The sequence below is a fragment of the Equus quagga genome, chromosome 14 (assembly GCF_021613505.1).
Source record: "Equus quagga isolate Etosha38 chromosome 14, UCLA_HA_Equagga_1.0, whole genome shotgun sequence".
NCBI lineage: Eukaryota > Metazoa > Chordata > Mammalia > Perissodactyla > Equidae > Equus > Equus quagga.
Genome location: NC_060280.1, coordinates 26331647 through 26475825, shown reverse-complemented (window position 1 = coordinate 26475825; position 144179 = coordinate 26331647). Strand labels below are relative to the sequence as shown.

Sequence of the window (144179 nt, the reverse complement as noted above, 5' to 3'; positions counted from 1 at the left end):
TAGATGTCCTGTTAATTTTTGTTTCCTATGTGCTGATTCTCCGTGCTGTCTTCCACATGCCTTCCCAAGATGCTCGCCACAAAGCTCTCAACACGTGTGGCTCCCATGTCTGTGTCATCATCCTCTTTTATGGGCCTGGGATCTTCACAACACTTACTCAGCGGTTTGGACGCCACGTTCCACCTCATATCCACATCTCGCTGGCTAATGTCTGCATTGTGGCTCCACCCATGCTGAATCCCATCATTTATGGTATCAAGACCAAGCAAATCCGAGAGCAGGTGGCTCACATGTTGTTTCCAAAGCAGAAATAACTTTGGAAGAGGAACAGAGTTTTCAGCATCTCTGACTATCCATGATGTAGTCGATGGGAGTGGTGGGCGGAAACATTAGTAGTAAGCTGAAACATTAGGAAATAGCTCAATGAATTCTGTTTCTGGAGTAAGTTCACCAGGAATGCTGCAGGACTTACATCTTCTATTGTCAAAGCAACAGAGAGAGCAGTGCCACGTTTGATTGAGCTAGTCACCTCCTACACAGAGCCTGTGGTTGGACATATGAATTTCGATCATGTAGCCTTCATTTCACTAGCCTGATCTTTAGTAATAGATGGAATGAGAACAGTGTTCTGGTCTTGGAATTTGTTCAACTATTCCTCACTGAGTTTCTCATTCTCTGAGACACCTTGTGACATCCATGGACAATCACACACAAAGGACGCAATGTGTCAGTTATGCAGGATGAGTAACTTCTGGAGATCTAATGGATAGCATTGTAGCTATATACTGTATTAGTATGCTGTATTGTAAATTTGTATTTGTATTATAAATTTGAAATTTGCTAAGAGATTTGATCTGAAGTGTTCTCACCACACAGATACACAAATTGCAACTATGAAAGGTGATGAATATGTTAATTAGCTTGATTGTGATAATCATTTCACAATGTATTCATATACCAAAACATCACATTGTACATCTTAAATATATATACTTTTTGTCAATTATATCTCAATAAAGGAGGAAAAAATGAGAATTCACCTAAAATATAACCATTAGATGGGTTAATAATTTGGTGTGTATTCTTCCATATCTTTGTCTATGTATATTTATGCATTTGCGTAAAATAATATATATATGAACATATTCATAAATCTGGACAAACACATACACAGTTGTGCATTTAGAAGAAGTGGAATGATCTTCGTTATGGCAGATTGCCGTGTGCCGTCACCTGACTTGTCCGTGACTTACATCAGCAAGTTGTGAGAGGGCCTGACGGGTCAGTGTTAATCCCTGAAAAGAGAAGGGGGATGGTTTGGAGAACGCTGGTTGTGGATAGTGGAAGTGGCGTTCCTCTTCTTGCCCAAGGATAATCCCTCTGGTGTGACATTGACTCCGGCAGGGGAAAGGGGAATTCACAATGCTCGAGGCAGCTACCATATTGTAGCCAACTCCTGAATGGTGGAACCACGACATGCATTTTTCCAAGTTCCTTTTATAGCAGGATGTTACAGTGGAAGTTAGAATAGGGTCTGCATTAGACACAGGGAGTGTGACCAGGAACTGTTGCATGAACCCAAGGCAAGACCATTACCTTCGAGATGACTGACATAATTGTGCCCAGGAAAGACATTCCATAGAGATGGAGTCAAAACAACTCCCCGAAGGCCTTTGTATGAAACACAAATGCAGGACAAGCATAGAAATGGATGTGAGCCCACGGTGAGGTTGCCATCCTGAGTAACAGCGAGTACAAGTTTGCTTTAAGAAGCTGTCCCACTTGTTTATTCCCCCTTCACCTACTCTGGGTCTTTGACTCCATATAGCAGCCTTAATAGAACTACAAAACCTAAATGTCATCCCACCTCCCTCCCTCCCCAACTTGCTTAGAAGGAACGCCATCCACCACCGCCACAGAGTATTGAATGAGTCACTTGTGTAAATGGGTTTAAGACATTTTTAGGAACACTTTCAGGATTCAAACATATTAAGCACATATTTTTCAATAAACACACCCTAACAAACAAAACTAAAAGTTTGTCAACAAAAAGAGTGACTCAACCAATATTAGTGTATACTTGTTATAAATTACCAGGACTAAGCTAAGGCCTGGGGAGACAGACATAAATATCATAGTCCCTTCTCTTAGAGAGGCCATAAACTAGAGTAGACAAAAATTAAGCAATTAAAATGCATTGTGATAAATTATGTAGAACAATGAAGGACAGGCACTTCACCCAGCTGGGAGTGAGAGAACTCCTCCTACAGGAGCTGATTCCGGCACTGAATATTGACAAGCAGGAAGAGTGAGCCAGGTCGAGGGCTTGGGAGAGGAAGTGGCCAATCTGAGAAGGGCAAAGTGAGGAAAGCAGTGTGTGGAAGAGGAGTGGCAAGAGATGGTCCTTATGACATAGGCAGGGGGAGAATGAGGAAAGGCCTTAGATATGAAGGACTTCAGGACATGCCATCCCAAAATATGCCACTTTGGAATATTGATTGTTTTGAGCTGAAGGTGCTTGAAAAACAGCCCATGCAAGAAGGGCTCTCTGACCTACCCTTTTCTACTTAAAAACTGGCCACACGATTTCCTTTGAAAAGGTGTGCTCCCTGTGCTGGAAAGAGAAGAACATCCTTATCCCCAGAGACTGGGAATCAAGTCCGATGGATCTGTACAAACAAACTTACTAAAATAACCCTTATCTTCCACGAGTTCCCGCCTCCCTCCCCCCATATATCTCCTAGTCACTTCCCTACAATTTACTGTCCTTAGCCCAAACGCTTTTGTCTTATCATTTCTTTACAAATTTATCATTTCTTTGTCTAAAAGGTATAAAACCTTTTTTCTCTTGTCACTTGTTCACGTCTTCATTCTCTTCTTAATGTGTATGTAAAATTTTAAATGTACATGTAAAATTTTAATATATTATATATACGTAAATATACATATTATATTTATATATAAATACATATATTTAATATACCATGTATATGTAAAAATTTAATATATCTTGCTTTTTTGTCTGCTTAATCTGTTTTCATGTCAGTTTAATTTTTGGTTCCAGTCAGAGACCCTAACAGAGTAGAGGAGAATTTATCCTTCCCTCCAGATTCCACACTGGAAATTTAGACTTTAACCTGAAGTTCACAGGTGGCTGTTTGAGAGTGTTAAGTAGAAAGTCATGATCCGATTTTGGATTTAGAAGGTAAATTATGCTGATTTTCACCATTAGGATTTTGGTATATGAACTCAGACAAATGAATTAGACTCAAATTTTGGAAACTGGCAGCATCATCTATGTGTCAAATTATTAATGGAAGTCATTTGATCAATTCCTGCTGCCACATTTGCCATTGTAAATACTGTAAAAAACCAAAATTCAACTGAGTAAATTGGAAGATCTAATTGGTTTTATCAGGCGATTCACGACTCAGGCAGCAGCCCATCTAGGAAGCAGCAGCGTGCTCCAAGGGGCCGTCCAAAACGGAAGGTTTTTATAAAGAGGGGCCTGGGGCAAGGGAGTTATTAACAAAAGAAAATAAAGGATTATTTCAGGCACGTTATCTTATTTTTTGGGGAAAGAAAGGACAGGGGTTTTATCATGTAGATTACTTCACTATTGCAGCTCAGGAAATTTCAGATTGTTTAAAGATCACCTTCCTGAGAGACTGAAATTGTAATTGTCTTGGTTTTGTTGATGCAAAGAAATCGATAATCTACAAATCAAAATTGGGGTGAGTTTATCATGAGGTAACCCTAAGGACGCTATATCCTGGGAGAGAACCTTCACGAAGGAAGGAAGTGCTCCAAAGTGGGGTGTACAGGGTGGCTACATAGCATATTGGAACAAAGAGCATACATCACATATGCTAGTGAAACTGAGAACTAAGGAGTTAGAAATCTCCCCTAGAGCAGAAACTTTAGGATAAGCTTTGCTAACTGCAGCTGTGCGTATTCAACATAAGCAACTGTTGTTCAAAACTAACCAGGTCTTTCTGTCCCTCTTTAGTATAGGAGGGAGCTGTCTTTTCCAGGAAGCCAAGGTCCAGACGTTAAGATTCAGTCTCACAAGGCCAAACGCAGACTGAAGACGAAAACGAACCAGAAAAGTTCCAGTCAAGGAAAAAGAAATTCAGTCTTCAAGGCCAAAATGCAGGCTGGTGGGAAGACGCCAACCAGCAAGGCCACATGCCCCCGCTCCTCTACCGAAAATGCCGGCACATGCTCTCTCTCCCCTACCTACAGCCCCAGGTAAAACCCCCTACCTTCTTCCCTTCAGTGAGGTGGATCTGACTTTTAACTCCCACATCCTTGTCTGGCTGCCTTTTGATAGTAAACCTCTTTTCTTGCTGCAAGGCTGATGTTTCAGTTTTTTTTTTTCTTTTTGGCCCTCCTGTGGGATGGGTAAACGAACCTGTGACTATGTTTGGTAACAATAGGAATGTCCCTTTTACAATAGTCACAAGATTGCTTTGCTGGCACAGCAGCTCAGTGAACACAGTAGGCCAGTGGCCAGCAGGTCAGTAGTCACAAGGTGAGCACAGAAGGTTGGTAATTAGTCCTTAGTTTCTAGGAAGAGATGCTTATCCTTAAGGAAATGCCGATATGGGGGAAAACTACATCCTTATCTTTAAGGGCATCATTCTTGTCTTTGGAACACTGTAAATGTTTAAAGCAGATGTACAATGCATGCTCAACAGGCCACATTAGGCCCTTTTGGAAAAACAAAGTCAGGCCAAATTAGTTTTAAGCCACATGGCTTCCAATATATCCTATTTCTTGCCATTTATTCATCAGCTTGCTGTCACGGGGACCATTTTGGTCCTGTTCTTCCTTTCTTTTAACAATAGGGATACTCAAGTACAGGAGTTTTATTACACAATTTATTCCAGATATTTGTTAAAAAGAACATATGTGTTACTTCAACTAGTTAGGATTTTTAAAAACTCTTAAAGTCCTTGTCTTTAATTAATTAGTTCCACAAATATTTATTGGACGACTACTGTGGGCTGGACACTATACCAGGTAGTAGGTTACATGATAAGCAAAAATACCTCAGGATCTTTCAATCAGGTGAGAAAGAAAGATAATTAAATTATCACACAACTGAATGGGCTTTCATGAACGCTTTGGGATTTCAAAGGAAAAGCTATTGGAGCCTGGGGGTGAGCATAGTCTTCCTTGAGGGAAGCGACCTTAGGCTGCCATCTGAGGGCTGAGTAGACCATTTACAATGTGTTTGTGGATGGAGTTGAGGCGGAGAACTTTGAAGGGAGAGCACACAGCCTGTGCAAAGACATTGAGGCTAGATGGAGAATGGAAACTTAAAAGAGCTAAAGAGGACCACAAGATCCCAGAGTGTCTTTCTGACAGGCCAGGTTAGGACCTGTCTCATTTTTCTTTAAACAAGGGAAGCCATTGCAGTCTTTCAGCAAGGGCCGCTCCTGATCAGATTTGTGTTTTCCAAGGACACCTCCATCTGCTCTGAGACCTAGGCTGTAATGGGGCAGAGTAGGAGCAGAGAGATGTGAGGGAATCTCAGGCTTGCAAAGTGAGGGATGGAAGATATTTCCTGTAAGATAATCTACTTCTCAAGCACACTTAACCTTGGACCTGAATTGTCCTGGTGTCAGCTATTTTTTATACAGCTTCTAGGGCTTTACTGCTCCAAATGTGGTTCTCAGCCTAGCTGCTTTGGCATCATTGAAACCAGCAAACAGCCATTGATGATTAAGTATCTAGGTACTAAATTTTTTTTTCAATTACTGATTATATCTTTTAGCTGTTTAAGCCACCCATTGTTAACTGTGCTGTTTAGGCAATATGCTATCTGACTCCCACTAGGCTCCTACAGATAATATCTCCCTGGAACCTGGGTCACCATGGTAATGGGTGTGTGAGCTGTTTTTCAGGAGTTAGAACTCCTTGTCCACTCCAGGCCGGTTGAGACCACCAGCTCATCAACAAGGCCCGTGCACATGTCCGATAGGTGACCTTTTGATGTCAAGAGGCTAAAAACTCCACCCTCACATTATGCTAACACCGCCATTTTGTGAACATGGGTCCTATGAAGAGGTATGGAGTCTGACTACGCTTGCGCAGATCATCAATTCCCTCACCTCTCCTCACCTTCAATCACCTCTCTCCACATTTCAGACCACCTTTCCCCCATCCCATGAATATCCCTGAGTCCCTATTTTTGGGGAAGCGAATTTGAGGTTCATGCTCTCGCTTCCCCACGTGGCTGCTTTGTGAGTAAACCCTCTCTCTGCTGCAATCTTGTTGTCCTGGTGTTTGGCTTTCTGGGTGGTGGGCAAAAATGAACCTGGTTTGATAACATCATCTGGGAGCTTGTTGGAAATGGTCAATCTTGGATCCCAGTCTGGATTAATGAATCAGAATTTGTATGCTAAGAAGCTCCTCAGGTTATCTGAATGCAGGTGTTTTGAGCAGCACTGCTGTAGGGCAAAGATTCTCAAATTCGGTTGCACATTAGAAACACCCAGATAGTTTGAGGATCTATTCCTATCTAGTTCCCACCACCAGAGACCTGGATTCAACTGTAACATACATACATTTATTTATTTATTTATTTATTTATTTATTTTTGGGTGAGGAAGATTGGCCCCTAGCTAACATCTGTTGCCAATCTTCCTCTATTTGGTACATGGGATGCCACCACAGCATGGCTTGATGAGTGGTACGTAGGTCTGCACCTGGGATCCAAACCTGTGAACCCCGGGCCACTGAAGAGGAGTGCATGAACTTAACCACTAGGCAACCAGGCCAGCCCCTGTCACATTTTTTCCCCTGAATCTAATGATTTTTAACAATTCCCCAGGAACTTCTAATGTACAGTCAAGTTTAAAGAGGAACTTTACATTTTCAGAGACCTCTGCCTTTTGGTAGTTTTCTCAAACTTTGGTGAGCATTGGAGTCATCTGGAGGGCTTTTTAAAACACAGATCTCCGGGCTCCATCCCCAGAGTGTCTACTCAGCAGGGCTGGGGTCCAAGTTTGCATGTTTATCAAGTTCCCAGTTGATGCTGATGCTACTGGTGTGGGGATCACACTTTGGGAAGCCCTGCCTTAGAGTGTATAATGACTTAGGAAAATTTGCAATTAACAGTCGCCTCTTATAAGAGAAGCATGAAAAATACATTCTGTTGCCTCATAGATAGATTCGTCCCTGATAATTATAAAATCATATGTTTATCAATCCTTTTTGTTTGATATTCTCTTCATAATTTTAAAGTCCATAACATTCACTTAATTATGATACATAAGAAAATTAGAATCAGTTTAAACATATTGTATTTCAGTATGGAAATGCTCAAAGCTGCACTTGAAGGCACAAAAAGTAGGCAGAAGCTTGCATCGATTTCTGGATTCCCTTGAGAATCACGATTTTAAGAGTATCAAATGCAGAAAATGCCGTTTTGTTGTAACTCCTCATATACTCTCAGCAAAGATGCTGTCCTGAATGTGATTTGTTTGTATTGGTGAACGATTTTATGAATTTTTGGGCAAAACTATGTGCTATCTTTCTATAATTTACACAATTGCACAAGAAAATCCAAATGTATGTTAAAGTACAACACTTGTAATCATATGTATACTTAAATCGGATGTAAGTTTAACATTTTTAATCAGATTTTCCAGCCAAATTCGTTAACAGTTCGTTGCAGAGCAAGTTTCACGCTTACAGGTAACATAGTTATCTTGGTCGTTATCAGTCTCAGCCCTCAGTCACCATGTGAATCAATGGGGCCAACTCCAGATCTCCAAACACTCCTGTTTGTTGGCCACACTTACTGAGATTTAGTGATTCCGTTGATTCAATCACCCTCACCGCTCACCTGATCAGATTACATTTCACCTGATCATAATCCAATCAATCAAGACATCCTGGAAGTCTCCTCCCACTCTGAGGAGGTGATTCTGTCCTTTCGCACTTTGCTACTTGGAAGAGCTCTAGCCAGGTGGTCATCCCCCTGCCTTCAGAGTTCCAGAAGCCAGTAAAGCCCACACGTATCTGAAGTCCCAAGTGGCCATCATGCCCTCGTCCCCACTCAAGGTGGCTGTGATATGTAGGAGTAACATAAACAGGAACATGGAAGCCCACAGCATCCTCAGGAAAAAAGCCTTCAGTGTCTGGTCTTTTGGAGCTGGATTTTGGGTGAGGCTCCCAGGAGAGGTACCCAATCTTCCCATGGTTTACAATTTCTCAACCACATATAAACAGATGTACAATGACCTTCTCAGGAAAGACAGACAACGCTATACCAGGAACGGAATCTTACACATCCTGGGAAGAAATGAGAGAATCAAGTCCCGGCCAGAAAGATTTCAAGAGTGCCGTGAGGCCTTTGATGTCATCTTTACCTGTGGGGAGAGCATCTATGACCGAGTGGTGGAAGATCTATGCGCCAGAGAGCAGGAGACCTTCCAGCCTGTGCACGCGATCAACGTGGACATCCAAGACACCCTGGAGGACGCCACCCTTGGAGCTCTGCTCATCTGTGAGCTCTGCCAGTGCCTCCAGCACGCGGATGACATGGAAGACAGTCTGGCTAAAGTGGAGGAGAAAAGAGGAAAGAGGATGGAGCTTTCTTCACACAGTCTGCTTCTACTGAAGATCATGACTGGTTTTGGCTCTTCAATCAGTACGAACTTGTGGGTGGAGTTTTTGACTAGTCCATATTTTCGGGGATAAGTATCTTTAAATCCTTTTCCAGTAGATGCTATTTGTATGATTTTTAAGTGTGCCACTGAGGATGAGTTACGAACAAGAAAAGCATTTTAAGGACAAGGACTTCTAATAGTCGTGAAAACACTCCAAACGTGGGGAACATTGTTCTAGCACTTTGCACGGAGGAAATAATTCAGTGATCACATTGCTTTGCAAGGAAGTTACCACCAAGGACTCCTTTTTGCAGATGAGCAAACCAAAGTTTATAATGGAGTGCTGGACAAATGATTTCTTTTAGGATATTTAGCAAGAAAATAACATTGTCCAGTCCATCAGTTTAAAACAATTTCCTTTTGCTCATTTGGTTGGTATATTAATTAGGAACTTTTTTCTTTAATGAGAAAGGAGTATATTGCATTTTGAATTTAAAAACATCTTACTTTTAGATTATATCTCTTTTACTAAAGCCAACTTCAGTAAAAACCTAAAGTAGATAACAGGCTGAATATTATTTCTAACATCTAGGAGTTATCTGTTCAATTACCAGCTCACCCATGTACTATGAGTGGGAAATTTAGATTTAGATTGAGATATGCTGTATTGGACACATAGTGGTATCTTGAGTAGACAGCCGTGGTTTCAGTTAAGAGGCAAATGGAATGTTCACAAGATTGGTGATGATAAAAAAAACAGCATCTGGTGGTGGCAAATTGCTGAAAGACTTGAGTAGAAATGTAACCACAAAAGTTACTTATGCCAAAAAAGAGCACTGTGACTGCGACATCACTACAGGTGTGTCTGACAAATTTTTATTTCTTGACCTGAGTGATGTTGGTCTTATAGTAACTCATTGTCATTTATTTGTTTTGTTTTGTTTTCTGTAATTGTGTTTCTTTCTTTTTTTTTAAAATAACAAATTTAAAAAAATGCCCAAAATGAGAGGCAGTGACCTAACATTATAAATATGTCAATGGCTTTAGTTGTAATTATTTTGTTTCCTAGTCCTCATTTCTCATGCCCAATCTACCTGATGTAGCCTCTTGATTGTATAATCACTTTCTGACTGTTGTTCCTGCTTTCACTCCACTCTAGATCCACCGGGCAGAGGATATAATACTTCAACATCATTCTATTGGTCAAAGCAAGTCATGAGGCCACATAGATGCAAGGGGATAGGTAATAGGTTGTACTCTTGATGGGGGAACTCCCTCGTGAATATGGGGGGGAAGAATTACTGGCAACCGTTTTTGCAGATGGTCAACCACACTTGACAGACTGTCAGATTGCCAAATATTCAAAAGCTTGACAAATACTGTGCTGGCAAGTTTGTGAGGAAAAAGGACTTCCATACATTGCTGGCAGGAATGAAAAATGGTATAGACTCTATGAAGGGAGTCTTTCAATAGATAACAAAACTGCAAATGAATTTAACTTTTGACCAAAGTGATCCTACTTCTAGAGATTGACCGTGATATCTATCAATAGAATTATCTCACTGGAGAAGAGAGAAAAAGAATGGAACAAAATAAAAGCCTCTTAGGTACTGGTGCAATGACAACAAAATGTCTAACATATATGTTGTTGGGGTTTCAAAATGAAATGAGAGAAGGGGACAGAAAAATGTTTTCTAAGAAATACTGCTGTATATATCCAAATGAGGTAAAAACAATAAATTTACTGATTCAAAAATCTCAGTGGACTTTCAGGAGGATAAAAACAAGGAAAGTATTGCCTAGGCCCATCCAAATCAAACTGAAAATTAAGATTAAGTGAAAAATTTTGAATGCAACCAAAGGAGTCAGGCAAATGAAATAGAAATGTGGCTAAGAGAATCCAGGTTCACTCGTCTTCTACTAACTGTTAAGCATGTACATTTATATACCCTTAGATAAGAGAGCTAAACGTCATGATTCATGACTCTGGAATTTGAAATTCATGTGAGCCCCGGTGATGCATATAACTTCAACATAATCCTTCTCATGAAGAATAAAACTTTAGAAAACGTAAGTCCATCTTAACTGTAAGCACTTATGTTCCCATTGCATTAAAATACACCTGTAGCAAGGCTAGCTTAGGTGGTAGATGGTTTTTATATGAGATCATCGGGAGAGAAGCAAAAGAGAAAAGGAGCAGGAAGAAGTGAGGGGGGTGGGAAGTGGTCTTAGAGACCCAGCCCATTTGGGAAGAGGAGGAGGCTGGTAGAAAGAGCGCTGTCCCTGGAGCCCAGGTGTAAGTGCTTCCCCCAAGGGCTCTCATGACAGAGGATAAATAGCCCAACTTCCGGCCTGCAACAACTGACTTTCATCATCAATCTCATGTTTGTTCCTGAAGACTCAGTGTAGGGCTGGTGAGTGAATTAGACATCTGCAGGTGGAGTGGTTCTTGGATCAAGGTGAGGATTGGGCTTGTATTTTGTCCCAGGCAGGCCAGAGGTGAGAAGTCTGTAGGAGGTTTTTGATACATGTGGACAAAGAATGGTAAATACCAGAGACACAAATCTAGTTTTTTACAGCACATGTGGAGAGTGAAGTCTGGTAAGGGAGGTGAGAGTATATGGGCTAGCTCATGTTACTGAAAGTTAGAAAATAAAGAAATACCATCCAAAAAACAACAGATGCCCTAATAATTAGACTGGGCATGAGAAACAGAAAGACACTGACTTAGACTGCAGACTTATTTTGGCAAATATGAGAAGAGCCCTGAAAATGACTGGGATTTGTGCCAGGCTTCCCATATCAGGGTGTGAGCAGGGGCTTTAAGAAGACAGCCAGGCCATCTCAAGCACATGTGAGAAGAAAATATTGGGGAGGAGGCATGTGAGAGGGATTTCTAGAATGAACATGTTTTAGACCAAAGTCACTCTATCAGGAGACCAATCAAACAGGCAAATCCCCAACCCCTGAGCTCCCTGGCTTCTCTTTCTGGCTTAAATTAATAAAAACTTCCGTGTTACTCCCTTTCCCCAATCATGTGGCATCATCAGCTTCTATAATCTCCCCTCATCTCAAGCCCCTGATTTGTTGAATTATGTCTTCGCTGGCCTCTTTCTCTCAGAACAACCATGTGCTCTGTAGAGACAGTTCCCTGTCTCAAGGCCAGTGACTAGACTCCCTTGACCAGTAACTCTAATGGTAGAACAATTTCTCCCATCACTTGAAGGATGGTAATAGGAGCTGATTTTCTCCCCCAGGAAGAAAAAAAGAGGCACCAACAGGGGGCACTTGGGGTGGAAGAAATAACGTTAAGCATAGTAAATAACTTAGTACTAAGCTAGATATTTTGAGGATAGGCAGACATTTGGTTCTGCCGAAAACGTCTATAAAACATTTGGTTCATCAGACATTTGGTCCACGCAAAAAGATCCTTGATATCTGGTCATATTTGGTCTTGTCCAAAATGTCTGTGTAGTCACTGGGTCCACGCCGAAAGGTCCTTGATATCTGCAGGACCGTTTGGTCCTGTCCAAAAAGTCCATAAGACGTTTGGTCCACACCAAAGGTCCTTGATATCTGGTTGTATTTGCTCCTGTCCAAAACATCCATGGACACATTGGGTCCACGTTAAAAGATCCTTGATATCTGCAGGGTCATTTGGTCCTGTCAAAAACATCCATCAGACATTTGGTCCATGCCAAAAGGTCTTTGATATCTGGTCATATTTTGTCCTGTCCAACAAGTCCCTGGACACATTAGATTAATGCCAAAAGATCCTTGACGTCTGCAGGACCATTTGATTCTGTCCAAAATGTCCACAAGACATTTGGTCCATGCCAAAAGGTCCTTGATATCTGGTCATATTTGGTCCTGTCCAAAATGTCTATGGAGACATTGGGTCCTTGCCAAGAGATTATTGATTTCTGGTCATGTTTGGTCCTATGCAAAACCATTTGGCATAGACCAAATATGCTCATGGATGTTTTGGACAGGACCAAATGTCCTGCTAGGATTTTGAGATACCCCTTCATCACAGAGAATTAACATTTGTCTCCAATTCTTTAAAACTACCTGCTTACAAATTTGCTTCACTCTCAAGCTGTGAGCCCCTAGGACTCTGAAGATTCCCATTATTTTCCTATATTCTCAGTTTGTAATATGGTGCTTGAAAAATAGCTAAAGCTCAAAATACACTTGCTGAATGACTGAGTTAATGAATGAATGAAAGTACACTGGTAAATCTTCTAACTATCATGCTGTTACACGCCCAGGCTTTCTTTTTCTGATTTTAGTCTTTTTTTTTTTCAGTGAGGAAGATTGTCCCTGAGCTAACATCTGTTGCCAATCTTCCTCTTTTAGCTTGAGGAAGATTGTTGCTGAGCTAACATCTGTACCATCTTCCTCTATTTAGCATGTGGGACAATGCCACAGCATGGCTTGATGAGCAGTGTGTAGGTCTGTGCTTGGGATCCGAACCTGTGAACCCTGGGCCACTGAAGTGGAGCACATGAATTTAACCACTACACCACCAAGATGGCCCCTAACTTCAGTCATTTTTAAACTTAGTTCCCTAAGGTGTGAGCACAAAGAGTGCCTCACTTCAGGCACACACACCTTGTCGTTGTTACCTCTTAAAGGTCTCTTGAACTTCTTCACAAGTGAGCAAACTGTATGTGATAAATTCAGAAACTGAAATCTCATTTCTCTCTCTTAATAGTTTGTGCCACTTGGCAAATGATTCACATTCACTGAGTCTCACTTTTCTTTAGTATGAAATGGGAAAAATATTCTGTTCCTGGAGTGGACTTTCAACATCTAAATGCAAAAATTATAAAGCGCTACATACAAAGTATTTACTACAGTCTCTGGCATAAAGGAGATGTGGAATAAATATTAGATTAATTCCTCTGTGACTGTATTATGTTCAGATCCATTCTATTCCTGGAATACCACTGGCTCTTTAGAATCCTGTCTCTTCAGTTAACTACTATTCCAATAAACCTCCACAGGTAATTTTTCTAGAGTAGAATCATTGTTCTGAACTACTGGCTTCTAGACACCAGATGGCTGGCCCCTGGGAAAAGGATGGAGTCTAAGTGTAAAGTTGTGATCAAGGCCCTTCACAATCAGGAAGAATCTGCTTGTACCACCCTTCCTCTGCCCTCTCCACTATTTCTTATGCATTAGCCACCCTGGGCTGAAAAAGTTTCAAGAAAGCAGACATTTCTTATGTTGATTCCCCATTTTAATTCTTGACCTTTTGATAAACTACTCAGCTCAAGTCAAGTACCATATGGTACTGTCCTTCCAGACACACATGATCATTTCCTCTCCGCATTCATAACCATCTGTTTGTAGGAGAAGAACATACTACAATATCTTTTCTTTGATTAATTGGAAACATATGTATGTATCTTATAACTTGAGTGTCACTCATTGAGGTAGAGAACATATCTTACTCATCATTGTGTGTGTCTTATTATCTGCATGTTCAAAGAAGATGGAGAGGGTGGATTATGCCAAAATCTCGTGGTGTCTTCACAAAGAATATTATATAAAAATCTGTTTTCCTCTGTCTCTGTGACTAAGAAGTGATGTCTCTGGTGGTCTCCCAGACATGACTACCACAAACCACACTGGTATTAGCCACACAGTCTTCCGCTTGCTGGGCATCCCTGGACTTGAGGACCAGCACATGTGGATTTCCATCCCTTTCTTCATTTCCTATGTCATTGCCCTGCTTGGGAACAGCCTACTCATCTTCATTATTCTCACAAAGTGCAGCCTCCATGAACCCATGTACCTCTTCCTCTGCATGCTGGCTGGAGCAGACATTGTCCTCTCTGCGTGCACAGTACCTCAGGCCTTGGCCATCTTCTGGTTCCATGCTGGGGAGATCTCCCTGGATTGCTGCATCACTCAGGTATTTTTCTACTCTTCCACCTTCATCTCTGAGTCAGGGATCTTGCTGGTGATGGCATTTGACCGCTACATTGCCATATGCTACCCACTGAGATATGGCACTATTCTTACACATGCACTGATTGGGAGAATGAGCGTAACCATCTTTCTGAGAAGTTATGGTACAATTTTCCCCATAATATTTCTTTTGAAAAGATTGACTTTCTGCCAAAATAATATTATTCCACACACCTTTTGTGAGCACATTGGGTTGGCCAAATATGCTTGTGATGACATTCAAGTAAACATCTGGTATGGACTTTTTGTCATAGTGTCAACAGTGGTCTTAGATGTCCTGTTAATTTTTATTTCCTATGTACTGATTCTCCATGCTGTCTTCCACATACCTTCCCAAGATGCTCGCCACAAAGCTCTCAACACGTGTGGCTCTCATGTCTGCATCATCATCCTCTTTTATGGGCCTGGGATCTTCACAAGTCTTATTCAGCGGTTTGGACGTCACATTCCACCTCATATCCATATCTTGTTGGCTAATGTCTGCATTCTGGTTCCACCTATGCTGAATCCCATCATTTATGGAATCAAGACCAAACAGATCCGGGACCAGGTGGTTGAGATGTTGTTTACAAAGCAGAAATAACTTTGATGTTGGAAGCTGACATTCCTTTTTTAGCAAGTCTATCTGTGCATGAAATGAACTTTAGCACCAGTATAAGGCAGCAGGTGAGATAATAGACAAATGATTCCAAGTGTTGCTGTTTCTAGTGAAATTGCATCAGTGAGGTTTTGGTACATCGTGTTTCTTCCAAAGCCTCTAATCTTCCCTTAAATATCAGTGCCTTTGGGGCCTTTGTTATTTTTTTCATCCGTAGAATTGAGAATTAGATCAGGCCACCTCTCTAAGTCTCACTTATCTTTATGACACTGGACTGGAGAATTCCATGAGATAAATGTTTGATAGTGATTTTTCCTGGCATTTTGGTGAACTATTCTTTCCTGGGGTGTTTTACGCTTTGAACAACTTGACTCTCATCAAACTTAGGATGTTTCTCCAGTCATTCTCCTCTATGTCCTCTGTATCTTCACCTTTTTGTTCTTTACTGGATCATTCCCATCTTTTTACTTCATTTTTTTCTCCAATGTAAAAACATAGCAAAACAAAAATAAACTTGAAAAATAATTGCTGAATCTATATTCACCTTAATTACTACTTTATTTCTCTTCTTCATGATAAAGGAAAGGTCCTAGAATAGTTTGTCTACTTGCAGGCTCGAATCTCCTCCTTTTTCTCTTGGCCCCACTCTACTTTGACTTTCACCCACACCATCTCACCTAAACTGCACTTGTCAGGGTCATAATGATCTCCACACTTCTACATCAACAGGCAAAATCTGACCTCCTCTTACTCAATGTAATGGCAGCATTTTGATACTTTCAACTATTCTCACTTCCTTCAAAATCTTTCCTCATCTCACACTCCTTGTATTTCTGTGATTTTCCTGGCTGCTCCTTTGATGGGTTTTCCTCATCTCCTTGACTTTTTTTTTTAAAGATTGGCACCTGAGCTAACAACTGCTGCCAATCTTCTTCTTATTTTTTAAAAAATTCTTCTCCCCTAAACTCTCCAGTTCATAGTTGTATATTCTAGTTGTGAGTGCCCCTGGTTGTGCTATGTGGGACACTGCCTCAGTGTGGTCTGATGAGCTGTCCCATGTCCGTGCCCAGGATCCGAACTGGCAAAACCCTGGGTCGATGAAGCAGGGTGTGCGAACTTAACCACTCGGCCACAGGGCCGGCCCCTCCTTGACTTCTTAATACTAGAATTCCTAAAGCTTAGTCCTTGAACTCCTGTTCTTCTCTATCTGCAATCACTCTCTAATCTCATCCATTCTCTTGGCTTTAGATGCATCAATGTGCTAAGAATTTCCAAATTTATATCCCCAGCCTCTAATTTGTTCTACAGGTTTATACTTCTAATTTTCTGCTCAATGTGTCTACTTGTATGTCTAATAGGCATCTCAAACGTAGTATGTCCAAAACAAAACTCTGTTTCTTACCACCAAACCTCTTCTTCCAGCAGCCTTTCTCTCATTATTTAAATACAATTTTATTCTTCCAATTGTTCAGACATCCTCAGTTCTTATTTTTCTCTTATAAACTACATTACTCAATCTCTTCCTACTGGGCTTCCTCTTTCTACCTTTACACCTCCACATATACCCACACTACATTTTTTCATACTATTATTTTATTTTAACAGCTATATTGAGATATAATTCACATATCATAAAATTCACCCTTTGAGAGTATATAATTCAGTGGTTTTAAATATATCACAATGTTGTGCAACCATTACCACTATCTAATTCCAGATCAATATTATCATCCAAAAATCACCCTACTGTTTCAGAGTGAGTGACAGTATCAAAATAGAAAGAGATTCTTCTTAATTTTCTGGTCAAAGTGCCTCAGTGTCACTCCAGCATCAGGGCCATAGTCACACGATACATGATAGACACATTCAAAATATATATAAGAATAATTGTAATGCCAAAAAGAGAGGAGACAAACAGGGGCAGAAACAATATTAAAGGAGATAATGGATGAAAAATTTCCAAAATTGATGAAAGGTAGAAATTGCAATATCCAAGGAGGTCAGAAAAATCCCCAGAAGATGCACACAAACCACAGAGAGATACATAATAAATGTCCTGAAAAAACAGAAAGACAAAAGATAATCTTAAAAGAAGCCAGATATAAAAGGTACGTTACATTCAAAGGAGCAACAGTAAAACTCAAATCTTAATATGAAAGATAGAAGAAAAAAGCACCAGATGGAAAATTTTAAAGTGCTGAAAAAACCCTGCCAACTTGAAATTGTATACCCATGAAATTAGCCTTTTAAAAATGAAGGGGCCAGCCTGGTTGCATAGTGGTTAAGTTCACGTGCTCCGCTTCAGTGGCCTGGGGTTTGCAGGTTCGGATCCCAGGTGCGGACCTAGCACCGCTTGTCAAACCACACTGTGGCAGTATCCCACATAAAACAGAGGATGATTGGCAGAGATGTTAGCTCAGCAACATCCTCCTCAAGCAAAAAGAGGAAGATTGGTACAAATGTTAGCTCAGGGCCAATCTTCCTCACACACACACACACACACACAAAAATCACCTATCATGATTCAAATATATTCAACATTTATATGATTTTAGCATAGATTGATGTGATGTTTAGATAAATATATTACTTAAAAATCCCATCATATTATGTGACTGACTGATCTGGAGCTTCTCTCATTTACAAATATATTGTGAGTATAGTTCTATCACCAAAGACAAAAACTCACATTATTATTTCTCGCTGCTCTTTTATGTTGCAAATTATAGATGTGCTGTAATTAATTTAACTAAAGATGCTGTTTAGATTTTTTGTATATCAGCGTGTTTTTAATTTAATACTTGCTTAGTATACTCATGCATGTACAGTATTTGGTCTCACGTTGAATATTTTCCTCCAAACAATTGACAATGTAGATAAAAATATCATCAACATAAACACTAATAAACTTTTGCTATGTTTTGTGATTTAAAAGAGAGAAGAAAAATATATTTACATGTAAACATCAATTTATGCTTCATTATATTAATGGTGAAGGTATCAATTACAAGATATAGATGAATCTTAAATAACCTGCCTAAGAAGCAAAAAATTGAAGATAGATATAACATAGGAGTGAATGGCTGGAGAAATGTTGTAATGAGAGAAACAAAACAAGTGCATCCATTCAAAGCATAGAATACTGCAGCTAGGAATAGTTCAGCAATTATCCAAGAAAGACCACTGTCTCCAGTTCATTGCAGTCTAACCTCCAGTCTATGAGAAGAGAGGTGAACTAATCTAGTTCTGAATTCTATGAATGAGGAAGCTAACGGAGAACCTGAAGATTCTGATATCTAATCACTTATTAAAGGATTTGGAAGAAATGCTCACCAACACATTCCTGATACAATTGCTCTAAGACAGCAAGACATGGGATCATTTGACTAGTATCTCCACTCTACCCTTCCACATCATGAGACAGAAGCTAACCTCAAGCATGGCAAGAATTACTGAGAAAAGTACAAGGTTAGTTTCCATTATTACCGTCATTTCTGCTTTAGAAACAACAAATGAACTGCCAGGTCCTGAATCTGCTTGATCTTGATTCTGTAATGACAGGATTTAACATAGGTGGAATGGAAATATAGATGCTGGCCAGCAGAACACAGATGTGGAGTGCAATTTGTTGTCTAAACCACTGAGTAAGAACTGAGAAGATCCCGGGCCCGTAAAAGAGGATGATGACACAGACATGGGAGTCACATGTGTTAAGAGCTTTGTGGTGGGCATCTTGATACAAGATGTGGAATAGAGCATGGAGAATAAGTACATATGAAACAAAAATTAGCGCAATATGTAAGATCAAGTTTGACATTAGGACGAAAAACCCATACCAGATGTTTACTCAGATATCATTATAGGGAATTTTGGCCAAGACAATATGATGACAAGAAGTGTTTGGCAGGATGTTACTTTTGCAGAAAGTCAGTCTTTTCAGAAGAAATATAACAGGAAAAACTGTACAACAATTTTCAGAAAGATTATCACATCAATTTCCCCAATCAGCGTCTGTGTAAGAATAGCGTTGTATATCAGTGGGTAGCATATAACAATGTAGTAGTCAAACGCCATCACTAGCGAGATCCCTGACTCAGATATGAAGGTGGAAGAGAGGAAGACTACCTGAGCAATGCAGTGATCCAGGTAGATCTCCCCAGCATGGAACCAGAAGATGGCCCAGGCCTGAAGTACTGTGTATGTGGAGAGGACAATGTCTGCTCTGGGCAGAATGCAGAGGAAGAGGTACATGGTTCATGGAGACTGCACTTCGTGAGGATAATAAAGATGAGCAGGCTGTTTCTAAGGAGGGCGATGACATAAGAAATGAAGAAGTGGATGGAAATCCTCAAGTGCTGGTCCTCAAGGCCAGGATGCCCAGCAAGTAGAAGACAGTGAGGCTAACACCAGTCTAGTTTAGGGTAGTCATAATGGGGAGATGTTTCAGGACCTCACCGCCTATTCACAGAGACAGAGGAAAATTCAGATTACACTCACAGATTTCTTTGATATTACCAGGGGCTTTTGGTACCTACCATTCCATTCCATTCTACCATCACCTTTCCATTCAGAGGATGTCAGGAATATGATGCATATAAACATAAATAAGATATGATTTGTTTCCTGAATGAAGTCTGAAGCTCATAAACAAAGTAGAATCTTAAACAAGTACGGAAAATTAAATGATTAAGTTAATGATTAACATCTTTGTGGTACAATATTAAACTAATTCAGGAACACAATGGAAGGAGTAATTCACTCTGTATTTGTGTTGGTTTTAAGAATGAGTTATTTTTAAACTTACCTTTGAGGGGCCGGCCCCAGGGCTGAGTGGTTAAGTTCTCGTGCTCTGCTTTGGCGGCCCAGGGTTTCGCTGGTCCGGATCCTGGGCACGGACATGGCATCGCTCATCAAGCCATGCTGAAGCGGCATCCCACATGCCACAACCAGAAGGACCCACTACTAAAATATACAACTATATACTGGGGGGGAGGTGTGGAGATTTGGGGAGAAAAATCAGAAAAAAAAAGGAAGATTGGCAACAGTTGTTAGCTCAGGTGCCAATCTTTAAAAAAACCCAAATTTACCTTTGAAGGTGTTTAGAATGTCAGTAATTGGCAGGAATACCAAGTAGAGAATGGAATGAGGTACTTCGGGAATTCAAGGAGAAATGTTTGACATGCAAATACCAGGTGTGTTTAAAACCACTTTCAGCTCTGTGTGGTTGTGGCATTGTAAGTCTGAGTAACTGGAGAAAAGATGGAAGCCAAAGCAGATTTGCTTAGAATACAAATTAGGGATCCTGGACTTAATCTGTGAGTAAACAGTCAGCCATGATGATTTAAGAAACTGGCAAACATTTGGATATATTAAGCTGGCAGCTAGTGGAGAATGGATTGGAAGGGAGGAAGGCAGTAAAGACTGGAATACCAGGACACTGAAGTGTTTATTCCAGTAATACAAACTGATGTGTCAAAGGATTACTATCTCAGGGAAATAGATAGGATCAGTAAAGCAATTGTTTTTAGTTCAATGATAGGCACTGATGTAAAAATGCTGCCTATGGCAGCCCTAATGGCTCCTAAGAACACTGGGAAGTAGACATTGTCATCACCAATTTTCCAAAATAGGATTTTGAGGCTCAAGCACTTTGTCACAGCTTTAAGGAATATAGCCGGGATTTGAAGATTTTTAAAAAGTTACTACACATAATTTCATCTTCTGTGAATGGATTAAGGGGCAAAAGACCTTTCTGAACTGAATGAAATTGAGAAGGTCCTGTGACTACTGGTAGGGGATCAGGGGAGGAGCAGAACGAAGGCATTTCCTGAGCAGGTAGCGATGTCCCATCCTTTTTGCTACAGAATGAAGAGTAGGGGTGATACAACACGGGTTTTGAAATTATTTATGTTTGAAATCCCACCAATATTAGACGTATTCCCTTGTCAATGTCTCTTTAGGCAACAGTGGTAAAGTTCTGGTAAAAAACTAAAACGCTCGTGCTCCATGTATCCAGGCAGCTGAAGGCTGAGAAGTTCATAAATAGTTCTGTCATCCATCATGCTACCGAAGAAGAGGTGCTGGGTGGTAACATGGAAGGAGGGCCAGTGGTCCCAAATTCTAAGAACTGATGGAGAAGACAAAAAAAAGTTAAACAGTTTCCGATTCCAGTAGAAACACAGGTGGTTTAGTGGCAAGAGGACTCATTATTCCCCTGAATCAGCCAGTACTGGTATTTGTAAGTGCAATAATTTTGTATTGTCAAGGCCAAACTCTTGGGCTTACCTCTTTCACGCCCTCTCTGACTATGTGTTGAACTTGATCCCCATGTCCATTCTCAGGAGAGAAGCTTGGTGCAAAACTCAGGTCGTGAGAAGTTCAAGGATCCCTGAAATGATGAAGATACAGATTAACAACTTTCAAGATCCCTGCGTTTTTTCAGGGCACGCCTGAAGATCTAGCACATAGTAAGCCACATAATCATTTGTTCTCTGCTCTTCCAGGTTTGGTTCTCCTCACCTCTAGATTTAATTTTCAGAGTAGGAAAATCTGCTCCTATTTTCATTCTATATTATCCTCTAAGCAATGGCTAAAATCGTCCTAAAAATAAAATCATGGGAGCCCAGTAGAGCTTGTGAAGATGTGCCTGCTGTGGACAGCAGCTACCACCAGGTTGGTCTATGGCCACACAACCACTATGAGAATATATAGTGCTCCAGGGAGAGCCATCCTCCTGAAGGAGATGGAAGAAATCAAAGTAGATGTGAAAATGCCATTGGGGGATACTGGTTAGGTGTGTGTGCCATAGCTGACAAAGTTATAAGAGGAAAAGGTGATGAAAACAAAGCAACATAAAGGTTAAGTGACTGAAAAAGGAGCCTGGAGAGGACTAGCTTACAGATGAGGGTGGACACTGGATACTTTGGGGAGTAAGGAGGGTTTTTCTTCTGGGAGGCAGAGGGGAGATGCTAAGGAGCTCAGTGTTTGGGGTCTGGTCTAAGGGTGAAATCGTGAATACTTGAATAGTTGCTTGTCTACTTAATCAAATCTAAAACAACTTCTCAAATGCTTTATGAATGTTTCCCCAGTCTTCACCCAGATATCTTCAGCATCCTGGAGGATTTACTCACATTTCCCTGCTGTGTTCCTGAGAGAATTACCCCCATTTAGGGTACTTTTCAGCATCTGCCTACTATGTCAGCAATGGACCTGTGAGAATCTTCTCCCCATAAGTCTCTTCTTTCCCTCTGATTTCACAAGGAGTCTAATCATCCATCTGATTGAGGACACCTATCTCAAGGATAGAAGCATATTTGATTACCTGGCCATGTTCCCTCTATTGATTTTAAACTTTCTGAGGTCTGAGTATCGTCTTTTTTCCTTTGTGCAGTTCCAGATCTCAGCACACCAAGGCACAGTGTAATGGCTCAAAATGTTTAACAAAAGAACCAAATGACAAATATTGGCTGGGTGTGCTGAAGGATCAGCACAGGGTAGCCATGAATAAAACTCTTCAGTGCCTTGGATATTTACAGTAGTCATGATCTGGGACCAATGGAGAACCTTCTCTGGCAGGGCTTAGGGATCCTTGGCACACTGAGAATGGAAAAGGGTCCTCATGCCCAGAGTCTTCCCCTTGTCCTCTCCCAGACAGCAGCTTCTATTCTACTGGGGTAGCCCATATTTATGATTGTGGTTCAGTGGTGTGCTGGTAACCCAGCTCAAATGCACATACGTTAAGTACATACACACATACAAAGTTGTGATTTGTAATGTTTCCCAACTTCTGCAGTGTATATACTCCAACCATGGTCTATCTCAAGGAACCGACATGATGTCCCACACTGTGGAGTTTGCAAGGAATGGGCACAGGCGAGCAGGTGCAAGTGGCTCCAGCACTCAACTGCTTTTGGGTCTCCAACTTTGTTTTCTTGACTCTAGATAACAGTTCTAATATTTTCAACCATCTATTTTAAGTTCCATAACAGCTGGTCTGGATACGACCTTTGTGATATTGTGATTTATAGTAAGAAATGTATCTTTGGTCTTCATCCTCATTTCTGGCACAGAGCTCCTAAAACACTTCGAATTTCCTAAGTGATGAGAGTAACAAAGGTGTCTTTTGGTATGTCAGTGAGGTAACTTTTGGACCCCGCCTAAGGATGGGGCTGGTTTCCAGGAGAACCACGTAGGTGATTAGAGGCTTGGAACTTTCAGTCCCACCTCCTGACCTCCAGGGAGGGGAAAGGGCCTGGAGGTTGAATTAATCGACAATGCCGACGATTTAATCAATCATGCCTACGTGATGATGTCTCCATAAAAACCCAAAAAGAACAGGGTTTGGAGAGTTTTTGGGTTGGTGAACACGTGGAGATTTGGGGAGAGTGGTGTGCCTGGAGAGAACATGGAGACTCCGTGCCATTTCTCCATGCCTTGCCCTGTGCATCTCTTCCATCTGGCTATTCCTGAGTTATATCCTTTTATAATCAACTGATAATTTAGTAAGCAAAATGTTTCTCTGAGTTCTGTGAGTCATTCTAGCAAATTAATTGAACCTGAGGAGGGGATTTTGGGAACCTCACATTTATAGCCAGTCAGTCAGAACTGTAGATAACAACCTGGGCTTGTGAACTGGCCTCTGAAGTCCAAGGAGGAGGTTGTGGGGGCAGAGAAAGGGGGAATCTTATAGGACTGAACCTTTAACTTCCAGAATCTGATACCATGTCTGGGTAGATAGTATCAGAATTGAGTTGAATTGCAGGACACCTAAGAATTGCTTTGTTGTTGTGGGACTCCCCCGTCACCCCCTAAATACACATTGGAAATTGGGTCCCAGAACCTCTTTAGCCTTCTTGTCTGAAACTTCACCACACGGCAATAAAAAAATTCCCTCACCTGTTTTAAATGGAGTTCTATGGGCTAGAATGTAATGAGTCACAATTGGGCTGTCAGAGTGATTGGCGCCAGAGGAACGGAGATTTTACGTATTTGCCTGAATGCCTCAGGAGCAGCTATTACCCCAGTTAGCCCAGATTTAGAGCTATCTTTTCAACAAGCTCTCCTTTATCCCACATGTGTGGGCCAAGTCATCATGGCTCTTCAATCCTGTCAATGTTTACTCTATACATCCTTGATTAGACGTGCTAGTGTACTACTTTCTAATAAATAAATTGTTAGTGTTACTAAACCAAAGATTCCTGTTTCCATTTAAATGCCAATTGGGTAAATATTAATCCTTTTTTCAATCAGCACAATTTGAAAATCAACATATTAATTATTTTTAAAACACATTATAACAAAGTTTTCCTTCGTAATTTAGACAGTAGAATTAAATTTATACTGTATTTGTCAAGTCGTTCGAACTTTGGAATTTGTAATAATGTTTTAAATATTTACGTGAGACTACTTGAATATCTTTTGAAAAATCTAGTTGCATCCCTTATGTGAATCAACGTCAGCTATGAAAAATGTTCTGTTCCCTCCTTTTCCTTGGCTACCAAATAGTCTACATTTCATGGTCTGTCATCTTATTCAGTGAAGTTCCTCTTGTTGATAAACTTATCTCCTCCTTTTTATGTTATTTTAATATCTTTTTATTTTTATTTAATTAGTCCAAGTAAGTATATATATAAATATTTGTAAAAGAGAAAAAGTTTTATGTCTAAGAAATATCTTTTTGTCTGTGTATGATGGTAAAATCACAGAATTCTAGTCTAAATGATGTAAGGAGCTGACACAGAAGAATTCTACTTTCACCTAGAGAGGAGCTTGGTAAAACTTTTTACTAATATTTACTTAAAAAAAATTTAGAATGTACCAAAAAGTTGTAAGAATATAGCCATATAGCCTTCATCAAATTTCCCATTATTATCACTTAGCTAAATTTGCTTTATCACTCTCTTTCTCTCTCATTATCCTTGTTATATATTATTATTATTAAAATTTTCTCTCTGTGTGCCATTTGAAATAAACTGAAGATATCATGACCCTTCACTTTGTAGGGGAACAGGGAGAATTATCCCCGCCCCTTTCCCTTTGGTTCTTATGGCTGGTCAAATAATTAAAATGGCAGGTTAGTGGGAGAAAATAAAACAAAGTTTAATAACACGTATGCATGGGAGAAACTCAGGAAAACTGAGCAACTTGCCACAATGGCCAAAGTTGCCACCTTAAACTAAAGACAAGGGAGGAAATTGGGGGTAGTGGTTTGGGACTTCAAAGGGGTGGAAGGCAATTCACATGGAGATGGAAAAGCAAATGTTTGTTAGATAACGTTTGCTGGGCCGCCTATAGAGAATGTGGCCCCAGAGACAGAATTTTAATAAAATAGCTTCGTTGGTGCCTTTCTTATCACACATATTTAATATTATACTATAGTTATCTCATTCTATTAGCTCCTTTCTGGATCAGGCATTCTTTCGTAAATTCTTTTGGGCAATTTCGAGGAAGGCCAAATGTTCTTCTCGAGTCTTCCGAGCCTTTATTGTCTTCAGCTTGAAATAATCCACATACCAGAGTGGCACATCTTGGGGAGGCCTGCCCTGAACCCCATCAACTTCAAATATTCAGCGTGTATTGAGTAAGAAACAAGTAGAACCTCTCACATAACCATAGATCAAGTATACAATTCAGGACATTTAACATTGATGTAATACTATTATCTAATATTCCGTCCATATTCATAATTATGATTGTCACAGTTTAATCACTTACAGCAACAATTTTTTTCCAATGTTTAATCCAATCCAACATTACAGGTGGCATTTAGTTGTCTTGTATCTTTTGTCATGTCCCTTTATTCTTCTTTAAAGTGGAACACTTCCTCGGGCTTTGGTTGTCTTTCATGACACTGTCATTCTCAAGTAGTATAGGCCCCTTTATGGGGGTAATTTCTCTCAATTTCATGACTGATTGCAGCTATGAAATTTTGCCTGGAAGACAACATAATTGCTATTGTGTCATCCTCAGTGCGTCGCATCAGGAGGCATCTGCTATCAGTTTTTGTCCCTTTATAGTGATATCAACTTGATCTATTACAGTAGTTCTGCTATATTTCTCCACATTAGGATAACTTTCTTTTTGAGACTGTTGAAATACACTGTTCTACAATGGATTTTAACCCAGAGGTTTTGACATTCATTCATTATTCTTGCCTGAATCACCTATTATTACGATGCTTGAAAAATGGTGTAGTCCTATCTTTTAAAAAATGTATACTTACAAAGATTTTTATTAATATTAAAGGCATAGTATTAAAAAAAGTTGAGTGAAGAGGAACAAAGGGTTAACTCATATGATAAAAGTCCAATGTTGAAGATTTTTTTAATGAAAAAATCCAAAATGAATAAAATTTCATTTCCCATTCAGATTTACTAATTTACCATGAAAAGTGCTCACAATTATAAACATTAAGAAATTTACAGCAAGCTGACTGAATCTTTTTTCCAGTTTTCTTGAGATATAATTGACATATAATATTGAGTTAGTTTAAGATGTACAACATAATGATTTTTTATATGTATTTATTGTGAGATATTACCACAGTAAGTTCACTTAATATTCACCACCTCACAATTACAACTTTTTTTTTTTCTGGTGATGAGAACTTTTAAGATTTATTCTCTTAGCAGCTTTCAAATATGCAATATAGTATTGTTAACTATAGTCACCATGCCGCACATTATATCCTACAACTTGTTTATCTTATGACTGGAAGTTTGTACCTTTTGACCACCTTCACCCGTTTCCCCTACCCACCACCACCTGCCTATGGCAATCATCAATCTCTTCTCTATTTCTATGAGTTTGGTTTTTTTTTGACTCCACACATAATTGCGATCATACAGTATTTGCCTTTCTCTGACTTATTCCACTTAGTATAATGCCTTCAAGTCCATTGATCCTCATAATGTCCATTCATCTTGTCCTGAATGGCAATTTCTTTCTTTTTTATGGCTGAATAGTATTCCATTATATGTATATCTCACATTTTCTTTATCCATTCATCAATCGATGGTCACTTAGGCTATTTCAATGTCTTGGCTATTGTACATAATGTTGTAATGAACATAAGGGTACAGATATCTCTTTGAGATGGTGATTGTTTACTTTGGATATATACACAGAAGTGGAATTGCTGAATCACATGGTAGTTCTATTTTTAATTTTTTGAGGAAACTCCATACTGTTTTCTGTAGTGGCTGTGCATTCCCACCAACAGTGCACAAGTTTCCCTTTTCTCCACATCCTTGTTATCTCTTGTCTTTTTTGATGATAGCCATTTTAACAAGTGAGAGATGATATCTCCTTGTGGTTTTAATTTATATTTCCCTGATGATAAGTGATGTTGAGCATCTTTTCGTGTACCTGTTGGCCATTTGTATGTCTTCTTTGGAAAATGTCTATTTGATTCCTCTGTCCCCTCCCCCCCCGTTTTTTTTTTGCTCAGGAAGATTTGCTCTGAGCTAACATCTGTTGCCAATCTTCCTCTTTTTACTTGATGAAGATTCACCCTGACCTAACATCAATGCCAGCCTTCCTCTATTTTGTATGTGGGTCACCACCACAGCATGGCTGCCAAGTGGTGTGGGGTCATGCTCGGGAACCTTCACTGAAGTGAACCTACACCACAGCATGGCCACCAAAGTGAAGGGCACAAAGCTTAATCACTAGGCCACAGGGCCAGCCCCGTCCTCTGCCCATTTTTTCACTGATAATTTTTTGCCATTAAGTTATATGAATTCTTTATATATTTTGGATATTAACCTCTTAACAGATACATGATTTGCAAATATTTTCTCCCATTCTGTAGGTTGCCTTTTCATTTTGTTGATGGTTTCCTTTTCTGTGCAGAAGCTTTTTCGTTTGATGAAATCTTGTTTGTTTATTTTTGCTTTTGGTATCAAATCCACAAAATCTTTGTGAAGACAGATATCAAGGAATATACCCCCTATGTTTTCTTTTAGGAGTTTTATGATTTCAGGTCTTACATTCAACTTTTTAATGCATTTTGAGTTGATTTTTGTGTACAGTATAAGATAGTGGTCCAGTTTCATTCTTTTGAATGTGGTTGTCCAGTTTTCCCAACACCGTTTGTTGAAGAGACTATCCTTTCTCCTTTCTGTATTCTTGGCTCCTTTTTCATAAATTCCTTGACCACATATTTTATTGGGTTTATTCCTGGGCTCTCTATATTCTGTTCCACTGATCTACAGGTCTGTTTTTCCTATTTGTGATCTTCTCTTTTCCACTTAAATAAGCCCCTTTAGCATTTCTTTTAGAACTTGTTTGTTGGTGATAAACTCTTTTAATTTTTGCTTGTCTGGGAAACTCCTTATCTTGCCTCCCATCCTGAATGATAACCTTTCCAGGTAGAGTATTCCTGGCTGTCGGTGTTTTCCTTTCAGCACTTTAAACATATTGTGCTACCCACTTCTAGCCTGTAAAGTTTTTGCTGAGAAGTCAGCTGATAGCCTTGTCGGGTTTCCTTTGTATGCCACTTGTTACCTTTCTCTTGCAGCTTTTAGGATTCTCTCTTTATCTTTAATTTTGGACATTTTAATAATAATGTGTCTTAGTGTGGACCTCTTTGGGTTTATCTTGTTTGGTGCTCTCTGTGCTTCTTGTACTTGGATGTCTGTTTCTTTCTTTATGCTAGGGAATTTTTCAGCTATTATTTCTTCAAATAGATTCTCTGCCCTTTGTCTTTCTCTTCTCCTTCTAGGACACATATAATACGAATGTTAGTGTGCTTGATGTTGTCCCAGAGTTCCCTTAGACTGTTCTCATTCTTTTAAATTCTTTTTTTCTTTTATCTGTTCAGCTTGGGTAATTTCCTCTAGCCTTTCATATGGCTCATTGCTCTGTTCTTCCATATCATCTACTCTGCTGTTGAATTGTTCACTTCCAGTATTATATTCTTCATTTCTGATTTGTTATTTTTTTATATCTTCCAGTTCTTTTTTGACATTCTCACTGTGTTCATCCATTCTTCTTCCAAGATCAGTGAGTGTCCTTATGACTTTTTTGTTTGAACTCTTTGTCAGGTAGATTGTTTATTTGTGTTTCATTTAGTTCTTTTTCTGGGGTCTTGTCCTGCTCCCTTGTTTGGAACACATTCCTTTGCCTGCTCATTTTACCTCTTTCTCTGTGCTTATATCTATGTATTATGTGGGTCAGCACTTGTCTCTTGAGCTTGGAGAAGTGGCCTTATGTAAGAGACAACTTTTGAGGCCCAGGAGTATGCTTCTCTCTTGTCACCAGTTCCAAATGTTCCAGGAATGACCCCTGTGTGTTGTACATGTGTACTTCTGTTGTGGCAGAGTTGCTCTTGCTGCAGGTGCCCAGGGAGTCTAGGCTGACCCCCTAGCTGACTGGTTGTAATGCTCAGCTGCCTGTGGCTGCTATGGACCCTTCAGTCATTGTATTGGGTTTGGGGAGCCCTAGTACAGTTGGCTGCAAGGTCTAATAGCACATTCCTGGTGCAGTTTTTCTGTTAAGTAAGTAGACCCCCAGCATGGATGGTTGCTAGGCTCAGAGGATTACAATTGCTATAGGCCTTGGCCTGTAAGGCTGTTGTCAGCTCTCTCAGGATTGCAACTGAGTGGGGCTGGTCCCAGGCATGGGAGCACCCAATTGTTTCAGGCTTTGGAAGGCAGGGCTGATCCCCTGTGTCACTGTTTGTGAAGCACAGGTCTTCTGCCACTGATAAGCCCCATGGCCCACAGGTCCACACACACCATCAACACAGTCCTGACTCATGCACACATTCTGACTCCCTGGAGCATACCCAGTCACCCCATTGCAGAGTCCCCCACAGACTCCACCAATGCCCCACACACTACACCTTCTCCTCAAGCATGCCCTGCCCCACAGAGGTGGACCCACTTGCCTGCCTGCAGAGGATCCAGGCACCCAGTCTATGCAGGCTAAAAGTTGCCTAAGGGCTAGCCATGGTGTGGCCAGTCTCTATGGTGGGCTGATTGCCCAGCTGAACTGGATTAAATTGGTGCTCTAGTGGGTGGGCCAGACCCTGGGCTAACAGGCCAGGGAAAGAACTCCAATGACATCTGCCAGCGTCTGTGTCAGCACACCTTTACTAGGTCATAAGTGTGACCTAGTGGCTGCCAGTAATCTCTCAGTCCCTGGAGAGTTCTCACCTCTCACCAAGATGCACCCAGAGCCTATCAGGTGAATCTCTTTTCAACAAAGGACTGTGCACTTTTTTTTTCTGGTGATTTTACATTGCTTTCCAAAATGGGTGAATTTGTGTATGGGTCCTTTAAAAGCTGGCTTTTTCCACTTATGCCTGATAGGTTTTCTAGGGGTATTCCCTGTTGTAGTTAATAGCCAGCAAAGTCAGATAGTATGATACTTGTCTCAGTTGTGCTGAGTGTGAAGGATGCATATAATGGTAACATTCCCCTGCTCAGGTCACTCACTCCTGCAGGGAAGGCTGTGTACCTTAGGATTGCTCCTGGCCAGCTGTGAACTGCGGTGGCACTGAAGGTGGCTTTTTTCTCTCCAGAAAGGAATTTATGCCTCTTTCGCCTCAGTCAGGAATGTCCCTTGTTGCAGGGGTTCCTTTTATCCAGATTTCAGTTCTCTCTCGGGGGTAACTGTTCCAAGAATAGTTGTAACTTGGTTGTGTTCATGGGAAGAGGTGAGTTTAGAGTCTGCCTATGCCATTATCTTGACACCAACCCCCTAAATGTAACTTCTTTATGTATTTCATTATCTCCAATTATTTTAAAGTGATAATTTCATAGTTTTATAATTTACAAAGCAAGGTATTTTAAACATCTTGATTTAGTAAGAGCCTACTCTGTCAGATGATATAATGAGCACCAGGGAAGTAAAATGTAGATTGCTGAGGCTCCTCTCAATTGGAAAATGAACAGTAAATAAATAATTACAAGGACATGTGAGAAATGCTTTTTTAAAAAGAGCATGCTGGTTAAATTATATATGGCACATCTTTGTATGAACATAGTGGAGAGGTGTTAAAAATGCCTGAAAAGGTATATATTTTTAGCATGGGAATATGTCCATATTACTTTGATAAGTGAGAAAGGTGCATTCTAGAAGAGTAAGAAGAATATGGTTCAATTTAAAAAATTTATTTACGTGCACACACATACACAGTAGAAAATATATAGCAGTCTTCCATAAAATAGTAGCAGTGAATATCTTTATGTTGAACAAAGTGGGTAACTTTTTACAGATTTGATTTCTAATATGCTGTCTAAGGTGGGATGAGTGAAGAATCTCAAGAATGAAAGAATGCTTGACTGTATCAAATGTTGCTTGATGTGTCTTGTAAGATGTAGACTGCGTGTTGACCATTGGATTCAGCAGTGTGGAGGTCACTGTGATGTGAAGTGCAGTGGCATAGGAAAAATGCTGACTGGAGTGAGATCAAGAAAAATAGGGAGAAACGTGTTGAACTTTGTGTGTATAGAAAATGCTTTCAAGGTGTTTTAAAGTGATGGAGAGAGAAATAATAAGGAAAAAGAGAAGATGAGGAAGAGGAGCAGGACAAGGAAGAGGAAGAAAAAGAGAAAGAACAAGAAGGAGAAGAAAGAGAGAGAGAGGCAGAGGAAAGGCTATAGTGGAATGTGGGTGCCAGAGGTTTTTCCCTCCTTCCCTTTCTCCCTTCCTTTCTTTAGATAGAACAAATATCAGAATGTATACAGATAGAAGTGAGCCTGTGAAGAAAAAAACTTGTGATGGAAAGGACAGAGAGAAGAAGAATATGTAGACCAATGTCCCAAAGTAGATGAAAGGAAAGGGAACTACTTCACCACGTCAAGGAATGAAACAAACCAGGAAAGAAGAGTCCAGCAATTATACATAGTTCATCTCTTTCCAAATACAAATCTAGGGTTAGAAACTAAGATTGGTTTATTTTTCAGACTGAATGAGAAAGCTCACCAGGCCATAAAGAAATCAATCTCTTATTATTGATCAAAGACTTTAAAAATCATGACCCCAAGCTTCTCTGTGGACTTTCTCTAGAAACATACACTCATTGAGATATTTATCTAATCTCAGAAGTCTTTCACCTACTAGGGCTACGAGAGCCTGCCTCATCTACGACTAGAAATGTTGAGAAAACAATAGTTTGGTTTCCATTCCCAAAGTCATATCTCTTTTGGAAACAGGATATGAGTCACCTGGTCCCGGATCTGTTTGGTCTTGATTCCATAAATGATGGGATTCAGCATAGGTGGAGCCACAATGCAGACATTAGCCAACAAGATGTGGACATGAGGTGGAATGTGGCGTCCAAACCGCTGAGTAAGGGTTGTGAAGATCCCAGGCCCATAAAAGAGGATGATGACGCAGACATGGGAGCCACATGTGTTGAGAGCTTTGTGGCGAGCATCTCAAGAAGGCATGCGGAAGACAGCACAGAGAATAAGCATATATGAGACAAAAATTAGCATAAGATCTAAGACCAACGTTGACATTAGGACAAAAAACCCATACCAGATGTTTACTCGTATGTCGTCACAGGAAAATTTTGCCAAGCCAATGTGCTCACAACCAGTGTGTGGAAGAATGTTACTTCTGCAAAAGGTCAGTCTTTTCAGAAGAAATATTATGGGGAAAATTGTACCATAACTTCTGAGAAATATTGACACTCCAATTTTCCGAATCAGTGCATGTGTAAGTATAGTGGTGTATCTTAGTGGGTAGCATATGGCAATGTAGCGGTCAAATGCCATCACCAGCAAGATGCCTGACTCAGAGATGAAGGTGGAATGGATGAAGAAGAGTTGAATGATGCAGCAATTCAGGGAGATCTCTCCAGCATGGAACCAGAAGATGGCCAAGGCCTGAGGTACTGTGCACGCAGAGAGGACAATGTCTGCTCCAGCCAGCATGCAGAGAAAGAGGTACATGGGTTCATGGAGGCTGCGCTTTGTGAGGATAATGTAAATGAGCAGGCTGTTCCCAAGCAGGGCGATGACATAGGAAATGAAGAAGGGGATGGAAATCCACATGTGCTGGTCCTCAAGTCCAGGGATGCCCAGCAGGTGGAAGACTGTGTGGCTAACACTGGTGTGGTTTAAGGTAGCCATACTTGGAGCACTTAGCCTGGGACCTCACTTCCTGTTTACAGAGATTGTCAAAATTTCAGACTGAACTCAAAGCTTATGGCATCTACCTGAATCTTTTCCATAGTCGGTGTGCCAGGAAAGACACAGGATGAAAAAATGAATAAGATATTGCCTGTCTTTTCAATGAGGTAACAATCTTACAGAGAAGATAGATATTTACATAGCTAACTAAAATAATTTGTTAAGTAAACATATTAGTGGTACAAAAAAACTACTACGGGAACTCAGTGGAATAGGTAATTCAGTCTATCTGGCTGTAGGATCCATTGGATGGAGGTGAATCAGGTGGAGAATGTGATGAAGTCATTTGAGAGTTTAAGGATAGACTGCTGTCATACAAATATTTAACGCATTTAAACAGTTTGCAGCCCTGTGTGGTTGTGTGATTGCATACATTGTGCAATGGTAAAAAGATAGAAACAAAAATATTTTGGCTCTGATTACAAGTTAAGAAGCATGGATGCCATCCTGGGAGGAGATAGTCAACCACCATGAGTTTTTAAATTGGAGAGTTTCAGGAATATTTATCTGGAAATGGCTGGATAACGGATTGGAAGGGAGAAATCATCTAAAAGGAAAGTTGAGCCTTTTCCTTATTTGAAGAACATCATGTGTTGACATAATATTTTCACTGTGAAATAGGATTAACGAAATGGCTTTTTAAAGTACCTACTTCATGTCAGGCACTCATGTTAAAACTTGACTTATAGTCACTCACTGATTACTTGTAACAATCTAGGGAAGTCGATATCATTTTCAGTTTTTTCAGACTAGGAAGTTGAAGCTTGTGGAACTTGGCACAACTGTTAAAATGTAGGTCTTGAATTTGGTGCTTCCCTAACTTTGGAATACATCATCTTCTGATCTATGAAATGGTTCAAAGGTCAAGAGATTGTTCTGAACTGAGGAAAATTGACAAGTCTTGTGGCTAGAGGTAAGAGGTGGTGGGGAGAGTCCTTGAGAAGTTAGCCATGCTGTATTCTTTTTACCTCTGTATGTAGAGTATATTTAATACCATAAGAGTTTTGAAATAATTTATAATTGAAATTCCAGCAATTTTGATATTTTGTTCCCTTTTCTATGACCCTTTAGCCACCAGTAATAAAATTCTGGTAAAGCCATAAAAGAATTGTGCACCCAGGGAGGCTGAAGGCTGAGAAATTGAGAAAAGGGTCTGCTTTCCAAAGTACTACAGAAAGAGGGGCTCAGGTGCTAACAAAGAAAAAGGGCAAGGGGAACCCACCCCAATTATCTGGTGGACAAAAATAAGTCAGACTGACTCAGATTTAGATAATCTAGAGGAAACTCAGGTGATTAAGTAGCCAGAGGGCTTGTTATTCCCAGGGAGGCACAAGTAGTATTTTATATGAAATAAATGCTTTTTCATTCTCAAGGCCAAACTTTAGGTCAGTGGTTTTCAAATGGAGGTGACTTTGCTCCTCAGAGGGACATTTAGCAATAACTGAAGACAGTTTGGTTGTCACACTGGGGAGTGATTGCTGCTGGTATCCAGTGGGTAGAGGCCAGAGATGCTGCTAAACAGTCTACAATGCACAGGATGACCCCTACAACAGCACGTCTGGCCCAAAATATCAGTAGTGCCAAGGTTGAGAAATTCTGCTCTAGATCTTCCCCTCTCTCATACCCTCTGTGACTTAAGGTTGAACTTGATGTTCCCATTCCCGTCGTCAGGAGATGAGCTTGGTGCAGAACTCAGGCAGTGAGAAATTCAGAGGTCATGAAAAGTTTGGGGATCCAAGGGATGAAGAAGCACACATAAACAACTGCCAGCCTCTCTGCATGTATTTAGTCAGTGTCTGACTCGGGGCCTAGTGCGTAGAGAGCAACTAATCTTTAGTTTCCACCCCTACACGTTCGATTTTGCTTTTTTCTCATCTTCAATATCTGGAGGAGGAAATCCATCTATTCTTATTTGTCCCTCTGAGAAAAGGCAGAAACTTGTGTTGACCATAAAATCATATTCGGGAGAGCCAGGAGAGGCTGATGTTGGGATGAAGGATATTGGATGGGGACTAGTTGCTCAAGAGTGAGAATCAGGCCTGCTGTTGACATCACTTACCACAAGGTCAGTCTATGTCCACGCGAATACTGTGAGAATACATGTTCACCTGAGGAAAGCCATCCTCCTGGAGGAGGTGGAAGAAATTAAACAGAAATGAAAATGGCATAGGCAGCTGCAGGCCAACTATATGCGCCACATTCCTGAAAAGAAATAGCAGGGAAAGGAGATGAAGATAAAGCAAAATAATTCTAAAGTAAATAAAAAGAGGATCTGGAAGAGAACTAGCTTCCAGATGTGGGTAGATGTTGAATGCTTTATGGGTAACAAAGGAGAATTTTCTTTTGGGAAGCAGATAGGCAAGACTAGGAAGCTTGGAGATTGGGGATTGATCTATGGGAGAAATTGCCTAAACTAGCATGGCTGCTTGTCCAACTAAGAGTCATCTGAAAAAAGCTTCTCAAGTGCCTTCTGAAGGTTTCCTCATGAAGGTTGATGAGATTCAGGTATCTTTAGCATCCAGAGAAGTCACCTCCATTCCTCTGCTTTGTGCTGTTCAGGGAACTGGTCCTATTCAGAGGACACCCACCATCTTCTAATGTTCACCATGACAGGAATGTGCTGGAGAGACCCATCTCCCCAAAAGTCACTCCTTTCCTCTACTTTTACAAGGAGTTTAATCATTAAAATTCTTATTTCATTTATTGTGACCTCCTTGAGTTCTGAAACTTGTTTTTGATCTGTGCATGTCCAGAATCTAGCACACAGAAATATTAGATGAAAGTAAAAAAACAGCAGTAGAATATTCTCAGTAGGCAGGACCTGGGGCCTAAGCAGTCCTTTCTTGGGAGGGGCTCAGGGGTTCTTGGCACACCAGTCTGAGAAGGCTTCCAGAGCCTCTCATTATCCCCTCCCAAACACCACTTTCATTCTACTAGGATAACCCCCATTTGTGACTCTGGTCTCCTTCACTCTGCTTACTTAATGTCAGACAAATGTCCGAATATTCTCAAACACCTACGTTACACCCCATAACCCTCTAGTCTTGATGGAATACTCTCTTTTTTTCCTCCCATAGAAGTTTACCCCACATCAGTCAATAACTTACCTGTTCAAATGCAGTCTTCATAGCGTAGTGTGTGATGAATCAAGGAGGACTCGGATCATTGGGCACCTGGGAGCAGAGATTTTTATGCATTTTTCTGGAGACTCTAGGGTAAGCTACTACCCCAGGGAACCCAGATTTAAAGATGTACTTTCAACAACACCCCATCCATTGCATACACATGGGTCGAGTTATCATGTCTCTCTATGCCCGCCAATGCCACCCTCTCCTCAACTCCATCCCTAGATTGAGTGTGAACATGTATTAAATAAATTAATTAAAGTAAATCAATAAATAAAATGTGAGTGTTACTACACTAAATATTCCTGTTTCTATTTTAATGATAATTAGACAATATTAATCCCATTTTAAATCAGCACAAAGACATTGACTATTGAATATATAGATTATTTAAAAAACACATTCTTGTAAGGATTTCTTTGTAATTTTGACAAGCTTGAAGTGAAATTTGTATCCTATTTTTCATATCACTTCATATTCTAGAACATGAAATAATGTTTTATTAGGTAATGTGAGAAAATTTTAATGTCTTTAATGTATTTATATGAGTCAGTACATGACAAAGGAATAATCTCCATGCTTCTCTCCTTTGGCTGCCAGTAAATCTGCAATTAATGCTCAGTAACCACATTTCCTAATATCTTTTTGCTGGTAACATATCTCCACCCTTTAAAATATTCTCTGTGTCTTATCGTCACTAAATTAGACCAAGTAAGTGTTATGTAGATATTGGTAAAGAAGAGACAGCTTTGTGTGTACCTGTATGATGATAAATTCATGGGTTTCTATTTAAAATGGTGTACTGAGCTTACTCAGAAAGACTCCATGCCTATTTAACTTATAGAAATACTTTATAAAATATTATTTTTCTATTAAATGCTTATTTTGGTAACATTAACATGCAGAAAATCTACATAAATATTACTATAAATTCCAATAAAACTTTCATATGGATTCAGCCATTGTTAACATTTGCCCACATTCTCTCTCTCTCTCATTATTATTTTTTTTAAAAAAATTTACTTCATTGAAGTCACATTGATTTATGACATTATGTAAATTTGAGGTGTACATCATTGTATTTTGACTTCTGTATAGACTGCGTCGTGTTTACCACCAAAAGTCTAGTTTCCCCCCGTCGTCGTACACATGTGCCTCTTTACCCCTTTCGCCTTCTTCCCACCCGTTTCCCCTCTGGTAACCACCAATCTCCTCTCTGTATCAATGTGTGTTTTTGTTTATCTTCCACATGTGAGTGAAGTCATGAACAAGGACAATCTCTTTCATATAGCAGTGCAATTACCAAATTTATGATATTTAACATTGGTACAATGCTATAATCCAACGTGCAGTACATATTCAAAACTTGCTAGTTGTCTTAAAGTTATTTTTCATAGTTAATTATTATTTTTTTCAATTGAGGACCACATATTGTATTAAGTTGCCATATATTTACTCTCCTTTAATCTGGAACAGTTCTTCAACCTTTTATTGTCTTTCATGATAATGTCATTTTTAAAGAAGAATATAGTCCCATATTTTGTATAATGTTCCTCCATTTGAATGTATTCCTCGTGATACGACTCAGACTACACTTATTTGGCCAGAATACTACATAAGTGATGCTGTGTCCTTCTTGTATCACACCAGCAGTTATCTGCTATGTTTTTTGTCACATTATTGGTGATGTTATCATTGATCAATTAATTAAAGTGGGTCCACCAGATTTCCCCACTAAAATGATGTCTCTTCCACCCTTGTAATCAATGAAATACATAATATATGAGGCGATTCTTCGAGGCTGTGAAATACACTGTTCCCCAGAAAACCTACATCTAGGGGTTTTAGCATTCATTGATGATTCTTGCCAGAATCAATTTTTATTTTGTTGGTTGCAACACGGTGGTTTTCCAACTTGGTATTTCCTGTTACATTTACTAGTTGATATTCTACTGTAAAGAATAGGCTTCCTGTTTACTGTTTATTTGTTTTTTCAGTATTAGTGTGGACTCATGGTTTCTTTTTTATTCAATAATTTGTATAATTTAGTGCCATCATTACTCATTTTTATACTCAAATTCTCCAAGATTTGACTAGTGAGAGCTACATCAAGCTGGCTCTTGCAACCTTTGCTATTTCCCTATCATTTTTTTGAGCACCTCCTTATATTTTAGCACAAGACGTTCCAGAAAAATCTAATAATATTCCACCTCAGCCTTGGAATAAACTAGTCTCTAAGATCCCTTAAATAATTTAATGGTGAATAGGATTTAGAAAACAAGTTTGAGTGCTAGGTGTGTTCATTGCTATTTTGGTGTCATTGCTTCTAGGTTCTTTCATTTATCAGAGTCAGGAAGAAGAAAAGCTTTTTTTCCCCTCTCCCTGAATGATTAATTCATACTGATGGCTCTAATTCCAATGAAACGTCACAGGATTCTTCCTCGCCTTCTTGAATTTCTCTCAGCAATGTTTTGTGGTTTTCAGTGAACAAGTCTTAACATCTCCTTGATTAAGTTTATTCATTAGCGTTAATTTTTGATGGTATTGTAGATGAAACTGTTTTCTTAATTTCAATTTTTATTGCTAGCATATATAAATACAAACAATTTTTTGTATGTTTTGTGTTCTTTGAGCATGCATCCTGCCCTAGGCTTGAGTGAGGCTTTCTAGAGTCTCCATTATGAGTAGGAGCTTTTCAAAGCCCTTATTCTCCAAAGTATCTCTCTCCAGATTTCCTCACCAATCTCTTGGTGCATCTATTGTTTGCACCAACTGTAGTCTTTTGTCCCAGGTGGTAATGGCAGCAAACGCCCCAGGTCATTGCCTTTCAATGTTTTTGAGAAACATTCTCCATATAGCTGCTTTTATGCCCCAGAGAATTCAGAGTTAGACAAAACAAGTGAGAGCACCTTGTGTCAGTCTTTTAGGCAACACTCAGGTCAAAAAAGACAAATAGAGTTCCTTGGGAACAAGGTCTACCCTACTCCCTCCAGAAGCAGAGACCCACACAAGGAATGCTAGTTTCCTTTCTTCAAGATTGCCACTAAGTTGAGGAGAGAGGGATTGAGCAAGGGTAAGTTAAAATACTGCAAACTTCTCCTACCATGTTTAAGTCATCTTTTTATTGACAACATTTGCTTAGATGATGGAAACTTTTGAGTATTTTCCAGAGTTCTCAGAAAGTTGATTCTGTCAGTTTTTGTTGATTCTTTTTGGTGTTTCTGCCAAACAACAGATCCTTGGAGTCCTCTACTCTGTCCTCTTTGCTGAGTAGAGGATCTATTTTTGGCAAAAGTGACAAAGCAATGCAATGGGAATAGCATTCATTTTGACAGATGGTGCTTGAACATTTGGATCACCATATGACCAGAAAAATCAAAAACAGATCTTAATCCCTATCTCACACCATATACAAAAATTTAACTCCAAAGAATCATAGACCAACATGTAGGAGTTAAAACTATAAAAATTCTAGAGGAAATCATCTAGAGGAGAAGATCTTAGTAATCTCAGGTTTGGCAAAAGATTTCTTAAATATGACATAAAATTCATAAAATATAAAAGAAAATAATAAATAAATTGAACTGTATTTATTCAGATTGGATAACAGATAAAACCTATACACTGCTTACAAAGAAATATCTTAGGTATAGAGACATGGAAAAGTTAGAAGCGAAAAGATGGAAAAACATGTATCATGCAAATACCAACTGAAATAAAGCCCATATTGCTATACTAAGAAAAAAGAGAGTGGAGGGGGCAGCTGGTCATGTAGTGGTCAAGTTCTCATGCTCTGGTTGGCCTGGGGTTTGCAGGTTCAGATCCCAGGTGTGGACCTATGCATCTCTTATCACACCATGCTGTAGCAATGTCCCACATACAAAATAGAGAAAGACTGGCACAGATGTTAGCTCAGGGACAATCTTCCTCTCACACACACATACAAAAACAAAAAAAGAGAGAGAGTGGACTTTAGGGTAAGAATCATAACTAGAGATATACAGGGATGTTTCATAATAATTAAGGCATAAGTTCACTAGAAAGACATGAATATTCTAAATCTGTATATGTCAAGTAGCATAGCTTCAAAATACATAAAGTAAAAATTGACAGTAGTAAAAGGAAAATTAATCAAATCCAATATGATAGTGGGAGACTTTGACACATCTCCCAATTGATGGAAAACAGAGACAAAGACTAATACGACTGATAGGACATAGAGGGTAGTCAACGTAATTTAAAAAATGGACTTATTTGATATTTATAGAACACTGCATTCAATAACAAGAGAATACACAATCTTTTCATATGCACATGGAACAGTTACCAAAATTGGCCATGGGTTAAGTTATAAAGGAATCTTTACCAAATTTCAAAGAATTGAAATCACTCAGAGCATCTGGTCTGCCATTAGCAAAATTGAAACAGAAACCAATTACACAAAGATAATTTAAAAATCCACAACTTTATAAAAATATACTTCAAATAACATTGGGTTAAGAAGTCACATGGAAATTAGGAACATTTTGAACTATATTAAAATGAGAAAACAAAATATCAAAATCTGCAGGATGCAGCTAAAGAAGTGCTTAGAGAGAAATTTATAGGCTTTAATTGTGTATAGTAGAAGAGAGTAAAAAGTAGAAAACCAATTGTCTGTAATTCCACCTCAGGAAGCTGGGAAAGGATTAACAAATCAACTTAAAAAATCTAGAAGAAATGAAATAATAAAGATAAAAAATCAGTACAATTAAAACTAAAATATTTTAGAGAAAATAACCAAAGGCAGAAGTTGGCACTTTCAAAAGGTTAATACACTTGATATACTCCAACACAGATCAAACAACAACAAAAAAAAGAACAAACATAAATTACCAATATCAGGATTGGAATAAGAGACATCACAACAGACACTGGAGATATTAAAAATGTAAAAGTACATTCTCAGTTACTTTAGACTAATGTATTTGACAGTTTAGGTAAGATAATAAAATTCCTTAAAATATAAAATTTACCAAAACTGGCACAAGAAGTAGAAAATCTGAATAGTCCATTCCTTTAGAGAAATTAAATCTGTTATTAAAAATCTAATCACAAAGAAAATCCCAGACCTTAAATCCTATGTGCTTACGAAGTCCTTGAGGGGAATATTACTGAAACTCTTGGTTTTTCTCCTGGAGTTTTTTTTTCCAGTCTTCCTCATTTTAATAAATGTCCATCCACTTAGTTATTTGAACCTGTAATCTGAGATTGTCCTTGATTCCCCCTCTTCTTCAGTTTTTCAGTATAGTCCAATCCATCAATGAGCCCTAGAGATACTAAAGGAAGGTCTTCAGGCTGAAAACAAATAGTACCATTGATACCAGATGGAAACTTGGTTCCTGAGAAAGAAAAGTGTATCAGAAATTGTAAATATTGTATTAAATATAAAAATGTATTTTCATCTTGATTTCTTTAAATACACATGACTATTTAGAGCAAAAATTATAACACTATCCTGTGGGGTTTATAATGTATGAACATATATAATACATATAACAACTATAGCAAAGAGATGGGGTGATGAAAGGAATGAGGCTACAGAGGTTTCCATATTTTCTATGAAGTTGCACAATATGAAGAAAGCATTTGTCAAAATTCAGGATTTACTCAAAATAAAAACTCTCAGCAACTAGGAATAGAAGGAAACATCCTCAACTTGATAAACTTGGTAAATAGCATCCATGTGAAATGAGCCAGTAACATTATATTTAAATGTGAAATGAAACAATTTTCTCTAAAATTGGGAACAAGGCAAGTATACCCACTCTCACTAATTTTATTCAACATTATTACAATCATGGAAGAAAAATAAGTAAAAGTTATTCAAGTTGCTAAGGAAGAAATAGAACTGTATTGATTTGCAGATGATTTATATGTATGTGAAAATCCTAAGGAATCGACATAACAACTGCTAGGATTAGTAGTTGAATTTAGCAATGTCATAGAATGCAAGTTTAAAATACATAAATAAATTATATACATATATTTATTTTTATATATGAGCATCAAATAACCAGAAAATAAATTAAGAATTATTTCATTGACTATAGGATCAATGCCCCCATAAATACTTAAGAACAAGTTTAACAAAATAAATGCAGGATCTCCACACAGAAAACTAAAAAATATTGCTGGGAAAAATTAGAGCAGACCTAAATAAAAGATGAGATAAAATAAAAGGCCGGCCCTGTGGCATAGAGGTTAAGTCCGGCAGACTCCGGTTCAGTGACCTGGGTTCCTGGGTTTAGATCTCTGCCATGGACCTACACCACTCATCATTCATGCTGTGGCGATGACCCACATGTAAAATGGAGGAAGACTGGCACAGATGTTAGCTCAGGGCTACTCTTCCTCAAGCGAAAAGAGGAAGATTGACAACAGATGTTAGCTCAGGGTGAATCTTCCTCAGGAAAAAACAAAAAGAGAGAGGTATACCATCTTCATGGATTGGAAGACTCAATATTGTTGACTTAATTCTACCCAAAATGATCTATAGGTTCATTAGAACCTCAATCATATTCCTAGCAAGGTTTTTAAACAGAAACTTACAAGTTGATTCTAAACTTCATATAGAAATGCAAAGGACTTAGAATATCTAAAACAATCTGGAAAAGAGGAACAAAAAGCTGAAGAACTTACTCTACTTTAATATTTACTGTAAAGCTTCAGTACTGTGGTACTGGCATAGAAATAGAAAAATATGTCAATGGAATAGAATAGAGATCCCAGAAATGGAAACTTACTTATAGGGACATTTGATCTTTCAACACAGTTGACAAAACAATTGGATGGGTAAAGAAGAGTCATGTTAAAAAGTGGTTCTAGGAAAATTGTATATCTATATAGAAACAAATATATCTTTACTCTTACCTCATACTGTTCATAGAAATTAATCCAAAGATGACCATAGATCTAAATGTAAAGATTTAAACCATAAAGCTTTTAGAAGGAAACAGGAGAATATTTCTGTGACATGAGGGTAGAGAAAGATTTCTTACTAGGTTACAAAAAGCAATAACCATAAATATAAAACTCATTTGTGAGTCAGACTTCATTAAAATAAAAGCTTCTCTCATCAAAAGATAATTGAAAAGGCAAGCTACAGTCCAAGAGAATATATTCATTGACATATATCTGACAGAGGACTGGTATCCAGGTTATATAAAACCTCCTATAACTCAATAATAAAAATAGAAGAAATGCGTTAGAAACTGGGCAACACGTTAGAAAAGACACTTCACTAAATAAGATATATAGAAGGACAGCAAGTGCGCAAAAAATGTGCTCAATATTTATTGATCATTAAGGAAATACGAATGAAAACATAAAGGAAATACCATTAGCGTCCTACCACAATTGCTAAAATTATAAAGATAGATAAATGTTGATGAGGATGTGTAGCAACTAGAATTCTCATACCATGTTGGTGAGAGTGTAAAATGGTACACCCACTTTGAAAGAAGTTTTGGCAATTTCTTATGAAATAAGATATATATCTTCTGCATGACCAAGCAGTTCAAATCCCAGATATTTTCCCAGATGAAGTTGAAACACATGTCCACAAAAATACACTTGACCTCTGTGTTAGTCAAGGTTCTCCAGAGAAACAGAACCAATAGGACGTGTGTGTGTGTGTGTGTGTGTATGTTTGTGTGTTTATTTATTTTAAGGAATTGGCTCACACACTTGTGGAGGCTGGCAAGTCCTAAATCTGCAGGGTAGGCTTCAGGATGGAGACCCAGGGAAGAACTAATGTTGCAGCTCTAGTCCAAAGACAGTCTGGAGGAAAAATTCCCACTTTTTGGAGGGAGCTCACTCTGTTGTCTCTTAAGGCCATCAACTGATTGGATGAGGCCCACCCACATTATGAAGAGTAATCTTGCTTTACTCAAGTTGAAAATCTGATTTAAATGTTAATCTCATCTAAAAATATCTTCACAGCAACATCCAGACGAGTGTTCGACCAAACGTCTGGGTACTGTGGCCTAGGCAAGTTTACTAGTGGATAACATTAATCATCACAGCCTCCACCAATGAGAATGGATATATTCATACAGCAGAAGTACAACTCATCATAATCATCAACAAGAACAAAAAACAAACAAGTAAGAATTTTTATTGAGCTCCTTTCTAATTTAAGCAGGAGTAGTTTTTTTTTTGAATCAGCTTCTTACATAATTTCAATTAGAATTCTGTGTATTTCTTATCATACACAAACACAAAGATGATTGTTAGACATGAAGCTGTTTCTTCTTTACAAATATGTATGTAATATTTACTCGGACAAACTAAATAAAAATAAGAAGATGTGAACATGATATGAAAAGGAGGAGATAATTTTATCAACAAGAGGAGCTTTGCTAAATAAGATAACCAAAAATTAAATGTAGACTATTTGGTAGGCAAAGGAAAAGAGAGTACAGAGTGTTTTTCGTAGTTGATGGTGAAAAACATGGGTAGTGTAAATAGATTAAAAAAGGATATTAAAGTATTCTTGTGTAAATATTTAAAACATTATTATTACAAATTCTAAAGTTTAAATGACTTTAAACATACGGTATATATTTAATTTCCAGTTTGTCTAAACTTTGAAGGAATATATTTGTTATAATCAGTGCTTAAAAGTAATTTATATGTTAATTTCAAATTGCTCATACTGACTAAAAATGGAATTAATACTTGCTAATTCCCACTAAAATGGAAACAGGAATATTTGTGCAGTAATACTAAGAATCAATTAATTAAAAGAAAGCACATGTGCCCACATAATCCAGGAATGGTGTTGTGGAGGAAGGAGTGGTGTGGGCAGAGTGGGAGGGACATAATGACAGTACCCAAATGTATGGGTCAGAAAGGGTGTTGTTGAAAGGACAGCTCTATGTCTGCACTGCCTGGGGTCATAGTTGTCCCTTAGGGCTTCAGGCAGATGTGTAAAATCTCAGCTCCCTGGCCCCTATCACTCTGAGATCCTATTGCAACTAATCCCATTTTAGTCCTTGAGAACTCCGTTTGAAGCTGGTGAGTGAAATTTTTTTTGTGGTGAGGGGAAATTTCAGCGGGGAAGACCTACTCCTGACTATATGTTATAGGACCTAAAATAGGTGGCTGAAAATGTTAAGATCTCTTTTAGAGTCAAATAGATCCAGTTGGAGAGAATAGAGCAGTTGTGTCCTGGAGCCATTTACACGGATTCATGAGAGTCAATAGCGCATATTGCGACACATATTGGTTGCTTAAAATGGTCCATGGTGGGAGTACATACATCACGGAAATTGGCAAATGCTACAAATCAGACTTTGTTTTATTTTATTCATTTGAATTTGTGTGTGTGTGTTTATATATATGTGTGTATATATATACACACACATATATATATATATTTTAAAGATTTTATTTTTTTTCCTTTTTCTCCCCAAAGCCCCCCGGTACATAGTGGTATATTCTTCGTTGTGGGTCCTTCTAGTTGTGGCATGTGGGATGCTGCCTCAGTGTGGTTTGATGAGCAGTGCCATGTCCGTGCCCAGGATTCGAACTGACGAAACACTGGGCCGCCTGCAGCGCAGCGTGCGAACTTAACCACTCGGCCACTGGGCCAGCCCCTACACATATATATTTTTTGATGAGCCAGTTTACCAGCACACCACTGGACCAGATTACAATTATGGAATGTCCTAGTAGAGTGGAAAGTGCTATCATGGAGGGAGAGTGAGGAGCCTCTGGGGTTGAGGAGCTCTTTAGCTCTTAATGTGCCAAAGAGCCCTGAGTCCCTACAGATAATGTTCCATATTGGCCTCAGATCTTGACTATTAAACATCCAAGGTATTTATTCATGACTTCATTGCCCATTACCACACTCATTTAATATTTGTCATTGGGTTGTTTTCTTGAACATTTTGAGGACTTACACTGTACTTCAGTGTGCTAGGTTCTGGAAATGCACAAAGGAAAAAGGCACTACTCAGACCACGGAAAGTTCACAATCAATTGGGGGATCATTGACAGGTAGTCAGATATGCTCCTATCTGTGAAATAAATACTCTGACATTAGACTCCTTATGGAAGCAGGCAAAAGAGTAACTTAAGGGGAGATGTGTCATGCACGAGGTGAGAAGTGCTCCAAATAGGGGTAATTCTCTTAGAAGAACAAAGCAGAAAGATTGAGATGACTTCTTCAGGATGCAGAAGGCATCTGGATCAAGGCTGTGGAAACCTTCATGAGGCGTTTGAGAAGTTTCTTAGAGTGACCTTGGGTTAGACAATCAACCTCTCTAGTACATGCAAGTTCACCTGTGGACCAGACCTTAACTCCTGAGCTTCTTAGCTCTATTCTGTGCTTCCCATAAGAAGAATTCTCTTTGCCACTTCTTCCATCTATTGACATGTTACACTATCTGTAAGGGTAACTTCGGATATGTACTCATTCTCAAAAACTTCACAAATACAGAATGCATCACTTCTCTTGTGTTACTGTATTGGTTTTATTTTGTACAACTAAGATATTGATGTAATAATTTAATTTTCTTTAGCTATATAAATGTCTATCTTGTTTTGTGATTAAGATATCATTTAGAGAACAAACTAAGTCTTGTTCGTCAATACATATAACATAGCTCCTGGAATCCTCTGAACTGAATGGGATCAGGTAGGTGCCAAAAGTGCTGATGATACAAAAGAAAACCTTCGAATGTAATCTGTATTTTTCTTGTCTCTGCTCACAGATGGTGGAGTCCCAAGTGGTCTTGCCGGGTATGACTATCTTAAACCATACTGGCGTTAGCCACACAGTCTTCCACCTGCTGGGCATCCCCGGACTAGAGGACCAGCACATGTGGATTTCCATCCCCTTCTTCACTTCCTATGTCATCACGCTGCTTGGGAATAGCCTGCTCATCTGCATTATCCTCATGAAAAGCAGCCTCCACGAACCCATGTACCTCTTCCTTTGCATGCTGGCTGGAGCAGATGTTGTCCTCTCCACGTGCACAGTACCACAAGCTTTGGCCATCTTCTGGTTCCATGCTGGGGAGATCTCCCTTGATCGCTGCATTACTCAGGTATTCTTCCTCTCTTCCACTTTCATCTTTGAGTCAGGGGTCTTGCTGGTGATGGCATTTGACCGCTACATTGCCATATGCTACCCACTGAGATACACCACTATCCTTACATATGCACTTATAGGTAAAATTGGTGTGACTATCTTTCTGAGAAGTTATGGTACAATTTTCCCCATAGTATTTCTTCTGAAAAGATTGACTTTCTGTAAAAGTAACATCCTCCCAAACACTGCTTGTAAGCACATTGTTTTGGCCCATGTTTCTTGTGATGACATACAAGTAAACATCTGGTATGGGTTTTTTGTTCTAATGTCAACCTTGGTCATAGATGTTGCACTAATTTTTATTTCTTATGTGCTCATTCTCCATGCTGTCTTCCACATCCCTTCCTGAGATGCTCGCCACAAAGCTCTCAACACATGTGGCTCCCATGTCTGTGTCATCATCCTCTTTTATGCACCTGGCATCTTCTCAGTCCTCACTCAGCGATTTGGACATCACATCTCACCCCATATCCATGTCCTGCTGGCCAATGTCTATATTCTTGTTCCACCTATGCTGAATCCCATCATTTATGGAATCAAGACCAAACAGATCCGGGATCATGTGGTTCATATGTTCTTCACAAGGCAGAAATGAATGTGATGATGGAAACATTGTACTTTTCTTGATAATTCTCTCCATGCATGAGGTGAGATTTAGCATCAGGATATGGGAATGTACAGCCGAGAAACTAGTTAAATGAATCCATGTATTAGTGTCTCTAGACACTAGATTAGTGTCTCTAGCAACAGCATTGGGACAATTTTGTTCATGTTTCTTCCAAAACCTCTAATCAGTCATTAATTTCAGTGTCTTTGGATGCTTAGTTTTTTCGTTCATAGCATTAGGAACTAGATCAGTTCACCTCTTTAAATCACTTGCACCTCTACAATCTTAGACTGGCTATTGGAATAATATGAACTGGAGACAGCAGCACTTCCTGGATAGTTGCTGAAATTTCCTTTCCTGATGTGTTTTAAACTTTGAAGAGCTGTACATGTATTATTTCTCTTATGCACGTATCTTCTTCCATTCTTTTCAATGTCCTCTGCATATTCAAATTTTTACCTCTCACACAAATTATTACAATAAAATCATCTGTATCTTATAATTTTAGCATAAATTATATGTATATATTTTACTTCTGTTTTCTGGAACACAAAATGGAGTGAAAATTTATTATATGTTCATGACGTTTTTATTCCTACTGTTAATTGTTTGGAAATAAATATTTAACAATAGCCCACTGCTTGGCTAAGATGCATTATATACACAATAATAATATATTAAACAATTATTAACCAAAAATTATGGTGAAGTATAAGAAATGATTTCTAAAAAGTAACACTCCCTAAGTTAACGACAGCACGTGCATTACGTGCAATACAATAGAGCAGTGAGAAATAAACCCACGTTGTAGGTCTATGTCTTTGGTAATTGAGCTATGCTCTAAATATGTTTGTAGGATAGAGAAGTATGTTCCAGATCAGAAAGTTAAATGTTATTCATTAAAGTATATTTTCCTACACAAATATGCATCAATCTATGTGAAAATCATATGAATGGTGAATATAGATGAATCATAAGATACAGGTGATTTTTGTAGTAATTTTAGTCTGAATTGTCTAAATTTATTCATTGAACATGATTTACACCAAAAAGGCTAAGTGAAAGTTTTTGAAAAAGAGATATGGTGGCTGTTCAACTTTGCTATTTTATAATCCTCCACAAAAGTGTATTTGCTATTTCTGTTGTATTTACCACTTAATGCTGTAAGATCTAATATTTTTAAATGTTTATTTACTGCTTTTGAAATATGCCACACCATTATATTAACAAAATATTAACATTCTATCTATAGAAACAAACATGAAATGAAGTATTATCAGGGGCTGGCCTGGTGGCACAGCGGTTAAGTTTGCACGTTCTGCTTCAGCAGCCTGGGGTTTGCTGGTTTGGATCCAGGATGCAGACGTGGCACCGCTTGGCAAGCCATGCTGTGGTAGGCATCCATCCCACATATAAAGTAGAGGAGGATGGGCATGGATGTTAGCTCAGGGCCAGTCTTCCTCAGCAAAAAGAGGAGGATTGGCAGCAGATGTTAGCTCAGGGCTAATCTTCCTCAACAAAGAACAAAAACAAAAAAGAAGTATTATCAAACACCATTGATTAATATTTCTTTCATTGTAAGAATGTAAGAGATGAATTATTTCAAGTTTTGCTTATCTGAAGATGTTTAAATTTTGTCTTCATTTTAAAAGAATTACTCATGGGTATAGAATTTTTAATTGGCAGGGATTTTTTTTTCAGAACTTGAAAAATTTTCTTCTAGTACCATCTTTCTCCTTTTGTATTGAAAACTCACCTAAAAATTTTATTGTTGCTCTTTTGAATGTATTGTGCTTTTATTTCTTGAAACATTTAAGATTTTATTTATTTATTTTTTTTCAGAATATTTGTTACCATGTATGGTTTGCTTTGCATGTATCCTTCTTGGGATTTTCTGAGCTTCTTGAATATGTGAGTTTATACTTTTCATCAGTTTGGGAAAATTTTCAGCCATTATCTCCCTGAAGATTATATCTGCCCCACTTTCTCTCTCCTCAATATATTTAGAAATTTTGAGTGTATCTATTATGTGTCTTATTCTCATTTATTATTATTTTTGCCGTTACTTTTTTCTTCCTACTTCAGTTTCTATTATTTCTGTCAATCTATCTTCCAGTTCACTAACCCTGTTCTGCTGTGTAAAATCTGCTCATTCATTAAAGCTTATTCTCAGATAAGCATGTTTTTCAGTTCTATAATATTCATTTAAATGTTTTCCAGATTCTAATTCTCTCGATAAATTCTTCATACTCTTAAGTAATTTCACCATATTTTGCTCTCTTAAAGAAAATATTTATTAAAATTCTATAGTTCCTTGTCTGATAACTCCAGTTACCGAGTCATCTATCAGTCTGCGTTTCTTTTTAGCTTTTTCCTTGATCACTGATTGTCAAGTTTTTCCTCTTTCTATGTCTAGTAGTTTTTAAATCTTATGCTTGATATTCTAACAAAACACCCATAGAGGCTGCAGATAATGTTATCTTCTGTCACAAGTGTTTTCTCTGTCTTCTGTTACACAGATAAGGCAAGCAGTGGACCACTCACTCTAATGAGGACTTAGCTTGAGTCGAGGCCAGGTTTCAGTCAGACTCAGTCTTTGTCTTTTATGCTCTTATTCCTAGAACAGAAGTCTTTAGAAATTTTAATTAAGATCCTGGAAGGCCCTTTTGTTCTCAGTCGGTTTTTTTTTTAGTTTATTTAAAAAATTTTTTTAAATTTTGGTAACATTGGTTTATAACATTATATAAATTTCAGGTGTACATCGTCATATATTTCCAATTCTGTGTAGATGACATCATGTTCACCATTCAAAGGCTAATTACAATCCATCACCACACACATGTGCCTAATCACCCCTTTCACCCCCCTCCCTTCCCCCTTCTCCTCTGGTAGCCACCAATCCAATGTCTGTTGCTATGTGTTTGTCATTGTTTTTATCTTCTACTTATTAATGAGATCATATGTTATTTGACTTTCTCCCTCTGACTTATTTCACTCAGCGTAATACCCTCAAGGTCCATCCATGTTGTCACAAATGGCCGGATTTCATAATTTCTTATGGCTGAATAGTATTCCATTGTGTATATATACCACATCGTCTTTATCCATTCGTCCCTTGATGGGCACCTAGGTTGCTTCCAAGTCTTGGCCATTGTGAATAATGCTGCAATGAACACAGGGGTGCATGTATCTTTACACATTCGTGTTTTATATTCTTTGGATAAACACCCAGCAGTGGAATAGCTGGATCACATATGGTAGATCTATTCTTAATTTTCTCAGGAAACTCCACAGTTGGCTGGACCAGTTTGCATTCCCACCAGCAGTGTATGAGGGTTCCCTTCTCTCCACATCCTCTCCAATACTTATTGTTTCCTGTCTTGTTAATTATAGCCATTCTGATGGGAGTCAGGTGATATCTCATTGTAGTTTTGATTTGCATTTCCCTGATAGTTAATGATGTTGAACATCGTTTCATGTACCTCTTGTCCAAATCTTCTTTGGAGAAATGTCTGTTCCAATCTTTTGCCCATTTCTTAATTGGGTTGTTAGTTTTTTTATGGTTGAGATGTATGAGTTCTTTGTATATTTTGGATATTAACCCCTTATCAGATATATGGTTTGCAAATATCTTCTTCCAATTATTAGGTGGTCTTTTTGTTTTGTCGATGGTTTACTTTGCTGTGCATAAGGTTTTTAGTTTGATGTAGTCCCATTTGTTCATTTTTTCTTTAGTTTTGCTTGCCTGCTCAGACATGAGAAGTACCATTTTTAATTACCCCAAAAGAAAAAAGTATTTAGGTGAAAAGCTAGCAAAGTATGTATAGGATCTGTATGCTGAAAATCAGAAAACGCTGATGAAATAAATCAAAGGAGACTTAAATAAATGGAGAGGTATACCAGGTTCATGAACTGGAAAACTCAACATAGCAAAGATGTCAGATACCAATTTTTCCAAAATTGATCTGTATATTTAATGAAATTCCTATCAAAATCCCAGCAAGGATTTTTGTAGACATAGATGCACTTATTCTAAAATTTATAAGGAAAAGCAAAGGATCTAAAATATCTAAAACATTTTGAAAAAGAAGAATGATGTGTGAGGAATTATTTGCCCTTATGTTAAACCTTACCATTTAGTTACAATAATCAAGGTAGTGTGTTACTGGCAGAGGAATAGACACATAGATCAATGGGACAGAATAGAAAACCTCTCAAAAAGATGTACACAAATATACCCAACTGATTTTGGACAAAGGCACAAAGGAATTCGATACAAGAAGAACAGCTTTTGTCAACAAATGATGCTGGAGCAATGAACATTCATAGGCAAAAGAAGAACCTTGACTTAAACTTCACACCTTATATGAAAATCGACTTAGAATTCATCGTGGACTTAGAAATAAAATGCCTACTCATAAAGCATTTAGAAGAAACATAGAAAAAAGTCCCCAGGAAATAGGGCTGTACAAAAGGTTTTCAGATGACACCAAAAGCACAACTCATAGAAGGAAAAATTGCTAAACCTTACTGCTTATCAACTTAAAAATTTAAAAACTTTAAAAAATTAAAAACTTTTGCTCTGAAAATGTCCTTATTAAGAGGATGAAAAGACAAGGTAGGGACTCGGAAAATTTATTTGCAAACCATACATCTGACGAAAGTCTTATACTTAGAATATACAAAGAACTCCCGAAACTCAACAGTAAAAAACCAAAGAATCTAATTAGAAAACAGGCAAGGGCTGGCCTGCTGGCATAGCAGTTAAGTTCGCACAGTCTGCGTTGGCAGCCCAAGTTTCGCAGATTCTGTTCCTGGGCTCAGACACATACACTGCTCATCAAGCCATGCTGTGGCAGCGTCCCACATACAAAATAGAGGAATATTGTCACGGATGTTAGCTCAGCAACACTCTTCCTCAAGCAAAAAGAGGAAGATTGGTAACAGATGTTAGCTCAGGGCTAATCTTCCTCACCAAAAAAAAGAAAGGCAAAATACACAAACTGACATTTCACTAAAGAGGAATATTCAGATGACAAATAAGGACATGGAAAATGTACAATATGTACATTCTTTAGCATTTAAAGAAATGCAAATTAAAACCACAATGAATAAACCTATTATAATGACAAATAAAAAATAGCAAGGACACCAAATGTTGATGAGGATATAGAGAAACTAGATGACTCATGTATTGCTGGTGGGAATGTAAAATGGTAGAGCCACTCAGGAAATCAGCCTGGTGGTTTTTTATACAGTTAAATATGCAGTATTGTACAATTCAGCATTGCACGCTTAAGAATTTATCTCAGAGAAATGAAAACTTACATTTACACAAACACCTGTGCATGAATGTTCATAGCAGCTTTATTTATAATAGTCAAAAGCTAGAAACAACTCAAATGTTATTTAACATACGAATGTTTAAAAACACTGTGGTACATCCATATCATGGAATTCTACACAACAATAAAAAAACCCAAATGATTGATACGCAATTTGGATGGATCACAAGGGAATTATGCTGAGTAAAATAAACCCAGTCTCCAAAATTTATGTGCTGTACAATTTCATTTATATAACATTCATGAAATAACAAAATTGTAGAGATGGAGGACCAATTAGTGGTTGCCAGAGGCTAGGTATGGAAAGAGAGGAATGTGAGTGAGGCTACAAAAGGAATCCATAAGTGGTGATGGAACAATTCTGTATCTGAATTATGGTGGTGGTTCCATGAATCTGTAATGTCGTATAATAGAACTATACACACACAGACATAAGCACACACACAAGCAGTGCATGTAACATTGATGAAATCTAAGTTCTGTGGTTTGTATCAATGTCAACTTTACAGTTTTGATATTGTACTACAGTTATGCAAGATGTTACCATAGGGGAAAACTGGATGAAGGATAAACAGTACCTTCTAGTACATTACATTTTTTTTGCAACTTCCTATAATTATTTCAAAATAAAAGATTAAAAAAATTGTTGAATGTGAAACAAAGATATTATGACAAATGAAAATAAATAACAATTATAATAGCAAATACATATAACACTACATGCCTGATGCCATTCTAAACACTTTATATACATTAACCCATTTAATCCTCAAAAGAACTCTATAATGTTGATAAAATAATCCTAATTTAGAGATGAGAAAATGAAAATAGAGAAGTGGATGTGAATAAAACTCAAATCCTAGCTTAAGGAGAATTTCCTGTGGTTAACCACTGGAAAAAGACAAAATAAAAGACATACATATAGCTACTGATATTTAAATCAGTTTATAAAAATATTAAGAATAAAAGACAAACATATTGGACAAATACTTAAATACGAGAGTGAAAACATACATCATTATCAATAAATTAAAAAAATATTGAAAAGCAATAAGGACAACATAGAGTTTTCAAGAGTTAAAAGGGCAAAAGCAAGAACAGCCAGAATCTTCTAGGAGATTTAGTAGGCAAGAGAAGAAACTTGAGAAATAAACAAGAAATGGATTTGTTCCTGCCTCTGCCATTTTCCTTGGTAGAGTTTCCATTTCCTCATCTTCAGTACTTATTTTATGGAGCTCAGATGAAGCTTATGTGAAGCAATGTACATAAAATGCTTAGCTTGGGTGCTGTAACATCACAAGTACTCAACAAATGTAGTTATCTCTACTTCGTGAGATGAACTATGACTATCTAATAAATGCTTGACCTCAGTAGCAAAAAAAAAATAAGTAAAAATTGCAGTACAATGTTATTTTTGTCCTTTTGAGTGGCAAAGTTTTAAAAAATGAAAATACTCAACCCCATTGTAAATGCAGAGAGATATATTATGCATCTTCTCTGAGTGCAATTTTATAGGATTCATCAAAAAATCTAAAAAGTCTGCAATAGCATTTCTAGGATTCTATCCTTAAAATAAAAATGGAAAGATCAGAGTAGCTTTATGTATAAGATGTTTAGAGAAGGCTTGTTTATATAGTTAAAAATGGAAACCTCCAAATGTCCAACAAGATTGAAAATGAATGAAAATAAACATGCATAGAACAAGAAATGACAGGCAGTAAACCAAAATGCTACCAGTGGATTTCTCCTGACTAGGGATTTTCTTTATATTTTTGTTGGTTTCCAATTGTCTTACATGGAGCATTTGAATTTTATTTTAGAAGACAATACTTATAAGTAATTTATTTAGAACATATGTGGGATGTGTACTTAGGCAACAAGTAGAACTGAGCCTTAAATTTGTAAATATGTAGCCATTATGCCGTCCAAAAAAGACTTAGAAGATGAATGCCTGATCAAATAAATTATAGCAAAATCTTGCAATGAAATTTTATATAGACATAGTAATTGATTGTATAAATCCATATATATTAGAAACCAATACTGTCAACAATGTACTGCTAGAAAAGAAAAGTAGGTTACAGACCATTTACATAGTATGATAGGTACTCTATGTATCATATGATACTTCCAGATTGATATAGGTATAGATACAGATGGAGAAAAAATACAGACACTGATTCAGATATAGATGTAGAAATAGATATAAAAGTTCTAGAGGGGCTGGCCCCGTGGCCGAGTGGTTGGGTTCGCGTGCTCCGCTGCAGGCGGCCCAGTGTTTCGTTGGTTCGAATCCTGGGCGCGGACATGGCACTGCTCATCAGACCACGCTGAGGCAGCGTCCCACATGCCACAACTAGAAGGACCTGCAACGAAGAATATACAACTATGTACCGAGGGGCTTTGGGGAGGAAAAAGGAAAAAAATAAAATCTTTAAAAAAAAAAAAGTTCTAGATTTGGATATATAGCTAAAGAAAAAATTTCAACAATAAAATTGGTTGAGGGCTGTAAGATTATGGATTTATTAGTTCCAAGTCACATTTGTCTTTTTTCATAACGTCTAATGTTTTCTACAAGGAACATAGATTTTAGTCAAATAAGTATTAAAAAAGAAATATGGACAATATACTATTTTTCTCAAACGGGAGTTATCAACTAAACAATAGTACATTGGGAAGGAACTGCGGTTAGAGAGAGTCACAGAGGAGTTGAGATGAGAATTGGGTATGAAAGGAGGAATAAGAGTTTTCCACAAGTCAAGGGAGGTTATTCCAACACACCAGAGATACATGGAGAGTATGGCATGACCTGGAAAAGCCGAGGAGTTAATGGCCTCGTGTGTCTGAAGCTCAGGATGCTTTGAAAGTGATATGGGAAGTTTTGCTGTAAAGGAGGTCAGGAACCAGGTCATCAAAGACCTTGAATGCCCTGCTGAGGAGGAGATCTTTGAAGAACATGGCCTGACACTGAGATGGAGGCGTTCCCACTCCCCACGGTTCTCCCAGCACACACCACCCCTTCGGAAAACACATTAGTATTCTGCCATCACAGGAGTGGCCCGTCTCGAGCCCCTCAGTCTCCTCAAGGATTGTTCTGCAAAATACAAAACACGCGATTCATTTACATTCCCTTATTATACACAGGCATGTTGACAGGATATAATTATAGTAGGAATAATTACAAAACCTAGGAATCACTGATTCTAAGAATGTCATATAGCTAGAATGAAGGACATTAAAAAATAGAGGTTTATATGTGATTGCCTAGAGATATCACAAGATATCTCAGAGAGTGGGAAACTCAGTGAGGAAGAGCTGAACAAATTCCTTGGTCAGAGCGCTATTCTCACTTCATCTATTTCTAAAGATCAGGCTAGTGTCCTTAAGGTCAGACAACTTCTGAAAATCAATTCAGCCTGTTCCAAGTTCTTTGTAGGAGGTAGTTTCCTCAGTCAAACATAGCACTGCTTTCGCAGGTTGTTTTGACAGTGGAAGAGAAAGTCCTGCAACCTCCCTGGTTAACTTGCTCCAGAGACTGTATTCATTGAACTATTTCCTAGTGTTTCAGCTGAACTGTCCTACCCACGACTTCCATAGACCACTTCACAGATAGCTAGAGATGCTGAAAACTCAGTACTTACATCAAAGTGGTTTCTGCTTTACAAACAAGATGTGAACCAGCTGCTCTTGTATTTGCTTGGTCTTGATCCCATAAATGACAGGATTCAGCATAGGTGGAGCAAGCATGCAGACATTAGCCAACAAGATGTGGATATGAGGTGGAATGTGGCGTCCAAACCTCTGAGCAAGGATGGTGAAGATTCCAGGCCCATAAAAGAGGATGATGATGCAGATATGGGAACCACATGTATTGAGAGCTTTATAGCGAGCATCTAGGGAAGGCATGTGGAAGACAGCACAGAGAATCAGCACATAAGAAACAAAAATTAGCACAACATCTAAAACCACTGTTAACATTAGGATGGAAAACCCATACCAGATGTTCACTCGAATGTCATTACAAGCATATTTGGCCAAGCCAATGTGTTCACAAAAAGTGTGTGGCATAATATTATTTTGGCAGAAAGTCAATCTTTTCAAAAGAAATATTATGGGGGAAATTGTACCATAACTTCTCAGAAAGATAGTCACTCCAATTTTCCCAATCAATGCATGTGTAAGAATAGTGGTGTATCTCAGTGGGTAGCATATGGCAATGAATCGGTCAAATGCCATCACTAGCAAGACCCCTGACTCAGAGATGAAAGTCGAATGGATGAAGAAGAGCTGAATGATGCAGCAATTCAGGGAGATCTCCCCAGCATGGAACCAGAAGATGGCCAAGGCCTGAGGTACTGTGCATGTGGAGAGGACAATGTCTGCTCCAGCCAGCATGCAGATGAAGAGGTACATGGGTTCATGGAGGCTGCGCTTTGTGAGGATGATGAAGATGAGCAGGCTGTTCCCAAGCAGGGTGATGACATAGGAAACAAAGAAGGGGATGGAAATCCACATGTGCTGGTCCTCTAGTCCGGGGATGCCCAGCAAGCGGAAGACTGTGTGGCTAATGCCAGTGTGGTTTAAGGTAGTCATGCCTGGAACAGAACACCTGGGACCTCACTTCCTATTCACAGATATAGAGGAAAATACATATTCCTTTTTAATATATTCTTAAGAGGAATTGTAGTAATACTATTTATAAAGCCACTAGGAGTTTTGGCATATCTCATACTCTTCATCTTCTTTGAACATGCAAATAATAGGAAATTTGCAAAGGTGAAAGGATATGGTCTGTACTCCAGTAAGTGACAGCCAATTACACTTATCTCCAACTAATCAAAGTAAGAGATATTATTGTATGCATTTCACTTTCAAACACAGGATTATGAATACACAGAGGAAATCATTATGCATGTCCGGGAAGGCTGTAACAAGATGATACTTGAACATGACTCTGAAATTGACTAGTTTATCATAAAGTGAAGAATGAAAAGAGAAGGGAAGCAGCATAAGAAAAGGTGAATATACAGATCGATGCACAGGATGTTCATGAATCATTTCCAGGGTAGGGTGACGGGGCATAGAGAGTGCATAAGCAGTGGTACAGGCAGATTTTCCTGATTATGAAGGGCCTTGATCACCATTTCACACTTAGACTCCATCCTTTACACAGGGGGCAGCCAACAGATGTCTTGAAGCTGGCAGGTTAGAACAATTATTCTAGTTTAGAATGATTACCTGTGGAGGTTTATTGGAGCAGTAAGTGACTGAAAAGACAGGATGCTAAAAGGCCAGTCATGTTCCAGGAATAGAAATGGACCTGAACGTAATATAGTCAATTAAACTAATATTTATTAGCATTGTTTTATTGAAGGGATTGTAGCATGCGCATTGCATGTAGCATTTTATATACTCTTCACGTAGAGAGTAGACATCCACCCTAGTAAGTGGGTATTATCTCCATTTCACACCTAAGGGAAGTGAGACTCGGAGAATATGAAGCACATGTCCAATTTCACAACCAGTAAATGATAAAAAAGAGTTTGAAATCTCTCTGACTTCACCATACAGAGTTTGCTCACCTGTGAAGACAGTCAAGGGACCTTTCGGAAGTAACGTCAACAGGGCTTGTGTGCCTGCGGTGAGGCACTTCTTATGCTCACAGTTAGGGAGCTAAGCTGGAAATGACTGGAATTGGAAAATGAAAGGCATTACGCTGGAGTGGGGGTGTTGCAGTACTTGATATTTGGAAGATTCTTCTGCTGATTGAAATTAATGTGTAACTTCATCATTTATTTCCGAGTATACTTTTCTTTATTTGTTCACTTAATCATTCACAAGCACATTTCAAGCGGTGACCAATTTCAGGCATCATGCCATGTGCCTGTGTCCTAACTGGGCTTGTGATTTGAGAGAATGGTGGATATGTAAACAGAAGAGTTTTGTAAAATGTTCCAGGTGAAATGGTCTCAGAGGACACCTTCTGAGAAGACAGCCGTGTCCAATCCCATTTTCATTGGAATGAAGAGATGGAGACAGATTATAAAAAACTCTCTTCAAGTGGTTTCTGAGGATATTAAATGAAGGGGCATCTTAATGCATCTAGTTCAGTGGCTAAAATGTATCTTATGCTCATTGACATTATTTCTTCCACTCCAGTCACCCTCTTGGTGCCCCAGATTTTTCTTTCTGGGGAGGAAAATGGACTCCTAGTTGTCACATCTGTCGAGATGCCCTGGCTGCCTCCCAAAGCACCCTCTAATGTCTGGCTCGGGGCAGGTGACCACAATTCCCTGCCATTCTTAGGACTCCTTTCATGTTTTTCAAGAGGGATCTGTAATCTAACTAAACATGTTTTCTGTTTTCTTATCTCTAGTCTGATTAAGGCACTTTCCATTTATTGGATCCTGTCTCTTTATTTACCACCCTTCTGTAACCTCCATCCAGCCCGTATACTCTCAACCTCCCTTCCAAGACCTCACTCTCCACATCTGCTATAACTAATCAGATTGGTGCCTGCCGTCTTCACCATTCTTTGTCCACACGTATCAATAGCCTCCAAGAATCCTGTCCCCTCTGGCCTGTCTGAGACATAACACTAGCCCAGTTCTCACCTTGATTCTGAAACCACGCCACCTGCAGATGTGTAATTCACTCACCAGTCTTAGACTGAGTTTTCAAGAACAGACATGAGATTGGTGATGAAAGTCAGCTTGCTGCAGGCCAGGAATTGGGCTATTTATCCTCTGTCGTGAGAGCCCTCGGGGGAAGCACTTACACCGGGGCTCCAGGGACAGAGCTGTCTCCACCAGACTTGCCCTTTTCCCAAATTGGCTGAGTCTCTAAGACCATTTCCCCCCTCACTTCCTCCTGTTCCTTTTCTCCCTTGCTTCTCTCCAGAAGATCTCATACAAAAACCATCCACCACCTAAACTAGCCTTGCTACAGGCCTATTTTAATAGAAAGGGAATACAAATGCTTACAATTAATACAGACTCGTGGTTTCTAAAGTTTTATTTTTCATGAGAAGGGTCATGTTGAAATTATATGATCTCCAGGGCTCATATGAATTTCAAGTTCCAGAGTCATGAATCATGATGTTTAACTCTGTTATCTAAGGGTATATTAATGTACAAGCCTAACAGTTAGTAGAAGACATGTGAATCTGGATTCTCTTCTATTTCATTTGCCTGGCTTCTTTGGTTGCATTCAAGATTTTTTTCTTAATCTTAATTTTCAGTTTGATTTGGATGGGCCTAGGCAATACTTTCCTTGTTTTTATCCTCCTTTAAGTTCACTGAGACTTTCGAATCTGTAAATTTATTGTTTTTACCTCATTTAGATATATTCAGAAAGTGTTTCTTAGAAAACATTTTTCTGTCCCCTTCTCTCATTTCATTTTTTGAAACCCCAACAACATATATGCTAGACCTTTGACGTCATTGCATCAGTACCTGGGGGTCTTTTGCTTTATTATATTCTTTTTTCTTCTTCTTTAGCGAGATAATTCTATTGATAGATCTCATGGTCAATTTCTAGAAGCAGGATTACGTTGGTCAAAGGGTAAATGCATTTATAGTTTTGTTATATATTGAAAGAGTCCTTTCATAGAGGCTATACCAGTTTCATTACTGCCAGCAATGTATGGAAGTACTTTTTCCTCACAACCTGTCAGCAAAATATTTGTCAAACTTTTGAATGTTTGTTAATCTGATAGTTTGTCAAGTGTGGTTGACCATCTGCAAAAATGGCTGCCAGTAACTCTTCCCTCTGCTGCACACAAGCAAATTCTCCTATGAAGTGCAGTCTATTACCCATTCCCTTGCATCTGTGTGGCCTCATGACTTGCTTTGACCAATGGAACGACGTTGCAGTATTATATCCTCTGCCCGGTGGCTCTAGAGTGGAGTGAAAGCAGGAACAGTCAGAAGGTGATTATATAACCAAGAGGCAACATTGGGGTAGATTGGACATGGAAAATGAGGAATAGGAAACAAAATAATTACAAATAAAGCTATTGACATATTCATAATCTTAGGTTGCTGCCTCTTGGACTATAAAGTATTTCATTTTGGGCATTTAAAAAAATTTGTTATTGTAAAGAAAAAATAGAAACACAAATATAGAAAACAAAACAAAAAAAAGCCAAACGGTTTGATGAATTATTATAAGGTCAACATCACTTAGGTCAAGAAATAAAAGGGGCTGGCCTGGTGAGGTAGTGGGTAGTTTGCACTCTCCGCTTCTGTGGCCAGGTTTTCAGAGGTTGGGATCCCAGGCATGGACCTACACACTGCTCGTCAGGCCACACTGTAGCCGTGTCCCACATACAAAATAGAGGAAGATTGGCACAGATGTTAGCTCAGCGGCAATCTTCTTCACCAAAAAAAAAAAAAGAAAGAAAGAAAGAAAGAAAATTTGTCAGACACACCTGTAGTGATGTCCCAGTCACAATGCCCTTCTTTTTGGCATCACTAACTCTTGTAATTACATTTATATTCAAGTGTTTTAGCAATTTGCCACCAAATGCTGTTGGTTTTCGTCTTCAACAATGTTGTGAACATTTCATTCTCCTCTTAACTGAAACTGTCACTGTCTACTCAAGAAACCACTATATATCCAATATAGCAAAACTACATCTAAATCTAAAGCTCCCACTCCTTATAGTACACGGGCAAGCTATTAATTGAACAGATAATATTAGATTTTAGAAATAATATGCAGCCTATTATCTACTTTGGGTTTCTACTGAAGTTGGCAGTAGTAAAAGAGATATAATTTAAAAGCAAAGACATTTATAAGTTCAAAATACAATATAATTCTTTGTCATTAAAGAAAAAAGTGTTTTTAATTAATATACATAAAATGAGCAAAAAGAAATTATTTTAAAATGATGGGCTAGACAGTGTTATTTTCTTGTTGAATATCCTAAGAGAAATCATTTGTCCAGCCCTCCATTATAAGCTTTGATTGCTCATCTGCAAAATGGAGTCCTTGGTGGTAACTTCCTTGCAAAGCAATGTGAGCACTGAGTTACTTCCTCCATGCAAAGTACCTAGAACAAATCCCCCATATTTGGAGTGTTTTCAGGACTGTTAGAAGTCCTTGTCCTCATTTCCCATAAAATGCTTTTCTTGCTCATATCTCTTCCCTGGTGGACACCTAAAAATCAAACAAACAGTATTTAGTGGAAAGGGCTGTAGAGACACTTCTCACAGAAAATACAGGCTAGTCAAAAACTTCACGCACAAGTTCTCACAGACCCAGGAGCCAAAACCAGCCCAGCTCTGCAACAGAAGCAGCCCCCGTGAAGAAATTTCTTTCCTCTTTTCTCCTCCACTGCAAGGAGCAGTTTAGCCAGACTGTCTTCCATGTCGTCCGTGTGCTGGAGGCACTGGCAGAGCTCACAGATGAGCAGAGCTCCAAGGGTGGCGTCCTCCGGGGTGTTTTGGATGTCCACGTTGATCATGTGCACAGGCTGGAAGGTCTCCTGCTCTCTGGCACATAGATCTTCCACCACTCTGTCATGGATGCTCTCCCCACAGGTAAAGATGACGTCGAAGGCCTCGCGGCACTCTTGAAATCTTTCTGGCCGGGGCTTGATTCTCTCATTTCTTCCCAGGATGTGTAACATTCCATTCCTGGTATAGTGTTGTCTGTCTTTTCTGAGGAGGTCATTGTACATCTCTTTATATGTGGTTGAGAAATAGTAAGCCACGGGAAGATTGGGTGCCTCCCCTGGGAGCCTCACTCGAGATCCAGTTCTGAAAGACCAGACACTGAAGGCTTTTTTCTTGAGGATGCTGTGGGCTTCCATGTTCCTGTTCATGTTACTCACACATACCACAGCCACCTTGAGTGGGGATGAGGGCATGGTGGTGGGCCCTTGGGACTTCACTGAGACGTGTGTGCTTCAGTCACTTCAGGGGCTCTGAAGCCAGGGGAATGACCACCTGGCTACAGCTCTTCCAACTAGCAAAGTCCAAGAACAGGAATGGGGCTTAAACTGAATCACCTTCTCAGAGTGGGAGGAAACTTCCAGGACGTCTTGATTGATTGGATCATGATCAACGGAATGTAATCTAATCAGGAGCGTGTTGGAGGTGATTGAATTAACCAAACCACTAAATCGCAACAAGAGTGTGGCCACCTAATGGGAATGTTTGGAAATGTGGAGTTGGCCCTGTTGGTTCAGATGGTGAATGAGGGGTGATGTACATAGTGACCAAAACAACTACATTCACTGTAAGTAAGCTACTTGCTCTGCAACAAACTATTCATTAATTTGGGTGGAAAATCTGTTTAAAAATTTTGAACCTGCATCCAATGTAAGTATACGTATAATTACTAGTATTGTTGCGTTTTAATACACATTTGGATTTTCTTGAAATGCAGTTGTGTAAATCATAGGAATATTGAATAAAGCTTTGCCCCCAAATTCACAAAATCTTTCAATAATACAAGCAAATCACATTCAGGACAATATCTTTGCTGAGAGTAAATGAGGAGTTACAACAACACAGCATTTTCTGCATTTGATATTCTTAAAATCATGATTCTCAAGGGAATTCAAGAATTGTTGCAAGCTTCTGCCTACATTTTGTGCCTTCAAGTACAGCTTTGTCTGAGCATTTCCATTCTGAAATACAATATATTTAAAATTATTTTAACTTTATGTGTCATGATTTATTATGTGAATGTTACAGACTTTAGAATTATGAACAGAATATCAAACAAAAAAGGATAAACCTATGACTTTGTAATTATGCAGGGACAAAATCTATCTATGAGGCAACAGAATGTATTTTTCATGCTTCTCTTATGGGAGGTGACTGTTAATTGCAAATTTTCCTAAATGGTTATACACTCTAAGGCAGGGCTTCCCAAAGTGTGATCCCCACACCAGTAGCATCAGCATCAACTGGGAACTTGATAAACATGCAAATTTGGACCCCAGCCCTGCTGAGTAGATACTCTGGGGATGGAGCCCGGAGATCTGTGTTTTATTTTATTTTTTTCATTTTCACTTTAAAAAAATTTAAAAAAATGTTTAAATTAAGATTCATAATACGTTACATCATTGTGAAATTTCAATTGTACATTATTTCTTGTCTGTCACCACATAAGTGCTCTCCTTCACCCCCTGGGCCCCCCGCCTCCTTCCCCTGGTAACCACTGAACTATTTTCTTTGTCCATGTGTTTGTTTATATTCCACATATAAGTGAAATCATATGGTGTTTGTCTTTCTCTGTCTCGCTTATTTTGCTTAGCATAATACCTTCCAGGTCCGTCCATGTTGTTGCAAATGGGATGATTTTGTCTTTTTTTATGGCTGAGAAGTAGTCCCTTGTGTATACATACCACATCTTCCTTATCCAGTCATTGGTCGATGGGCACTTGGGTTGCTTCCATGTCTTGGCTATTGTGAATAGTGCTGCAATGAACATAGGGGTGCATATGTTACTTCGGATTGTTGATTTCAGGTTGTTTGGGTAGATACCCAGTAGTGGGATAGCTGGGTCATATGGTAGTTCTATTTTTGTTTTTTTGAGGAATCTCCATACTGTTTTCCATAGTGGCTGCACCATTTTGCATTTCTACTCAGAGATCTGTGTTTTAAAAAGCCCTCCAGATGACTCTGATGGACGCCAAAGTTTGAGAACAACTGCCATAAGGCAGAGGTTTCTGAAGATGTAAATCCCATCCTTACACTTGACTGTACATTAGAAGTACACTGGGAGTTGTTAAAAATCACTAGATTTAGGAAAAAAAATGTTACGTTGAATCTGGGTCTCTGGTGGTGGGAACTAGATAGCAAAAGATCCTCAAACTACCTGGGTGTTTCTAATGTGCAGCCAAATTTGAGAATCTTTACCCTAAAGCAGTGCTACTCAAAATACCTGCATTCAGATAACCTGAGGATCTTCTTAGCATGCAAATTCTGATTCATTAATCCAGACTGGGATCCAAGATTGAACATTTCCTACAAGCTCCCAGATGATGCCAAAGCAGCTAGGCCGAGAACTACATTCTGAGCCTAGAAGTTGTACAAAAAATAGCCGACACCAGGACAATTGAGGTCTGGGGGTAACTATGCTTCAGAATTAGATTATCTTACAGGAAATATCTTCCATCCCTCACTTTGCAAGCCTGAGATTCCCTCACATCTCTCTGCTCCTACTCTGCCCCATTACAGCCTAGGTCTCAGAGCAGATGGAGGTGTCCTTGGAAAACACAAATCTGATCAGGAGCGGTCCTTGCTGAAAGACTGCAATGGCTTCCCTTGTTTAAAGAAAAATGAGACAGGTCCTAACCTGGCCTGTCAGAAAGACACTCTGGGATCTTTTGGTCCTCTTTAGCTCTTTTAAGTTTCCATTCTCCATCTAGCCTCAATGTCTTTGCACAGGCTGTGTGCTCTCCCTTCAAAGTTCTCCGCCTCAACTCCATCCACAAACACATTGTAAATGGTCTACTCAGCCCTCAGATCGCAGCCTAAGGTCACTTCCCTCAAGGAAGCCGTTGCTCACCCCCAGGCTCAAACAGCTTTTCCTTTGAAATCCCAAAGTGCTCATGAAAGCCCGTTCACTTGTGTGATAATTTAATTATCTTTCTTTCTCACCTGATTGGAAGATCCTAACGCACTTTTGCTTGCCGTGTATCCTACTACCTGGTATAGTGTCCAGCCCACAGTAGTGGTCCAGTAAAATTTGTAGAATTAATTAATTAAAGGCAAAGACTTTAAGAGTTAAAAAAAATCCTAACTAGTTGAAGTAGCACATATGCTCTTTTTAACAAATATTGGGAATAAATTGTCTAATAAAACTCACATACTTGAGTATCTCTATTGTTAAAAAAAAAATGAGAAAGAAATAACAGGCCCCAAATGGCCCCACAACAGCAAACCAAGACTTAACACAGTTTCAGCCCCTCCTATAATATGACCTTTAAATAGTCAGTCTGAAATTTCCGGAGCTGCAGTAGTGAAGTGATCTGCATGATAGAACCCTGCCATTTCCTTCCCCCCCAAATAAGATGACTTGCCTGAAATAATCCTTTTCTTTTGTTAATAACTCCCTTGCCCCACCCTCCTCTCTATAAACGCCTTCCATTTTGTACAGTCCGTCAGAGCGCCTGTCTACTTGCTAGATGGGATGCTGCCTGATTCAGGGAGGACACCTTTTCATAGGAAACTGTATGGCCGGTTTTTAAGTAGAAAAGGTTAGGTCAGAGAGCCCTTCTTGCATCTGCTATTTTTCAAGGACATTCTTCTCAAAACAATCAATATTCCAAAGTGGCATATTTTGGGATGGCATGTCCTGAAGTCCTTCATATCTAAGCCCTTTCCTCGTTCTCCCCCTGCCTATCTCATAAGGACCATCTCTTGCCACTCCTCTTCCACACACTGCTTTCCTCACTTTGCCCTTCTCAGACTGGCCACTTCCTCTCCCAAGCCCTTGACCTGGCTCTCTCTTGCTGCTTGTCAATGTGCAGCACTGGAATCAGCTCCTGTAGGAGGAGTTCTCTCACTCCCAGCTGGGTGAAGTGCCTGTCCTTCATTGTTCTACATAATTTACAACAATGCATTTTAATTGCTTAACTTTTCTACTCTAGCTTATCTCTGGGAGAGGGGACTATGATTTCTATTTCTATATCCCCAGATCTTAGCTTACTCCTGTTAATTTATAACAGGCATAAATTAATGTTTGTTGAGTCACTCCTTTTATTTACAAACTTTTAGTTTAGTTTGTTTAGGATGTGTTTATTGAGAAATACATGCCTAATACATTTTAATCCTGAGAGTATTCTTATATAAATGACTTGAATCCTTTTATTCAAGTAGCTCATTCAACAGTCTGTGGTGTTGGTGGTGGCTAGTGTTGCTTCTAAGCAAGTTGGGGAGGGAGGGAAGTGGGATGACATTGGGGTTTGTGAGTGCTATTCAGGCTGCAATATGGAGTCAAAGACCCAGAGTAGGCAAAGGGGGAACACACAAGTGGGACAACTTTTTTTGGAGGGCGGGCAAGATTGGCCCTGAGCTAACATCAGTTGCTTGAGGAAGATTGTCACTGAGCTAACATCTGTGCCAATCCTCCTCCACTTCGTATGTGGGACACCATCACATCATGGCTTGATGAGCAGTATGTGGGTCTACGTCTGGGATCCAAACTCATGAACTCTGGGCCGCTGAAGCACAGCATGTGAACTTAACCATTACACCACCAGGCCAGCCCTGGGACAACTTGTTAAAGCAAAATTTTACTCACTGTTACTCAGGATGGCAACCTCACCATGAGCTCACATCTGTTTCCATGTTTGTCCTGCATTTGTGTTTCATAAAGGAGGCTTTGCGGGAGTTGTTTCAACTCCATCTCTATGGAACGTCTTTCCTGGGCACAATTATGTCAGTGACTTCTAAGGTAACAGTCTTGCCTTGGGCTCATGAGGTGCTTCCTGGTCACATTCCCTGTGTCTAGCGCAGACCCTATTCTACCGTCCACTGTAACATGCTGCTATAAAAGGAACTGGGGGAAATGCATGTTGTGGTTCCACCATTCAGGAACTGGCTGCAATAGGGTAGCTCCCTCGAGCATCATGAATTCTCCTTTTGCTGCCCAAGAGTCAATGTCACACCAGAAAGATTATTCTTGGTCAAGAAGAGGAACCCCCCTCCAGGGTCCATGACCAGTGTTCTCCAAACAATCCCCCTTCCCTTTTCAGGGATCAACAGTGACCCATATTGCTCTCTCACAATTTACTGATGTAAGTCATGGACAAGTCAGGTGACAGCACATCAAAAACTGCCACTATTAATATAATTCTACTTTTCTAAATGCACAACTATGTGTGTTCTCTCCATATTTATGAATATATTCATATATATTTATTAGTTTACACAAATAAAAAAGATACAAAGAGAAAAGTATGGAAGAGTACCAAATTATTGACGAATCTAATGGTTGTATTTCAGGTGAGTTCCTTTTTTTCTCCTTTACTAGGGTATAATTGACAGAGCTTGTATATCTTTAAGATGTACAATGTGATGTTTTGATATATGAATACATTGTGAAATGATTACCACAATTGTGCTAATTAACATATTCATCATCTTTCATAGTTGCAATTTGTGTATCTGTGTGGTGAGAACACTTCAGATCAGATCTCTCAGCAAATTTCAAATATACAATACAGTATTATTAACTATAGCTACAATGCTATCCATTAGGGCTCCAGAAGTTATTCATCCTGCATAACTGAAACATTGTGTCCTTTGTATGTGATTGTCCCGGGGTGTCACACGATGTCTCAGAGGATGAGAACCTCGGTGAGGAATAGTTGAAAAAATTCCAGGACCAGAGCACTGTTCTCATTTTACCTATTGTCAAAGATCAGGCTAGTGACGTGAAGGATACGTGAATTTGGAAATTTGTATGTCTGGCCACAGGTTCTGTGCAGGAGGTAGCTTGCTCCGTCAAACATGGCACTGCTCTCTCTGTTGCTTGTCCCTGGTGAACTTGCTCCAGAAACAGAATTCACTGAGCTATTTCCTAGTGTTTCAGCTTATTGCTAGTGTTTCCACCCACCACTCCCATAGACTACATCATGGATAGCCAGAGATGCTGGAAACTCTGTTCCTCTTCCAAAGTTATTTCTGCTTCGGAAACAACATGTGAGCCACCTGCTCTCGAATTTGTTTCGTCTTGATCCCATAAATCATTGGATTCATCATAGGTGGAACCAGAATGCAGACATTAGCCAACAAGATGTGGACATGAGGTGGAATGTAGTGTCCAAACCGCTGAGTAAGAGTTGTGAAGATTGCAGGCCCATAAAAGAGGATGATGATACAGACATGGGAGCCACACGTGTTGAGAGCTTTGTGGCGAGCATCTTGAGAAGGCATGTGGAAGACAGCAAGGAGAATCAGCACATAAGAAACAAAAATTAACAGGACATCTAAGACAATTGTTGACACTATGACAAAAAGTCCATACCAGATGTTCACTCGGATGTCATTACAAGCATATTTGGCCAAGCCAATGTGTTCACAAAAGGTATGTGGAATAATATTATTTTGGCAGAAAGTCAATCTTTTCAAAAGAAATATTATAGGGAAAATTGTACAATAACTCCTCAGAAATATGATAACACCAATTTTCCCAATCAGTGCATTTTTGAGAATAGTGGTGTATCTCAGTGGGTAGCATATGGCAATGTAGCGGTCAAACGCCATCACCAGCAAGATCCCTGACTCAGAGATGAAAGTGCAGTGGATGATGAAGAACTGAGTGATGCAGCGATCCAGGGAGATCTCCCCAGCATGGAACCAGAAGATGGCCAAAGCCTGAGGTACTGTGCACGTGGAGAGGACAATGTCTGCTCCAGCCAGCATGCAGAGGAAGAGGTACATGGGTTCATGGAGGCTACTTTTTGTGAGAATAATGAAGATGAGCAGGCTGTTACCAAGCAGGGCGATGACATAGGAAACGAAGAAGGGGATGGAAATCCACATGTGCTGGTGCTCAAGACCCGGGATTCCCAGCATGTGGAAGACTGTGTGGCTAACACCAGTGTGATTTATGGTAGTCATACCTGTGGAAATCACCAGAGACATCACTTCCTATTCACAGACAGAGATGAAAATACAGATTTTCCTTAATATTCTTTTTGAAGTCACAAAGATCTTTTGGCATATCGCACACCCTCCACCTACTTTGAACATCCAAATAATAAGAAACATAAAGGGTCAATAGGGCATGTTCTCTACTTCAATGAGTGAAAGTCTAATTAAAAGATATCAATATCTACAGCTAATCAAATACACCATTATTATATGTATTTCTCTCACAAACAGAGGATTATGAATATACAAAGTAAATCATTACATGTCTCTCAGAAGGCAGTAAGAAGATGTTTCTTGAACTTGACCTTAGGGTGGGTATTTTATCACAAGAAGAAGAATGAAAAGAGGGGGAAGCTATAGAAGAAAACATGAGTATTCAAATCAAAGTATAGCATGTTCATGAACCAGTGTTTGGTCAGCTCCAGGTGGTTGCATGTTGGGAATACGGAAGAAAGCAGGGCAGGTGGTTCTACAGACAGGTTTGGCCTAATTGTTAGAAATGAGATTTGAAATTTCTCTGCCTTTACCACCTACAGTTTGCTCACTTGGGAAGAGAGTCAAGAGACCTTTAAGAGGTAACATTGACAGAGCTTGTGTGCCTGAGATGAGGCACTGCTAAGGGAACTAAGTTTATATATGACTGAATTTGGAAAATCAGGCATTATTGCTGAGAGGGGATGTGCATGATATTTCAAAGATTTTTCTGCACGTGGAATTTTTTCATTTAGTTCTTAGTGTACATTCATTCATTCATTAATTCAGTTTTAGAAAGGACTAATTATTTTTCAGGCACCATATTACAAACTGGGGATATAGAAAAAATAGGAATTTGCCTGAGTCCTGTGGGCTTATGGTTTGAGAGAAATTCAAATTTGTAAGCAGATAGGTTGAAGAATTGGAAGCAAATGTTAATTCCCCCTAATGAAGAGGTACTTAAAAATATCTAGCTCAGTAGCTAAGTTATATCTTCTGCTCATTAACAGTATTTCTTTACTCCAGTCACCCTCTTGTTGCCCCTGATTTTCCTTTCTGGGGAAGAAAATCAGCTCCAATTACCATCCTCCAAGTGCTGGGAGAAAGGGTTCTGCCATCAGAGTCACCTATCAAAGGAGTTCAGCCAGCTGGCCAAGGTCAGAGCAGTGTCTCCTGTAGAGTAAGGGCTGCTCTGTGAGAAAGTTCTTTCCAGTGAAGGCAGCTGACCTCCTTTAGGAAAACCAGTGGGATGGCACCAGAGGGGTGTGAGGGCAGGTGTGTGCCCCACAGACCTGGCTGGGAAAGGAAAGGAGGAAAATGGCAAGAAGAGACCATGGAAGACACAATTGACAAATGCAGGGCTAGACACAATCAACAAAGGTAGGGCGAGAGAGGAGTGTAGATTATGAAAGCTGGTGATGGCCATGCATTTGGGGAAAGGAAGTAGCAGAGGAAATTTCATTAATTGGAGCCAGAGAGAGAAGCCAGGGAGCTCAGGCATTGAGGATTTACCTGTTTTATTGGTCTCCTCATCAAGTTAGACTGACTTTGGTCTGACACAAGTTCATCCTAAATGCCCCACTTAATACTCTGCCCCCACAGTTCTCTTTTCATACCTGGCTGAAATGGCGTGGTTCACTTCACACACCCTGCGTTGGGAAGCTCGGCCCAGATCCTTGCCATTCTAAGGGATCTTCTCACAGTTTCTAAGAGGAGTCTGCTGTCTAAGTCAATATTTTTTCTGTTTTCTCATGTCCAGTCTAATTATTAGGACATTTGTTATATATTGGATTATTTCTCTTTATTTACCAACTTTCTTTAATCTCAGTTGCCTTTAACCTTTAACTCTCAACCTCCTTTCCCAGACCTCACCCTCCCCCTCTGCTCTGACCAACCAGATTCGTGCCTCTGGTCTTTACCGCTCTTTGTCCACATGTGCCAATAGCTTCCAAGAGTCCTGTCCCGTCTGGCCTATCTGGGACCTGACACCAGCCCAGTCCTCACCTTGATCCTGGAACCGCCCCACCTGCAGATGTCTAATTCACTCATCAGCTTTTCCTGGGTCTTCAGGAAGCAATGTGAGATTGGAGATGAAATTGAGCTTGTTGCAGGCCAGGCAGTTGGGCCATTTATTCTCTTTCATGAGGGCCCTTGAGGGAAGCACTTACATCCGAGCCCCAGGGACACAGCTGTCTCCACCAGCCTCGCCCTCTTCCCTCATGGCCTGGATCCCAGACCCCTAAGTCCTTTTCCCCACCTCCCTGGCCTTCTCCTGACTCCTGCTCCTCCCCACATGCTCTGATCTCTATCCCACACCGAGTGTTCACATTTATGATGTTTCACTACAAAAACCCTCTCCCAGCTAATCCGGCCTTGCCACAGGTCTGTTTGAATACCTACGCTGGCATAAAATATTGAAGTAAATCACTGATTATTAAAGTTATTTTCAATCTGCAATATCAGTGCATGGAATTAGTATGCAAAGATGATTTTCAAATTTTTGTTCTTGATGCAAAGGATGATGTTGCAGTTATAGTCCTCCCTGGAGTGTCATAAGATTCATATTTTGGGGTCATAAAGAATGAGTTTTAACTCTTTCCTAAGGGTACATAAATGTCCATGCACGATTTGTAGAATACATGATTCTTGATATTTGTGACACATTTGCCAGCCTAGTTGATGATTCTGTTTAGTGCTTAGTCACCAAAAATCCACATTTATGGTTGCTGGAAAAAAAAATTCCCCTGCTTTCTTTATATTCCTTCATAAGTAATTTTTCCAGATTTTACTCATCCTGACTCTATATAGTGAACTGTTTTCATCTTGGACATGACTTTATATTCTCACTGATTTTAAAAGTAATCTTGTACATTATTTTAAAAATCAGATAATAAAGACAGAAGAATAAAGGAATCCCACTTAAAAAAAATGTGTTTTGGTATAAATATATACAGGTGTATTGTCCTGGCCAGTCCTCCATACTATATGCTCTTCTGAAAATCCTACTAGTTTTTCATTAATTAATTAGATTATATGAAATTAATGCATTTTACTTATTCATACGTCTTTGTCATAGAATTAGCCTATCCATCACTTCAGACTCGAGGCTTAGGAAGCCCGATGAGCAACTGTCAGGACAGGAGCAGGTACAGATTCCAGAAGGGATCAGATCCGTGGGGACCTATTGTGGTGACAGACTCAAGATAGAATCCTGGTTTTGTGCACTGCATTTCATTCACAATAGGTGGTATTTTTAAGTTTTATATTTTCTGTAAACTCTAAAATCTATTTTTAATATTTTCAAAAAGACCCATAAATGCCCAGAAATGCATTGCACCTTCTTGTAAAGATAAGCCCACCTCTCTTTTCTCCATGTCAACAGGTGTAAACGAACAGCCATAATTGTATGTGACCAGTGGACTCTTGATGACTCCTTGGCTGAAGCTAATATGTGAAAACCTTGTGCACCAAACAGTGGAGAAAAGGCTCTAAGCATTTAACATGACTATATGGATGAGGATTCTCCACACCCAGAGGGGCACCAAATATCATACATGTAAAAGCTAACCAACCGGTGTAAAATGTCAGTGATGGGAGATGAATTAGATATAGACGTCCGCCGTACACATTGTGCCTAAAAATAACAACAAACACTGTATTGCACATTTAAAAATCTTTTAAGAGGGTAGATCTCATGGTAAGTGTCTTACCACAATAAAATAAACTTTAAAAAAAAAATCACATAGAAGATGGCCTGGTGGCCTAATGGTTAAGTTCGCACACTCCACTTTGGCGGCCAGGTTCACAGGTTCAGATCCTCTGCATGACCTACAGACCATTCATCAAGCTGTGATGTGGTGGCACCCCATATACAAAAATAGAGGAAGATTGGCACAGATGTTAGCTCAGGACCAATCTTCCTCTCCAAAAAAAGGAAAAAATCACACAAAAGCTTTCCAAGCCAATGACGGTATGGCAGAAGGAGCTGAAATAGAGTGGGGCTGGAGAAGCCTCATGGTCAGAACAAGGATGTTGCAGTGTCAGGTCAGAGACCAACAATGGGAGAACTAGAATGGACAAGGTCTATTTCACAGATATCAGCAAGCATCGATGCTGATGGTCAGAAGCCACCCTGAACGCCACCACCGTGCAGATGTCCGTGTCATGAATGACTTCCTCCCCACATGTGCCCTGGCCCCATACAAGGCCCTGGAGCTAGAATCAGCCGTGGAGAGAAAGGAGGAGGGGATGCACCCTGAACTGATTGAGAAAATTCTGAATTGACAGGATTACATTACTCAAAAATGACTAGTTTCAGTTTTTGACATTAGGTAGGAAAAGGCCTGGATATAAAAACTATATATAACATGAACTATGTTCAGCCTAGCGTCTAAGCAAGCAGTTTGTGAGGTCAACTGCCCAAGTTCACATCCAGCCTCCAAATGACCAACCACAGAGCTACATTATGTAATCCCTCTATGCTTCAGTTTCCCAAGACGGAATCTGGGATAACAGAACCTACAGTAGTCCCCCCTTATCTGCAGTTTCTCTTTCTGCAGTTTCAGTTACCTGCAGTTAACTGATGTCCAGATATTAAATGGAAAATTCCAGAAATAAAGAATTTATAAGTTTTAAACTCCCTGCTGTTCTGAGTAGTGTGATGAAATGTGGAGCCATCCCCCTCCCTCCCGCCCAGGATGTGAATCATCCCTTTGTCCAGCTATCCACACTGCACATGCTACCTGCTGGTTAGCCCATTCGTTAGGAAAAGGAATAGTATGTATAGGATCCGGTACTATCTGCTGTGTCAGGCATCCACTGGGTGTCTTGGGACATATTCCCCACAGATAAGCGGGGGCTACTGTACTGCTGAAGATTGTTGTTAGGGTTAAAAGTTAATACCTACAAAGTAATACATACATACAGGTTAACCTATAAAAATCAGGTAATAAATGTTAGCTATGTATATTGGTTCTGGAAAATAAAAATACTTTTTTCACCCCAGGATTTTGATGTCTAAAAATACCATAGCTGTTAAGATGAGACCATAGTCCATAATTTTAAAAACCTGCGGTGCATTCTGCACCATAAAAATTTGTGGGCCAGAATTTTATCATGTTTCTAAGGTAAAAGTATGTGCAAAGTAGAAATAAACTCAGCAGAAAGGCCTCCCCCTTACCCTGTTCTCAATGCACTGATCTGGGCACAGGGAGAAAGACTCTGGTTGGCAAGAGGACACCAGGCTCCGTAGAAGGATAGACAATGAGCTCTGTTAGGCCCCCAGGAGAGCTGCTTAGAAACTGGGGAGTCCAATCATCTTGTTTTGGGCTTGCAGGAAAACCCAGCTGCCCATGGTAGACCTTTATGTGGAAGCTAAGGCAGACTTGGGAGTTATGGGGATACCTGCGGGCGACAACTTGTCCTTCAAGAACACGGGTTCAGTCACACCCATATCCCTGGGGCCAAAGAGCTGCAATGTCTTTCCAGGAGGGCAGGGGTTAGCCTGCTCTGTTCCCTGCTGCACCTCCAGTGCAGAGAACAGTGCCCACCACGTGGTGGGAGCTCGATAAACATTTGCTGAATGAATGCATGTATCCAGGTTGTGGATTTGAGGATCAATACATTAGAGGGAAGAAACAGGCTGTGATGGATATTAACTATCCTGGAGAAGAGTTTTTGGAATTTATCCTAAAGGCGAGAATTGAAGATTTTGAAGCAATACATACTATGATCACATCTTTATTTCAAAACTCAATTTTGACAGCCGTGTGAAAAAAAATACTGAAGGAGGGGAGATGGGAAGTAGAGAGAAAAAGAAACTAACTAATGCATTGATATATAAGGTCAGTTCATAAATTGCATTTATCACTTCTTGCTTAAGAAAAACAGTTCTGAGGTATGATAGGCTTCCTTAAAGGTTGCTATGTGACAGAGTCTATAAAGGTAAAGGCGTCTGTGAAGGAATATTATATTTATAGGCACAAGAGCCTCAATCAGGATTCAGAGTCCGAATACATCTGCTGGACTCAGTCTCCCCCTAATGACACCCGATATTGGTGTATATTTTCCAAGAGGTGATAAGTGCAAAGGGAGGGAGATTGTTAAAGCTTAAGTGTGAGTACCTGGACCATAAGATAAAGAGGAAGAGAAAGGACTAAGGGGCATCTGATCTGCAGCCCAATTCCAAGGAAACAAAGAGAAGTGAAGGTAGAAGATTACTCTTATGGTAGACTTGGTAAGATTTTGGAGCATTAACCTTAATGATGTGGGGCTACAGATGCAGCTTTTGGAAGAAAGGAATCCCCTCCCCTGCACTGTGCTGAACACAGCCTGGCACAGTGCATGTACTATCATTTGTTACCTTGCGACAACGTTGGGAGCAACCTGAGAAGGGCATTGTGGTAGTCATGGAAGTCCCTGTTTTTTGCAGTTACAGTCCCAAGGATCAGTAAAGGAGTAAAGAAGCATGGAGGAGAGCCAATACGGAGATCAGTTATCCAGCCGACCAAAATGGTTAGGGGGTCTAGAAGTTCAGTCTGCAAAACTAGCCCTTGAGAAACCATACAAATCGTGTCTCAGTGCCATCCTTTGATTCAAAGAAAGGATGAAGAATTTATTCTCTGGCTGAGGTTCCCCAGTAGAGTGTTAACTCTCCTAATTCTGGGTGTGCATGGGCACAGCCCCAGAAGGACATCTGTGGCAGTCTCAACAAAAAACCCCCGAAGTGGGAGGTTTGATGCCTCCGAAAAGGATAACCAAGAGGAAATTCATTTTGTGTCATATGGACACGCCTTGATTTGTTCTCACATAATCCGGTTAGGTAAATTTATGAACATTTTAAATACAAGATCTATTGTAGGAAGAACTATTTGTTCAGTTTAGTTGCTAAAGCTTAAAAGAACGTGGCTTAAGAGTTTGAAGATCATCCCCCAAATAGGAAAAAAATACTTCTCATCAAAATTAAATCAGTTCATTTATTTCTTTTCATTTGAGGATGTTTCTCCTTATTCATAATTCCAAGTTCTTAGCAATAATATAAAATTCATTTTCTTACTCGGGTTTTGAAGTCAGCCTTACAAAGTAGATAACAATCAATAAGTAAAGCCATCCATGAGTAAAAATGCAATATACTCCTTTTTCACTAGAAGAAACCTTTATAATTAATATACCTCTCAAAATGAACAAAAGAAAATTGTTTAAAAAAGTGATGGTCTATTCTTCTAATTTCAACACACCACTTTATTGTGTGATTAATGAAATCCAAGGAGCTCCCCAAAATTTATACCAGTGAAGAGTCATCCATGCTTACTTTCCTAGTGACTTCTAATTGTTTCATTCTGTTGTATTTCCAGAGGCAACACCCTCAGATATTGCAAGCAGTACACTTTAAATTAAAGTGTGCAGATGGAATAAAGTTTCCTAATCCACTGACCTTAAAATAGGGAGATCAACCTGAATAATTATCTGGGTGGGTCCAATGCAATTACCAAGGCCTTCTATATGCAGAAGGGAGGCAGAAGAGGAGATTAGAATGATGTAATGTGAGAAAGACTCAATCCGCCATGAGTGACTTTGAAAATGGAGGAAGGGGCCATGAGCCAAGGAATGTGAATGGTTTCTAGAAGATGGAAAAAAGCAAGGAAACTAATACTCCCCAGAGTCTTCAGAAAGAAGCCTGAAAAAATAGTTATGGCTTATACAATGTCCTTTACTTCAATGCATTGTTGAATACCCGTCAGCAAGTCACTCGTGCCACACTCCATTATAAGCTTTGGTTTGCCCATCTGCATAATGCAGTCATGGTGGTAACTTCCTTACAGGACTATGAGAGCACTGAATTACTTCTTCCAAATAACGTACCTAGAACAATGTCGCCCACATTTGAAATGTTTTCAGGACTGTTAGAAGTCCTTGTCCTCATTTCCTATAAAATGCTCTTCATGCTCATAGCTCTTCCTGGTGGACACCTAAAAATCAAACACACAGCATTTAGTGGAAAGGCCTTTAGAGACACTTCTCACAGAAAATACAGGCTAGTCAAAAACTTCACGCACAAATTCTTACTGCTGAGGAGCCAAAACCAGCCCAGCTCTTCAGTAGAAGAAGACCATGTGAAGAAAGCTCTTTCCTCTTTTCTCCTCCACTGCAAGGAGCAGCTTAGCCAGACTGTCTTCCACGTCATCTGCGTGCTGGAGGCGCTGGCAGAGCTCACAGATGAGCAGAGCTCCAAGGGTGGCATCCTCCAGGGTGTCCACATCGATCATGTGCACAGGTTGGAAGGTCTCCTGCTCTCTGGTACACAGATCTTCCACCACTCGGTCATAGATGCTCTCCCCACAGGTAAAGATGACATCGAAGGCCTCAAGGCACTCTTGAAATCTTTCTGGCTGGGGCTTGATTCTCTCATTTCTTCTCAGGATGTGTAAGATTCCATTCCTGATATAGTGTTGTCTGTCTTTTCTGAGGAGGTCGTTGTACATCTCTTTGTATGTGGTTGAGAAATTGTAAACCACAGGAAGATTAGGTGCGTCTCCTGGGAGCCTCACTTGAGATCCAGCTCCGAAAGACCAGACACTGAAGCCTTTTTTCCTGAGGATGCTGTGGGCTTCCATGCTCCTGTTTATGTTACTCATGCATACCACAGCCACCTTGAGTGGGGATGAGGGCATGATGGTGGCCACTTGGGACTTGAGTGAGATATCTGGGCTTTGGTGGCTGCAGGAACTCTGAAGCAAGGGGAATGATCACCTGGCTACAGCTCTTCCAATTAGCAGTGTCAAAGAACAGAAGCCAGGTTTATCTTGAATCACCTTTTCAGGGTGAGAGGATACTTCTGGGATGTCTTGATTGATTGGATTTTTGACAACATACTCCCACCAGAGAACCTAATCTAATCATGAGACCAATCAGGTGATTAAATTATCTGAACCTCTAATTCTCAATAAAAGTGTGCCCTGTGGGAGCACTTTCAAAACTGGAGTTAGTTCTCATGGTTCAGTTTTTATGGGGCTTCTATTTTTAAAAAAATTATTTTACTGAGGTCATATCGGCTAACAACATTGTGTAAATTTCAATGTACATTACTATAGTTCAGTTTCTCTGTAGACTGCATTGTGTTCATCACCAATAGTCTAGTTTTTATTTGTCACCATACATATGTGCCCCTTTATCCCTTTGGCCTTCTAGCCCCTTCCCCTCTGGTAACCACTAATCTGTTTTTATCTGTGTGTTTGTTTATTTGTCTTCCACATATGACTTAAATCATAGGGTATTTGTCTTCCTTTGTCAGACTCATTTCACTTAGCGTAATACCCTCAAGTTCCATCCATGTTGTTGCAAATGGCACGATTTTGTCTTTTTTATGGCTGAGTAGTATTCTACATCTTCCTTATCCATTCATCATTTGATGGGCATGTGGGTTGCTTCCATGTCTTGGCTATTGTGAATAATGCTGCAGTGAACATATGGGTGCATGTATCTTTTTGAATTATTGATTTCATGTTCTTTGGATAAATACCCAAAAGTGGCATAGCTGCATCATATGGTATTTCTAATTTTTTGAGAAAATTCCATACTGTTTTCCGTAGTGGCTGCACTAGTTTGCATTCCCTGCAGCAGTGTATGAGGGTTCCCTTTTCTCCACATCTTCTCCAACACTTGTTATTTCTTGTCTTGTTTATAGCTGTTTTGACAGGTGTAAGGTGATATCTCATTGTAGTTTTGATTTGCATTTCTCTAATGATTAGTGATGTTCAACAACCTTTCATGTGTCTGTTGGCCATCTGTATATCTTCTTTAGAAAAATGTCTGTTCATATCCTCTGCCCACTTTTTGATTGGGTTGTTCATTGTTTTGTTGTTGAGTTGTACAAGTTCTTTATATATTTTGGAAATTAACCCCTTGTTGAATATATGGTTTGCAAATATTTTCTCTCATTGGTGTTTTGTCTTTTCGTTATGCTGATGGTTTTCTTTCCCACTAAGAAGTTTTTAGTCTGACGTAGTCCCATTTCTTTATTTTCTCTTTTGTTTCTCTTTCCTGAGTAGACGTGGTATTTGAAAAGATGCTGCTAAGACCAACGTCAAAGAACATACTGCCTATGTTTTCTTCTAGGAGTTTTATGGTTTCAGGTCTTACATGCAAGTCCATTTTGAGTTAATTTTTGTGCATGATGTAAGATAATGGCCTATGTCCATTCTTTTGCATGTGGCTGTTCAGTTTTCCCAACATTGTTTATTGAAGAGACTTTCCTTCCTTTATTGTATGTTTTTGGCTTCTTTGTCCATAGATGTGTGGTTTTATTTCTGGGTTCTCAATTCTGTATCACTGATCTGTGTGTCTGTTTTTGTGCCAGTACCATGCTGTTTTGATGACTGTAGCTTTGTAGTATATTTTGAATTCAGGAAGTGTGATACCTCCAACTTTGTTCTTTTTTCTCAAGATTGCTTTGGCAGTTCAGGGTCTTTTTTTGTTCCATATAAATTTTAGGATTTTTTGTTCTATTTCTGTGAAGAATGTCACTGGGACTTTGATAGGGATTGCATTGAATCTGTAGATTGCCTTAGGTAATATAGACATTTTAACTATGTTTGTTTTTCCAATCCATGAGCATGGAATATCTTTCCATTTCTTTGTGTCCTCTTTGATTTCTTTCAATAATGTGTCATTGTTTTCAGTGTAGAGATTTTTCACCTCCTTGATTAAATTTATTCCTAGGTATTTATTCTTTTTGTTGTGATTGTCAGTGGGATTGTATTCTTGATTTCTCTTTTTGTTAGTTCATTATTAGTGTATAGGAATGCAACTGATTTTTGTATGCTGATTTTGTACCATGCAACTTTACTGTTTCTGTTAATTATTTCAAATAGTTTTTTTGTTGAATTCTTTAGGGCTTTATATATATAGAATCATGTTATCTGCAAATAGTGAGAATTTCACTTCTTCCTTTCCAATTTGGATCCCATTCATTACATTTTCTTGCCTAATTGCACTGGCTAAAACATCTGGTACTACGTTAAATAAGAGTGGTGAGAGTGGGCATCCTTGTCTTGTTCCTGTTCTCCAAAGAACAGCCTTCAATTTTTCACCATTGATTATGATGTTGGCTGTGGGTTTTTCATATATGCCCTTTATTCTGTTGCAGTACTTTCCTTCTACACCAATTTTATTCAGAGTTTTTGTCATAAATGGATGTTGGATCTTGTCAAATGCTTTCTCTGCATCTATTGAGATGGTCACTGGATTTTTATTTCTCATTTTGTTAATGTGGTGTATCACATTGATTGATTTGTGAATATTGAACTATCTCTGCATCCCTGGAATAAATCTGGCTTGATCTTGGTGTATGATCCTTTTAATGTATTGTTGTATTTTATTAGCTAATACTTTGTTGAGGATTTTTGCATCTATGTTCATCAGTGATTCTGGCCTGTAATTTTCCTTTTTTGTGTTGTCCTTTTCTGGTTTTGGTATCAGGGCAATGTTGGCCTCATAAAATGAGTTAGGAAGCATCCTGTCTTCGTCAAGTTTTGGAAGAAGAAAATTTCTTAAGAAGGAAGGTATTAAATTTTCTTTGAATATTTGGTAGAATTAACCAGAGAAGCCATCTGGCCTGGACTTTTGTTTTTTGGGAGGCTTTTGATTACTGTTTCAATCTCTTTGCTTGTGATTGGTCTATTCAGATTCTCCATTTCTTCTTGATTCAGTCTCGGGGGGATGCATACTTCTAAGAATTTATCCATTTCTTCTAGGTTATCCAATTTGTTGGCAAGTAGCTTTTCATAGTATTCTCTTATAATCCTTTGTATTTCTGTGTTGTCTATTGCAATTTCCCCTCTTGCAGTTCTGATTTTATTTGAGTCTTCTCTCTTTTTTTCTTAGTGAATCTGGCTAAGGGCTTATCAATTTTGTTTATCTTGTCAAAGAAGCAGCTCTTATTTTCATTGATCCTTTCTATTGGTTTTTACGTCTTTTTTTCTGCTCTGATTTTTTATGATTTACTTCCTTCGACTGACTTTGTACTTTGTTTGTTCTTCTTTTTCTAATTCTTTTAAGTATAGTGTAAGATTGTTTATTTGAGATTTTTCTTGTTTTTTAAAGTAGGCCTGTATTGCTGTAAACTTACCTCTTAGTACTGTTTTGCTGCATCCCATAAGTTTTTGTATGTTGTGTTTTCATTTTCATTTTTTTGATTTTTCTTTGGATTTTAGAGGGTTAGATGTTCTCTTTAGACATTTTTTGATTTCTCTTTGCATTTCTTTACTGATCCAGTAGTTGTTCAGTAGCTTGTTGTTTGGTCTCCACATATTTATGACTTTTCTGGTTTTTTGCTTATATTTGATTTCTAGTTTCATAGCACTGTGGTCAGAAAAGATGCTTCATATGACTTCAATCTTCTTAAATTTACTGAGGCTTGCTTTGTTTCCCAACATATGGTCTATCTTTGAGAGTGTTCCATGGGCACTTGAGAAGGATGTGTATTCTGCTGTTTTTGGATGGAATGTCCTCCATATATATCTATAAAGTCCATCTAGTCTAGTATTTCATTTAAGGCCATTGTTTCCTTGTTTACTTTCAGTCTGGATGATTTGTCCTTTGATGTAAGTGGGGTGTTAAAGTCCCCTACTATTATTGTGTTGCTGTCAATTTCTCCCTTTAGGTCTGTTAATAGTTGCCTCATATACTTTGGTGCTCCTGTGTTAGGTTCATATATATTAGTAAGTGTTGTGTCTTCTCGGTGGAATGTTTCTTTTATCATTATATAAGTCCATCTTTGTCTCTTGTTATCTTTTTTGTCTTGACGTCTGTTTTGTCTAATATAAGTATGGCTACACTCACTTTTTTTGGTTATTTGCTGGAGTGTCATCTTCCATCCCTTCACCCTGAGCCTATGTTTGTCTTTGCAGCTGAGAGGGGTCTCCTGGAGGCAGCATATTGTTAGGTCTTGTTTTTTAATCCATCTGGCCACTCTGTGTCTTTTGATTGGTGAATTCAATCCATTTACATTTAGAGTGATTATTGATATATGAAGACTTAATACTGCCATTTTATCTTGTTTTCTAGTTGTTCTAAATTTGTATTGTTTCATTTTCCTTGTACTTATGTTTTCCATTTCAGTTTCATGGTTTTCTGTGATGCTTTACTGTTTTCTCTTTATTTATGGTTTGTGACTGATTTTTTGTTTTGTGGTTACCATGAGGTTTGTATAAAAGATCTCATACATGAGGTAGACCTTTTGCTGTTAGCCTCTTATCTCCACTAACCTATGCAGGTTCCATCCTTTTCCTCTCCCCCCTCTATATTTTTGTTGCCCCAAATTATTCTTTTTAGTGTTGTGAGTTTGTGACCAAATTGAAGTGGTTGTAGTCATTTTTGTGGCTTCTTTCCCTTTATTCTTTATGTTATAATTAAGTATTTACTAACCTAGTCTGATATAGAGCTGCAATTTTCTGGTTCTGTCTATTTATGTCCTTGCTCAAAGCTTTGTTATCCTTTGCCTTTTTGTTTCAGGTAGGAGGGCTCCTTTCACCATTCCTTGTAAAGCAGGTCTAGTGGTGATGATCTCCCTCAGCTTTTGTTTGTCTGGGACAGCTTTTATTTCTCTGTCATGCCAGAAGGATAATTTTTGCTGGTCAGAGTATTCTTGGCTGCTTCCAGCGTCACCTGGGTCTCAGGTTCCCCCACTGGTTCTCTGCAGGCTCTCCACTGGCTTGAGTGCTACTGCCCCATGCACCACCTGTGCTGCTGCTCTTGGGTTGTCTGGAGGTGCTGGCCTCACTGCTGCCAGGGGTTCTGAGTTCACAGGTGTTGCTGTTGCTACTGGGAGCCTGAGGACTTGTATGCAGCTCCTACTGCTGGTGGAGCTGGTGTCACAGATGCCACCACTGGGAATTGGGTCACTGATTCTGCTGTGGTTCCTGAAGCTTTTGGTCACAGGTTCCACCTGCCGCCATCCAGGGTCAGGGTACAGGAGCCAAACAGGGAACAATTGTTGCTGCTGCTTGCTCCTGCAGCCTCTGGTCTCTGGTGCGAGCCACTGTGTTATGAAAAATCAGGTCAGGGTTCCCCACCCCTGCTATGAAAATCTGAGTTTTGTAAACTGTCTCCAGTGTTGGAAAGACCCGGCCACTGCTGGGGGATGTGGGGTGGCTCATGCTGGATCCTCTGGGATATGGGCATGGAGCAAGCCACATCTATTTTTTCTGCTCCTGCCACATCACTCACAGTTGCGTGAGCTGCAGTTCCTGGTGCCTCTGCTTCTGAAGTGACCACTCACTGGTGTGTGTGCCTTATCCTGGATCAGGCTGCTGGGGGAGGGGGAGAGGACTGCTCCCCTAGTTCTGTTGCCTCATGAAGGTCCAGTCCTCCCACCTTCAGATGTAAAATGCATGGATCTCTTATGCAACCTGTGTGCTGTGTAGGGAATCCTCTGTTGGTCCATGGATGTCTGATTGGTTGTAACTTATAGGGGAGAGACAAAAGGAATAACTCACTCTGCCATGATGCTGACATCACCCCTTTTTTTCTTGTCGAATTTTTTTGATAGCTACACATTGCCACGGGCACTATGATTTTCTGTTTCCATCTATGGAAGTAAAGTCATCATTTTTCTTGAAAAAATGATTTATGGAGAAATTTCTCAAAATCGAAATTTATTATTTAAATTTTAATTTAATTCACAATGGTATCCTAATTTAACAAATTTCCATTTAATTATTTTCAGTCTAGTGTGCAAACATAAACAATTCTGGTACTTATAATGTGTATTTTATTAACATTTGTATGTATTCAATCTGTCCAGGAAACAATCAAACGTAAATTTAAAAAAGTTCAAGATCCTAGCTTACATGAAAAAAGAACATAGAACACAGAAAAAGATTTATGGATAATTGTATTTGTGACAACTTCATTAACAGTGGGCAATGATTTGAAGATAAATGTGTACTATTTAACACTTTTCTTTTTCATTTAATGCTCTATAAGTGTCCATAGAAATCTTCCTCATTATTTTACACTTGTATACTATGCTATTACGTATATATGCCACAGTTTATTCAAATAGTCTCTCATGTATGGGCTTTTAGGTTGTTTCCAATATTTTGCAATTATACTACCTTACATTGAAGAAACTGGTATATACATATCTTTGCACTTTGAGATGTTTAATGTCAAGTTTAGTTTATAGAAGTAAAATTACTTTGGTGAAGGATAAATACATTTTTGGTTTTGTTAGATGTTGAAAGAGTCTCTCTATAGAGGTCTTACCATTTTTTTATTACTTCAAACAATAGATGAGAATGACTTTTTCCTCACAATCTTACCAGCAGAATATGCTGTCAATATTTTGAAAATTTGTCATTCTGAGTTTGTCAAATGTAGTTCACTATCCGCAAAAATGGCTAACAATAATTCTTCCCTCTGTTGAACACATGTCTTTTCCCACATCATGAGATGCAGTCCTTTAACAATCCTCTTGAGTCTTGGATGGTCTTATGACTTTCTTTGACTAACAGAATAAGGTTAAAGTGATGTGTGAATTTCGGGGCATATGCTTTAAGAGGACTTGCAGCTCTCATTTTTGCCCTTTTGGAGACCAGCAGCCATTTAAAGAAGTTTAAGCTGGACAAATGAATGATAAGAGAGCATTTGGGGAGAGATCATTTTGAGGAAAATAAAGACATAACATCTAGTCATATGTTTTATGTTTATTTTGCATAATTTTTTGTGAATTGCCTTTTACCCACTTTTTTTTTTAAAGATTGGCACCTGGGCTAACATCTGTTGCCAATCTTTTTTTCCCTTTTCTTATTCTTCTTCTCCTCAAAACCCCCCAGTACATAGTTGTATATTCTAGTCGTGAGTGCCTCTGGTTGTGCTATGTGGGACGCCGCCTCAGCATGGCCTGATAAGCAGTGCCATGTTCATGCCCAGGATCCAAACCGGTGAAACCCTGGGCTGCCAAAGCGGAGTGCATGAACTTAATGACTCTGCCACAGGGCTGGTCCCTGCCCATTTTTCAATCAGATTTTCAGTTGTTGTTTTCTTATTTTTAAAAACAGCTTTGTGGAGATATAATTAACATAGCATACAATTCACCTATTTAAAATGTACAATTCAATAATTTCTACATATTCACAGACATGTGCAGTCATCACCATAATCAACTTTGGCACATTTTCCTTACCGTAAAAATAAACCTCATTCCTTTCAGCTATATATAACCCCCTATGCATCTATCAATCCTAGCCCTAAGAAATGACTAGTCTACTTTCTATCACTATAGATTTGCCTGGTCTGGCCATGTCATATAAATGGGATCATATAATAGAGAAAAATGAGTGAAACCAAAAGCTGGTTATTTGAGAAATCAATAAAATCAATAAAGTTTTACTTCATGTTTTCTCACTCTTTGCCCTATTGACTTCTGAGCTGGATAATTGTTTGAGGGGCTTCCTTGAATATTGTAAGATATTTAGTAGCATCTTTCACTTCTACTGACTAGACGGCAGTAGTATCCCTTGCACCCTGCCCAGTTAGGACAATCAAAAATGTCTCTAGACATTGCCAAATGTCCCCCAAAAGGCACAAAGCATCCCTGTTTGAGATTCAATCTAGCCAGACATATTAGGGAAAGTAGACAGAAGACACAAATAGGCAATACCAGGAGTGAGAGAGGTGACATCACGGCAGATTCTAGAGATATTTAAAAAAGGATAACAAGGGGTTTTTATGAACAACTTTATGACAATAAATTTGACAACTTAGATGAAATGGACAAATTCCTTGAAAAACACAAATTACTAAAACTCAAGAAGAAATGGATATTCTGCATAGCCCCATATTTATTAAGTAAATTGAACTTTTACTTAAAATGTTACCTACAAGGAAGACTCCAGGCACAGATCCATTAACTGCTGCATCCCACCAAACATTTATGGGAGAAATAATGCCAATTTTATACAAACTCTTCCAGAGAATTGAAGAAGAGGGACTAATTCTCACTTCGTTCTACGAAACCAGCCTAACTCTGATACCAAAATGAGACAGACATATTGCATGAAAAGAAAACCATGGATCGATAACTTTCATGAACATAGATGCAAAAATTCTAAACATAATATTAGAAAATCAAATTTAACTGATATAAAAATGTTCATGAGCAAGTGGAGTTTAACCCAGGAATTCAGGTTTTTTTTAACATTTGATAATCAATCAGTGTAACTCACCATTTTGACAAAATAAAGAAAAATCATATGAAGCTCTCAGTTGGCACAGAAAAAGCATTTGACAAAGATCTAGCATTGATTCATGTTAAAAACTCTTAGCAGACTAGAAATGGAGGGAACTTTTCCAGCCTGACTAAAGACATCTAATAAAAATTATAATTAGCATCATAATAAATGGCTTAAGGTCGAATACTTTTTTCCTTGAGATGAAGAACAAGATAAGCATGGATACCCTCACTGCTTTTTAACATTTCACTGAAAGTTCTAGCCAGAGCAATAAAGCAAGAAACAACTAAAAGGCATCCATACTGGAAAAGAAGAACTATAATTATCTTTATTTGTCAAAGATATGATAATCTATTAGAAAATTATAGACAGTAGAAATCTAGTAGAAAATTTGATAGAACTTAGGAGAAAAAATATTAGAACTAAGAATTAAATTTAGTGAGGCTGCAGGATACAAGATCAATACATATACGAAAAACAACTGTAGTTTTTGGTATTAGAAAAAGATCAGAAATTGAAATTAAACAATACATTTACACAAAAATTTGCACAAACTTTTTAAATACTTAGAGATAAATCTGACAAAATTTGTCTGAAAAACAGAAAACACAAAATACCAATATCAAGAATGAGACTTATACAAAGAAAACTGTAAAACGTTGCTGAGATAACTAAAGAAAATGTAAGTAAATGGAGTGACGTTATGTTCATAGGTGGCAAGACTCAAGATTGTTGGGATCTCATTTCTCCCCCAAATGATCTATAGATTCAATGCAATATCAATCAACCTATAAGACTTTTCTTAAAAATGAAAAGCTGATTCAAAAATTTGTATGGAAGAACAAAGTACCCATAACAGCCAAAACAACTTTGAAAAAGAAGAATAAATTTAGAAGACTAACACTACCTGATTAAAGACGTTATTAAGCTACAATAATCAAGACAGTGTGTCATTGGGTTAAAAAAGATAAATAAGTCAACAGAAGAGAATAGAGTTCACATTTATATGGAAAAATGGTTTTTTGTCAAGTTTCAAAGGCAATTTAGTAGATAAATTTCAACACATTTACTAGAGCAATACACAGGCAAAAAAAAAGACTTCATCAAAATTAAAATGTTTACTGCTTAAGGTATATTGTTAAGAGAATAAAAAGATGGGCCCTGGACTGGGGAAAACATTTGCAAGGTATATTATTGATAAAGGAGTTATATTCAGGAAACATAAAGAACTCTCAAAACTTAATAAAAAAAAAACCAACCCAATTAAAAGAAAAATTGGACTTTCAGTTCCAGACAAGATGGAGTAAATTCATTTCTCCCTATTCCTCTTACCAAGTACAGCTGAAAAACCCTGGATATAATGTACAGAGAAATATTTTCTAAGAATAGATGCCAATTAAATAAATGGATGCCTGTTTTAAGTAATGGAGAGTGTTTATTAAAGTAGGTGTAATACTTCTTGAAAAAGGCACAGGGATTTCTCGGGAGGGAATATGAGGTTAGGAGTGACAGCCTTAGAGTATGGAAAACCACAAATATGCACACATAAAATTTGAAGATAGAGATCAAATAACTGGGGAGCTGTCAGAGGACAAGGTGTCAAGACAAAAAGGTAGTAGGAAGTAGGCTTAATGACTTGGCCCATGTGGGACTGTGGGCAAGTTGGTAGAGTCCAAACCCAAGGGCAATGGGGCCATGGAATATAAGTGACCTCCTGAGAACTCATGAAAATAATCACTTCTGTAGTCTAATCTTCAACTCTCTAAGTTTCCAGCAGTCACTGATTCCATTTCTGCTTCAAAAGACTTGGTCTGAAGTTGAGGACTGATTTTATCATATGTGAGGTAAGATTCTAGGAGTAGGGGAGAGTAGAGCTAGATATTAGAATTCCTCACAGGCTCAAGGTAATGGACCTAATTTGGAACGTTGGAATATCAGTATCTTTGATTGGAGTCTTGTGAACAGACTGTAGAGGAGACTAATGGCTAACATTTGGGATGATAGGGCGGAAATAGATGGTAGGTTCTCAGAGGACGTTTTAAATCTCATTTGGATTTAGGAAGCTGAGTACTCAAAGGAAAGCCTTGTTTTGGCCATTGATCTTAAATTTGCTCTTTCACTGGCCTTCCTTCCCTCTCACCCTCCTGTTTGCCTTTCCTTCTGTGCTATGCTGTAGGCACACATTGATGAAATGACATGGCCCATCTATCCAAGAATTCACAGCTTGTTAGAGATGCTTGATAGATAAGATAGATAGATTAATGAGATATGTTTTTTATATTTAGAAAATTGTCACTTAGGGGAGATGGATCAGGTAGGCAAAACACTGCTACACTTGGCAGGGTCTAAGTAGTTCCATGTGAGAGGGATAAGGAAAGTGCTCAGGAGCACAAAGCAGGGAGATGTCTGGGGCAGGTTTAGAAAACTTCTTTAGGAAGGAGGCATGCAGTAGATTCTTTCAGGCAAAATAGAATTCAATGAGCAGTTGTTCTAGGCAAGTGTTTCCAAAGGCCATTCCCCAACTCCTCGACTTTACCCTATGGATCCAACCAAAACAAGTCTCCATGGCTGTTCCTTTTCTCAAAGCCTCCATCGGCTTCTGAAGGCTGTTTTCCATCCAAATTGTGATCGTGTTTGATCTCTGGCTGTATTCTTCTTGCCTTCACCTGTTCTTTTGTCATTAGGTCTATGGCACACACACGGTGCCCTCATTCTTTTTGGTGCCAATTTTCCATTTCCTCTAGGAATATGACATTCCTTGGAAAAGTGTATTTTCTTCAGCATCTGTGTGACCATGAAATAAAAAGGAAGCAATTGTCCATTGCAGGAAACATCTCCATCAGACCGTCTATGCCTGCTCCAATGCCAGCTTTCCTAGACATTCTTCTCAAGAGAGAGGAGGCAGTTCAGTTGAGCCAGTCTGTGTTCTCTAAGGAAGTAATCTGGTGCCTAAAGAGAAGAAGGATATTTTGGCTCCAGAAATTAAAATGGAGAAAGAGAGAGGGAGGGAGAAAGAGGGAGAGAGCGAGAAGGGACCTTATAGTTATGAGCTGCAAATCTATTTTAGGTGAAGAGCTAGGTACTTTACTAAGATAACTTGTTTTTAATTTTGTTTTTGTGAATATTATACATATAAATAGTTAAAAAACGCTCAAAAGTCCTACCAGGCTTACAATAAAAATAAAGGTTCCCTGCTCCATCCCACCTCTGATTCTGGCTCCTCCGAAACAACCACTTTAACACTGATAGCTGTTTTTTGGTATTTAACTTGATATAGATAATCAGCATGTTTACATTGTTATTTCTTGATTTATATATATTCTATATCATTATTTTATATGTCACTCAGTGACTTTCTTGTATGGAAGGTGGGCATTTAGCTCTCCTACAAGTAAATCTACCCCACTCCCACATTCAGACACACACAACCTTCTCTTTTCTTGATTGGCTTAATACATAGAGTCATATCATGATTTTAAGATGCATATTTATGTTTATATTACTATGATTACAATAACTGAGTTATACAGTGACATATGATCACATTTCTTTTTTTGTTCAAATTTTTCTCTTCCCTGAAGTAATTGTCTATTTTTTTTGTTTGCTTAGTTATGTGCCTTACTTTCCACCAGAAATATAAATTACATCTTAAAACAAGCGTTTCCTTTTTTCCTTTGAGAATTTCCTTTAGGTGTCCTCTATGTCCTTGATCCAGTCTAGACTCAGGATACACTAGGATTCTTCACCTCGTCACCCTTCACTGTCGTTGAAGGAATTCCCTCCCTCCCTCCCATCTGTACTCTCTCCTGTATTGCATCACTTTGTTTTAGCTGCTTTGTTGGGGTCTATGTCTCTCTATTTTTGGGTCATTTCCTCATTTTTGTGGTGCTTATCTTCCAGTAGTTTCCTGTGAAAGGGTTAATGGAAGGTAAATCTTTTGAGGTCTCTGAAGGTCTTATGTAGCTTTTTCCACTCTTAGAAATTTTTGACTTATTTTGCTGTAAAATTCTGGACTGAAGTAATTCGACAGGAAGTCTCTCCTTAAACAAATCCCATGCCTACACATGGAACCTCTGGTCACTTTTTAGTGCCTCCTTCATCAGCTGGAATGAATTGGAAGATCTGGATATAGGGTTATGTGAGCCAGCATTACTAGACAAAGGTAGAAGTTCACTGGGGTTTCATTTTGTTCAATATGTAGCCTTTCATTTAATCCCTTGCTTTTAGTATAGTCCCCTTGCCCCAGCCATTCCTAGAGTCTCCAGAATTTTCTAGGCTTAACCTCACCGGAGAGTAATCCTCCAGTATTCTTCTGGATAAGGAAAGTGGCGCCTGGATAGACAGTTTGGGAAAGAGGATGCAGGAATCTAACTGCTCTTTATACGGATTTTCAACCAATAATCCTTTTCTAAAAATCCCATCCTTATCCTTATTTAGAGAAGTAACTTATACCTCTAATTCTTGAGACTATCTGGATTCTGCAATGAATATCACCTTGATTCTTGTTTTCAATTAGAAGCTTTTAGTTTTATTCCATCTGCTTCGTCAAAAGTCCTCCATCTGCTTTTAAGCTTTCAAGATGTTGCCATTTCTTCTCTGCTATAATCTCCTCTTCTGCTTTCTGTTTATAATATTTTTGTTATTTTACTGACATTTTAGCAGGGTATTAGGAGGAAACAGTGGTAAATACAGGCATTTAATTCGATATATTTAATCACAAAACTCAAGGAAACACTTATATATAATCTGTATTTCTCTTTGTCTCTATTAGGTGAAATTAAAGTCCACGTCAGCCTGCCTCAGGAGTGGCTAGCTTCAACCACACTGGTGTTAACCACCTAGTCTTCTATCTGCTGGGCATTCCAGGCCAAGGAGACCTACACATGTGGATTTCCATCCCCATCTTCATGTCCTATGTCTTTACCCTGCTTGGAAATAGTCTGCTCATCTTCATTATCCTTATCAAAAGCAGCCTCCATGAACCTATGTATCTTTTCCTCTGTATGCTGGCAGGAGTTGACATTGTCTTTGTCACAACCACAGAACCTAAGGCATTGGCCATTTTCTGGTGCAATGATAGGGAAATCTCTCTTAATAGCTGCATTGCCCAGCTCTACTTTCAGCACTCCTCCTTCATTTCAGAGTCAGGCATCTTGCTGGTTATGGCATTTGACCGCTACATTGCAATATGTTACCCATTGAGGTACACCATGATACTCACCACTCTCTGACAGGAAAAATTGGAGTGGCTGTTTTCTTAAGAGCACATTGTGCAATTTTTCCCATGATATTTCTTCTGAAGAGGCTGACTTTCTGCAGAAATAACATCCTTCCACATACATTCTGTGAACACATTGGCTTGGCCAAATATGCCTGTGATGACATCCAAGTAAACCTCTGGTATGGGTTTTTTGTCTTGATGTCAACAGTGATGCTAGATATTTTCCTCATTTTTGTTTCCTATGTTCTGATTCTCCATGCTGTCTTCCATATCCCCTCCAAAGATGCCCGCCACAAAGCTCTCAACACATGTGGCTCCCATGTCTGTGTCATCATCCTCTTTTATGGGCCTGGGATCTTCTCAGTTCTTACTCAGCAGTTTGGACACCACATCCCACCACACGTCCATATCCTGCTGGCCAATGTCAGCATGCTTGCTCCACCTGTGCTGAATCCCATCATTTATGGGGTCAAGACAAAACAGATACGGGACCAAGTGGTTTACATGCTGTTTCCAAAGCAGAAATGACTTTGGGGATGGCAGAGACTGGTTTCTCAGAAATTTTGGTCCTCCATGAGACGTGCTTTGTCAGCAGTGAACAAGAGAAGTAGAACCGAGGCACTAGGAAAATGGCTCATTGAGTATGGACCTCTGGAGCAACTTACCTGAGGCTTTGAGGCTTGCCTCTCTAATCCATCTGAAAGCAGTGCCTGTGGGTTGATGGAGATACTTACAGCTTATTATTTGGGGAATGACAGGTTGCTGTCTAGTAGCCATGTCTACTCTGTAATATTCAACTCAACTTTGGGAATAGTCAATGTAATATTAAGTCTTGTTTGGATAAATACTAAGTTTTCTGTTTTGAACTATGTCAAGCCCTTAGACATTTCACCACAACCCTGGACACCCATGTAAAACCTGTATTCCTTCACTTCCTTTCTCAAAGTGTGACGGGCAGAATGATGGGCACCATTAAGGGAGCTAACTCCTAACTTTTGACTTTTTGGGAGTTGTTTCTCAAAGATCATCCCCCTCCACATGGTACAGAAAAAATTCAGACTTCCTTTCTAGTAGTGATTTCCACACCACTTTCATGAAATCTGTGCTTCAGTCTCAAGGAACTGTATATCTCTAATTTCTCCATGTTCAGTCATGTTTTTAAGTGTCTTGGTACGTTTTTCCTAAGTGATCCATTTGCCTGCAATGACCTCTGAAATGAATTTCCATCATTCATCTTTCAAGGCCTAGCTTGGTGTCCCCTGCTCAGTGAGGTCATTGTAACCATCTCATCTTAAGATTAGGTACTTCTTCCTCTACAAGATTATACCATATTGATGCTGCTTCTTTTGAAGACATTTACTTTTTAAAATATAAGTATTCCATAGAGCAATGATAAGAAGAAAATTAAAGTTGCATACAATCCCGCCACGTAGAGAAATTTACTGTTATCATTTTGGTGTATAATCTTCCAGATTTTATGCATAACTATAACTCTAACAACTATAACAATACACACATTCGCAGCTTATGCATGCTTCTGTATTCAATATTATCACATAGACTCATAATGTGTCCATTTTTACATGACAAAACATTTAGAATTCTATAATATTTTTATTGGCTATATATTATATCATTTAATTGTTTATCAATGAAGCATGCATTAAAAAATTCTTTTTACACTAGTTGAGGTAGTGTTTATCCTTTTATTTACTTATTATTATTTTTTTTTTGAGGAAGATTAGCCCTGAGCTAACATCTGCTGCCAATCCTCCTCTTTTTTTACTGAGGAAGACTGACCCTGAGCTAACATCTGTACCCGTCTTCCTCTGCCTTATATGTGGGACGCCTACCACAGCATGGTGTGCCAAGGGGTGCCATGTCCGCGCCTGTGATCTGAACCGGCAAACCGCAGGCCGCTGAAGCAGAACATGCAAATTTAACCACTGCACCACTAGGCAGGCTCCCTTTTATTTTTTAATACTTATGTTTTCCTAGTCATTAACAATATAAATGCTATGCTAGGGAAACTTTTGTGCATAAGATTTGTCTGATTTTTGTGCATTTATCTTTGCATGATTTTAGCCTCAAGCAGAGTTCCTCTGGCACATTGGAAATTTGCATCTAGAGCAGTTATTATTAATTTCACTCTTGTCAGAAATACATGAAAGTGCCAAAATTTATTACACCCTTATTAGCATTTAGTAAGTAGTTTTATTTTTAAAAATTTGCTGTGTGATAGGGTAAAATCATTTTTTCATTATCCTTTAATTTGAATGTAGTTAGTTAATAGACACACTGGACAACTTTTATTGTGCTTATTGTATATTGTATTTCTTTGTGGATTAGTAGTAACAATCATTTATTGAACCTGTGCAAAACTTATTTCATACCTTATCTTATTTAATCTTCACATCAGACTTGTTATTGTTTCCATTATTTCCATTTTACAGACATGTAATTTGAGGCTCAGAGAAGTACATAAAATCCCCCAAGGTATTAATATTTATTGAAGGTATTTTCTCAGGTTGTTTAAATTATAATTTCTGTAATTTTCTTTGGTTGGTTTGGCTGGCTTTTGTTTTACCTAAAGAAATATATAAAATATTTTCAAATTCATCATTCTTTTCCTTTGTGAGTTTTACTGTTTTAATCTTAGGCTATTTTCTTCAATTTAAGATTTGATTATTATTCTTAGATTTTCTTCTAGTTATTTTATGGTATAGTTTTTTTATATTTAATTTTCAAGAACACATGATAATAAACAAAGCCAGGCAAAGTAAAGAAAACAAACTTCAACGACCAATATCAGAAAACTGAGGCATAATTGTTAAATTTTAGCATATTTTTCAGTTTTTATATGATTACATCTTTCCACACATGTGATAGTTATATTTTTTCTGCAACATTATAAAATATGATGTTTGTCATGCAATAAAAAGTGGTGCAAATTTCCTAATCTGTAGTATGAGTTAAGGAATAGGTAAAACAAGCTTGTTAGTTGTACTGTTCAAACCTTCTATATAACGCAAATTTAAAAATTATTTTGCAATTATTGGGAAAGGAGTTAAATTTCTCACAGTGATTATCTGCCAGTTTCTTGTGATTCTTATAACTTTTTTCCCTGGAAGAGTTCATCTCCTAAACATGGCGATTTTGAGATTGTTTGTTTATTCTTTAGTTAAATATGAATATAGCTGTGAAAGTTTTCTACAGGTTAGTGTTTTCTTAGTAAACCAGTTCATATCCTTTACTTCCAAGCATTTTGTGCCAATATCGTTTAGGTTGATGTCCTCTAAGCCACACAAAATTGGATTTTTTGTTTCCATAATAGCTGATAATCTTCGAATTTTAACTGATAAGTGTAGTCCAGCTACATTTCTTATGAATTTAAGATGTTCTTTTTAAAAATTCTATCTTCTGTCTATACTGCAAGACATTTAACACCAGTTTACATTCTGACCAGCAGTTTTATGAGGGTTCCCTTTTCTCCACATTCTCTCCAACACTTGTTATTTCTTGTCTTTTTCATGATAGCCCTTCTGGTGGGATTGAGTTGATATCTTGTGGTTTTGATTTACATTTCTCTAATAATTAGTGATGTCGAACATCTTTTCATGTTCCCTTGGGCCATCTGTATATCTTTTTTGGAAAAATGTCTGTTCAGATACTCTTCTCATTTTTAAATTGGGTTGTTGTTTTTTTGTTGTTGAGTTTTATGGGTTCTTTTTAATTTTAGATATTAACCTCTTACAGAATGAATAATTTGAAAATATTTTCTCCCAATAAGAAGGTTGTCTTTTTGTTTTGTTGATGGTTTCCTTTGCTGTGCATAAGCTTTTTAATAAAAATTATATGATTGTCTTAATAGATGCAGAGAAGCACTTGACAAAATTCAGCATCCATTTATGATAAAGATCTCAATATAATGAAAGGAAATACCTTGACATAATAAAGGCTATATATGACAAACCTACAGTCAACATCACACTTAACGGTGAAAACCTGAAAGCTATCCTTCTAAGAACAAGAACAACACAAGAATGCCCACCCTTTCACTCCTATTCAACATAGTATTGGAAATCCCAGCTAGAGCAATAAGGCAAGGAAAAGAAATAAAACATATATAGATTGGAAAGGAAGAAATATAACTGTCAATAATTTGCAGATGACATGATTTTATATATAAAAAACCCTAAAGAATCCAACAAAAAGCTATTAGAAATAATAAATGAATACAGTATAGTTGCAGGGTACAAAATCAACATACAAAAATCAGTTCCATTTTTATACACTAAAAACAAAACAGCAGAAAGAGAAATTAAGAATACAATCCCATTTACAATATCAACAAAAAGAATAAAATATCTAGAGAGAAATTTAACCAAAGACGTGAAAGATTTATACACTGAAAACTAGAAAACATTGAAAGAAATTGAAAACACAAAGAAATGGAAAGATATTCTTTGCTCATGGATTGGAAGAATTAATTAACACTGTTAAAATGCCCATACTTCCTAAAACAATCTACAGATTCAATGCAATCCCTATCAAAGTCCCAATGACATTTTTCATGGAAATAGAACAAAGAATCCTAAAATTTATATGGAACAATGAAAGACCCTGAATAGCCAAAGCAATCCTGAGAAAAAAGAACAAAGCTGGAGGTATCACACTCCCTGATTTAAAAATATGCTACAAACCTATAGTAATCAAAACAGCATGGTACTGGCAGAAAAACAGACACAAAGATCAATGGGACAGAATTGAGAGCCCAGAAATAAACCCACACATCTATGCACAGCTAATTTTCGACAAAGGGGTGAAGAACATGGAATGGAAAAAGTGGCTTCAACAAATGGTGTTGGGAAAACTTGACAGACATGCAAAATAATGAAAGTAGACCATTATCTTATACCATACACAAAAATTAATTCAAAAGGGATTAAAGACTTGAAGGTAAGGCCTGAAACCATAAAACTCCTAGAAGAAAACATAGGCAGTACAATCTTTGACATGGATCTTAGAAATATCCTTTTGGATATGTTTCCTCAGGCAAGGGAAACAAAAGAAAAAATGAACAAAAAAGATTAAATTTAAAAAAATTAATAGATTTTTTTTAGAGCAGTTTTAGGTTTATTGAAAAATTGAGTGGAAAATACAGAGAATTTCCATATACATCCTTCCCCCTTCCATCCTCCCTTGCTCAGAGAATTTTCCCTATTATTAGCATCTTGCATTAGTGTGGTACATTTGTTACATTTAATGAACCAATACTGATACATTATTATTAACAAAATCCCATAGTTTACATTAGGGTACACTCTTCGTGTTGTACACTTCTATGGGTTTTGAGAAATGTCTAATGACATGTATCCACCATTATAGTATCACATGGAGTATTTTCAATGCCCTATAAATCCCCATGTGCCCCCTATTTATCCCTCCTTGCTCTCCCTGAACTCCTGGATACCACTGATTGTTTTACTGTCTCCGCAGTTTTCCCTTTTCCAGAATATCATAAGGTTGGAATCACATGGTATGTAGCCTCTATAGACTACCTTCTTTAACTTGCTATTAAGCATTCAAGGTTCCTTCATGCCTTTTTGTGATTGATATCACATTTCTTTCTATTGTTGAATGATATTTCATGGTATGGATGTGCCAGAGTTTGTTTATCCATTCACCTGTTCAAAGACATTTTGGTTGCTTCCAAGTTTTGGCAATTATGAATAAAGCTTCTATAAACATTCATGTACAGGTTTCTGCATAGATGTAAGTTTTCAACTCCTTTGGGTAAATACTAAGGAACATGATTGCTGGATCATATGGTAAGAGTATGTTTAACTTTGTAAGGAACTGCCAAATTGTTTTTGAAAGTGGCTGTACCATTTTACATTCCCATCAGCAATGAACAAAGAGTCCTGTTGATCCACATCCTTACCAGCATTTGGTGTTGCCAGGGTATTGGATTTTAGCCATTCTAGTAGGTGGGTAACCTCATTGTTGTTCTAATTTGCAATTCCTTAATGAAATATGATGATGTTGAATATCTTTTAATATGGTTATTTATCTTAATGGGTTCTCCACACCTGGACAGCTATTGATTAATTTCTGAGCTTGTGCTTTCGCAGACAGTACAGATACTGCAAAGTTTAGCTCTAAATAATGCTTTGCTGACCCATGGTTGTGAGTGCTCAGGCTGGTCTTTCTTAGATGGTGTCTGGAAAACAAATGGAGGGATTAGTCCTTCGCAGGAGAGACTGTTCCTCCAACAAGAAGGAAAGAGTAATGGGTAGGAAAGATGCAGATACGTTTTTAAATTTAGTCTTTAATTTGAGTGGGTTTCTAGCTGATTGATTCTGATTTAGGAGGCAAGCTTTTCTGACAAGAGTAAGGAGAGAGTTCTGGAATCAAGGATGGAGGTCTGAATAGAGTGTATATATGAAGCTTTAATTAGGTGGAGCGGGAGAGTGAGCTGATTTGAGCAAATGTGTAAGTTTGCTGGGCTCTGTTAATAGTTTAGGTTGGTAATCATCTTAGTGGTACCATTCTGCTCTCCAGATGACTACCCAACTATGATTACTGATTTGGTTCATAATAATGTTGAGATGGAATAGAGAGAGCGAGTGAGATTAGGAGGAAATGGAATCAAGAGCACAAGGTGAAGAATTAACTTTCCACAGGGACATTGAAGTCTCTATGATACCAGCGTTAAAGACTCGCATGCATTGGTTTGTGGGGGAATCTAAAAGACCTTCAGACAGCACTGAGGAGTAGGAGAAGGTAGATAACATGAGTCTCAAAGCAGCATTAGCTTTTACAATAAAGTGAATGAGCATTAGTCTGGAAAAATCCTAGGAAATAGTTTGAAGTAAAATGGCCCCCAAATGGGTTTATATCTTTAAAATATCAATGGCTTTCACAAGTTCTAAATATATAGCACCAAAATGTTAATGGACAAAAATACCTAACTAGAGGATTTTGCTTTTTATTTTTTCCTTATTGTCTATTTTTCACTCTGTACCATAAATTCCACAAAGGTACTTGTCTTGTTCCCCTCCTTTGAAAAATGCGTGGCGCAGAGTAGGTTTCCCATGAAAAAAATAACTTCACACAAAAAAAGAATTATAATCATTAAATTGTGATAAATTTACATCAATAATAAAAAATACTATATGGAAATTGAAACACTGCCATAACAATTTCCTTCTTTTGCATATCAAATATTTAAATAAAATAATCCAGAATACATACAGAAGTTTATTATGTGTTCATCACAAATTCTTTTTTTTATTGGGTAACATTGGTTCGTAACATTATGTAAATTTTACAACTTCTGTAAAGCCTGCATCATATGTTCACCACCAAAAGTCTAGTTTCCATCCATCACCATATACATGTGCCCCTTTACCCTTTTTGACCTCCTGCTGCCCACTTCCCCTCTGGTGACCACCAATCTGTTCTCCATACGTATACATTTGTTTGTTATTTTCCACATATGAGTGAAATTATAAGGTAATTGGCTTTCTTTGTCTGAATTATTTTGCTTAGCCTAATACCCTCAAGGTCCATCTATGTTGTTGCAAATGGCAAGATTTTGTCTTTTTTATGACTGAGTAGTATTCTATTTTCTATGTATACCACATCTTCTTTATTCATTCATCCATTGATGAGCACTTAGGTTGCTTCCAGGTCTTAGCTATTATGAATAAAGCTGCAATGAACATAGGGGTGCGTACATCTTTTCAAATTAGTATTTTTGTGTTCTTTGGATAAATACTCAGAAGTGGAATAGCTGGATCACATACTATTTCTAATTTTTTGAGGAATCTCCATACTGTTTTCCATAGTGGCTGGGTCAATTTACATTCCCATCAGCAGTGTATGAGGGTTCCCTTTTTTCCACATCCTCTCCAACACTTGTTATTTCTTGACTTTTTAATAATAGCCATTCTGAAGGATATTAGGTCATAGCTCATTGTAGTTTTGATTTGCATTTCCCTAATAATTAGTGATGTTGAACATCTTTTCAATCACAGAATATTTTTAACAGAGAAAAGTGGGAGCCGTATATTCAATAATAGTAGAATGGTTAAACACATTGTAGTACATCAAAAAGGTGAAATATTTTGTCACTCAATTTCTTCAGGAAATATTTGTAGAGTACTATGTGTGTGGTATTGTGTCAAACTAAAGACCAATGCAGCTGCATGAAAGCAGCTATGTGGTTTACAGAACATTTGTTACCATTGAAAATTCCTTTGTTATGACATTAAAGAGCATACCACATGTATAATATGATCTCAACAATATAAAAATCCATAAATAGGGGAGTAAAAAGCTTGGAGGGTTATCAATGAAAATTTTCCATTGATAATTCCTGGATGATGGAATCAAAGCATTAGTTCAATATATGAAACAATATAAATAAATTTTCAGTGGATTTGATTTTGTTCAACATTTTATTATTTTTATTATTTTTTATTTTTTATGAGGAACATTGCCCCTGAGCTGACATTCATGCCAATCTTCCTGTATTTTGTATGTGGGATGCTGCCACAGCATGGCTTGATGAGTGATGTGTAGGTCTGCCCTGGGATCTGAACCGGTGAAGACTGGGCTGCTGAAGTGGAGCATGTGAACTTAACCACTATGCCACCGGGAGATTCCCCACTCAACATTTTATTATGGTGCTGTCAACAGACACTTGCTACATGTTGGTTGAATGGGTGGTGAATGAATAAATGAATGTTTGAGAGAATCTATGGGATTCCAGCTCCTAAAGTGCTTCTGTGCCTTCTGGAAGTCAGGGCTAAAGAGGATGAACTGGAATAAGTTCTGAGGCCTTGATCAAGGTGCCTAACCATATTCCCATCCTCTGCCCTCACCTCTCCCCTCTAAAACCTCTCTCCCACCTCCTTTTCTCTGTCAAGCTCACATAACCTCTCAGGCACACTTTTCACAGGGGGCTTCTGGTGTTCAGACAAGGAAGAGTTAAGGGATTTACAGTGATTTCACTGGCAGCAGAGGAGATCCTAGGGGAGAAGAAAGGTACACGAATAAGCCCATGGTCCCCAAAGATGCTCAGATAAAAAAATAATTTGCCCTGCATTTCCTCCTCTGGCTTGGTCCCCTGACCACCGCACATAGTCTGCTGGGTGTAGAAACACTCTCCCATCCAGGAAGGGGCATGGCTCCAGTCTGGTTCCTGATGGCTGAGATGGACAACGTGGGGTAAGGAGACATGAAGGTTGGTACTGACCAGGATAGTCTCGTGCCTCTGTGGGCCCTTCTGCCCAGGGCATGAAAGGTGGGGTCTGACTGTGTGTGGGGACAAAGAAGGTGGGAAACACTGAGTTTATTGATGAGAGACACGGGAAAAAATAATGGATTGCTTCCATCATTTGGTCACCCAATAGAGGCCATTTTTGGCATTCTCCATCCCATGAGGGGAGAGTCATAGAGGACAGAACAAAATGTTTCTCCAGAAGCTTTGTGGCATGGTGGAAATACTTGTGGAAAGAGAAGCAAGAAATCTTCTTAACTCACTTCCTCTGTGACTTGGGAAAATTGCCTTTCCTTCTGTGGCCTTTGTAAGTAATAAGTTGTGTGGCAAGATTAATTCTAATGCAGAGGCTTGCAAAATTTTTTTGTAAAGGGCAAGAGTAAATATTTTAAGCTTCTAGCATGGTCTCTACTGCAACTACTCAATTCTGTCCCATTAGAACAGTCATAGACAATAAGTGAATAACTAGGCATGGCTATGTTCCAATAAAATTTTATTTACAAAAGCAAGCAGTAAGCAGGATTTGGCTCACAGGCTGCAGTTTGATGACACCTGGTATAAAGTGCCAACCAGCATTGATATTTTGTGTCTCTGACTCATGCGTGGGCAAATCAAGAGTGGAACTGGTGAAGCATGGGTGTTGCCCTATGAACTGCATTTCTGTGAGAGTCCCTTCCGGCATAGGCAAGGGACTGTAAGGCTGGAGGCAGGAGTAAGAGTGGAATGACCTCTGGAAACTCAACCTCCCTGAGGAAACTGATTTAATGAGAGGAGAGTCAGTGTGCTGAATGAAGATAGGCCAATTTATGACTTAGATAAGTCATAACTTATCTCTGTGAGAGTGAGTTTGACCAGGTAATGACTGTGTCTGAATGTGGATAGGTATAGATGTGAGGGCAAGTTTAAAAGTGTGTGTGTGTGTGCATGTATTCATAGTGAAGGGCTGTTTGTGTGAATAGTGAAAATGTGTGTTAGTGCGTAAGTCTTCACTAAAATTTGTCTGAGTGAAGGTGTGTGTGGTGACTGTATAAATGAGTATGTGGGATAACATGCATCTGAATGGAAGTTTGTGTATGTTTGTGGATTTGTAGCAGGCTGCGCTGGAAGTGAATTCAGGTAGGTCTCACTGTAAAGCCCATATCATTTTTCCTGTATTACATGGTCTTAGACATTGTGGAATAAATAGGAGAATTAGAAGGGAGTGGGGAGGAAGCCAAAGAAATATGGTTTAGGTAGTCAACATAAGAAAATAGAAGTTTTTAAAGCTAATGGAAGCTTTGCCCTTACTAATCTTGGATTCAAATATCAGCTTAGCTACTAACAGGTTGTTTGACTTTGGGCAATTACTTATCTGAGTCAGTTTTTTTTTGCATGAACTAATGTCACTTCAATTTCATAGGTTTTGTGTGATGATTAGAAATAATGAATATATCTAACACTCAGTATTTAATGGTTGCTATTATCAAAGAAGTACTAATAATAGAAATTGGAGATTACTAATGATAAGAAGTTAAAAGTAACATTAGATTTGGCAACTGTGATATGATAGACTATTTTAGAGAAGGAAGCTTTAGTGCCATATTGGGGTTATAAGTCAAATGGCATTGGGTAAAGATTAAGAGGGTGGTGAGAGGATAGATGAAGAGAGAGCACATCCTTCCTTTTGTGAACCCAAGGTGAAACGGGAAGACACAGTTGAGCACATTTATACACTAAGGAAAAGGAGCCAACAGAGAGGAAGAGTTTGAAATTACTAGAGTGACACATTAACGGGGAGAGGTACTCACAGGGAAGAGAAGGTTAGGGTGTAGTGCACAGATGGAGGGCTAAGCCTTGAATAGGAAGGAGAGGGAAAAGATGAGGCAAATATAAATAAATTGGTAGGTGGCAGAGTGAGGGTAGGGAGATTAAGGGAAAGAACAATAGATGATTTTTTTGTTCTTCTCCTTGAGCCAGGAGTCAGGAAATCACAATCACCTGATGATGGGGACCAAGGTGGAGTAGGGCAGCCATGCAGTGATTCAAAGGATGGTATGGGCAGCCAAATTCTAGCTCCACCATTTACTAGCCAGGCGACTTTGCATGGGGGAACTATTTAAACTCTTGAAGCTCTGTTGGCTCATCTATCAGTAAAATGGGGGAAATGACCAGTTATCTCACACTGTGGTGACTGAGGTAGCGTCCATGCAGTCCTTAGCACAGAGCCCTCCTGACTGATCTCTGTCTCCATTCTCCAACCCTCCTCCTCCCTTCCCTACCCGTCTTCCACAACACTGCAAGAGGGAGCTACCTAAAATGCTAACTTTACCATGCCATTCTCTTATTACAAATCCGTCAGTGTCTCTTCTTGCTCAACATAAATTTTAAACTCCCCAGAGTAGCGCTCAAAGACCTCAGTGATTTGGCCCCTCCCTTACTGCCTGGCATTATTTTCTACCATGTCCTCTTTGCTGTGGTAACCCTGAATCATCATAATTTTCCTCCAAACTCTGTGTCCTTTCAATCTCTGTGACTTTTCTCATGGTCTTCCCTCTTCACATAACTTTACATGGCAAGCTATTACTTATTCTTCGAGGTTCAACTCAGGGTGGCACTTTGAGAAAACTTTTTCTGAATTCCTAGGAAGCTCACCGTGTTTCCACAGCTCCCTGTGTTTAAATTTTTCTCCTCATTATCTGTGTTATATAGATAGATATTTTGCTTAATTTTCTGTCTCCTCCCAAGTAGGTCCTCCAGAAGCCATGGGAGGTGCTCAGTGAGGTTTGTTAAATTGCTAGTCAGCTCAGTTACCATTTTCCTTTTGAGATGCAGATCACATTCTGATGGTCAAAGTGGAACCTGCAGGATCGGTTATTCACAGCTCTTAACTGTTTACAACAACCCAAGACTAAGATCTATGGTGTTAAAGAGCTGGAACAACTCTTTTACAGATGATCTAATCCACCTTCTCCCCAACTTAAGTTTTAAAGTGATAAGAGAGAGACCCAGAGCAAGGAAGTAATTTTACTGAGATCACATAGCAAGTAGGTGAATGGCAAGATGTTCTAACCCATGTTTCCTGACTTCCTGACCAGGATGCTATCACTGCTCATCCAGTAGAAAAACCTCCCCTACTCCAACTCTATTCACCTTTTTTGGAAGAGAGAAGAGGTGATTGCCAAATCCTATACACCAACACTCAGGTGTTTTGTTCTGGGCATGGCAACCCCCAACCACACTGGTACCAGTCACTCGCTCTTCATTCTTCTGGGCATTCCTGGCCTGGAAGACCAGCATACATGGATCTCTCTCCCATTCTTTATTTCCTACCTTGTTGCTGTCCTTGGGAATAGCCTCCTTGTCTTCATCATCATCACTGAACGCAGCCTCCATGAACCCATGTACCTCTTTCTCTGCATGCTGGCTGTGGCTGACCTGATCCTGTCCACTACCACTGTGCCCAAAGCCCTGGCCATATTCTGGTTCCACGCTGGGGAGATCTCCCTTGATGGCTGTGTCACCCAAATCTTCTTCATCCATGCCACCTTCATTGCTGAATCAGGGATTCTGTTGGCCATGGCATTTGACCGCTATGTGGCCATCTGTGACCCACTGCACTATAGCACAGTGCTCAGTCATACAGTAATCATAAAAGTTGGCTTGGCTGTGGTCCTGAGAAGCTTCTCTGTGATACTCCCAGATGTGTTCTTGGTGAAGAGACTGCCTTTCTGCCGTAGCAATGTGTTACCACATACCTACTGTGAGCACATGGCTGTTGCCAAGTTTGCCTGTGCTGATATTCGTGTCAATGTCTGGTATGGCTTGTCTGTCCTTCTCTCTACTGTAGTGCTAGATGCCCTGCTCATCTTGGTTTCCTACACCCTCATCCTCAATGCAGTCTTCCGCCTTCCATCCCGAGGAGCTCGGCAAAAGGCCCTGGGCACGTGTGGCTCCCACCTTGGGGTCATTTCCATGTTCTACTTGCCTGGCATTTTTACTATAATTACCCAGCGGTTTGGGCAACATGTTCCTCTCCATACTCACATTCTATTGGCCAATGTCTGCATGTTAGCCCCCCCCATGCTGAACCCCATCATTTATGGGGTCAAGACCAGGCAGATTCGAGAACATGTGGTGAGTACTTTGTCTTCATAGTGGAAACACTGCTGAGTTTGTGTGACTGATCAGGTGGTATGTTTACCAATGTAGGCTCTCACATTTTCTTTGCCCACTTTGTAGATTTATGAACTAAGGGTTCTGCTGACTGTGAACAAAGTGATTTGTCATGATTTTGATAGACTGCCATGTTACCTTGAGAAAAGTAGTATTTAGAAAAGAGTTTTTGGATCAGAATTAGATTTGAATCCTGGCTTCACCAAAAATGATGTGTTTGACCTTGGGGAAGTTACTTATTCTCTTAGAGACTCTTCTTAGCACATGTATAGGGTCCCTATCATCAAACCAGGCTAAATCATATTGAACAATGAGAATTATTTCCTATAATGAACTTATCTGGGACGTTGTAGTTAAAACAGCTAGAAAGAATATATGTTAATTTAATCATATATGCAATCGATAGTAAAAAGAAAACCGCTTTGTATTAGAAATGGGACCAATGGAACAGAATATAGAGAGCACAGAAATAAACTCACGCATATAAGGTCAACTAATCTTTGATGAGGGTGTCAAAGAATACAAAATGATAGTCTTTTGTCCACATGCAAAAGAAATTGGATTCATCTTACACCATATATAAAAATTAACTAGAAATGAATTAATGACTTAATAAGACCTGAAACTGTAAAACTCCTAGAAGAAAACACAGGGAAAAGCTCCTTGACATTTGTCTTGGTAATGATTCTTTTGGATATCACACCAAAAGCACAAGTAATAAAAGCAAAATAAACAAGTGGGACTACAGCAAACTAAAAAGCTTCTGCACAGCAAAGGAAATCATCAACAAAACGAAAAGGCAACCTATGGAATGGGAGAAAATATTTGCAAATCATACATTTGGTAAGGGGTTAATATCCAAAAAATATAAGGAACCTATACGACTCAATAGCAAAAAACAAAACAAAACAAAACAAAAACCTGATTAAAAAATGGGCAAAGGACCTGAAGAGACATTTTTCAAAAATGACATACAAATGGCCAACAGGTATATGAAAAGGTTCTTAACATCGCTAATTATGAAGGAAATGCAAATCAAAACCACAGTGAGATATTACCTCACACCTGTTAGAATGGCTATTATCAAAAAGACAACTAAGTGCCGGCAAGGATGTGGAGGAAAGTGAACCCTTCTGCACTATTGGTGGGAATGTAAATTGATGCAGCAACTATAGAAGACAGCATAAAGTTTCCTCAAAAAATTAAAAATTGAACTACCATATGATCCAGCAATCCCACTTTGGGATATATATTCAAAGGAATTGATATCAGAATCTTGAAGAGGAAGATATCTGTGCTTCCATGTACACTGCAGCATTATTCACAATAATCAAGACATGGAAACAACTTAAGTGTCCATCGACAGTAAATGGATAAAGAAAATGTGATGTATATAATGGAATACTATTTAGCCACAAACAAGAAGGAAATCCTGCCACTTGTGACAACATGGGTGAACCTTGGGGGCGTTATGATAAATGAAATAAGTCAGAGAAAGACAAATACTGTTGCCTGGAGGCAAGGGGCAGGAGGTGGGGGAAATGGGTGAAGGTGGTCAAAGGGTACAAACTTCCAGTTATAAGATGAATAAGTTCTGGGAATGTAATGTACAATGCGATGACTATAGTTAGTAATACTGTATTGTATATTTGAAAGTCACTAAGAGAGTAGATCTTCTAAGTTCTCACCCCCCCCAGCTCACACACACATATAACTGTAAGGTGATGGATGTGTTAACTAACCTTATTGTGGTGATCATTTTACAATATATAGGTACATCAAATCATTATATTGTACACCTTAAACTTACGAAATGTTATGTCAATTATATCTCAATAAAGCTGTGAGAAAGAAAGAAAATTTGGTACATATGTACAACAGAATATTATTCAGTTATAAAAAGAAGGACATCTTGCCATTTGTGAAAATATAGATTAACCTGAAGGACATTATACTAAGTGCAATAAGCCAGACGCAGAAAGACAAACAGTGCATGATTGCTCATATATGTGGAATCTAAAGAAGTCTACTGCATGGGAGTAGAGAGTAGAATGGTGGTTGGCAAGGACACAGGGGTGGGGGAAATAGGAAGATGTTGGTCAAAGGGTACAAACTTTCAGTTATAAGATGAGTAAGTCCTGAGGATCTAATGTACAGTACAGTGACTACAGTTAGTAATATTATATCGTATACTTGGAATTTGGTAAGAGTTGATCTTAAGTGTTCTCACCACACACACAAAAGGTAACTATGTGAGGTGATGGACGTGCTAATTAGCTTGATTGTGGCAATCATTTCACAAACTATATATATATATATATTTAAACTACATCTTACATATATATCATTTTTATTTGTCAATTATACACAATAAAGCTGAAAACAATTTAAAACATAAAAGTTTCATAAATTAAAAAAAGGGGGCTCACCATAATCTTTAAATTTCTTGATTATACCTTTATGACATGGCTGCAATAAAACTAAAAAAATATAAACAGGATCTTGAATATGCATGACAGAGTAAGCAGTGAATAAATATAACTTCTTTTTGCCTTAGCTTGTTTATCTTTAAAGTTTTAGTATATTAATTTCTGCCTCTTCTAATTCAAAAGAAGTTTTGGAATCAAAGATGACAAAATTCAACAGGCCTTATTTGCATTTTAAAGGATAATATTATTTGAAATTGGAATTGGTGCTGGCAGAGTCTTCCCTCATTTCTCAGGAGAATTTTTGTGTGACAGGCAGAGTGGTCCTAAATCATCTGTTAGAAATTACCGGTGGGGATAAAAGTTGAGATACTGTGAAATCTCCACTACTTAACTTCTTTTGGTAGAGACCAAGGGGATGGTAATTTGTCATCTGCGTAATGTGCATCCTCAAGTATCAGGGTAACCCGACATGCCAAGGTATTCGGATTTTGAGAAGTGAGAGCATTTAAGTTTATACGTACTGAGGGCAACCTGAGATTCTATTTTAAATAAGGAATCAGGGTTCCTGGAAAGATATGGCTCTTCCACACCCTACTATTGCTCAGGTGTAGAGCTTCATTGTTCCAATCTTAAAAGCTTAAACTCAAGAAAGCGTTTGCTGTCACCAAGTGATGCTGTTACCTTAGTCCTGGCCTTCATACCAATCAGGGTTCAACTGGAGAAGCAGAACTAGCAGGAGGTAAATATTAAGAGATTTATTGCAAGGAATACGGTTACACAATTGTAGGGGCTGGCGAGGCAAGTCCTAAATCTGAGGCAGGCCATCAGGAAGGGCAAGCTGCAACTCTCGGGCAGGAGCTGAAGCAGCTATTCACAGGTGGAAGCCTCAGGTCTGCTCTTAGAGCCCTTCCCTGGATTGTCCTAGATAAGCTGGGTGGGCCTAATTCAATCTCCCTTACTTAAAGTCTAATGATTATAGACTTTAATAACATCTACAAAATACCTCACAGCAACATCTAGATGGGTGTGTGATTGAAAACCTGGGGGCTTATACCTTTGCCAGGTTGACACATCAGAATATCATCACACCATTTAGATTGATATGCTCTTTAACCAACTCTACTATCAACAAGATACAATTGGGAGATAATGGTGGGAATAGGGGAGGCACAGCAGGCTGGATATTTAACATGGCAATCTAAGGCATGCATAATTCAGCCTTTATTTAAAAAGTATGGCTGTTTTTCTATAGGCAGTGTGGAGCCACTTATGATCGGATGTGCGTATGGTGGAAAGATACTCCCAGATGTGTACGAGAACAAGGACTGAACGGGATAGATTGAGGCCCAATTTATTTAGGAAGTCCTTCTGCAAACCATGCAAGATATATAATGGAGATCTGAGCAAAGGCCTAGCGATGGAGAGGAGAAAACAAAACTTGAGTCACATGAAGAAGATAGAAACATGTTTTGGTTGGTCTGGATGAGTTTGAGCCAAATATAAGTAGTTTGCTTCATGGAGGGAATCATAAAGCAAACCAGGGCAGGAATATTGATGTTGAAGGTCTTTTGACACAGGCTTTCAGTGACCTCCTTGCCAAAGTCTGCTTGCTGGTATCCTGACATCTCTGGAGAGACAAAGGTGGTTCAGAATCCAGGGGCAAATGAGGCAGGGTCAGGGGTTGAGAAGGGTGTCGGTATCCAGAGAGAGCTCTCAACAGTAAGTGGATCCCTACCAATCCAACCTTAGTGGACAGAGGGTTAGAGGGGCTGCATTTTTTCCTCCATCGTTGAAACCAGGATTAAAGAAGGGCCGCAGAGATCCAGTGAAGGCACATTCAGAGAAGGTGTAGATGAGGGAGCCATGGTCAGTAATGTTGTAGAAGGAGACAGTGGCGGCCTCATAGTCCAGGAAGATCCCAACTTGGCATGGAGGCACCTGAAGGTGGAGGGGAGTCTGGGGGTAGGTGCCAGCCTCATATTTTTGTTTGTTCCATAGCCAAATTGCCCAGAAACCATTCTCCGGGCTAAGCACAAAGTGCCCCTTCCTCTGCACAGAGTCTCTACAAACCCCCAGGTCCCAGGCCTCCTTTCCCGTCACATCTACCTCCCAGTAAAATTTTCCAGAGTGGAAGTGCTGGGCACCCAGGACCATGGGATAAGTATCAAATCTCTCCTCATTTTCAGGCATTTTCTCCTGGGTGTTTCCAAGCCTCACGTTTCTCCGATCCTTTGAAAGGACGAGCCACGGATTGGCTGTGTGTGAGTCCAGAGTGATGTGTACTGCAGAGAGAAGACCACAGTCAGGCCAGGACAGTGTGAGGAGTCAGTAACCCTGTGTCTGTGGGGGCATGGGGATGACTCTCAACCTCTCTATGTAAGGAAATGACCCCCTAGCCAGCTCCAGCCCTTGCCCTGACCTTTGGGGGTACTACCTTCCCTATCTCCATCCTTGTCCCACCTGTTCTAACCTGCCATCTCTTCCCAACCCTGGGACGTACTCTGCACCTTTGTTATCCCTTTTTGCTCCCCGGCAGGCCAGTCCCACACTCCTGGCGCTTGCCTTACCTCCATACGACCTCAGCATCCTCTTCAGCCCTGGCACGCAGCACACAGTCCTCAGTTCTGGGGAGGCAATGTCCAGCTTTTTCAGGTCCCAGGACTCACTCCTGGGGGAAAATAGAGTTAGAGATCCATCCCCAACTCCCACCCCGTCCTCCCTGAAACCTAACACTATAACCTCCCTTGTGGATGACTGATAATTTAATTCAATGCAAATTTACCAACACCTCCTATATTAGGATCCCTGGGGGTGGGAGGCAAAAGGAGGTGGGATTTAGTTCCTATCCAGGCCTTCCTGGCTACATGGGCCTCTGCAGCATGTGGATAGTCTGTATCTCCTCTCCAAGCCTGAGGTCACCACACAAGCACTTCCCATTTCATTTTACAGGCAAGGCATCTGAGATAGGCTGAATCACTTCTGTAAGGGACCTCAAGGAGTCTTGCCCATGCCATGGGTCTTACTCATGACTCTTTATGGGAGGTCTGTCACTGGTTAGATTCTTTTTAAAGGAGTCCCAGCAGGCTGTAGACTCAGATCTTCCCAGAATTTGTCTGTTTGTCATGGCTTCACTTTGTGAAGATGTTATAGTCCAATTACTTTGGGCAACTCACCAACTGAGATGTCCATTCATTAGCCTTCTGAGACCAGAAAATATTTTATGGAGGACTGGGTCTTTGAGAGTAAGAAGTATGGGGAAAGCCTCAGTGCCTGTTTTTCTAACTCAATAACCTTTCTCACAGGTATCCATGCTTCCTGCCACCCCTCCTCTAACAAAGAAAACCCCTCCTTACCTTTCCAGGACACTTTTCACCTCCTGAGGAGAAGAGAGACAGAGAGTAAGTTCTGGAGTCACTGGTTTACCATTGACACTTCAGGCCTGTGGGTGATGCAATGCCACCCTCAGGTCCACAGGACACTGCTCTACCCCGCTCCTCTGGGCCAAGGCCCAAAAGACATTCTGACCAACTTGGAGCAGAAGGGATGTGTGGATGCTTGTGGGGTAACCAGAAACCCAGCATGGGGTGTGACCTATACTAGGGGAAGGATGATCAGGTTAAGGACTCTTAACTCAGAAAACAAATTAGGAAAACTAGATTCTTGGGGAGAGGCAGCAGAAGAGAGTAGAAAGAGGCAAATAGCTCAGCCTGGCTGAGGCCCAGAGACAGTCACAGGGAAAGAATGGCCGAGTCAGGATGCACAGAAATCGCTCTCTCCCATTTGTGGGCTTGCGTGGTTTGGGGAGGAATGGCTGGTTAGTTCAAGTTCTGTCCTGTGCTGTAGTTGATGTTGCCCCGTAATGTAGGTGAAATCAAATCATTTGAGAATATTCTGTTTCAGGGGTCAGGAGCCCTTACATGGGAACTGGCAGGCTCCTAGGCCCAGTCAAAAGTACACTAGAAAGCTCGGCTCCATGTTAGGCACAAGCAAGATTTAGACAATGGGAAGGAGAGAGCCTGCCAAATCAAGCCAATCCAGTCAAGCTTTGCATAAACCAGAAAGACAATGGCTTCATGACCACCTCTGACTGGGAGAAAGTGAAAAGGTGTGGGAAAAGGAGAACGAAACGATAGGGTATTACAGTAGAGGGGACTTTTGAGACTGTCTAGTCCATAATTTCCCCAAGTGAGGCAAACACGAGTGGATGTGAGATGTCAAGTAGAACAAACATTGATGAATTTTTAAAAAATAGGTATGTACTTATTTTAATCTTAGCTATACCTCTTACTATTTGGGTGAACTTGGTCAGGTTATTTAGCTTTAGTCTCTCACTAAAGTCTCAACATGTCTGTGCCTTGGTTTTCTCATTTATGAAGTGAGGATGATGGCAGCACCCATCTCATGGCATGAGGGATTAATGCCTGGCACGTAATATGTGCTATTTAAGAATTTGTAGTTATTATTATTGTTATGAAATAAATCAGAAAAAATATCAGTGACATAACACATGATTTCTTGGCTACTATTGCTTAGGGCAAATTTCCTTTTAAAATAAATTTATTCAGGTAAAAGAGTGAGACAATTTAAAGAAAAGGAACATGCTAAAGTCATTTGAGTAGTTCATAGAAGTAGCAGAAATTGTAAAGATGACACATTTATGACTCAAGTTTGGGAAACCCTTATTATTTAGCCCACTCCCTGCTCCTTGTTTCACAAATGGAGGAATTAGGTCTGGGAAAGGAAAATAACCTAGGGCGACGGAGAGAATTGGTGGCAGGGCTGGGGCTGGGCTACCGTCTGTTAATTTTCAGTTCAGTGTTTCTAGTTACATCATGTTTACGAAAATCTTCCCATGGCCCAACACTCACCTAAGAGCCTTCATGGATTCTCTCATTTCATCCTTATAAAAATCCTTCGAGATATGTAATTTATAACATCCATGTAACATATGAGAAATCTGATACTCAGATTAAGGGACTTTCTCAAGGTCACAAAGCCAGTACATGTTGGAACAGGCACTTCCTAGGGATGTCCTTTTCTTTTAACTGCCCTATGGAACATTCTCTCCTAAATCTGTACCTGTCCATGCCTTGAATGCAAACCACTCATGGGTCCAAATTCCAGTTTGATTTATTTAAGAAAATTCCAGCGACTGGATTTCTATTTGCTCTGATGGTAGCCCCAGAGAGCTCTGGCTTTTTTCAGATACTCCTTGAATCTCAGAGCGGGGACTGTCCCCAGGTCTCACCTGCAGCAGCTCCAGCGCTGAGCCCCGACTCCTCCTCTCCAGCTCCGAGATCAGCTCCTGCAAGGCCTGGCTCTGCTGGGCCAGCTTGGCCTCTGTCTCCCCAAGGACTCTCAGCTGTTCCCTCTCATCCTTCTCCAGTTTCTGCAATTGCCTCTGTTCCTCTTCAGCCAGGAAGTTTTTCTGCTGCATAAACTCTGCGTGAATCCTCAGTTTGTGCATCTCAACCTTCCTCTTCAGTGTCAATGGAAAGAGAGAGGTGGTTTTTATCAAAATCTCACAAGCTTCAGGAATGGAGGTGTCCATACCTATTTCTATTCCCTGTACACTCAACATTCTAGCTCTTTCTGGGAATAAATACACACACACAATTTTACCAGGGAGGTAGGCGGGTGAGGCTTCTGGGCCTAAGAGGGGAATGGGATTGGTGGGGGGCACTCTGTAGTTGCCCCACAACCACAGCTATGCTATCAGAGACTTTCCTTAACCTCTTTCAAAAGCCATTCACTGCCCAGATGTGCCCCTTTGTCTTCATATCTCAGTGAGTTACTGAGAGAGTAACACCTGTCCTCACCCGCAACCACCTCACAAAGACAGGCTCACAAAACTGTTCCTAAGTCCTGGGGAAAGGGGGTCTTGGGATATTCTTTACTGACCTCTCCTGCTAGTGACTAGAGGGTCACCTGATGACAAAGGATGACCCCTTTTGCCACCATGGCCTGACTCATCCTGCCCCAGTTCCAAATCTTCCTCTTCTTGTATCTATCGGCCATGAGCTCCTTCCACTCTTCTCTAATCCCTGACCTACCCCACCTCCAAATAACTGGAGCAGAACAAGCTTTAGCTCCCCATTTAACTTTGGACCAGTGATCTGGACACAATCAAGTAACCACCTGGGCAGGCTGGTTTCCTACCTCAGGCCTTGGTGGTTCCCTTACGTCTGTTCCTCACAGCCCTTGTCATTTCCTGACAGGCATAGCTTTGGGCCTCTCTCCTGGGATACTTCTGTCCCAGATGGCGAGGCACTGGTGCTGTCATCCCCTAAGACTGGGCTCAAGGAGCAGGAGCTTTAGCGTACGGCTTGTCCCTCAGCACCTTCTCCTGAGAGTCTCCATCTTTGTGTCAGATTGGGATCTCTTTGAGCTCCATCCTTTTCATTCCCTTCTATCAAGAGACCTAGAGGATGGCTGGTTCTTGGACAGTGAGATATACTGACTCTATCACTCCTCACACAGGCAGAGCTAACGTTAGGGCTTTCTTGAGTCCAGGACCCTGGTCCCTGCCCAGGCTTCTAAGATTCCCTTCAGGATGTGACTCTTGCCTTCCAATCTGCTCTCTTTGTTGCAACATCCACTTCTAACTTCTCAGCCAACTCCTGCTTTGTTCTCAGTTTTCCTAATGCCAGCTGGAGCTTCTCCTACAGAGAAAGATAGCAAGTTAATGCCCATCAGACCAAGAAGTAGGATAGGGGGGCACGAGGTAGGGGAAGATTATCCTAGTTCTTAGAAAAGCCTGAGTGCAAAGGAGGAGGGAGGGGTGGAGTCTGATTGGGGTAGGAATCCTGTGGATGGGGAGATTTTGGAAAAAGCCTGATGTTGCTTACAAAATAGAGCTACACTGTTGGGGTGGGGGCACTACTCATTCCTAATTAACCAGGAGGCCACAAGGAAACATGAAGCTTGCAGCATTTTCCCGAAGCACATCCCCTGTTCCTGGGGAATGAGAAGGTTGTGCTGAGCCTTCATTTTCCCCCTTAAATTAGACATGGAAGGCAGGAGACTCCCTCCCTTTCTCTAACCCCTCAACTCTACAGATGACTCTCTCCCATCCCTGGCTCTGGGGAACAAAGCACTCATCAGGGCCCCATCTCCTTTCTACCTGTTTATGCCTCCATGTTAAGGCCTTACCTGGTACTCCTGAGCAGCCTCCTCAATAGGAACCGTGGAGTGGTCACGGTGTTTCCGGGACTGGGAACACACCAAGCAAAGGACCTTCCCATCTTCCTCACAGTATAGGTGAAGTCTCTCCCCATGCACCTCACACCTCTCCCCCTGTGTGCCCTCCTTGGCACTCTGGCTGATTTTTCTAAGGCTGTCCACCATGTTGGCTAGCTGCCGATTGGGCCGGAGGTTCCTGAGCATGAAGTTGTGCCGGCACACAGGACAGATGCTGCCCACATTTTTCCCAACCTCAGAGATGCATTCGCGGCAGAAGCTGTGGCCACATTCAATGCTCATAGGCTCCACTGTGGGATCCAGGCAGATAGGGCACGTGACCTCCTCCCACATCATTTCCAAAGGCATTGCAGAGGCCATAGCGGTAACGTTCCTATTAAGCAGCACTGTGGAGACCTAATGGTGGCCTAGAGGGGAGAGGAGAAATGTAAAGGAGGGGATGAGAAGGGTTGTGTGAGGAAGACAAAATAACTCAAAGGAAAACATGAGGGAGAGTGAACTGGAGGGGCTGAAAACAAGAAAAGACAAGAACATTAACCTGAATAACAAGAGCTTCTCGTCCATAGTCTGGGCCATTGACCCAGTCAGGCAGAAGGGGAAAGTGACTCCCCCAAAGAGACAGTGAAAATTGTTGGGAACCTCAGAGATAAAGATGTTTACAATTTTTCTTTCATCATGTCCATCTCTGCTTAAACCCTCAGTACCCAGGCTTTTCCTGTCCATCTTCTCCCATCTCAGGCCGCTGGTACTCCACTTTGCAGAGAAGTTAATCATAATAATAGCGACCATTTACCATGCACCTTCCTTGTGCCAGAGAAGGGGCTTGGCATATATCTTCATTAATCTTTGCAATGATCACAGGAGCTAAATATATGTTATATGAATATATATATATATAAATATTTATATTCTTATATATTCTTATAAGTATACACTCATGCATCGCTTAACGACAGGAATATGTTCTAAGAAATGTACTCTTAGGCTATTTCTTCATTTTGCAATCAGAGTGTACTTACACAAACCTAGATGGTATAGCCTACTACACACCTAAGCTACATGGTACTTACCTTATGGGACCACCATCATATATGCAGTCCATCGTTGACCAAAACATTGTGTGTATATATATATATACACACACACATGTATATGCGTATGTGAGTATACACACACATGAATGTGGTAGAGCACTTCCTGGGCTCTTTCTCAGCTACTCCCAACCTGGTACCTATCTTCCTTTCCTCCAGGGCAGAGACCCATACTTTTTTTTTTTTTTTTGAGGAAGATTAGCCCTGAGCTAACTGCTGTCAATCCTCCTCTTTTTGCTGAGGAAGCCTGGCCCTGAGCTAACATCCGTGCCCATCTTCCTCTACTTTATATATGGGACGCCTACCACAGCATGGCTTGCCACACAGTGCCACGTGCACACTTAACCACTGCGCCACCGGGCGGCCTGAGATCCATACATTTCTAACATCCTGAACAGCCCTGCCCCTCTCACCTCCAGAGGGGGACTTTTAGGGATAGGAGTCTCAAGGACTGCAGACCTGCCCCACACTGTGCTACCCTGGACCATCCTCTGAGCTAGGTTCCCATCCTGTGTTCTCACAGTTTCAACCAGCAATTCGCCCCTCATCCCAGCTCAGGCGCCAGCAGCAGGGCAGACCTACTTTTTCCTCGGTGACTTTGGAAGTCCTGTTCCCAGCCCAGCTCCTCGCAGAGAGCTGGCCAGCACAGGAAGAACTGCTGGGCCTGGGTTGAGAGCGACGGCGAAGGGAAAACTGAGACGGAAGCCTCTAGGGGTGGGGACTGGTTGGGAGGGGCTCTTCAGATCTGGGGCAGGGGAGAAATGGCCCCCAGGGAGGGCTGGGGGACCTCAGTCTAGCTCCGTTCACTCACCTTTTCAGGGCACTCGGCAGCTGGCAGCCGGTTCCTTATTTCACTTTCGATTTCCTGTCAGAGGCGAGTCTGAAAGGAGCGAGGCAGAAGGGGAGGAGAGTGGGAGGAGCAATGGGAGGGAGGTAAACAGAAGGCAGCGGGGGAGGGAGGGGCGGAGGAGGAGAGAAGGAAGAGTCGGGGCAGCAGGTGTTAGAAGCTTCTGACGCCCCAGGCTAGCGTTTCTTGGAGGCTGGCACTGACCGACAGCTCCGCAGCATTTCGTCCTTGCTTTGCGTTCCCTCCCATGTCCTCATTTTCTAATACAGTAAAATATCCTCTCTGCTAGGTGGAGGAGTCACACTGCTCAGACGCTGGTCATCACCCCACACCTACGTGCTGTGCCCACCTGTGGGAGCTGCTCTTAAGGAGGTTTGGGTAGAGAGAAACTTGCCTGTAGCTCGCCCTCACATGCCACCGTCTGCTTCCTACTTCCAGAAACAGTTCCTGTTCAGGAGACTTGATATTCTTTTAACATCAGGGAGTGAGAGGTTTATTCCGCGTGACCCCAAGGCAGGTGTCACAGCAGTGAGTGATAGGAAGGGAAGTGACGTTTACTGAGCACCAACTCTGCACTTGTCACTGAGCTAGGGATTTCAGCAGGTTATTATTATGATTATTTTTTTTAAAGTTGTGGTAAAATATACATAAAATTTACCATCTTAACTATTTTTCAGTGTATAGTTCAGTGGCATTAAATACATTCATATTGTTGTGAGACCATCACCACTCCCTCATTCACAGAACTTTTTTTGTCTTGCCAAACTGAAACCCTGTTACCCATTAAACAATAACTCCTCATCCCCGCCGCGCGCGCCGCCCCCCAACCTTTGCTCTTGGCGCCACCACTCCGTTTTCTGTCTCTAGGAATTTGACTACTGTAGGTGCCTCATGTAAGTAGAATCCTACAGTATTTGTCCTTTTGTAACTGGCTTATTTCACTCAACATAAGATCCTCAAGATTCATCCATATTGTAGCATGTGGCAGGATTTCCTTCCTTTTTAAGGCTGAATAATATTCCATTGTATGTATATACAGTTTGTTTATCCATTCATCTCTCGATGGACACTTGGGTGGCTTCCACGTTTTGGCTATTGTGAATGATGCTGCCATGTCAAGTTATATTATTTAAGCCACACAACAATTTAGCAATTTAGGGGTTATTAAATTCATATTACAGGACAGGACACTGAGGCTGGAGTGACATGACTTGCTTGAAGTGACATAGTTAGCACAGGTGCATGAGAGTTAAAGACCCAGGGAAGACCTTCATTTTAGTGACAGCCCAGAGATAACAGGCTGCACTGTTGGTTCAACAGAGGCTGTAGGCACAGCTGGTAGGCATGTGGTCATAAGACGCAGAGGAGGAAAGAAAAAAGGGGAAGGCTGAGAAGACTAGAGGAATTCTCAATTCCTTCCAACTCAGACATTGTCTTTCTTTTTGTCTCTGTATAGCTTAAAGTAAAAACATCAGTTGAACTTTGCTTGATATTTTCTATACGTTTAGGGAACCTAAAAACACTTTATGTTTCTTTGAAAAATCTCCAGTTCTGTTTTTAAGAGAATTTGCTTAGTGAAAGGCTGCCGCTGTACTAAGATTTGTTTCCAGGAACGTAGTGCCAGAAAGCAAAGAGGAAACAGAAAAAAAAAAAAAAGGGAAGAAGAGACCTGTACATGAATTTGCAGACACTCTGAAAATGACTCTTCTTCACATCACTGCAGACCCTCTGTTGTTGCCTGCAGGCATGGAGTAAGCCACTGTCGGGAGTAGAAAAGAGCATAGGTCTCATGATATTGCAGCCATGGATTCAATGCTAACCTTGCTGTTTACTAGCTTTGTGCCACCTTTCTGAGCTTCAATTTTCTCATCTATTAAATAAGGATATTAATATGTCAATGACAGGGTTGCTTTGGTATATGTTCAATTATATGCACACAGATCAATTAACATGACATATGCATAGCTGCCACAGCCCCCACCTTGGTAATTGGCCGTAAGACCTAAGTTGCCCCTCATTCCAAGTTCCCCTCACACCCCCCCCAGGACTTTGGTACTTCAGTGTTCTTTTCCCCATGAGTTGACCCAAATCTTCATTCCCGAATGATCGGCGTCCTTAATGTTCCTGTCTTTAATGCACTGGCCATTGTTATCGGACAATGTAAGGGATAACTAGGAATCTGTCCAATGTATATTTTGGTTTTAGGCATAGTCCCTCCTCACCTCCATTACGTACCAGCAACCCAAGTTCTCCTTGGTATTAGGGGGTAAGTCCTTCCAGCCAGGGGACTGCCCATTTCTTCAGTGGCTTAAGAAGCCTCAAAGAGCCAGGGGATAATTGCAAATTCCAGTCTGTTAGAACCAAGTTTGCTTACTATGGTGGGAGGGCTTCCCTCTTCTTTACTAGATCCTCCAAACAGGGCTGAGCCCTGTGCTGGAGGATGGATAGAAAATGTTCTGTTAATGAGTGACTAGTTTGATGGCAACAGGGGCCACTTCCACCTTCCCTCTTGATTCTCTGAAGAGTGTGTATTTACTGGATGTGAATCAAAAGGCCACCATATATTAGTTGCCAGTTTTAAGCATGTACCAGAATTTATGGGACAACCTTCCTATCCCATAGGGTTGGGTTTCCAAACCAGTGCCATACCTGAGCCTTCAGCAGGGCATTTCATAGTTTTTTGGCCAGCTTTTCCTGGCTGATGGTACACATTGTAAGACCAAGGCATTCTACAGTGCAATCCCATTATCTGTGTTCTTTGATTGTAAAATCAGTTCCTTGGTTGCAAGTGAAGTTTTTGGGATCACCTATGGTGTAAATTTAAAAACGATGATGCTGGCAGAAGCAAGGTAGACGGGAAAACAAATTTGTCTCTGGAATATTACCTATTTTGTGAAGATAAATTGCTACTGGTTCAATGTAACTAATGTGCCACTAGAAGACTATCTAGACTCTCCTAGAAATAGTGGAAAATAAGGCTCAGATTTGGCCTCTTGTCTAAAAATGTCCATAGTAGCGGGAATAGAAGCTATACATGAACATGGATTTCCCCTCACAAAGGCTTATCTGTTTTTCTGATATGGACACTTGCACGTGAACCCATTGAACAAGCAACAGGTGACTAGGGCAGAGGCTGATCAACATCCACATGATGGGTCATCTTATCTACCTGATTACCCTCTCTGCATGTATGTCCTCTGGTGGGTATTCACATGGGACAAAAATATTGTCACATTCTGAACCCTTTCCTAGAGGTTCAACGCATACTTCTACCCATAACTCTGTTATCAGTCTTTCAATCTTGTTTATGTTCAGCCTCTGATCTATAAGCCAACCTGTTAGACACAGTTAAGGGGTACATATATATATATATATATATAAAATATACATCAATTCATCTTTTCTTTCAAAGTGGACAACCACTTGCTTCAAGTTCTATCCATTAGGAAGATTTTCCTTCACCCTTGCCTTTCAGGATATATGTATTAGACACTAATTTGGTGCACCATCTCAGATTCTCTTGAACCTCTCTTATTTTCTTAGTCAGCACCCTACCAGTGTCAGTCACCACTCCATAAACATATTTTTGGATTTGGATGAAGCGCCACACTGCAGGTCATGGATCCAGGTTTCTGAGCAGCCATTATAGGCAAATGACATAAGCAAAAAGTGCAGGGAGTTCCTTCCCCATGAGGGGAACGTTGACCAATGAGAAATGGGAAATAGAAGAGAGTGGGACAAATAAACTCCTCTCCTTTCTCTCCTATAAACTACTTCAGCTTGAGGCTCCTCCTTGCAACTCTTCTGATGAGTAAACCCACTGGCTGAGGGATCTGCTTGTCTTCTCAAAACTCATTATGAATCATTATCCAGTGTGAGAATGCATTGCATTGTTTTACATTTTTTCCTGCCTCACTTCCCTTTCCCCCAACTCTAATTGCCTCACTTCTCTTTTTTCTTAATCTCATTGTCAACTGAATAAAGGCCACTAATTTAATCTTACTTTAGGCTCATCTAGAGGACCTGGTCAGTCTTCCTCCAATATTTGCAATGTCTAAACCCAGTTAGAAACCGGATCACAAGGGAGCCTGGGAAACCCAGCATTCGGGGATTAACCTCTTGAAGTGAAAAGGGGGAAGGAATAAATTTGAGAGCAAACATGCAAATGACCAGAACAGTGTTTTATATTGTAGGAGAGGAAGACATTTCCTCTATCCAAAGTGGGTTCGTCTGGCTGGAGAACGAATTAAATTCACATGAGACAGAATAGCAAGAGAAAATTAAACAAAGCTTTATGAGGAACCATGGCCCGGGGCCTTTCTTCCCGAAGGAAGAAAGGGCACCGAAGAAGTGGGGTGCACAGAGTGGTTATATACCCCCAAACAGGATGTTTCACATATGATTGAAATGTCCCTCCTGCAATAATCACAAGATTGCCCTGTCGGCACAGCGCTTGATGGGCACAGCAGATAGTGGGTCTGCTATCTCGGTGGGCGGAGCAGGAGGCAATTCTATTGTCTCGAGCTGGGTGGTCACAGGTGAGCGCAGCAATCAGTTCCTAGCCTAAGAAAAGATGCTTAATCCTGAAGGAAATGCCAACGTTGGGAGGGGGAGGGAAGTCAGTCTCAGGAGGCTATCAGACAAGCACAATAAACAAATGCAGATTTAAGTCCTTGCCTTCCCCATTGATTAAGAGTTTCTAGAGACATCTTTACAGATGGAGAGTTCCTTTACAATGTCAATGTCTCTTACAAAGCATATGTAAATTCTACTTTTCAGTTGCTTTCCTGTCTGCAAAGGAGCTAGCCTCAAATAATCATGCCAAAGAGACATACGTTGGGGTGGCCAATTCCAGACCCCTACAATATATATCATCTCATTTACACCCCTCTAGACAGTCTTATCATCTCAATTTTATAGAGTGGATGCTGATGAATTTATAGTCTAGGTACTTCGTACTGGGTGCCTAGCTTAATAATAAGGAGTTTAAACTCTGATTCCATATACAATGATCTTAACTGTAATCCCGGCAAGCCTTTTATTTCTATGTATTTAAGATGAACCTGTCCTCAAAGTCTCAACTCAAACATCATCCTCTTTTGTATAACACCTTCCCTATTTCTCTCATATATTCAAGTAGAGAGCAATGTACCAGTTTAGTTTTTATACATGCTTTATTCTCTTTTAGAGGCATAAGCTACTAGAGAAGAGGACTGGTCCCTGATTAATCTCTAGGTGAAGCATGATGAATAAAGGAACCCCAATTTTGTGAGTCAATTCAAAGATGATTGGATAACGTAGATTTTTAGAATGAGTAGTGTCAAATAAAAATGGCAAGTAATAGGATATATTGGAATATATGAGGTGTAAACCTAATTCGGCCTGACCTTGTCTTTCCAAAAGGGCCTGACCGAGGCCATTGAGCATGCATTGTATATATGCTTTAGAGATTCCCTATGGCAAGAGCAAAAGGCCCTTGAGATAAAGGTGCAACTTCCCTCCACCTCCCAACATTGGCGTCTCCTTAAGGATTAAGCATCTTTCCTTAGGCTAGAAACTGATTGCTGCGCTCACCTGTGACCACCCAGCTCGAGACAATAGACTTGCCTCCTGCTACGCCCACGAAGATAGCAGACCCACTACCTGCTGTGTCCATCAAGCGCTGTGCCGACAGGGCAATCTTGTGACTATTGTGGGAGGGACATTTCAATCATATGTGAAACACCCTCTTTGAGGGTATATAACTGCCCTATGTACTCCCACTTCTTTGGAGTGCTCTGTTCCTTTGTGGAAAGACTCTCCAGGGTTATAATCCTCAGATTTCAGCTCAGAATAAACTCACCCAAATTTTCATTTACAGATTGGTTATGGATTATTTTCGTCGACAGTAGAATGGGAGCAGTCTCTCATGAGCACACAGAATTGGTTTTAGGCTTCACCGGTCCACTTCCATTTATCATTCTCTCCCACCCCAGTTTTGAGAGATGACCAGATATCGGTCATATTTCTTAGTTTTAAGGCAAAGAAAGCGTTCCAGAATGAGATTCTAGAAAAACTAAAGGAAAGATTTCATCAGAGAGATGTTAGTATTTCAACAAAACAGTTAAAAACCCATTAAAAATTCTCTCTTTACCTTTAGAGACTGAAATATAAGAAACTGAAAAATTTCTGCAATTTTAATGAATGATAAAAGGGGTATGTGATAGGTATGGGAATGCTTATATTGGGGTGCAGCCCATGGAGGACCGAGGTTGGTCTCATGTTTGGAAGAACCACCTAGAAAACCTCAGGAACTGCTAATGGCCTTGTAGGGACCTGAAATTGGCCACCCCAAGATATGTCTCTTTGGCATCAGGATTATTTGAGGTTGATTGCTTTTGATAAACTGGGACAGGGAAGGAGGCTCTGAGGAATGGAACTTGCCCTTCCTTAGGACACATTTACATTTGTAAGGTAAATCTCTATCTGTAAAATGTACCTCCCTCTCTGTACCAGGAAGAAGAAAGGAGATGACCTTCTCTCTAGAAACTCTTAATCAATACCAAAGGCAAGGACTTACAATCTGCATTTTATTGTGCTTCTCTGGTAACCTCCTGTAACTGACTTCCCTCCCCCTCCCAATGTTGGCTTTTCTTTAAGGATTAAGCATCTTTCCTTAGGCAAGGAACTGATTGCTGCACTCACCTGTGACCGCCCAGCTCCAGACAATAGATTTGCCTCCTGCTACGCCCACCGAGATAGCAGACCATTACCTGCTGTGTCCATCAAGCGCTGTGCCGACAGGGCAATCTTGTGACTATTGTGGGAGGGTCATTTCAATCACATGTGAAACGCCCTGTTTGGGGGTATATAACCACTCTGTGCACCCCACTTCTTCGGTGCCCTTTCTTCCTTTGGGAAGAAAGGCCCCAGGCCATGGTTCCTCATAAAGCTTTGTTTAATTTTCTCTTGCTATTCTGTCTCATGTGAATTTAATTCATTCTCCGGCCAGACGAACCCACATTTGGGAAGAGGAAATGTCTTCCTCCCCTACAGCCTCAAGCAGATGGAACCTTGAATTCTCCTGTTCTCTACTCTGCAGGACACGCTGGGACCTGGAGTGGAATAAGTAAGAGCCAGGACATCCTTCAGTGTAGCCCATCACCTCTACATTGTCCTCCTTTCTGTGTGGGAGAGAAAGGAAGAAGAGATGGTTGAAGTTAGTGAATTAAAGGCTCTCATCTTCTACAAAATTACTGACCAATATTCTTCAATGACCCTCAAGGTCGTGAAAACCAAAAAGACTGAGAAATTGTCACAGACCAGAAGAGACTAAGGAGATATGATGACTAACTGCAGTGTGGTCCCCTGCATTGGATCCTGGAACACGAGACGGACACTAGTGGAAAAACTGGTGAAACCCAATAAAATCTGGACTTTAGTTAATAGTAATGTACCAATATTAATTCCTTAGTTTTGACAAATGTACCATGTTTGTGTACAATATTATCATTAAGAAAACTGGGTGAAGGATATACAGAAAACTCTCTATACTATCTCTGTAACTTTTCTGTAAATCTAAATTTATCCCCAAATAAAAAGGTTTTTTTAAAAAAATTAAAAACTCTGACTATGAGTGGTGGAGGATGTGCGACATGTGGATGGGCAACACAGAGGAGTCCAGACCAATTACTGAAGCCTGTTCTCAATTTCCTACTGGAAAGGAAAGGGAGGATGTGTGGAACATATAGGATGTTATGATATGACATAACATGTGATAGGAACATATAGGTTCTTTTGAGTGCCTTCACTTTCTAATATAGATTAGAATTTCTAATATAATTCTAACAATTATTCCCAGTTTACAAGTGAAGCATAAAAGGCTCAAGGAGTTAAAGTAATTTGCTCATTATCACACAGTTAATAAGTGACAGATCCAGAAATAGATCATAGCTTTTCTACTGCGTCATACTTGATGTATGAGCACCGAGGGTATTACCAGGAGAGGGATATTGCTTCATCATTATAGCTTTTTCTCAACCACCTTCATTCTCTACGTACAGACATAAAGTTAGAGAGAGAACTTCTCTTCTCCTAACACACTCGTCTCTTTGGTTACACTGCCTGATTTCTCTTCAGCAGAATTTGGAGAGAGCTTATACTCATTCTCCCTGGAAATGGAAATTCCTCACGGCCTCTGTTGCCCCAAAAGGACAGAGTATGTCCCAGTCCCGAATCATCCTCTTGGTCCTCATCTGCCTCCATCTGTCACCAGATAATTCATGGGGCTGGCTCTTTGGGAAGAGCAGGTGCTCAGTATAGGGTCCCTCAGTGCAGTATCCTTCTGGTGCCCCCTATGAAAAGTCATCAGGATGCACTACCCAATGCTTCCTTCCAAGTCCCAGAGATGCCTAGCCCAGCACTCAGGGGGCTCAGGAAGTTCAACTATGAAAATCTCTTGGATTTGCACCCAGATCCCAGAAGGCCTGTTATTTCCCTCCCTCCACCAGGAGGATTATAAAGTACTGGTCTTTACTGACACAGAAAAAATGCTTTTCACACACAGGGGAACAGATGAGAGGAGACACAAGCTCTGCAGCTATGGTGAGTGCCAGGACTAGGATGTCAAAGCTGGGGCCCGGGTGAGGAGACAGAGCACCAAGCCTCGCACCACGAGCCCACACCAGTGTTTCTGCCTCCAGGCACACTGAACCGTCTCTGGGTAGGGCAGGCAGCTACCCTCCAGGTCTTTCTATAACCTGAGAGGTGAGAGTTACCGCAAGGCCTTTGCTCATCCTCCCTCTTACAACATAATGGCCTTGGGTGGGCATCTGTCTTGAGTTCTTATCACACCAATGCCCTCTTTGAGTTTGATTGTTCCTTGCTGAGAAACATGCTCACCTCATGATAAAAGAAAACACTGCTCTTTCTCAATCCTCAACCAACTAGATAAACCTGGACAAAATAAACTGCAGATGATTCCCCAGGTTCACTGGCAGTGACTGCTCTTAGCACAGGCTGAATCTGACAGGTTTCCTGCATCCTCCTGTGGGGCTTCTGATTATGGGGCAAAGATAGGCATAGAGGATTGACTCTGCCTCAATTTGGGGGCCAGCTCTGGCTCTGTGACCAAACCTCCCCTTAGACAGCATATTCTGACTAGTTTGAGCATGCGTGGAGGGGTCACTTTCCCTCTCATCCTAAGCTAACTCAAGTTGGGAAGGCTTTCAGCTATGTAACAGTTGACCATGTGGACACTTATTAAGGAATTATGATTTCTTGATGAACTCATTTAACCTCATCACAACTCAATGAGGGAAGCACTCAATATTTCCGTTTGACAAGTGAGAACACTAGGGCATAGAGGGGTTAAGAAATTCACCCATGGTCAGATAGCAAATCACTAGTGAAGCCAGGATTCAAACCAGGCAGCCTGGGTCTAGAGCACACACTTGAAGGTGGGAGGAGGGAGGGAAAAGGGATGATTAGGGTCACATGTGAGGGGATGCCCTATAATTAGCGTTCAGGTGGTGAACATGATGTAATGTATACAGAATTCGAAATATGACGTACATCCGAAAAAAATTAAAATTAAAAAAAAATCAAATATCTTCCAATCCTAGAGATATTTCTGACCTATTCCAGACTGTGTCATCTCTTTGTAAACAACCAGGCTTCAGTTAAGTCTGATCAAGGATTTTGCCAACTTTTGAAGTGAGGCAACACTTACCTAGATTTAAAGGGGATCTACTGTTTAAAAATATTTAAGGAGATTAATAATAAAAAGAAGACTGATAGGATCAGATTTATTTAACACTGATTTTTTTCTATGTGGATCCCAAATCTATAAACAAACTAAAACCTTTTGAGGAACTCCCATTGTATTCCTTTGCTCAGATTTCACTGCAATTTCATGGATAGGTTTCAGGATCTGAGTCCTGTATTAAAGCAGTAGCCTCTGAGCATCTCTTAGTTTGTATGTGATGTAGGGATGGAGAGAGTGTGGAGGGGAGGACACCTCCCCACACATCCCCCTGTTCATCCCAGAACATAATAAAAGCTTCAAACTGCTAGAAAGCAGCAGGAGGTGGAGGAGTTCTGAGTTGTTTCTGGGGAGCTGGTGACTCTGAAGACCCTTTGTGACTGCCTAGTTGCAGGTGCCTGGCAAAGACAGGTTTATGCTGGGCTTGGTTCTGAAGAGAGCAGTCTTAGAGCTAATCTTGGCTCCAGCACAACAGCATCACGGGCTTGGGGAAAACTTGGGTCCCCAGCTCCTGGTAGTCCTTGCTAGCCTAGGGCTGCAGTCCAGGGCCTGTTTTTCTGTCACCTCCCTCTTGGACCCGGGTCTGGGCCTTCTTCAGTCCCAGGACTCAGGTGGCAAATCCAGAGGCTTAAAGCCTTTCTACCTTTTGAGTGCTGGAGACTGATGCCCGGTCTTGTGGGAAAAGAGTCTCTAACCTTCTCTAAGCTGGGTCAGTTCTTTTCAGTGGCTCATAGTTTGGCCATGAGCTATTTGGGGACAGACTTCCCTGATTAGAGAAATCCACAGTCTTGGCACTCTTCATGGTCTTCTGGAAGCTGGATGAGTAAGATGGTTAGAGGGGCAGACAGTGTAGCTTGGTTTTATCCCCACATCCTTGGAAGGGACTGCTCTGCATTGATTCTTGCTCTCTCTCCCTCTTTGTCTTCTTCCTCTCCCTCTCTCTCATTGTTTTTCTGAGAATAATTATTTTTCTCTCAATGTTATAAACATTGTTATAGTTTTATCATGCTTCTCCTTTGCTCTCTCTGGAGATTGCTTCTTTGAGGAGAAAGTTCTTCCTAAGCCGTGAGCCTATAATTAAATTCACGCAGCAGGCAGCACAGGGACAGTTAATAAGCACACGGGCCCCTTATAGTCTTAGAATTTTTTTAGGGTGAAGTTCAAGGATTGATGCAGTCGGGGATGAGGCAGAGGTGGTAAATGAGGAGATCCCACAAATCTGTAATCCTATTTCATTGTCTTTCAGGATGAGAATTTGCAGCATTAATATTAATAATCATCACAGCTAGCAGGCAGAAGCAGCATAAAAGAAGCAGTGTTTACGAATGTGTGCTGGAGTCAGGCTGCTGCCATTTGAACCCTAGCTGATCCACTTTCTTACTTCATGATCTTAGACAAGTTATCCAACTACTTGGAACATCAGTTTTCCCACATGCAAAATAGGAATGAAAATTATACCCACCTCATAAGGCAGTAAGTATTCAATAAATATTAGCCATTATTAGTATTTTAAGTGCTCATTATGTGCCAGGCACTGTCCTAAGTGCTTTCCATGTATTCTCATTTAATCTTTACAATCATCTCGAGAGAGAAACATTTTCAAAGATTTTAGAGATGAGAGTGCTGAGGAACAGACAGGTGCATAAGCTTTGGAGTCGAATGGACAGTGCTGGAAGCCAGTCTCTTCCGCTGACTCTGTCACTGACAGGTTCTCTCACCTCTCAGGTCTATTTTCTAACCTACAGAAAGGGGATGATGCCACCCACAGGCTTTAGAAGGAGGGCGACTTCATGAGATAACGGATGTGAAGTCTGAGGCTGTCTCTGCTTATTATTACATTTTAATAAAAGCCTACTATGTACTGAACAGTTTATGGTCTTTCCTGTGTTCACAGCCACTCTTGTGAGGTCAGTAGTATTGTCCTTTTTTCCCATGTCATTTTTTCCCGACGTTTTGTGAACTCCTTCTTGCCCCCACAGCCTTAGAATTGGGGAGGAGGATGTAGCCTCCTTTATATCAGACCCTGCTGCATTCTTGGGTCTTGGGTGCGGGCGGGTTGTGGAATTGGCTTGGCCATTGCATCCAGGGGATGAACCACAATCTCTGTGGAAAAGTTAGGGAAGCTGAGAGTGAGGGAAACAGAGTCCTGGCTGGATTGATCTGAGGATTACTCCTTTAGCAGGGGACAGACTCCTGTCTCAAACGGCTGCATCTGCTTTAGAGGGAGATAGGAGGGAGGGGACAGAAAAACCGGCCTGTTTTCTTGAGAGCAAAGGATCTAATAACCACAAAGTGCCAGGATCGCTTCTTTTTATTTGAAGCGATTAAGCGAATGGCCTTTGTCTTTAGGGCGGCTTGGATTTAAATTCTGGATCTGCCTCCTAGCTACATGACCTTGAGATAGTTATTTAGCCTCTCTGAGCCCCAATTTCCTCATCAGAAAATGGAAAAATCTCCAACAAGGTTAGAGGATTAAGTAAGCAATATCTGTAGAGAGCATTTATAGAAGATAAATGTGTTACTTTCTCACTCTTACTATAATTTTGTAAGAAAATAAACTTAGGATCCTGAAGAAGGGTCAGAAAGGAGGAGGCATGGAAAAAGGGGGAAAATGGGGTACAGTAAGGTGGATTGAACTCCAGCACAGTGATGTAGGGATCTCTAGGAACCACAGAGAAAGGGGATGTCCAAGTTGCCAAGTGCCTGAGAAGGCAGTTCTGACCTTTCCTCAGGTTGTGGGATTGTGGGCATGTGGTTGTCATTTCACTCTGTTGTGGACAGACTTGTATGAAATGGTATAACGCTATATGGAATGATAGTCAGTGAAAACATTGCTCATGGGTGTGCCCCAAGCTGCTATTTTGCTATGTGGACTACGTTATTTCCAGAGAAAATCCTTTCCACCTGGGTTCTGGTCTATCAGATAATGCACATTTTGCCTGACAGTTTGGGAAAAGCTTCACCAGCTGTCTGCTAGCACATGGCCTTGAGAATCAGTACAGAGCTGAGATTGGGATCATTCTCTTCGCAGATGTTTCGCTTTCAGCAAGTTATTCAACCTGAGACTCAGCTCCTTATTGTGAGGATTGCAGATAACATCCTTACTCAGTGTCTGGCACATGGTCAATAAATGATAGCAACTATTCTTATCATTGATAATCGTCATCAGAAACCAATTGGTAGAATTCTGCACGCTCATGTTGGAACCAACAATAACATTCCTTTAGGGTAGTCCTACCTTATGTCAATTTTCATTGCTATAGGCCATTTCCTAGAATAGTACTTGACACGTAACAGAAAGTCAGTTTAGGAACATAGTAATTGTAAAGCGAATCAAATCTTCTACTCATTCTTTCAACAAATAGAGTTGAATGAAGGAAGGATAGAAAAAGAGTATAGGAAGACATACAAAAGAATATATACTGCATGGTTCTAAGAGGCAAAATTATTCTGTGGTATTAGAAGTCCGGATGATGGTTATCACAGAAAGGATGGGGTGCCTGGAAGGAGTCACAGGGGTTTCTGTGGGGGCTGGCAATATTCTATTTCTTGATCTGGGTGCCTGTTACATGGATGTGTTCACTTTGAGGACATTCACCGAGCTTTAAAGTTATGACATATAGGCTATTCTATGTATATTTTATATTTCAACAAAAAAGACATTTTAATTATCAAATATGGTAAATTTGGTGAGTAGAAAGATGTCTCATGAGGAGTGTTTATAATGCTCAGGGGAGAGGTGAATGAGTAGGCTGCAGATGTGGGACGGACGAGGCCCTTCCGCTTCTGCACCTGGTGTAAAGATCTTGCTTAGAACTGATTCTGCAGCACCAGGGACCGTTGAGGACATTAAACAAAATTATGACAGGAGACATCTTCCTAAACTAAATCTGATCATTGTGTTTCCTCTCTATGCACATCCTCATTTAAATGACCATACTTGTCTTTTCTTAAGTATTTTGATGATTCTAATGGAATTGTGGATGATGAATCAGATTACATAAAGACTGAAGAAAGTGGGATAGTTAGCAGGCTGTTGTAATATCTAGGGAAATGATGGTGCTTTTGGCCAGATTAGTTTCACTGGGATCTGAAAAGAGAGGATAGTTCAAATATAGTTGATTTGGGGAATATGTTACAGAGTGACAGAGTTTTTTTTACTCTGGAGATTTCATGGATAACAGGAAAGGGAGGAAGGCCTGACAGATATGGGAGGGTGAGCTTTGGGGAAAAAGTTGGGGAACTGCAATTTGTGGTTCTGCAGGACATCAATTTACAATGCAAATGGATGTAAAGATACCCAATAGATAAATGGAGATGCAGTCCTGTTGCTGAGGAGAGAAGCTGGGGAGACTGCATAGCCTGAAAGTGCTATGTGAAGTTCTGGGAATGGATGAGCTCACACACTACACTCCGGGCTCCTGTTCAACATTATTAATCCTGGGGTTCTGGAAGCTCATGCATCTCTGCCTGACTCTTCAGGTGGTGCCCCTTAAGACCTGTCAGCCTCACTCTTCTGCCCGCAGTGAGGAGAACTTCAAAATACTTGGGCCTGTCATAATAGCTTTTATGGTAAGAGGGCTGAAAAAGAGATATTTAAGAGGAAAATGCCTTCTAATTGAGTCCATATCCACAGGACTAGCTCACAGGCAGAGTCAGAAGAAAATGCCCCAGCTTTAAGTCAATAAGGTGGAGGTGGGGTGGCGGAAGAAGGAGTTTAAGAGAAGTGAATGCATCTGAGATCCCATCTTGTTTACCAGACTTACCTTTGAAGAACTCTTGAATATTTCCTTTTAGACAACCCATCTCCACAGGAGAGAAAGTTGTCACCATTGAACACATCCAAAACAACTTATTTTGGGCCCCAAAGGCATTTCCAGAAAAGAAATACAGAATATGTTGGTTTCATAAGAGCACCAGAGGAAAAACCAGCCTCCCCTGAGGATGGTTTTAAAAATACATCATTTGTTTGAATGAGTCCTTTCTGGTGTATTTGTTAACAGATATGTCAGACTGTGGAAAACCTGCCCCTAAGAATAAATCGAAATGGAGTCTAAAGTGCTTGTTCCTGAAGTGATCCTAAACTTAACAGAAAATTATTCTCCTTTCTTCATTATTTAGTCTGAGAAGACATTTCGGAGGTAAGCTTTCAGGTATAGCTTAAGTGAAACAAAGAGTTCGTTTTGTAGGCCAAAGAGAAGACAGTTGCTGTGTGGCTAAAGAGCCATAAACAATAAGCAGAGAGCAACTTATAAAATTTATTTAATACAACTTTATTAAAAGAGAAGATTAAATTAGCCAGGACATAGAAGGCAATGGGGCTCCTACAGGAATGAGGTTTCTTTCACAGCCTGAGAAAGGCTTATGGGGCGACTCTTACTTCCCAGCCCACACTTAGTAGGGACTTTATAAGTGATGAGCACATGCACAAATGCCTCTTACTTCTAGGGTGGACAACTCCCTCCTGGAATCACTATGTTCTCCTGCAACACCAGCACTTCTGGTTGTCCTACCTTCCTCCTCACTGGCTTTCCAGGCCTGGAAGCCTTTCATCATTGGGTTTCCATCCCCATCAACCTCATCTGTATGGTTTCTCTCCTGGGTAACGGTATCATCCTCTTCCTGATCTGCACAGATCCAACCTTACACGAACCGATGTACATCTTCTTGTCCATGTTGGCAGCCTCTGATCTGGGCCTCTGTGCCTCTACCTTCCCCACCATGGTGTGGCTCTTTTGGCTGGGTACTCGAGAGCTGCCCTTCGATCTCTGTGCAGCACAGATGTTCTTCATCCATGCCTTCACCTATGTGGAGTCTGGGGTGCTGCTAGCCATGGCCTTTGATCGCTTTGTTGCCATCCGGGACCCTCTGCACTATGCCACAATTCTCACCCACTCAGCCACGGCCAAAGTGGGAGCTGCCATCCTGGTCAGGGCTGTCCTGCTCAACCTCCCGGGACCCCTCCTCCTGCGGCGTCTGCTCTTTCCTCAGGTCAGTGTACTCTCTCACTGTTACTGCCTGCACTGTGACCTTGTGGGATTGGCCTGCTCAGACACCCAGATCAATAGCTTGCTTGGCCTGGTCTCCATCCTCCTCTCCCTGGGCCTGGACTCATCCCTCATCCTGCTCTCATATGCCCTGATCCTATGGACCGTGCTGAGCATTGCGTCACCTGGGGAACAGCTCAAGGCACTCAACACGTGTGTCTCACACCTCTGCATTGTTCTCATCTTTTATTTGCCCAAACTGGGGCTGTCTGTGTTGCACCGTGTAGAGAAGCACAGCTACCCTGCTCTGGCAGTGCTTATGGCCAACCTGCACTTCTTGGTCCCACCTTTCATGAACCCCATTGTCTACTGCATCAAGTCTAAGCAGATCCGTCAGGGTATCCTAAAGCGGTTCCAACAGAAAAGGGTTGATACCTCCTAGGACAGCAGAAGGACCTAGTAGCATGTGACCCCTGTGGGTCAACCTGGGTCTTCAGTTGGGGAGGATTTGTAGTAGAGAGCTAACTTTTGAGGTTTTTGAATGATTCAGCTCTTACTGTTGACACTTTTGTGGGGCACTATCAGCTTCTATAGTTAGTTTTTGGGCACTGAGACCATTGGAAAGCATATTGAACTATCACTTGATAATCCTCTCATTGCTCTGATTAGAGCTGAACCATTTCAGACTCACACATACTGTAACATCTCCTTACCTAGGGGACTTAACCACACTCAGAGCATATGTGTGCATATCTATTTGTTCAGGCACCTCTCTCCTTTCCCTACCAAACTTCTTTCCCATTTTATTTCTAAGCCTAGGGAACTATATTCCTATTATATATAAGTAAGAATATTATGTATAAGTAGGCTATATTCACCTTAACTCTGGCCCTCTTCTCCCAAATTTAGTATTAACCAGCTCATATACCCAGAAGTAGAAAAGAAGGTGAATGATGAGAAAAACACAGGACAACACTGTACATGCCGAATTTATCCAGCACTTATTTGCAGCTTAGAGAGTGGTAGTTTTCCTCTTGGTTCTCTTCCTGTATCTCTCTGCTTTGAGCTAGAGAGAAATTTTGGCACTGCCAAGCCTCAGAAAGCTGCTCAGTATAACTTTTGGATAGTGCCGGTTTCTCAACTATCAATGGTAGATGTGGAAAAGCCATTCACTTCCAACCCAAGGGATCTACTAGGATGTAAGCTCCGCAAGGCCAGGGGTTCAGGGACTATTTTGTTCACTGATTTATCCCCAGCTCCAAGAATAGTGTCTACCATATAGTAGATGCTCAAGATATATTGTTGAATAAATGAGTAGGGAAGATGAAGGGGCAGAAGATTCTTGATAGCTCATCCCCAGGAAGAGAGAAGACTGGGAGATCTGAATGTCTGAGGCCTGTGGGGGTAACAAGCAGTTGATAAGGCGGCATAGAAAGAGGTGAGGATGGATGTCAGAGACCTTGGGGACAAGGCATGATTCTCTCTATACTATTTGGTCAAGAAGGCTGTTTCTAAAGGTGCAGCTCAGAGAGGAGCTAAGTTTTTTTGTGGAGCGTTTTTGAAAGCTGTTTCCAAACCTCTAGGGAGAATCTTATCCAGAAACTGAAGAATATCTCATTTCATTGCCCTTGGCCCGCTCAGTCCTAAAACACCCATAATGTTTCTTGAAGAATTGAAATAAGGAGATTTCTGGTGGAAAAAAACTACTCAAATTTAATAGAAAGCACCATGAGAGAGCTGTTGGAAAGGACCTTGCCTATCTCCATGACCATCAAGACAATTGGGAATTTAATAATTGTAGTCATTTCTGTGTGTCATTTCCGTGAGCTGAGACAAGAGAATGAGAAACTCAGAGGCAAAAAGGTGGGGTGGGGAGCTGTGAATCCCGAACACGTAGTTTTAGTTGAAAAAGTTGTTTTCCCATTATATGTATTTACACTGGCTACTACAGCATGGATTCCAAGGAACTCAAAACTGTGTGCTTATCAATAATGAGGAGGAGGCCATTGGCAACCCTGCTTATCTGAAGGTCATAAATCCTGCCCATAGAGACCAAGAAGCTAGGACACGGAGTCATGAGTTTAGAGTTACTGTTTTAGATTATGTCTGGTAGAAGCCAACCTAAAAGTTTCAGTAGATCCCGTTTGGCCACTTTGGGAGAGGAAACCATTTGAAAAGAGCTTGTGCTGTATGACGGCCTTCCTCATCAGGGCCACAGATATCGGACTGAGCAAGAACCATGTTATCCAGGCCCCTCATCTATGTCACCCTCTACTCCAATAAGAACCACCTTCTGATCAGGGAGCCAGCGTGTTCATCTCACTGAGGGTCCCACTGATCTCTATCAGAAGCCCTCAGCTGACATGCCGGTATTGAGGACCACAAGCAGCCTGGGGCAGTTAAAACAAAAGACCTTGTATACAGGCCCTGAGGCTGGAAAATTCCTATTCAGAGGGTTAGCAGAATTAAGATTGGATATTAGATACCCAATCTAGGATTGTGGGGATCCTTTGGCTTTGTCATTTTTGCCTTTTCTCAACAGCAGCTCTGAGCTTGGAACCTTCTCCCATCCATAATCCCTGGCACCATACCACAGACATTCTTACTGCTAGTCATTCCATGGCTCCACTGATGTCAAGAGCTGGAAGGGATCTGGGGGTCTATGTCTCTACAACTTTACCTTCAGGGTGCACGCATCTCAGCACATCCCATAGGACCTCCATCTTCTCCACAGGCCAACAACTACTGAAGTATCTGAGCCTGACATAAGAGGGAGTCCTGCGATGGTCTCTAGCAAGTTTGGTGACCAGTTTACCCACTTAAAAGATTATCATGGTGTGATTTATAGTGACTTTTAGATTTTGCCATTAGTTAAAAAAGTCTGTATACATGAATCTAAAGCTCCCACTCGTAATCGTTAGGTTAATAAGACTGTTACCCACCCATGTAGAAAACCTGAGTTAAAAAAAAAATCTTACCTCTGGCCTATACCAGCTGTGTGACCTTCAGTTAATTCACCTCTCTGAACTTCTATTTCCTCATCATTATAAAGTGGGGATAATATCTACCTCGCAGAGATGTTGTAAGGATTCAACTACAAAATGTACATAAAGCACTAAATCCAGCAGCCGAGAACCAGTTTTATGTGTGTTTGTGTTATTTGATTAACGCCTGGCTGTCTTAATTCTCTGCAAGGACCATGAAGACAGTTGTTTTTCCTGACTTGTCTAACCTTAGTGATTGCCATGTGGCCCAGAATATTGTAAGCCCTTTAAGTATAAAATGAATGAATAAATGAAAAACTAAATTTCTGGCAAATGGTAAATGCAATTAATTATATAATTTCATTGAGCTCAATAGATGGGAGCATTTGTTGTCATCATTATGTATCAGGTAGCTTTGATTTTGTATTGGGTAGCTGTGACTTTGGGAGGAAAATGGCAAGCACTGGTTGATCTTTTGCAGACGCGGAATTTAGGTTCAAGGTCACACTGCTCTGTAGAACCCCTGAGTTTATTAATTCATAACTAAGCCTCTCAAGGACTCCCAAAGGGCAGTCTCAAAGGGCTGATCCAAATCTAGTCTAGAAAATCTATGGTGTATAATGCCAGCCAGCGAGGCTTGGCCTCGGGTAACTGGCGAGTATATTCCGAGTGTGTGATACCCTAGAGCTGTATGGGGTCTTTAGTGACTGTAGAATGAGTGGTTGACTCACTGACATTTTTATATCAAGTAAAAAGTTTGTGCAAACTCTTATGCCTTCCTGGCTGCTAGCATTCAAGGAATTGTGTGGGAGATGGTCCTAGACACAAGGCGTAGGAGAAGTTTTATACAAACCAGAATGTGTGTCTCAAGTTCTTCAAAGCCAAGTTTTTCCAAGGAGATTAATCTACATTGTGCATGGATTGGCCATGGGCAAATTATTTCTTAACAGCTCTCTATAAGGCAAACAGTTGTTTTTCCCTTTTATAGAAGAGGAAAAGGAAGCCTACAGAGGTTGACCTAATGAACAATTGCTATGAATTCTCTCAGTGATGTGAGATTACGATGAATGCAAAATTATGTTACAATGTTTTGTGGATTAGAACAATATAAGGAAAATGGCCCTTTGAGAGATATCTTTCTGAATTCCTTCTACCTCCTCCCATGGAATAGAATAAGAGGGTAATTTGAGGGAGATAGAGAACTGGAGGTCAACTGCATATCCAAGAGAGGAAAAAGCGTGAAAAGGAGAAAGGACAGAGAGAGAAGAGAGTGTTGACTGCATTCCCGGGTCTTGCTACCATATGGGGAGGCCTTGCTGGGGAGTTGTCTTGCTTTTGTCTTGGTATTAAGAAATGCTGCTAGTTCCTGTTTTGTTTTTAAAACCGTGCCAAAAAGATACCGGCAATTTTCAGGCATCTGAAATGTAGTCTAGATTTCAAATTCTAGCTCTGCTTTCAGCTACTTCCCTAACCTTGAGCAATTGCTTCAGTTTTCTCTAAGCTCAATTTCCCTCTCTAAAATGGAGATAACAGCTCTTGCCTCATAAAGTTGAGGATTAAATGGGACAATATACACAACACTAAGAAATACAATAAAATGTAATAACATGTAGGTCCAACTAGTATTAACATAAGCAATTAGATGTCCCCTAGGCTCCAAACATCTGGGACAATCACCTTGCATAGTTCTTTGCCAACATCAACCTCCTCACATCTAGACAAGATGCTCTAAATTTAATAATCACTCATCAAAGCTCTAGCAACCCCAGGAGGCCTCGCCTAGCTTCAGCACAGGTTTGAGAGTTATCTAATTCCCCAGCATCACAACCCCAAACAAACACAACTTTAAAATTCAATTAAATGTAATTTGACTACCAACCTACATTACTAAGTATTTGCAAAAATGACATCTAATTATTGCATGCCCTAGGGGGCTGGTACTGCTATTGCCTCTTTATAGAGAAAGAAATTCAAATGATTGTGTCCCAGAGGTAGTGGGCTTGCCTCTCACTCTGCTACACACACTTTCTGAAAGGCCTTTATCAACAGCAGGCTCCTATTTATTTTTCAAGGTTTATGCAGGACTTTCCACGAGAGGCAATGTTCATTCTCCCTCTTGCATGTCTATATGTCCTTGTGTAGGCATTTATTACAATATACTATGTCTTCTTCACAGACTGGAATTTTTTTTTTTTGAGGAAGATTAGCCCTGAGCTAACATCTGCTGCCAATCCTCCTCTTTTTGCTGAGGAAAAATGGCCCTTAGCTAACATCTGTGCTCATCTTCCTCTATTTTATATGTGGGATGCCTGTCACAGCATGACTTGATAAGTGGTGTGTAGGTCTGCACCTGGGATCTGAACCAGCAAAACCTGGGCCGCTGAAGCAGAGCATGTGAACTTAACCACTATGCCACCTGGCCGGCCCCCAGACTAGAATTTTTTTGTTGAGATACATCTTGGTTTTTCAACTTTATTCTTGATACTATCAATGTATAAAGACTTAAAAGGCTATTGACTGAAGGAATAAATAGCGTTTCCATTATGAATAGAGCACTGACAGTTTAGATTTTCTTGTGATCAAGTATTTGAAATTACGGTTAGATCATGTTCTGAGTCTGCATTAGAGCTCACATGAGGGAAAGGTCCACATTTAGTGCCAGATTCCATGATGTTTTTCTTTTAAGGAAGCATCTCACCCAGGCTAGACTAAGTTTCTATATCTCTAAAACTGCCAACCTTGTCAAGTATGATTTGTAAAGATGTAAATATTAATACTCACATATTTATTATCATTTCAATATTTAGTAACTGCATTATGGGTGAGCTGTTCTCATAAATGACACAATGAAAGGAATTCTCGCAGCATTAACAGTTTCCATCTTTCAGGTCTTTATTATTTTCACTTTCCTTCCTCAGAGTAGTTCTTTTTATTGATAGCTTAATATTTCCTTAAAAAACCACTCTATTCAGGTACGATTGACATACAAAAAGCTATAGGTATTTAATGTATATAACTTGATGAGTTTGGAGATAAGAGATCTACTGTACAGCATAGTGCCTGTAGTTAGCAATACTGTACTGTATACTTACAAATTTGCTAACTTAAAATGTGGCGCAAAAGGCAGAGGTCCTCCATGGCAGGCTTAAAGGAAATGAATTTCCTGCAGCCAGAGGACAGATTGCTGAAAACCAGGCCCAGGATATGATTTTAAGGGTGGCAGAAATATAAAGATTGAATGTACAGTCTCAATAGGTCATCTATGTCAAAGTAAATTCCCCAATAGGCAAAGTGCGGGGCCTTAAGAGCTGGAAAAGAGGCATTTTGGTGAATGGGCCTAAAACTACTGGACCTTAAATATTTTCCAAGCTTTCCAGGCTGGCAGAAGCACATTTTCCTCCTTGCTACAAGAGAACAGTTTCCCTTTGTCTGGGAATCATGACATGACCTCACCTGAAGCAGGTGCTTTGAAAGGTTTTCTGTCCTCTTCAAGATCTTCTTCGTCACTCTTCATTGCTTCCAAGCCAGGTTACATCTTAGAACAGTGTAAGAGGAGAAATACAGTATCTGCTCCTAGAAGAAAGAACTTACATAAAAAAGAAATTGTAGAATGTATAACTGTGGTGTACTTCTTATCCTTCCCCCAGGGAAGCCTAGCAGTCTGAATTCCAGCTGAGAAACATTGTATTAACATAATAAATTTCCTATATGGATTCTTACTTCGTCAGTTTCTTCCCTTCTTTGCTGTCTTTTCCTCTTCTGACCTCGTCTCCTGAGGTGACTCAGGCTCTGTACATTAATCTTATGACTTTGACAACTGTCTCCATTTCTTGCAAAAACTGAATGGAGCTTGTCCTAACCCATGTCACAAGGTCATTCTTCTGATTCCAGCCACCAAGACATCTAGTATCTGTCTTCTGACTCTTGAGATGTCCCAGGCAGCCATCTTACAGCTATTCATTGCTTCAAAGCATTTATTACTAGCAGTAACTTGTTTAAGCCCATCTAATCACTCGTATGAATAGGCTACAATGTTGGCCACAGGCCTATTGGAATTACAAGATTGAGAAACGTGGTGTCATGAGAAAGGCTTAGACCCCTAATCCTGCTGGGAGAATGCTTAAAGAGCGGGTGTCAGACAAAGAAACCAAAAAGGGCCCTAAAACTGACTGTCAGGTGAGAATAACTGGTAGGCCTGAGGAGAAGATGAGACAATAGAGAGTACATGTTATGATGGATCAGCTGCACAAGAATGAAAGGAGAAGACAGTGCCACCTGGTGTACTAGAAAGTCACGGAGACTGCAACTAAGAAAGTCAGTGAACAATAGCTTTATGTAGAGCAGCATCCCTGAATTCACCGGTTTCCTGGTGTTGGGAAGACAGAGTTTGACATTTAAGTTTCACTAAGTTGGGAGGAATTGGTAACATCTCAGTCTTTGATTAACTCCAGAAAGGCTACACCTTTAATAGAATATCTAAGTACTAAGGGCCATGATCTTGGAATATGAGTAAAAATGAAATAATAAAGTCTTAATAAAGCCTGAAGTTAAACTTCACAGGATCAAGATCATTGGCCCATCAATAAGTTAACTATGCCTGTTAGACAAAAAGTAAAAGCTCTTCAAAGAAAAATAACAGGATCCAGAGACTTTTAAATGTATCATTTGCAATCTCCAGTACACATTGAAAAATTACTATACATAATAAAAATGCATAATCAAGAGAAAAAAGTCAGCAGAGAGAGACTCTGATAGCCCACATTTTGGAAATACTGACAAATATTTTAATATAGCTATAAAACTGGTTGAAAGAATCTACAGAAAATGGATAAATGGGTGATAATATGGAGTTTTAAGGAGAAATTTAAAAACTATAAAAGAATCAAATGGAAATTCTAGATCTGAAAGTGTAATATTTGAAGTAAAATCATAGTTAGGATTAACATCAGAATTGACAATGCAAAAGAAAGGATCAGTGAACCTGAAGACCAAGTCAATAGAAATCATCCAATATTCTATTAACGAGTTAATAGAAGCAGAGAGAGAAAAGCAGTTAAAAAAAATGAATAGAGTGACATGTGGGTCTCTATCAAGTAGTCTGATGTATATGTGATTGAAGTCCCAGAAGGAGAGGACAGAGAATGGGTCAGAAAAATACTTGGGGGCCAGCTCTGTGGCTAAAGTGGTTAAGTTTGCATTGCTCCACTTTGGTGGCCCAGGATTTCACTGGTTTGGATCCAGTGTGTAGACCTAGCACTGCTCATCAGGCCATGCTGAGGCAGTGTCCCACACAGCACAACTAGAAGGACCTGCAAGTAGAATATATACAACTATGTACTGGGGGGCTTTGGGGAGAAGAGAAAAAAAGAAGATTGGCAACAGATGTTAGTTGAGGTGCCAATCTTTAAAACACACACACACACACACAAAGACAAGCCACTAACTGGGAGAAAATATTTGAATATCATATATTCAACAAGGGGTTAATTTCCAATATATATAAAGAACTCGTACAACAACAAAAAACCAAGCAACCTGATCAAAACAGGGGTGGAGGATACGGACAAACATTTTTCCAAAGAAGATATACAGATGGCCAACAGGCACATGAAAAGATGTAATTATTAGGGAAATACAAATCAAAACTACAATGAGATATCACTTCACACCCATCAGAATGGCTATAATTAACAAGACAAGAAATAAGTATTGCAGAGGTTGAGGAGAAAAGGGAACCCTCATACACTGCTGGTGGAAATGCAAACTGGTACAGCCACTATGGAAAACGGTATGGAGATTTTTTAAAAGATTAAAAATAGAAATACCATATGATCCAGCTATTCCACTACTGGGTATTTATCCAAAGAACATGAAATCAACAATTCAAAGAGATTTATGTATCCTTATGTTCATCGCAGCATTATTCAAAATGGCCAAGAGGTGGAACCAACTCAAGTGCCTGTGACCAGATGAATGGATAAAGAAGCTGTGGTATATGTATATACAATAGAATTCTACTCAGCCATAAAAAAGACAAAATCGTGCCATTTGTGACAACATAGATGGACCTTGAGGGTATTATGTTAAGGAAAATAAGTCACACGGAGAAAGACAAACACCATATGATTTCACTCATATGTGGAAGATAAACACATGGAAAAGGAGAACAGATTAGTGGTTGCCAGAGGTAAAGGCGGGGAGGGCAAAAGGGGTAAAGGGGCACATATGTATAGTGATGGATAAAAACTAAACTACTGTGGTGAACACAATGTGGCCTATGCAGAAACTGAAATATAGTGATGTACATCTGAAATTTACACAGTTATAAGCCGATATGACCTCAATAAAATAATTTTTTAAAAAAGAAAATCACCAAACACTTGGAAATTAAGCAACACACAACCTATGGCTTACAAAAATATCATAAGGGAAATTAGACAATAGCACAAAATATTTTAACATAACATATTAAAGTTTGCGGGATGCAGGGGCCGGCCCTTTAGCCTAGTGGTTGAGTTTGGTTCACTCTGCTTCAGCAGCCAGGGTTCAGTTCCCAGACATGGACCTATAGCACTCATTGGCTGCCATGCATGGCAGCGACTCACGTATAAAATAAAGAAAGACTGGTGCAGATGTTATCTCAGAGGGAATCTTCCTCAAGCAAAAAGAAGAAGGTTAGCAACAGATGTTAACTCAGGATGAATCTTCCTCAGCCAAAAAAAATTGTGGGATGCAGCTAAAGCAATGCACAAAGAGAAGGTTATACATAGAAATTCTTACATTAGCAAAAGAGAAAGGTTTAAAATCAATGATCTAAGTGTCTATCTTAAGAAGCTAGAAATATAAGACCAAATTAAACCCGAAGTAAATACGAGAATGGAAATAAAGAACAGAAATCAACGAAAGAAAAAATAGAGAAAAATCAACAAAGCCACAATTTGATTCTAAAAATTAGTAAAATTGATACATTTCTCTTCCCTCCCAGCATAACAGAGCAGGACAAAACACACACAGATAACCAATATCAGAAATAAAGAGGTGACAAGTCCTACAGAATTGAAAGGATAATAAGGGGATATTACAAACAATTTTACATACGTATTCACATATTATTTGACAATTATTTTGAAAACTTAGAGAAAACAGAAAATCTGAAGAGATCTATATTCATAGAAAATTGAATGCACAATAAAAAATAAACTTCAGACTCAGATTTCTTTCCTGTAGAATTCTATCAAACATTTGAGTAAATAAACGTTACATGAACATTTTCAGAAAATCGAGTCATAGGGAATATTCTCCAAGATATTTTATGAGCAAGCAAAACTCTGATATAAAAACCTGATAAGGAAATTACAAGAGAGAATTACAAGCATATTTATCGTGAACATAGATACAACTATCCTTATCAAAATATTATCAAGCTGAATCAAGTAATATATAAATCCAGTAATAAAACTGAATCATACAATACATTACCAACTGTGGCTTATTCCAGGAATGCAAGGTAGTTTAACATTTAAAAATAAGTCACTATAGTAAACTCCATTAACAGAATAAAGGAGATAAACCACGTGATTACCTAACTGTATGAAAAAAAATGATTTGACCAAATTCAACACCATCTGGATAAGAACTTTCAGCAACTGATAAAGGGCATCCATGAAAAAACCTACAGTTAACATCATACTTAATGATGAAAGACTGAACGCTTTCTTCCTAAGAGAAACAAGGTAAGGATGTTTGGCTTACTGATTCTATTGAACATTGTGTTGGAGGTCTTAGCCAGTACAGTAAGGTCAGAGAAAGAAATAGATGTCATGTAATCAAAACCCAGAAATAATTTT

The 144179-nt window shown here is 39.8% G+C and overlaps 9 protein-coding genes and 5 pseudogenes across 10 annotated transcripts in view; 7 read left to right on the top strand and 7 right to left on the bottom strand.

Moving 5' to 3' along the window:
* The window catches only part of LOC124251781 (olfactory receptor 52B4-like), a 945-nt gene extending 631 nt beyond the window's left edge, over positions 1-314 (top strand). The window contains exon 1 of the mRNA XM_046684649.1: positions 1-314. This exon is cut by the window's left edge and continues 631 nt beyond it. Coding sequence (XP_046540605.1) covers positions 1-314 — 314 coding nt within the window.
* Positions 315-8055: 7741 nt separating this feature from the next.
* On the top strand, positions 8056-8635 carry LOC124251804 (RNA polymerase II subunit A C-terminal domain phosphatase SSU72-like; annotated as a pseudogene).
* Positions 8636-14241: 5606 nt separating this feature from the next.
* On the top strand, positions 14242-15186 carry LOC124251831 (olfactory receptor 52B4-like). Its single transcript, XM_046684725.1, has one exon. The coding sequence runs from the start codon at positions 14242-14244 to the stop codon at positions 15184-15186; it is 945 nt and encodes a 314-aa protein (XP_046540681.1).
* Positions 15187-18689: 3503 nt separating this feature from the next.
* On the bottom strand, positions 18690-19630 carry LOC124251867 (olfactory receptor 52B4-like; annotated as a pseudogene).
* A 12712-nt stretch (positions 19631-32342) lies between these two features.
* LOC124251761 (olfactory receptor 52B4-like) lies at positions 32343-33287 on the bottom strand (annotated as a pseudogene).
* Positions 33288-47262: 13975 nt separating this feature from the next.
* LOC124251764 (olfactory receptor 52B4-like) lies at positions 47263-48207 on the top strand (annotated as a pseudogene).
* Positions 48208-57206: 8999 nt separating this feature from the next.
* On the bottom strand, positions 57207-58157 carry LOC124225544 (olfactory receptor 52B4-like). Its single transcript, XM_046638222.1, has one exon. The coding sequence runs from the start codon at positions 58155-58157 to the stop codon at positions 57207-57209; it is 951 nt and encodes a 316-aa protein (XP_046494178.1).
* A 4648-nt stretch (positions 58158-62805) lies between these two features.
* LOC124225543 (RNA polymerase II subunit A C-terminal domain phosphatase SSU72-like) lies at positions 62806-63438 on the bottom strand. Its single transcript, XM_046638221.1, has one exon. The coding sequence runs from the start codon at positions 63436-63438 to the stop codon at positions 62806-62808; it is 633 nt and encodes a 210-aa protein (XP_046494177.1).
* Positions 63439-69208: 5770 nt separating this feature from the next.
* Positions 69209-70153, bottom strand: LOC124251734 (olfactory receptor 52B4-like). Its single transcript, XM_046684561.1, has one exon. It carries the CDS (start codon positions 70151-70153, stop codon positions 69209-69211), a length of 945 nt encoding a protein of 314 aa, XP_046540517.1.
* An 8099-nt stretch (positions 70154-78252) lies between these two features.
* LOC124251914 (RNA polymerase II subunit A C-terminal domain phosphatase SSU72-like) lies at positions 78253-78828 on the bottom strand. Its single transcript, XM_046684885.1, has one exon. It carries the CDS (start codon positions 78826-78828, stop codon positions 78253-78255), a length of 576 nt encoding a protein of 191 aa, XP_046540841.1.
* Positions 78829-83352: 4524 nt separating this feature from the next.
* Positions 83353-93139, top strand: LOC124225542 (olfactory receptor 52B4-like; annotated as a pseudogene).
* Positions 93140-105098: 11959 nt separating this feature from the next.
* On the top strand, positions 105099-106034 carry LOC124225812 (olfactory receptor 52B4-like). The gene has a single exon (XM_046638493.1). It carries the CDS (start codon positions 105099-105101, stop codon positions 106032-106034), a length of 936 nt encoding a protein of 311 aa, XP_046494449.1.
* A 3187-nt stretch (positions 106035-109221) lies between these two features.
* On the bottom strand, positions 109222-117685 carry TRIM21 (tripartite motif containing 21). 2 transcript variants are annotated; one of them, XM_046638375.1, is made up of 7 exons: positions 117584-117685; positions 115634-116088; positions 115048-115143; positions 113730-113960; positions 111835-111857; positions 111049-111149; positions 109222-110763 (listed from the first exon to the last, which is right to left on the bottom strand). In XM_046638375.1, exons 2-7 carry the CDS (start codon positions 116039-116041, stop codon positions 110213-110215), a joined length of 1410 nt encoding a protein of 469 aa, XP_046494331.1. In that variant the 5' UTR covers positions 116042-116088; positions 117584-117685; the 3' UTR covers positions 109222-110212. The 2 variants fall into 2 exon arrangements, with proteins under 2 accessions (XP_046494331.1, XP_046494330.1); XM_046638374.1 differs by lacking the exon at positions 117584-117685 and adding an exon at positions 117355-117420.
* A 15151-nt stretch (positions 117686-132836) lies between these two features.
* LOC124251897 (olfactory receptor 51G2-like) lies at positions 132837-133790 on the top strand. Its single transcript, XM_046684844.1, has one exon. The coding sequence runs from the start codon at positions 132837-132839 to the stop codon at positions 133788-133790; it is 954 nt and encodes a 317-aa protein (XP_046540800.1).
* The last annotated feature ends 10389 nt before the right edge of the window (positions 133791-144179 follow it).

Bases quoted from the DNA above. Each gene is read 5' to 3' on its own strand.
- LOC124225812 (XM_046638493.1), top strand. From the start codon at position 105,099: ATGGCAACCCCCAACCACACTGGTACCAGTCACTCGCTCTTCATTCTT.
- LOC124251734 (XM_046684561.1), bottom strand. From the start codon at position 70,153: ATGACTACCATAAATCACACTGGTGTTAGCCACACAGTCTTCCACATG.
- LOC124251831 (XM_046684725.1), top strand. From the start codon at position 14,242: ATGACTACCACAAACCACACTGGTATTAGCCACACAGTCTTCCGCTTG.
- LOC124225543 (XM_046638221.1), bottom strand. From the start codon at position 63,438: ATGCCCTCATCCCCACTCAAGGTGGCTGTGGTATGTGTGAGTAACATG.
- LOC124251897 (XM_046684844.1), top strand. From the start codon at position 132,837: ATGTTCTCCTGCAACACCAGCACTTCTGGTTGTCCTACCTTCCTCCTC.
- TRIM21 (XM_046638375.1), bottom strand. From the start codon at position 116,041: ATGGCCTCTGCAATGCCTTTGGAAATGATGTGGGAGGAGGTCACGTGC. The intron at 115,144-115,633 runs GTAAGGCCTTAA...CTTTCTCTGTAG, and splicing joins AGGCTGCTCAGGAGTACCAG to GAGAAGCTCCAGCTGGCATT. The intron at 111,150-111,834 runs GTAAGGAGGGGT...ATTTTCCCCCAG, and splicing joins GTGAAAAGTGTCCTGGAAAG to GAGTGAGTCCTGGGACCTGA.
- LOC124251914 (XM_046684885.1), bottom strand. From the start codon at position 78,828: ATGCCCTCATCCCCACTCAAGGTGGCTGTGGTATGCATGAGTAACATA.
- LOC124225544 (XM_046638222.1), bottom strand. From the start codon at position 58,157: ATGACTACCTTAAACCACACTGGCATTAGCCACACAGTCTTCCGCTTG.